At 41.2% G+C, this 101,880-nt stretch overlaps 1 protein-coding gene across 5 annotated transcripts; it reads left to right on the forward strand.

Moving 5' to 3' along the window:
- The first annotated feature begins 7,711 nt into the window (after positions 1 to 7,711).
- CYLD (CYLD lysine 63 deubiquitinase) lies at positions 7,712 to 69,786 on the forward strand. Of its 5 annotated transcripts, none has more exons than XM_027092226.1 (18): positions 7,712 to 7,763; positions 8,395 to 8,475; positions 14,107 to 14,758; positions 16,142 to 16,444; positions 18,615 to 18,720; positions 40,884 to 40,982; positions 42,548 to 42,664; positions 47,460 to 47,839; positions 48,731 to 48,896; positions 50,048 to 50,189; positions 51,478 to 51,600; positions 54,276 to 54,367; positions 55,530 to 55,596; positions 60,331 to 60,463; positions 61,371 to 61,479; positions 62,512 to 62,630; positions 62,911 to 63,127; positions 64,775 to 69,786. In XM_027092226.1, exons 3-18 carry the CDS (start codon positions 14,255 to 14,257, stop codon positions 64,957 to 64,959), a joined length of 2,862 nt encoding a protein of 953 aa, XP_026948027.1. In that variant the 5' UTR covers positions 7,712 to 7,763; positions 8,395 to 8,475; positions 14,107 to 14,254; the 3' UTR covers positions 64,960 to 69,786. The 5 variants fall into 5 exon arrangements, with proteins under 5 accessions (XP_026948027.1, XP_026948030.1, XP_026948026.1 ...); XM_027092225.1 differs by having other exon boundaries at positions 7,758 to 7,855; XM_027092227.1 differs by having other exon boundaries at positions 7,758 to 7,855; positions 8,395 to 8,455.
- Positions 69,787 to 101,880: the final 32,094 nt, after the last annotated feature.

Raw genomic sequence — 101,880 nt, forward strand, 5'->3', positions numbered from 1 at the left:
GCCGCTCTGCGGCATGTGGGATCCTCCCGGACCGGGACACAAACCCGTGTCCCCTGCATCTGCAGGCGGACTCTCAACCACTGTGCCACCAGGGAAGCCCTGTGAGTCTGTTTCTGTTTCTTAGATAAGTTCATTTGTGTCCTATTCTAGATTCCACATATAACTGATATCATATGGTATTTATCTTTCTTCACTTAGTATGATAATCCCTAGGTCCATCCATGTTGCTGCAGATGGCATTATTTCTTTCTTTTTCATGGCTGAGTAATATTCCATTGCGCGCGCGCATGTGCGCGCGCGTGTGTGTGTATGTGTGTGTGTGTATATATATATATATATACTGTATCTTCTTTATCCACTCATCTGTTGACAGACATTTAGGTTGTTTCCATGTCTTGGCTATTATAAACAATGATGCTATGAACATAGGGGTGGGTTCTCTTTGTTGGTGGCATCGGGTTCTGTCTGGACCATTCTTTCAAATAGAGAAGATCAGGAGGAAGATGGGAGGGGCTGCTTTCTCAGAGGAGTAGACAGAGCAGCCTGTTTGCATGGCACGATCTTGCATTGCAAATTCATCTGAACAGAACAGACACCAGCCCTGTCATTAAGGCGCTGGTGGGGAGGGCAGAGGGAGAGGCAGGCAGAAAACAAGTAACTTGAAAATATATAAAATAAGGTCCACTGTGTCAAGTGCTAGGAAGGAAATAAAGTTTCAAGATAGAGGGAAACCTTTGGATTGGAGGTTGTTCAGAGACAGGTTCTGCGAGGAGGTGACAGGTAAGGTGACAGGCCCCCAGATGATAAGGAACTGGCCATGCAAAGAGGGAGGGGGACCTGGGGGAGCATTCCAGTCACAGGGAACAAGCTTTACAAAGACCCTGTCATGGACGAGAGCTTGGTGGGTGTGGTAGGCTGAATAATCCACCCCCCCCAAATAGCCAGGTCCTGATCCCCAGAACCTGAAAATGTTGCTTTACACGGCAAAAGGGACTTAAAGATGTCATTAAGTTAAGGATCTTGAGATAGGGATATTATCCTAGATTATCTGGGTAACCCTAAATGCAACCACAAGTGTCTTTATAAGAGAGTGGCAAAGGGAGACTTGACACAGAAGAAGAAGGCAAGGTGACCACTGAAGTAAGAGGCTATACTCCTGGCTTTGAAGGTGGAGGAAGGGGCCTCATGGGCCAAGGAATGCAGCTTGAGAAGCTGGAAAGGGCAAGGACACACATTTTCCCTTAGAACCTCTGAAGGGAGTGTAGTCCTGCAGCTACTTTTGTTCTAGCCCCATTTTGGACTTCTGGCCTCCGGGACTGTAAGAGAATTAATTTGTGTCGTTTTAAGGCACGAAGTTTGTGATCATTTGTTACGGCATCCACAGGAAACGAATACAGTGTGTTTGAGGCAAGCTAAGGGGAGAGTCCACCACATGGGTCTGCAGAGGTAGGTAGGGCCAGTTCATGAAGGGCCTAGTTGGCCATGGGAAAGAATCATGGCAGGGCATTGGAGAGTTCTAAGCAGTGCAATGCAACCCATTTAAAGAAGATCTCTCTTGTTCTGGGGTGGAGAAGCGACTGGAATGCATAAAGGTAAGGGTGAGGAGAAGAGGAAGTAGAGAGACCATCTAGGAGCCATTGCAGGGGAGAGGCAGCTGGGCAGCATCAGGGGGTATCAGTGGAGGTGGAGAGACAAGGATGGATTCCAGAGATATTCTAGAGGTCAATTCCCAAAGGTTTACAAATGGAATGGATGAAAGGGATGAGGGAAAGTGAAGACTCAAGGATATCTGCTAGATTTTTGACTTGAGTAACTGGGGAGGAAACAAGTTTGGAAGCAGGAGAGACTGCTGTTTTGGAGTTTCAAGTTTGAGGTATCTAAGTAGAAAGGTCAAATGGAGACGCCACATTCTGGCGTGGGTCTGGAGCCCGTGGGAGAGGTCACCACCAGATATAACACCATGGGCATCTTCAGCATCAAAAGGGGAATGGGGTCTTTGGGCCTGGATGATATAACCCAGGGAGAGATTATGGAGAACAAAGAGCTCAAGAGGGCCCAGGTGGGACTACTCTGGTGGCGCATTGGTTAAAAAGCCGCCTGCCAAAGCAGGGGACACGGGTTCGAACCCTGGTCCGGGAGGATCTCACGTGCTGTGGAGCAGCTAAGCCCATGCGCCACAACTACTGAGCCTGCGCTGTAGAGCCCGCGAGCCACAACTACTGAACCTGCGTGCCACAGCTACTGAAGCCCGCATGCCTAGAGTCCGTATTCTGCAACAAAGAGAAGCCACCACACTGAGAAGCCTGTGCACTGCAACGAAGAGTAGCCCCTGCTTGCAACAACTAGAGAAAGCCCACGCGCAGCAATGAAGACCCAACACAGCCAAAAATAAATAAATAAATTTATTTAAAAAAAAATGTAAGAGGGCCCAGGTAAGGGTGGAGCTGAGATCTTGACATGTGATTACCGTCAGAGCTCAGAGTGGATGTTTCCTACCTCGCGAAAGGCCAGTAGGTCCACCAAAGGCGTTCTAGGTATCTGCAGGTAACTTGCGAATTAGGACTCTTAAAATTCTCCAACAGGGAGGTTACCTGAAAGATGTGCGCTGGTGGCCAGTGGCTTATCCGGGAGCAGGCAGATTCCAGATCTGTAGCTCAGAATATTTAATTCTTCCACACAGAAAAAAAAGGTATCAGGGCAGAAGAATTTTTAAAGAGCTTGAGACTTTAATTAGATTCACCATCATCTTAGAAGAAAAAAAAATGTCAATCTGAGTGTTTTTTTTCCCAAAACCTAGAGTGCCAAACCCAGATGCTGAAATGAATACACCCCACGGAAATGTGGGAGGCGGAATCCCATTCCAAGCGGGCTGCGTTGAGACTACATGCGGCATCATTTCATTATTGCACCAACACCTTCACGCCTCCTTTCCCGCTCGGGAGATTGGTGCAGCACACAGCGCTCAGGGCACACTCCCTGGCAAGGCCTTACAGGAGGGGACACAGGGCCTCGGGCCCTGGGTGGCAGGTTCCGGTGGGCAGCAAGGTCATGAACAACATCGAGGACCGGCCTGGGCAGTTGCCCTTGGAGAACTACAGAGGGGGAGACTGCAGCTGTGCAGACTGGCAATCCAAGCTCTTTGGATTCCCCAAGATTTCCTTTTTTTTTTTCCTCTAAATGTAATCCCACCTATCATCACTTCCAGAAAAATCCACAAATCCAATCCCCTAAGTGCTACCCCTGCCCCGTCAATCACCTGAAAATCCTTCCTCACAGGAAGGGCTGCATCTCTTCTTTATCTGGACCTTCTTTCTTGACATCTCCAGTTCCACATTCCCCTCCTCCCACCTGCTCTCTCCCACGCCCCAAGAAACAAGGGGCTCCTTCGGGGCCCACCCTTGCCTGATTACTGACTGTCTCTCTGCTTTTGCCCTTGTGCCTCTGAGTGAGCCCATTAAAACATAAGTCAGATGAGCCAGGGCTCTGATTTAAACGCCTCAGGACTTCCCATCCGGTGCCGGGTAAAAGGTGAGGTCTGCTGCTGGCCTGGACCACCCCTGTGTTTTCTCTGGCCTCACCCTTGTCACTCACACCTCCATTCTCTGAACTCCAGCCACACTGGCTTCTTGGCTCTTCCTTGGCAACGCCAAGCACACCACTGCTTCCAGACCCTCGCACTTGCCTGTCTCCTCCCACTGGGACACTCTTCCCTAGATGTGGCATGGCTGGCCTCCTAGTTTCCTTCGGGTCTTTGTTCGCATGCTACCACATCAAGGGAGCCGTTCCCTGAACAATCTACCTAAAACAGCAGTCCCCAACCACCTCTTCGCCCCTGCCCTGCTTAGTCCTCTCTTCTCAGCATGACCACCTGATGCACCCTTGTTTCTTCCTTCCTCTAGAATGTCAAGTCCATGAGAACATGGGCTATGCTCACTGCAGCATCCTCAGAATCTAGAACAGTGCCTGGCACATAGTAGGTGCCCAAATATCTGTTGAATGAAGGGAGAATCTACCTACTTAAAAGGGGCAGAAATAGAAGTTTCTGCCCCTGGGGTAGATTCTGATAATGAGTCACTTTTTTCCGACACTGTTAGTGATTCCTTCCTTAGGGAGGAAGGCTTCCTGGGACATGGGATCATTCCTAACGTATCTACTGCTCAAAATGAGATTCTAGATGTAGCACAAAGATCCCAATGGAGAGCACAAAACCCTTTTTCTCTGTGTGTGTGTTTTCTAAATCACACAGAAATCATTTGTCATTGATAACAGCAAATAGCTCAAACAGGAGAACGTGGATTTATAGTTCAGTTGGATTAGTTTAAAGATGATTAAAATAATCTCTTTTATCTGATTAAAAAGAGCTTTTAGGTGACCGGAGTCCAAGCCCTCAGACAGAATGTTCAGTTGTGTTTAGCGTTTGCCTCGCTAAGAGAGAAGCACATCCCCGAGATGGAGGGCTCTCGACTCAGCCATTGACTGAAACGCCACACTGGTCTCTCATGGAGAGAGCAGTGGTATGGTGTCCTTGTCTGTGGGGACGCCTGGTCCATTTAGCCTCGTGGTTTAGAGTTCATGAATGCACACGCTCCTAGGACTGGACCCACGGGAGGCTGGATGAAAAACTGGCAGTTGCCACTTACTGAGATGGGGGAGTGGAAGTGTGAAATATCAGGATACTCGGGTTGTGCAGCAGGATATAAAATTCACACTGAATTTGGCAAGGCTGGAAGTAAGGGTAGCCTGTGGCAGCGATTTGGGAAGCATGGGGCGGCATGTCATGAATAAACATGACCAGTGCTGCTGTGAAGGTTTTGCTGAGACCTGACTGGGTGTTACTCCAAGTCATAGGCCTCTACCAGGCAACCAGGAGGGTCCCAGCTCCTGGGGGAGAGCTCCATTCAGTTCACTGGCTTTTTGTTGGGGTCCTGCTATGTGCCATAAGAGAAGTATGCGAGGTAGTGCAGAATTACAGTTACTACCCTGCTTAAGACCCTTCAGAAGGCTCCGACTGCTCTTGGGATATAGACCACCCTTTGGTCCTTGCGCATCAGGCCCTAGACAGGCCCTTCTGCGCCCACACTTTCTGTGCTCTGCCCCTTCCAGTTCCTCCAATATGTCATGTAACATGTTCCCTTTGCCTGGGGTGCTCCCCTCACCCCGGCTGCCAGTCAACTTTCCTACCTCATCTTAAAGATGACTTCCTCAAACAGGCCTTCCCTGGGTACCCAACCACCTTTGATGTGTGTTCAGAGCAGTTCTCCTTCTGGGGCTCCCTCTAACCGCCCCAGTTAAGTGATGGTGTAATTATTCGTTTAAGGTCTGCCTTCCTTGCCAAAGGACGAGGGTGGCATCTCTCTCATACGCTGCCGTGTTTCCTGCTGCTCGCACAGTAACAGAACCACCGGTCGTGTGAAGCCAGGGCCAGGCTGAGTGGAAGAGGCTGCGGGGTGGTGGGTAGACAGAGGGGATCAGTGGGGCCTGGAGCCATCAGCAAAGACCCCGGGAAGTGGGTGGGCTCTGGCTGAGCCTTAAACGAAGGAGGATTTGGAAGGCAGGGAGGATGGGCATTTCAGTTGGAGAATCCATTTAAACAGAGGTAGAAAGAGCCCTGGCTTGCAATTAGGAGAATCAGGGCCACAGCTCATCTCCTGGGTGACTGTTGACAAGCTGTTTTCCTTCTCTGGACCTTAATCTCCCATCTGTAAAATGAAAGGCTAGCTTACTAAGGACTGTAAGTAATAGCACCATGACACCGTTTCCCATTTCATCCCCTGGCAGGCATCTCTCTTCCCTGTGAGCCTGAATACAGCGTGAGGATTGTTTTCAACACAATGTTCTAGGCGGTCATTACCAATTGATAGGAGACGGTAATTGAGATAAGCCCTGTTTATCCCGTCTGGCTTGGAAGAATATCTGTTGGATGAATTTGGGCCCTGACACTGATTCAGGGAACCTGTGACAGGAGGGCTGACCACCGCTGGTAGGGAAGAAAGCCCTCCTGAAGCCTAGGGCTCAGCAGCACCAAAGGACACGAGGATGTTCTATGCCAGGGGTGGCAAATTCAAATGCCTTCAGGAGCCAGCAGATAACGTAAATGAGAGAAGTGTTCCAGCAGGATAAAATAGGGAATGGTGAGGAGTGTGGCAAACTGGAGAAAGGGAGTGGGCTTGCCCTGTCTAAAAGGATTCAAAATCTTTCTCCCTCATCCCACTTCTTCCTCCTCACTGTATGGGTCAAGCAAAAACAGTCCTCAGGCTGAATTTTTCTTCCCGACAGCCAGACTGTGACTTCGGAGTCCTATTGACTTTTTTTGGAGAACCTAGATCTAGAAGGGAACAGTGTTGCCTAAGGCCACACTTAGAGTTAGGTCTGTTGAGTCTCATTTTATTGCTTTCTCCTGCATTGTGATCATGAAGATGGCTAAGGATGGACTAAAGAGGGACAAGAATGGATTGAGGTTTTCAAAAGATGTCCATTTCATTCTGGGCTCTTATGGCAAAGGAGATGGGTGGCCTGTTTACCAGTAATGTTAATAATCACTCCTGTGACTTATTTTATGGACTCACTGGTTTAAATTCTCCAGATTTTCAGAAATGTCACTTTCCACTGAGGAAAATTTTCCCTCTCATGGTTAAACACACACACACACACACACACACACACACACACACACACACACCCCACATCTTCCTTCCTCAGTATTAATCACCTTCTCCTATAATTGGTAGTTAAAATGTCAAAGGAGAAGGAATTAATTAACAGGAGTATCCGGTGCAGCAAGGCATGCTGCAAGGCTCTGGGACTGATTATAAAAAGCACTTCCTTAAATATTGTGAGCACTTTTGGGAATCAGAAATCTCCCTTCTAATTGAAAGATCCTTAACTACACCCCAAGTCCTGGCTGGTGGCCAGGGGTGCAGATCTGTGGGAGGCCTTGTGTGGAAATCCCTTCTCCATCACCCTAGGGAGACGTCCCTCCAAACTCGGATAGGTGGCAACGGAGGTTCGGAAACAGCAGGGGTCCCACACAGAATCTGAGGAAGAGGAAAAGACAACATTACTGAGCTCTTAATGTGTGTCAGGACTTTACATACGATTTTTCACAACAATCCTGTAACACAGGCGATCCGATTATCTCCATTTTACAGATGGGGAAATTGAGGCTCAGAGCAGTTGAGTTCCCCGTGTCACGCGGCTACTAATTGAAAGCGCAAAGGATTCAAACTTAGGTCTTATTCTAAAGCTTTGCTTTTTCGTGGAATCCTAAAATCCTATTCCTAGCTTGCGTCTGGGCTCCTCCCCACCCCAGCTCCGAACTCTCAGTCTGCAGGAGTTTTGACAGCTAAGCCAAAAGCCAAGACCCGGGTGGAGTCGGGAGAAGCACAGCGCCCCGCCCCGGCTCTGTTGTTAGCCAATGGGGCCGTGGCACCCGCAATATTTCGTCCAATCAGCCAGAGCTCCCCGCCTCCCATATCTCCAGTTCTCCTCCCCTCCCCTTCGCTTTCCCTTTGGCTCGACCGAGCTTGACGGAGCGGAAAGTCCCTTCAGTCCGCTCCGGGCCGGCAGCCATTGGAGGAAGGTCTGTCACAGGATGGCCCAATCAGAGCGTGCTTAGGAACGCAGCTCGGGCTGCGATTGGTTAGCGTCGGGATTGCCCCCGCCTACTCCTCTCCCTCCCTCTGTCCCTGGGCGGTTCGGAGGCGGGGCAGGTGGGGGCGGGCCCAGGTAGCAGGTTCGGCTGCACTGGGGCTAGCGCGTTGGAGGTAAATACTAGGGCGGCGGGTGTGGGGCGCCGGGGCCGACCCGGTAGGCGGGCTAGCGAGACTGGGGAAGGGGCGACGCCCCGCCGCCCGAGGTGAGTGAATGAGCTGGCGGCCGAGAGGGCGAGCGACTGGCGGCCCGGTCCCTCGGGCGCCCCTCCCCGGCCTCTGGGCGCCTCAAGCTACCGCGGCGGCCGTCGGGCCTCGGCGCCGGCCCGTTACTTGCCCCGGCCCTTAGCCGGCCGGGCCCGCGGGGTGCTGAGCCCGCTGACGTCAGCCGGGACTTACCCACTCCCCGGGGCTTCCCCACCGACACCCCAGCCCCTCCGGCCTTCCTGAGAGGGCTCCCAAGTCGTGGGAGCGTGGTCACCACCGCCAGGACCCCGGGAGAAGAGAGGACTTGGGGGTGGGAGCAGCGCAGGAAACCGTCTGCTCCTTGGGCCCCCCATTTACAGATGGGGAAACTGAGGCACGGGCCGCTGGCTGGCTCCCGACAGCCCGGGTTGGCATCGAGAGCCCCGGGCTGTAATACTGTCACATCGGTGCCTTGGGTTTTGGAGTGTTTGTGGCTCCTGTCCAGGAAGAGCAGTCGGGGTTCTGGCCTCGTTAATGGCGTGTTGTGTTTTTCTTTCAGTTTCTCCCTTTCCAGGGTGAGGATGGTTTTACACAACAACCCGGAGTTCTTTAGTTGAAAGGTGCGCTGTGTTGAAGCAAGGTATTCATTTTTTTCTTTCTTTTTTTTTCTTTCTTGTCATATTAACGATCTCTGGGGAAATCGTGAAGTCTTGACGGAAGATGGTGTTCCTGAGTTTGGTTTTCAGCCGGCTCAACTGCCCAGTTATTCATTTACTTGGCATCTTTTCTATTCCACCCTGTGGCATTTGCATGTTTTAGGATGGTTGTCACCTTCCAGCCACCAAGCTTTTCAGTCCCCGTCATGCCTGCCCCCTTCCTCTCCTCAGGTTCCCTGGAAAGTTGTATGCTTAGCTTAGCTTAGCTAAGGAGCATTCCCTGCTTGGCTTTTGATTTCGGGCTAATAGGGATCTTAATAAGATTGTTCCTTTTGCAGTCATTGGCTCCAGGAGAAATCCAGGCCTTGAGAGAGGGTGTTCATTCAAGCGTTGGTTTTCTGCGCACCCCCTCACGCCCCAAGTAGATTGAATGGTCTAAGAATTTAGCTTGCTAATTCCCTACTGAGTAGTGGGTGGATTTGAACTAGCACAATATTAGGTGAAAATGATTTGCCGGAAAGTCTTGTTGAAGTTCATGTACTGTGAATGTTGATAACACCTAGAACATTCTCTAATGTTCTGCTACAAAATTTTACAGTACTCTTTTGAAGAAGCCTTCCTTTGGAGGGTAACTTTAGTGAAGAGCTGATAAGACCAGGGCACTTGTTATATAAAACAATAGACATGCAGCAGGAATGATTTCTTGTGATCTGGCATGCCTAAACTGTGATTTTGTTCAAGGAAGTCTTTAACACAGAAGAAAAGAGTAAATTATCCTATTCATCAAACTTTAGTATTTTGTTCCTGATTTTCACACTGTGATCTTAAATTTGTCGAGGTATTTTCATTGGTTGCGCAGAATTTATAGGCATCAGACATGGTGTGAGAATCTAGGAACCCAGTTTCAAATGAACCTCAAAACAACTTTTCGTAATTGTGAAATATTCCTTATTTGTTTCCTCTTATGTGTGTAACAATGAAGTGATATAAAGACTGACCATTCCTTCACTGAGCCAGAGAATTAGAATTAGCATTTATTTAGGGAATTAGGTAAAAACCTAATTACTCTCAACTCCTGAGTCTTTTCTCTTTTTCTTCTTTTAACCTAAAAGAAGCTTTTAATCACTTAAACGATTAGGATGAGGAAATGGAAGTTTGGCTTTCACTGTTATCACCTGAGTTAACCAAGTCATTCATTCATTTCTTATGTACTGATTGTCTAACATACTGTCAGGCTCTTGTTTGGGCAGTGGAAATATAAAGATGAAGGACTTAGAGAGTTCACAGTTTGGAAGTGCAGTGGCCAGGTGTAACTCCAGTGAGACAGGAGTGTTTCAGGTTCTTCGGAGGATGTGAATATGCGGATGTGGGAGCCAGACTTTCTTCCAAACCTCATAAAACCCACTTGTTTAGGTACTGAATAAGTGTGTACTTGGGTCACAGATTAATCTATGAGGAAAACGGACTCTTTTCTGGTCTGGTCTCTTTTCTGGAATCTCTGCTGTTTGGGAATGTACAACCTTGTTCTTTTAATGGGAAATATTCTTTCTTAAAATGGTAATTATTCTAGCCATCTAGAAGCATTTGGAAAAAGTCCTGTGTATCTTCTTTTTTTTGGGTATGCACACTGGCCTCCCTACCTGTTTGTCATTTATAATTATGGGCAATTTTTTAGTGTTGTAATGTTTATTCTGGTATACATAGACCCCTGTGGTTTTTAGAACAAGTCACGATATCTCAGAAGATGCAAAATGTTACTGAATTGCATCTGTTTTTGTTTTCTTCGGTGAAGTTCTTTGAACAATAACCTGATAACTTGAGAATCAAAATGACATTGTTTCTTCTAGATAAGTTAACCATTGTCACTTTCATGTAGCTAATGCTGTTCATCTGTACTATATATTATCTTTTAGAACTAATTTGGACCTTTAATATTTTCATATGAAACGTATTTCTCAATCATCTTCTTTTCATTGCATTTGATAGGAAACTGATATTTGTGCCTTCCCACCCTCACTTGGTTTAATGACTTTATTGTAATACAATTAAATTCTCCTTTACTCAGAATCCAGACCATCAACAAGCTTAGATAACCAGATATATTTTCAAATCTATCTGACCCTGAATCTCATCTGAAGTCTTGTCAAAAGAAAGTCCTGTTCAGTATGGTTTTAGCGTTAAAAATATTATTGTATTCCAACTCTTTGATAATCTTCATTCGGTACTTATAGTATTTATCAGGATATTCATAATTACTCAGTTTTTCGGCCTGAAATAAGTATGATGGTATTTTAGATGAATCGTTTGTGATACATTTACACTCAAAGTGAAGTACAGTATATTGTTAGAGGCAATTTTTAAACAATTAGACCTGGAAGGTAATAAAAGAACACAAATGATGGCAGCCATCAACCTTAAATCTTCTGTATTTTTCAGTGTCTAACACTGTGCTGAGTCCGTAAAAATACTAAACTAACAAACCTTGATGGATAAAGAACTCACTGACAATGTGATTTAAATCTTTCCCATGTGGTCTTGAGTCAGTTTTTACTGCTTGGGGTTCTTTAAGACTTAAATTTAGTGTTGTGCATATCCCAGTGAAAGAAGAATGTGGGCATCATATTCATTTCTACAGGGAAGAAAGTCTGTATTAGCATATTCTGCTGTAATGCCAGTAAGTTGAGATATTAATGTTCATTAAATTTGTCTTATATACCTCTAATAGAGCCATAAAGTTCCCTGTTCAACTTTCTCTATCAGTTGCAATGAGGAGAATCAATGTTTAATATGATAATTCCAAACCTATTCTTCCTTCATGTATTCTTTTTCAAAGAGGAAAAACCACATCCTTTTTACTTTTTGGATAATGCTTTTAAAATATTTTATAACTTTTGCTTTGGCTGTTCTAGTTGTCTAACATGACCCATCCTGTTAATGAGTTAAGCTCACTCTGACTTGTGCTAATGCAAGTCAGAAAAAAGTTACTACTACTTGTGTAGTTAACTTTAAAATACAGTTCTTATTAACTATTATTAAATTGCCCTCAACCTTTTTATAAACCAAAGGTAGTTATATTTTACTGTGGACTGTCTCTTAAATGATTTGCAAAAAACCAATCTTGTAATCAAATTCATTTAAAATAGGGTGTCCTAATGCCTTCCATACAGTGATTTAGTTTTGTCTTGGTAATATTCCATTAGCACTGGTGGTTTTTATTTTAAATCATGACATGGATTGTTAAGCTAGAGCATCAGCAGAGCAGAAGTTGTTGGCATATACTAATTATTAAGATTCAAGGAATTTCTTAATTTTAATATTTGAAGATATAATTTGTAGGAACTTAAAAGATTTCTTTTCAAAATAGAATTGCCATACTTTAAAAACAGTTTTTGGCCAAAAATATTTAAATATATTCTAAAGAGAACAAAACAACTTCACTTTTTTAGGAGTTGCTTTTTGACTGTCTCATCCTTCCGGGAGCAACCGAGATAATGTCTATGCAATAAAGCCTATGCACTTTACTCCTAAAAGACCTGTTCAGAATTTATGCATTCCTCTTTTTGTTATTGTTTTGTTTGTTTTTTTTTAAAACACACAACCATATTTCATCACCTGGCTTCCCAGAACTCATTAGAAGCAATAAGTTGGAAAGCAGCAAGGCTGTAAAATAAGTCAAATGCATGTTGCAGGAAACCACAGAAAATGGCTGATGGCAGGGGAAAACCATAGACTGTAAATCTACAGAAGGCAGACGAAGAACTCAGAAAGCATGACGTAAAGCCTCATTACAAAGTAACGAGCACGCTTGCATATTGAGGGTCACACATAATAATTTCTATTCATGTTGATAATTCAGTGATCAAGATAAAAATGAGGCTATTTCCTTGTTGAAAAGTGCTGACATTTAAAAAGAATTTTAGTCAGCAATAACAAATACTTCATTTGTGGACTTTTAAGGAATAGAGCCAAATTACGGTTTGGGTCGCCTTCCTAAGGGGTTTTGTTTATATGGGGTTTCCACAGGTGTCTTATATAAGTAGCAAACATAAATTGATCCTATTCGTGCTGAAGAGACAGTGCCCTCAAGTGGAATTAAGACAAACACATTATAAAAAAAAGAAAAGAAAAAAAAAGAGAGAGAACCACTTTATGCTGCTTGCCCTCACTAAATATTGTGCATATATTTGTTGTGCATATATTTCGATAATGTTGGCTTGAGGAGGTGCCAAGCCCTTTACCCTGTCTTGGGTGATCTTCATGTCTCATTCTGGCTTGTAGAGGGACAGACTTTTAAAACTTTACCATTATAGAGAACCTCACTATCTACCAGTGCGTTCTAAAAGAAATGTTATTCCGTGTGTAGATTTGCCAGATTACACATTTAATCATTAAGTTAAATGGTTAAACTTAAAATTTGGCTCTTAAGTTTTAGGAGTATTTATTTTTTAATTCCAAGAATAAAATAGATAAATATGATAGTGCTATCATCTGCTGCTATTACCCAGAATAATGGAAATGGATATGGCTACCTCAGAGAAGGATGGAATAAATACCGTATTCAGAAACCAAATAGCCACATGCGTGTGACAGAGAATACCTAAGAACTATTGTTTTCAGTAAGATAATTAATTAACATAATGAATTAAAGTCTTTACTTGAATTGATGAAATTGTGTAGTTTTAAACCCATGATTCAAGTAGGGTTGCGAAGTCTATTTTAATTGCAAAAGATTAGTATTCTTGTAAAAATTTTTAATGAAAAATTGAAACTGAAAAAGAAATAATCTTTCATGTATTCCTTTCTAGTATACATAGTTAAACTTGTGGTATAAAAACATTTTATATTTGATGCTGTACTGCAGTTATATTTCTTCCTTATGTAGTCCAAGTTTTGATGGCTACAAAATTGATTTTTAAGATATATTTAATATTAAGCAGATTTATAATATCTGATATTTATGATTGAGAGAAATTAAATGATAGCTATGATTAATACTATTAACATTTGCCTAAGGACAAAATGTACAAGATTAAGGAAATGAAACTGAGTTAGAGAAAATGTTCCATTATCAAACTGTGGTACACAGATAAATGAATTGTGGTTGAAGTTTCAGAATGTGATTTTATGGTATTTTTATTGATAAAAATGTTCAATATAATAATTGTGATGGGTAACTTTTTACCTAAACTACCTGTACAGATATATATATATAAATAGCCTTTTTGATTTGTGTGTGTTGCCCAAATATAGCAGCTTATCCATTTAAGTTAGGCAGGATCTATTAAAACTTCTACTTGTGAAAGTTTGAAAATGTCAGAATATGTATATAAGGTTATCTTTTACTAGAATTTGAATTCATAAATTTCAATGCCTTGGAAACAAACATTATTGTATTGTCTTTGGAGATAATTTACAATTGAATCTCCTTGATTAAATACGCGAGATTACAGTAGAAACAAGTAATATAGTATATCTTTTAACCTTTTAAGATATTTTTGGAAGTATGTCATTAGTGTGTGTTTTTACTAGTCCAATGAAGAATTTTAAAAGTCTTTGACCGTAATTTTAGCTCACGGTAGAGTGAAATGTAAAGTTTCTTTTTGCTTGTCCTCCAGGCGTTTTGATTTGCTGTCTTTTTACAGCATGGACACCAGATTGCTAAAAACATGCTTTGGGACTGCCAGTGAATTTATCTTTTGCGGTTTTACTACACACTTAGTAGTTCCTTTTTTTTTGAGTTAATGTTTTGGAGTTAATATCACAATGAGTTCGGGCTTATGGAGCCAAGAAAAAGTTACTTCACCTTACTGGGAAGAGCGGATTTTTTATTTGCTTCTTCAAGAATGCAGTGTTACAGACAAACAAACACAAAAACTCCTTAAAGTACCAAAGGGGAGTATAGGACAGTATATCCAAGACCGTTCTGTGGGGCATTCAAGGATTCCTTCTACAAAAGGCAAGAAAAATCAGATTGGATTAAAAATTTTAGAGCAACCACATGCAGTTCTGTTTGTTGATGAAAAGGATGTTGTAGAAATAAATGAAAAATTCACAGAGTTACTTTTGGCAATTACCAATTGTGAAGAGAGGTTCAGCCTGTTTAAAAACAGAAACAGACTAAGTAAAGGCCTCCAAATAGATGTGGGCTGCCCTGTGAAAGTCCAGCTGAGATCTGGGGAAGAAAAATTTCCTGGAGTTGTACGCTTCAGAGGACCCTTATTAGCAGAGAGGACAGTATCGGGAATATTCTTTGGAGTAGAATTACTGGTAAGTTTGATAAGCCATTTTAGTGGGCTGTGTGTATTTGTGTCTGTGTCTGTGTGTGCACACGTGTTTTTTCCCCTTTTAAATACAAAATAAGTTTTCCCAGAAATCTTCTGTAATTTTTAATATTCATAATCCTTAGGATTTACTTTCTAATGGTAAATTGAGATGATGCAAAGATGCTGCATTGAAAACTTTTAAAAACTACCTACTATAGTAGGAAATGCAAGTAGATGATGTAATTATTGAAGACTTTCATATCTTAGAAATTTTAACATTGAATGTTAAAAATGAATTCTATCAATTGTAAACGAATTCATTACTTAAAATTGTTAATTATCCTGTGATATTATCATCTGTAGGTTTCTCACTTTTTCTTAAAGTGTACTATTAAGTAGTGAATTTTGGTTATATAAGTTACAGCAGTTTCAACTTGCTTATAGTTGTCCCTGATAATGTACGTGAAAATCATCTTGGAATTTGTTTCTACTGAAAAGAGAACCAAGAACTCTGTGATAATGTTTCCAAAATTAATATTAATTCTCAAGAACTTAAATGTCAGTTATATTTTGACATTCTTGCAAGTAGAATTTCATGCCTTGTTTGCTTTTTGTTTTTGTTTTTGTTTTTGTTTTTGCGGTACGCGGGCCTCTCACTGCCGCGGCCTCTCCCGCCGCGGAGCACAGGCTCCGGACGCGCAGGCTCAGCGGCCATGGCTCACGGGCCCAGCCGCTCCGCGGCACGCAGGATCCTCCCGGACCGGGGCACGAATCCGTGTCCCCTGCATCGGCAGGCGGACTCTCAATCACTGCGCCACCAGGGAAGCCCTTGTTTGCTTTTTGATTTAATTTTTTAAAGCAGCAATTGTAAAACAATTGGAGATTTGCATCCTAACTATGCCATTTGCTAGCTGGGTTACTAGGTTATTTAAGCAAGCCACTTCTCTAAATCTGCTTCCTCATCTGTAAAATAGTAATATTATACACAACTTGCAGTGTTTTTGTGATATATTGATTCAGGATTTAGCACAGTGGCTGGCACACAGTAAGCGCTCAATAAATGGAGCTAGCATTACTGTCATATTAAAGTAGAGTTTTCTTTTTATGACAAAATTTTTGTTAAAATCACAATGTAGAATCTAGCCCAAGCTCTCTCACAGTAATGATTTGAAATTATCAAGTAATTTTATTTCAGCATCGGATACAGTTTCTTCCTTATTTTTTAAACAGCTTAAATTCAATATCAACTTCTAATAATTATATTTCTTATATGTGTCATTTAGAATTTGTTCAGTGATTTCTCTGAAGTCCCCAGAGTGGATCTTTTTCCTTAGGGATCATCTTTCTCTATCAGTCAATCATTTTTTTTCTCTCATTTAAAAACTAGGAAGAAGGTCGTGGCCAAGGTTTCACTGATGGGATATATCAAGGGAAACAGCTTTTTCAGTGTGATGAAGATTGTGGAGTATTTGTTGCCTTGGACAAGCTAGAACTCATAGAAGATGATGACACTGGATTGGAAAGTGATTATGCAGGTCCAGTGGACACAATGCAAGTTGAACTTCCCCCTCTGGAAATAAACTCCAGAGTTTCTTTGAAGCTTGGAGAAACTATAGAATCTGGAACAGTTATATTCTGTGATGTTTTGCCAGGCAAAGAAAGCTTAGGATATTTTGTAGGTGTGGACATGGTAAGAAACTTTTGAATTATGTTATCTTTATGAATATATCTATTAGCTTTATGACCAATTTAGGTACAAATTAAACACTTAGAATATCTAAAATGAACTAATTTGTAGTAATTTAAAGAACACTTTATAATATGTCTTTGGTAGAGGAACATTGATAGGGGACAGGAGTCTAGCTGTAGATTTACACTTACTCGTTTTTCCAGTTTGAATAAACTGGAATAATGTTTTCAGTCTTTAAATTTGCTCTATAATAGCTGACCAATAAACAGAAAAAACCCCACTGAAATATATTGCATGATGTCTTATTTTTCTTTATTTTGAAAAGGTTTTTTTTTTTTCTGTAATCTGTTTCTCTTTTTGTAACATTTTGCTGAATTTAATTGGCTGATCTGATTTTAATGAGTAGTGTGTAAAAGTCATTCCTGGAAAATATCAATACCTGAATAGAGGAAAGGCACATTGCTTTAGAGGAAGAGACAATTAGAGTGTCTTCTTAGGATGTAATTCACTCAAAAGAGGTTTTTTTTTTTTACTGTGATAAAATATATGTGACATAAAATTTACCAATTTAACCACCTTAAAGTGACACTGAGTACATTCACATTTTTGTGCACCCATCACCCCTATTCATCTCCAGCCCAAACTGAAACTCTGTACCTATTAAACAATAACTCCCTGCTACTCCTTTCAGCCAGTATTCTACTGGTAACCAGAATTCTTTCTGTTTCTGTGAATTTGCTTATTCTAGGTGCTTCATTAAGTGGAATCATACAATATTTGTCCTTTTGTTTGTGTCACTTATTTTTAATGTTACCTTACAATCATATTTGTTAATTATGGTTACATCCCAATATGGCAAATTGGACGATACCTGTGAGATTAAGAGAAGGAGAAGAAAAAGTCTTGAGAACATTTTCCTCATAGATTGAAAATACGGACAGGAATTTGTTAGATATAATGAAAGAAATTCGTATGGAATTATTAAGTACTAGAAAGAGTTGGGAGAGGATGTGAGTAATAGACTTATACTCACGGTGTTTTTCGTGATTATTTTTATCAATTCAGGTACACTTTTTAGTAGGATATGAATGTTCTAGCGTAAGTTTCTCTTACGCTGTGCTTGGAAATTCTGGGAAATTCTATTTGATATCCATTAGTTAGACAAACGTTACTATGTTGTTTAGGCAAACACTTACTGAACATTTACCATGTGAGAAGTTAGAGCCAGTGTAAAACATGTGGGTCCCTCGGGATAGCTAGAAATAAAGCACATCTTTAAACCATTATTCTTTAAATATTCAGAACTTGTTTAGAGAAGAGGTTGTGGGCTGAGTGGAGGGAAGGTTGGAGAAAGAGGGCCACTGGTCATTGGGGTTAGTTTCCTCTTGCTTTAGGTCATTTGGGCCTTAAACTTGGCAAAAGCCATTTAGGCCTGTCGCTCCTTAGATGGCAGTCTAGGGAGCATCTTGTTTACTTGGGGCAGGCTGCCTAGTGATTGCACCGCCAGCTTCTCCCCCTGCCTCTGTCTGTCTTCCAGTTGGCTTGTGCAAGCATTCATTCCAAACCCCTCTAGTGCACTCCTTGAAAGGAAAGTTCTGGCAAATGCAATAGTGTTCATCTCCTATTTCTGATGACATTTCGCATGCTGTCCATATTGGTGCTCAGGGCAGTTGTCTGACTGGGCCATCTCTTAATCTAGCTCCATGAACAGCACTTGTACAGTGCTGTTCATGGAGTACATTTTTATAATTAATATAAAAATCTCCATTTTGGAGGGAATTCTTGCATACCCATAAAATGACAAAAGAACAGTTAAAAAAAATAGACTTTCTGTCTACAGAAAGGCACACAGGAATTCAAATGGAATATTTAAGTGCTCAGGGAATGTGAAGTGACTAGAGCAAGCTAGGGTTAATTAGGGGCAGATTTCTGGCTGAAACAGTGTATGATTAATACATCTACCTATGTAGATGGATTGTTGTTATATAGATAACTATTGTCCAGTGAAATATGACAAATGCTTTTGATCCCTTGCTCATCCATGGGTTTACTATGGCTTGATTGTTCTTGATCTCATTTGTTGGAGGTTCTTTTTATGGAAAATACAGACTTTCATATTTATGTTTTGTTGAGGAGGTTTTTAAAATTTATTCTATTATTTAATTTCTAGGATAATCCTATTGGCAACTGGGATGGAAGATTTGATGGAGTACAGCTTTGTAGTTTTGCAAGTGTTGAAAGTACAATTCTCTTGCATATCAATGATATCATCCCAGGTATGTTTTCTTTGTGTTTTAAATATTATGAAGGCAGAGCTTCTAAGGCATATTTAGTTATGAGGATGTAAATATAAGCTTCAAGATGCATTTTTGGAACTTGACTTTTATATTATGGAATTGTTATTACATAGAATATCCTTCCTTACCCCCAAATAAAAACAATATTTAAAGATTTGCATTTCTAAAAGTATGTGAGTGTGGGGTAGCATTTATCCATTATTGTTCACTTTTTCATTACGTTTCCCTTCTAAGTGGGTGAAAAAAAAACCCTTTCTGATAATTGCAAGGATCAGAAAATGTAATAAACTGCTACCTGTTTGAGTGAGAGCCTGGTTTAAACTAGAAGCCTTTAAGCAGAAGTTGGTCATTTACTATAATCTAATATACTGTGGAGAGGATTCTTGCTGGATGCCCTACGATATCCCTTCCAGTTTTGAGAATGGCATAATTGATCAGGCTTCATGACTCTGTAGTCAGAAACAGATCACTCAACTTTTACATCTTAAAAATAATCTTAAGCAACCTTTTATTTTACCCTAAACAAGTAGCACCTAATGGCTGCTGTCAACTAATTGATAAATTCCTATCGATAGCAGCATCAACATCACCTTCTCCCTGCTCCTAGTAGAATTCCAATTATCAGCTAGTCTGTTGGTAGTCATGGAACTAACAGAGGCAATCAGAGGTGGTGATTCTTATTGAGCATTGAAAGTCTGCATTCAGTAGCCACAAATTATGAATCTCTTAATTAGATTGGACATTAATTCTTAATTAGTTTCTACATTCTTGACAAACTTATAAGGTAGGTCTTAATTATCCCCATTTTGCTGATAAAGAACTGAGGATTAGATAGAGATAAGACTGACTAGGATCAAGTAACATCCTAGTTGATTCTGGTAGAGCCAAAATTCAAATCCAGACTTGTCTGATTATAAAGCTCTGACCTTTTCAGTACCTCCTCACCCCACATCCTGTGTGTGTACTTAGGATATGAAGCCCTGCATAGAAGAACATGATTCTCAGCCTCACATGTATACTTGGGAATATTGTTTCCATGGAGATGTATTTTGTCTTTAATTCTTTAAAAACTGAATTTTACTATAGCAAGGATCACAACTGAACAAAATGGTTTTTTTGCTTCCAGTGTTATTTCATTATTGTTGATTTTGACACATAACACTTTTGAGTTCCCCAAAACTCAAAAGGTCATTTCAGGTCCTCAGTTTCTTTTTTTGTAAAAATGAAGGGGCTAATACTAGGTGATCCTTGAGATTCCTTCTAGCCTGCCCTCTTTGTCCTTCCTGTTTCCCTGTTGGCTTGGCAAGTAATAAATGCTTGTTTTGCTGAGTTAGGAAATGCTTTCTACGTTAGCTTTTAGCCTTACAGCAAGAGTACATTAATTTAGTTGGAGGTATGGGATTCAAATGATAGCTTTATGTTGATTTTGCTTTGTAAACTCTGACATACTTGGTTTTCCTTGACTTCTTTAAAATCAGTTTTTAATTTCTTGCACATTGGATTCTTAGCTGTTTCTTTGCTTCTCTTTGGAAACAAATGGTTTACATTCAGTGGAAAGTATACACGTGCTTTGTATTTTACCTAGTAATATTTAATTTACCTTTTCATGACTGCTTATGGAAAAACACAATTTGTGATCTTATAAATCAAAATACTTTTTAATGTTACAATAAATGCTTATTGTTTAAAAAGCAGTTTTGTAAAAGGTTGTTCCTTCATCAAATATTATTAAAGCCTTACTTAGGCTTCTTTTAGGTGTTGAGGATATAGTAGGAAGCAAAACAGGTAAAAGGTCTTCCCACATGGAGGTTTTATGCTAGTGAGTGAAGACAGACAATAAATAAGACATATGGTCAATTAGATGGTGATTGCATGGAGAATGACAAGGCAAGGTGGAAGGGGAGTGCTGGGTTGTGAGGGGTGGGATTTTTCTACTTTATATAGGGTAGTCCTAGTGAACCTCTCTAATGTGACATTTGAGCTCTTGACATGAAGGAGATTTGAGGACTTGGCCAGCTTGAGGAATAGCAAGGGGTTCATTGTGGCTTGAATGAGGGAGAGTGATAGGAGAGGTAGTGGAGCTGGACCAGGCAGGGCCAAGTGGGCTGGTGTATGGATTCTTGGCTTTACTCTGAGGGAGATGGGGAGCTCAGGTGGGTTTTGAGTGAAGGACAGCTGAACCCTAACTTACGTTTTAAAATGATCGCTTTGGCTGTGTGTTAGAAGGCAAAAACGGAAATCAGGAGGAGGACTGTTGCAATTATCCATATGAGAGATAGAGGATGGTGGCTTGGATTGAGGTGGTATATTGAGGTGGTATATAATATATTGTTTAGCCTGTTTTTAAACTTAGTATAAACAGAGTCACAGTGATTGTATTCTTTAATGCTTGCATCATTTACTTAAAGTGTATTTTGAGAGTCTTTCCTGTAGATGATGGTGTTAGTAGTCTGTTCACCCTCACTGCTTCATAGTATATTTCATTGTGTGAATACTTCATGATTTAATAACCCATTCTAATGTGAATGGATGTTTGGGTTTTGCGTATTTCCATATCCTCTTCACCACTTCACCACCATTTTTGCCAATCTGATGCCTTTGGGAAATGGTATCTCAAGGTGGTTTTAATTTGTAGTTTCCTGATTACAAGTAGGATTGAATAACTTTTCATATGTTTATGGAACATTTGTGTCTTCTGTTAAATACCTGTTTGTGTCTTTGCACAGTTTTCTGTTGATTTGTTTGTCTATTTATTGATTTATGAGTTCTCTATTTTAAACTTTTAATAAAATATTTTTTCAACATTTTATTATGAAATTTCAAACATATGGAAAAGTTGAAAGAATTTTATACTGAACATCCCTATTCCTATGACCTAGAGTCTACACTTAATATTTCTGTACTTGCTTTATCATCTATTTATCCATCCCTCTATCCATGCACTGATCCACCATTTTTTTAATGCATTTCAAAATAAGTTACAGACATCAGTACACTTCCTCCTAAATACTTCAGCGCGCATATAATTAGCTAGAGATAAGTATTTAGGGTTTTTTTTCCTTTTGAGATAAAAGACATACATGTAATGAAATATACATTGTATCATTTGAGTTTTGACCAATACAAATACCCTTGAGTTTAGTAACTATCAAGTTACTAAAATAATTTTTAATAAGAAATGCATTCACATAGCTCAAGTCAAAATAATGAAACAGTGTAGGAGGGTATCTTGTTTCCATTCTTATCCCCTCTGCTCCAGTTGCACCCTCACTCCTCTCCTTGCCTCCCATTAGTAACTATTTTTTTTAGTTTCTTGTATATCTTTCCAGAGTTTCTTTACACAATATAAATAATCTTTCTTCCCTTTTTAGGCATGAAACTTAGTATTTACGCTGTTCTGAACGTGCTTTATTCTCTTCACTCTATATCTTGGAGCTCTTTGTATATCTGAATAGAGAGGTTCTTCTCATTATTTACAGTGTTTATTTTTCCGTTGTATTGTGGTTCCATAATTTATTGATTCATATTGATGGATATTTGGATTGTTCTTAATTTTTACTATTACAAACAATGCTGCATAGCCTTGTACATATATATTTTCCACATGTGCTTAACTTATCTATAGGATAAATTCCCAGAAGTGGGATTGTTTGGTGAAAAGCTGTATACATTTGTATTGTTCTAGATACTGCTTAACTGCTTTCAGTAGTGGATATAAAGATTTATATTCCTACCAGCAGAGTGTGAGGGTGATTTATTTTTTTATTGAAGTATAGTTGATTTACAGTGTTGTGTTTCTGGTGTACAGCAAGGTGATTCAGTTTTACATATATATATATATATATATATATATATATATATATATACACATGTGTATGTGTTTGTGTGTGTGTACACACACTCAAATTCTTTTCCATTATAGTTTAATACAAGATACTGAATATAGTTCCCTGTGCTATACAGTAGGACCTTGTTGTTTATCTATTTTATATAGTTGTTTGTTTCTGCTAATCCCAAACTCCTAATTTACCCCTTCCCCACCCCCTTTCCCCTTTGGTAACCATAAGTTTGTTTTCTATGTCTTGTGAGTCTGTTTCTGTTTTGCAAATAAATTCACTTGTATAATATTTTAGATTCTACAAATAAGTGATATCATATGATATTTGTCTTTGTCTGAGACCTAGAGATTATCATACTAAGTGACTTACTTCACTTAGTATGATAATCTCTAGGTCCATCTGTGTTGCTGCAAATGGCATTATTTCATTCTTTTTTATGGCTGAGTAATATTCCATTGTATATAGATACTGCATCTTCTTTATCCTTTCATCTGTCGATGGACATTTAGGTTGCGTCCATGTCTTGGCTATTGTAAATAGTGCTGCTGTGAATATTGGAGTGCATGTATCTTTTTGAATTAGAGTTTTCTTCAGATATATGCTTAGGATTGGGATTGCTGGATCATATGGTAGTGCTATTTTTAGTTTTTTAAAAAAAATATTTATTTATTTATTTGGTTGCACCAGGTCTTAGTTGTGGGAGGCAGCATGTGGGCTCCTTAGTTGTGGCATGCGAACTCTTAGTTGCGGCATGCATGTGGAATCTAGTTCCCTGACCAGGGATCGAACCTGGGCCCCCTGCATTGGGAGCGTGGAGACTTATCCACTGCAGTGCCAGGGAAGTCCCTCTATTTTTAGTTTTTTAAGGAACCTCCACACTGTTTTCCATAGTGGCTGTGACAGTTTACATTCTCACCAACAGCATAGGAGGGTTTCATAAGGGGGATTTTTTTTATAGCCTTGTCATAGATTTTTTTTCCAATCTGATAGGTGAAGGATATATTTCAGTATAGTTTTAATTTGCATGTCTGTGATGAATGTGATTGAGCATCCTTTTGTATGATTAAGAGAAATTTGTATTTCTCTTTCTGTGGACTGTTTATACATATTTATTGTCTATTTTAAAAAGTTGGATTATCGTTTTTTTTTCTTACCAATTTCTTCTTTATGTGTTAGGGTTGTAAACTTTTTTGTGATATGAGATGCAAATGTTCCTGTTTCATTTGTCCCTAACCCTCATTTGTCATTAGTGTTTTTAATTGTTTGCTTATCTGATTGTCCTCATTTTTAAACATTGTGATAAAATATATGTAATAAGATTTACCATTTTAACCATTTTTAAGTGTACAGTCAGTGGCATTAAGTATATTTACAATGATGTGCAACCATCACTGCTGTTTCCATACCTTTTTCATAATCTCAAACAGAAACTCTATACCTATTTAGAAATAGCTCCCCATTTCTCTCTTCCCTCAGCCCCTGGTAACTTCTGTTCTCTACTTTCTGTCTTTATAAGTTTGCCTATTCTAGATACCTCATGTAAGTGGAATCCAAACAATATTTGTCCTTTGTATATAGCTTATTTCACTTAGTTTAATGTCTTTTGACTTTGCTTTAGGTGATTTTTGTCATGCAGGATTTAAAATTTTTACGTAGCTGAATTTATCAAATTTGTTAGAGGCTTCTGGATTTTGTCATTCCAAGGTTATAAAGGAATTTCTCCATGTTTTCTTCGAGTACTCTTGTGGTTTTATTTTTTACATTTATTTCTTTGATCCATTTTTATTTTATATGGTGTATGATGTGAAATATGGATCTAATTTAGGTTCCAGCCCCCTGCCCAGATAGTTACCCACTTGTCCCAACACCATTTATTAAAAAGTCCATCTTTTTCTTCCTCCTTTGAGATGCCACTTTCATCATACTGAACTCCCACATATACTTCAGTTATTTCTGGACTTTCTATTCTGTCTGTTCATGCTTCAGCACCACATTGTTTTTAATGATTCTTTATAATATGTTTTAATAAGAGCCCTAGTCCTGTCTCATTGCTCTTCTGAGTTTTCCTGTTATTCTGTATTGTCTTCTACAAGTTTAATAGTTTTGCTTTTCACATTTAAGTGTATAATACACCTAGATTTTATGTTTCAAAATCAAATTTGTGTAGGATATGAGGTACCTGTACCCAGTTTTCTCTACCATGCTGGCTGGGTATAAATCAAGTTTTAACATATGTATATATGGATCTCTTTCTGTGCTCTACTCTTTCTCTACATTAAGACCTCTAGGCCTTTATCATCATAGCTTTAGCAGAAGTCTTACAGCTGTAAGAGTACATTTCCCTTCTTGTTCTTTCTCTTTTTTTTAATAACTAAAAAGGTTTATTAAAATTAATAACCAAGTGTTTTAATTGACATCAGAAGAGCAAAACAATAAACCCTGAGCTTGTTCTTTTTCTTAATGAGTGTCTTGGCTGTGATTGGCCTTTGACTCTTCACTGTAAATTTAACAGTCAGCTTCTCAGATACTATGAGAGTTCCATTGGGATTTTGATTGGAATTGCAGTTAAGCTGTGGAATAATTTGAGGAAAATTGACATTTCTATTATATTGAAACTTCTAATACATGAACAATGTATAGCCTTTCATTTGTTTAATCTCTTTTTAGTAAAATTTTATAATTTTCTCCATTTCTTGCATGTATTCTGATACATTATAAAGTAAAACATATTTTCTAATAGTTTTTTGGTGATAAGTAGAAATATAGTCTACTTATAAAAACAGTTGTATTGAGATCTAATTCACATACCATATAATTCACTGGTTTAAGCCATACAATTCAGTGTCTTGTAGTGTATTTACAGATATGTATAGTTATCACAACAGTCAATTGGAGAACATTTTCATCAACTCAAAAAGGAACCCTGTACCTTTTAGCTATAACTCCATTATCCCTTCATCCTCCTCAGTCCTAGGCAACCATCAGTCTACTTTCTGTCTCTGTATGTTTGCCTATTGTAGACATTTCATATAAATAGAATAATATAATCTGTGCTCTTTTGTGACTGACTTCTTTCACTTAGCATAATGTTTTCAAGGTTCATCCATGTTATAGCGTATATCAGTACTTCATTCTTTTTTATGCCTGAATAATACTCCATTGTAATAATATATCACATTTTGTTTATCCATTCATCTGTTGATGACACTTGGGTTCCCTCCATCTTTTGGATATAATGTATAATGCTGCTACAAACGTTCGTGTACAGGTTTTTGTGTGGATGTATGCTTTCATTTCTCCTGGGTATATATCTAGGAATGGAATTGCTGGGTCATATGGTAGCTCATGTTTAATCATTTATGGAACTGCCAGACTGTTTTCCAAAGTGGCTGCACCATTTCGCATTTTACAGCAATGTATGAGAATTCTGATTTCTTCATTTTTTTGTTGTTATTTGACTTTCTGATTCTAGCCATCCTAGTGGGTGTGAAGTAGTATCTCAGTTGACTTCTGTATGCTGAGTTTTGTTATAAACAATCTTATTAAAATCTTTTATTCACAGTTTATCTGTAGATTACTTTTTTAGTAGCAAGTCATTATCATCTGCAAATACTGTTTTACCTCTTCCTTCTAATCCTTATATCTTTCATTTTTAAAATATGGTTTTGTTATCCTAGTGTCCCTGTAAATATAATATTGGATAGACGTGGTGATAGGAGGCATCTTGGCCTTGCTCCTGATCTCAAAGTGAATGCTTTCAGCATTGCACTATGAAGTATGATGTTCATCATAGGATTTTATTGTTGTTGCTGTCATTTATCAGGTTATAGAAGTTACCCACTATTCTCCATTTTCAAAGAGTTTTATCATGAGTGGATATCGAATTTTTTTTTTTTTGGCTGTGTTGGGTCGGGTCTTTGTTGCTGCACGCGGGCTTTCTCTAGTTGCAGCGAGCGGGGGCTACTATTCGTTGCGGTGCATGGGCTTCTCATTGCGGTGGCTTCTCTTGTTGCGGAGCACAGTTTCTAGATGCATGGGCTCAGGAGTTGTGGCTCACGGGCTCTAGAGCGCAGGCTCAGTAGCTCTGGTTCATGGGTTTAGCTTGTCCGCGGCATGTGGGATCTTCCCAGACCAGGGCTTGAACCCATATCCCCTGCATTGGCAGGCGGATTCTTAACCACTGCGCCACCAGGGAAGTCCCTAAATTTTATCAAACTTTTTTCTTTATATATTGAGGTAGTCCTATGTTTCTTTTCTTTTAATCTGCTAATTTTCTAATATTAAATTAGCCTTACATTCCTGATATAAGTCCACTTTTATCATGAGTCGTGCATTGCTTGGTCCAGTTTGCTAATTTTTGCATGTTTCAAAATTAAAGAACAAATTTGCATTGCATGTTTAAAAATTTTTTTACATAGTGCCCTGGAATGGGCTTGCCTCAGGAAGGGCCTGTTCCTTGGAAAGTGTTGGGGTAAAATTAAAAAAAAAAAAAAAATTTAAAAATGCATGTGTTTAAATTAAAAAAACATTTTTGTTTGGTAAAGTACATATGGCTTAAACTTACCATCTTAACCATTTTTACATGTACAGTTCAGTGGTATTAAACACATTCATAATTTTGTATAACAATCATCACCATCTGCCTCCTTAATGCTTTTCATCTTGTAAAACTCTGTACCCATTAGGCAGTAAACGTGCATCTCTCCCCTACCCTCAGCCTCTGGCAACTGCTGTTCTATTTCCTGTCTCTATGATTTGGATTACTCTAAGTACTTCATTTAAGTGGAATCGTACACTGTTTCTTTTTTAATGATTAGCCATTCCACCCCGCCACTCCATGGTAACCACCACTCTACTCTCTGTTTTTCTGAGTTTGTCCTTTTCAGATTCCACATATAAATGAGATCGTACAGTATTTGCCTTTTTCTTCAAAAAATTAAAAATAGAATTACCCTACAATCCAACAAGCCCACTTCTGGATGTATATCCAAAGGAAATGAAAACAGGATCTCAAAAAGATGTCTGCACTCCCATGTGCATTACAACATTATTTACAGTAGCCAAGGTATGGAAACAACCAAAATGTCCATCAACGGATAAATGGATAAAGAAGATGTGGTGGAATATTATTTGGCCATGAGAAAGAAGGAAATCCTGCCATTTATGACAATGTGGTTGGACTGTGAGGGCGTTATGCTAAGTGAAATAAGGCAGACAGAGAAAAACAGTCTTGCCAGAGGATTCTCACTTTCATTTATTCAAAAAGCCATCTTTTGGATTTCTTAATCCTTTCTAGATATATTGATTTTCTGTTTCAGTAATTTTAAAAATTATTTTTTCTTTGACTTTTTGTGGATTCTATTTTTTTCTAAACTGTTTAGTTTGAATGCTTATTAGCTTGTTAATTTTTAGTCTTTTTTTCTAGTGTAAAGCATCTAAGGCTATAGATTCTCTCTATGTACCCAACTACCTACATTCCATAAAATTTGATATATAGTTATCTTGTTACCATTAAATTTGAAGTGTTTTGTAATTTCCTTCATGAGTTTTTTAATGTAATTCATCAACTATTTTAAAATGTACTTTAAAAATTTTCAGGTGTCTGTTTTTATCGTTATTAATTTTCAATTTGATTGATATGGTGAGAGAATATGATACTAATCCTTTGACATTTGTTGAGGCTGGCTTTATGGCCTAGTACGTGATCAATTTTCAGAAATGTTCTGTGTGTACTTGAAGAGAATGTGTTTTCTTCAATTTTAGTTGCATGTAGTTCATGCATATTTTATATGTCCCTTAGGTCAAGCTAATTTATTATGCTATTCAAATTTTATGTATCATTACTGAGTTTTTAATTGTGAGGTCTAACAGTTACTGAGCAAGGTATATTAAAACATCCTCATATGATGATGGATTTGTTAATTTCTTCTTAATCTATAAGTGTTTCCTTTAATTTTGAAATTGTTATTTGCTACATACAAGTTTAGAATTTTTATATACCTAGAATTTAGAATTGTTGTGATTTAGAATTGTTGTGATTTCTCATTATGTGGTGACTGCCTCCATCTCCAGTAATTTTTTCTTTTTTTTTTTTTTTTTGCCTTAAATTCTGTTTTGTATGATATAGATAGGTTTTCTTTTGGTTAGTATTTTCCAGGTGTGTCTCTTTTTCATCATTTATGTTTTAGTTATGTCTCTTATAATCACATATAGTTGGTTTCTTAATATAGTTTGACAATTTTTATATTTTAACTGAAGATTTTAATCTATTAATAGTTATAATTGCCGACAGTTGGATTTATTTCTACCATCTTGTGTGTTTTCTATTTGTGCTACTTTATCTGCCCTATCCCCAGTGTGTTTTTTTGGATTGAGATGTTTCCCCCTGCCGCACCTTCTTTACTCCATTTTCCCACTCTATCCCACTTGTTTTCTTTTAGACAGCATGTCATTTTTTAAAAAAATCCATTCTGATGATCTCTGTCTTTTGTTGTTGTGTTTAATCTATTAACACTTAAAGTAATTTTTGTTTTTTATGTTTTCTATTTGTCCCTCTGTTTTTCATTCTTCTTATAGTCATTTTCTACCTTTTTGGTAGATTATTTGATAAATTTTAATTTTCAATTAAAAATGTTAATTAATCTATTGGTTTTAAAGCTATATTTCATTGTAATATTGCTTTTAATGGTTTCTCCAGGGATTATAGTATATATCCTTAATGTTTTAGTTTAGTTCGGGTTAATATTGTGCCAATTATATACATCAGTATAAGGTGTAGAAACCTTGTAACCATGTAAATCTAGTTACCTCTTCCTCATTATTTATGCTATTAATTGTCATGTACATTACATCTGTGTACTTTAAAAATGTACAAGAAAATGTTATATTTTTTGTTGAAATAATCATTTATATTTTAAAGAATTAAAAGATCTGTGCATCTATTTATCATTTTCCTTCATCCTGAAGAACTTCTTGTGGTGTTTGTTGAAGTGAAGTCTTCTAGAAATGAATTTCTCTTAATTTTCTTTGTCTGAGAATGTCTTTATCTTGCCTTCATATTTGAAGGATATTTTGGGTATATATAGAACTCTGCTATAAAGTTGGTTTTCTGTGATTTTCTGGCCTTCACAGTTTCTGATGAAAAGTCATCAGTAGCCTGAATCATTGTGACCCTGTATGTAATGTAATATGTTGTTTTTCTCTGTGTGCTTTGAAGACTTTATATTTGGCTTACAGCATTTAACTATGATGTGCCCAGAATGATTTTCTTCATCTTTATCCTGGTTGGCATTTGCTAAACTTCTTGGATTTGTAAATTTATATTTTTAACAAAGTAGGAAACATCTAGCCAATTTTCCTTCAAATGTTTTTTCTGTTCCTTTCAGTGTTCTCTCTTTCTGTACCTTCAATTTGATATATGTCAAAATTTTTGGTATTGTCCCTTATCCTTAAGGTTCTGTTAATTTTTTTTCAAATTTTAGTCCCTCTGTTCTTTAGATAATTCTATTGTTCTACCTTCAATTTTATTCACTTCCCCCTCTTTTATCCGCATTGTGCTTTTAACACATCCAATACATTATGTTTTGAGATATTGTATTTTTAAGTTTTTAAAAGTATTTTAAGACTTTCCGTCCAGTTCCTTTTTTTGTTTCTCTAGTTTTTATTTCTCTGATGAGATATCCCTATCTTCTCCTTCACTGTAAGCATATTTTTCTTTACTTCATTAAGCACAGTTATAATAGCCTCTTTACAATTCTTATCTGCCAATTACAACATCAGAATCATCCATGCATTGGTATCCATTGCAGTTTTTTCTTTTTAGACTGTCAGTTTACTGTTTTGTTTTTTTTTTTTTTGGTATGTTAAGCAATTTTTTAAGTTTTTTGTTTTGTTTTACTTTTACTTTTTTTTTTTTTTACGGTACACGTGCCTCTCACTGTTGTGGCGTCTCCCGTTGTGGAGCACAGGCTCCAGACGCACAGGCTCAGCGGCCATGGCTCATGGGCCTAACCGCTCTGCGGCATGTGGGATCTTCCCGGACCGGGGCACGAACCCGTGTCCCCTGCATTGGCAGGCGGACTCTCAACCACTGCACCACCAGGGAAGCCCTTACTTTTACTTTTAGCATTAGTACAAAACCTTCATAAGAAGGTCATTTTAGTTGTAAGCCAGTAGTAGTTCTCCACCTGTGGTGATTTTGCCCACAGAAGACATTTTGCAATGTCTGGAGACATTTTTGATCAACGCATCTGGTGTAGGAGTACTGCTTGAATCTAGGGGATAGAGACAGAGATGCTGCTAGACATCCTACAATGCAGCAAGCAGCCCTCCACAAAAAAAGATCTGGTCTGAAATGTTAGCCTTGCCGAGGTTGAGAAGCCCTGTCCTAATAAGCAAATTTTGTGAGTTATGCTAATTTTATAATAACTTGCTGGATAGCTAAGGGGAATCCCTTGTAAAATCAATTTTCTTTCATTATTTATTCTTACAGGAATAATCAACTCTATGCTAATATTGTCTCACCAGAACCACATGGATAAATGTAATTTAACTTGTCTTACCAAATCAAATATCTCTGTGGGTATTTCTTTTTCTTTCTTTCTTACCTTTTTTTTTTGTTTTAAATGTCCAAAGGGTACTTTTGAAAGCTCAAAACCTTATTAGTATAACCATCCTTTTTACGTACCTTAATTGAATTTCTTTGAATTTTCCATTTTACAACTAAATATAATTCATTATATCAAGTAAGTTGGGAGGCTGGGGAAATCATTAGTTCAGTATTATAATTTAAGAAAGAAAAAGATACCTGAAATATGAGGTTGGCTTATGTATAATTAATTGTGTTTTTCTCAGTTTGCCGTAGAATAAAGATTTGAAATGCCCCCACCCCCTTTTTTTCCAACTCCAGAGCTGTATTTCTTTCTGTATACTTTTTCCATATCTCGATTTGGTTTGAAATGTAAATGATCTTGGGTTCTACAGTAGCACTTAAGAAGAAAAGAAAAGAAAAAGCTACCATTTCTATTTTTCTTGTGATGGAATTATATATAACCTCACAAAGAATTCATCTTTAGTAGTATTTATCTTCAAAAACATTTACAATTACATTTTATTTAAATAGTGATGTAAGATTAAAATAATCAAAATTAGTTACATGAATCTCTTAGGAATCACTTGTCAGGCAAACTTTGATCTTATAGATCAGTGGCAATCATTGTCATTGTTACTGGCTCTCAGAGCAGTGTGACAGGCAAGGCAAAGAATGCTTTTTTTTTTTCTTTTAAACCTTGATTTTCATAAACCATGAATAGAAGATAATTAGGAATGATACCAGCTTTTATTACATAATACACCAATTATACTTTTTTGCCAACAAAATAAAGCCTGCAAATAGACTTTAAAAAGCAAAGTTGTCTAAACGAAAATTAATTTCATTTATTTAAATAGGTCTTCATCTATATTTCATGTCATCATTAACACCCATTTCTTGAGAGAGAAGAAAATAGTCATAATCTCATTTAGTTTCTTAGTTTTTTTTCTTGCCCTATTACCTTCACTCGTAGGACAAAATTATTTACAGCATTAAAAAATTTTTTTTGGAAGTGGTTGAACAGTTGATGAGATTAGGAAAGAATTCATCCTATTCAGTTGCTTGTTACAGTAGGCTTCTGAAGAATACCATTGACTAAAAATGCAGGAGTCTTCAGCCTGTTAAGAGTTTTTCATCTCTTCATTACTGTTTTTTTTTTTTTTTAATTTATTTGTTTTTGGCTGCATTGGGTCTTCGTTGCTGTGCACGGCCTTTCTCTAGTTGTGGCGAGCCGGGGCTACTGTTCATTGTGGTGCCTGGACTTCTCGTTGCAGTGGCTTCTCTTGTGGTGGAGTATGGACTCCAGGCATGCGGGCTTCAGTAGTTGCAGCACACGGGCCCTAGAGAGTGCGGGCTTCAGTAGTTGTGACGTGTGGGCTCAGTAGTTGTGGTGCGCAGGCTCTAGGGTGCTCCGGCTTTCAGTAGTTGTGGCGCGTGGGCTCTAGGGTGCAGGCTCAGTAGTTGCGGCACACTGGCATAGTTGCTTCGCGGCATGTGGGATCTTCCTGGACCAGGAATGGAACCTGTGTGCCCTGCATTGGCGGGCAGATTCTTAACCACTGTGCCACCAGGGAAGTCCCGTTTGTTACTGTTTTAAATGTTAAAAACCTCTAACATAATCTAATTTGACATTATATTCAGGTTCTTAAACCTGTTGTGATGAAGCATATCAATTAGTGCCTCCCCTAAATTTCTGCTTTTTTTAGTCCAATCTGTGTTGTCTTTTTTAGTTTTGGGGGTTAGGAATGTAGTACTAATTTTGTTTTTCAGATTATGTGGTACATTCATGTTCGCACAGAATTTTCAAAGGGTGTATGAGACCTTTTCCTCCTAGCATTGCCCCCCAACTACCTAATTATCTTCTGCATCCTTCTTGATTAATTCGTTTCTTTGTTGTTCAGTGTTTGCATATTTTATACACTTTTTTGTACCTTCTTTTTATAATCTTACCAATTTTAGTGAGTTTTAACTGACATACAGTAAACTGCACATATTTTAAGTATATAGTTTGTTATGTTTTAACGAATGTGTAGACCAGTGAGACCTTTACCGCAGTCAAGATAGTGAGCATGTCCATCACCCCGAGGTATGCCCCTTGTGTTTGCTTCCTTCCATCTGCGTGTCCCATCCTCCAAAATCTAGGCAACCATTGATCTTTTTTCTGTCAGTGTACATTTGTTCACATTTTCCTAGAATTTTATATAAATGGAGTAACTCAGGATGTATTCTTTTTTTTTTGGTCTGACTTATTTCATTCAACGTAATTATTTGTTGACTCATCCACGTGTCCCTTTTGTTACTGAGAAGTATTCCATTCTATAGTGAGAAATAATATATATATATTATATATGAATAATACATATTATATATGTATAATATATATTATATATATGCATTATATATATTATATGTGTGTATAATGTATATATAATATATATAAATGTATAATATATATATATGTGTCTGCCCCTGAGTCTTGCTAATGTTTGGTCTTTGACCCAGGTTCCTGACACAGAGCTCCTAAAATCCTTTGGAATTTTCTGGGTGATAGAAGTGTCTTTTGTTCTTATGAGGTGATTCTTAGTGGGCTCCTGGATGGAGGCTGGTCACTACAGAGACCAAGCCATGATTAGAACTTTCAGCCACAGCCACATTCCGTGGAGAGGGGAGAGGAGCTGGAAATTGAGTTAGTAATCAAGCATGCCTATCTGATGAAGTCTCCATAAACATTCCCATAGTATGGGGTTTTGAGAGCTTGCAGGTTACCGCAAAGCTTACGGTCTTTTGGGACTGAGCCCTTAACTTGTGGGATTTGCCGCTAACCCCAGGTAGATAGCGTCAGAACCAAATTGAATTGTAGGACACCAGCTGGTGTCACAGCTTAGTGTGGGAAAACTCCTCACACATTTGGTGGCCAGAAGTGTCAAAATTGTGAGCATGAGAACAAAGGGAAAGACAGCGTGTTTTCCCTATAGGCATAAGGATATACCATTTTGTTTTTTCATTCACTTGTTGGTGGAATTTGGCTTGTTTCTGTTTAGTTTGTGGCTATTATGAATAATGCTGCTATGAAAATTCATGTATAAGTCTTCGTATGGACATAGGTATTCATTTCTCTTGGGTAAATACCCAGATGTGGAATGGCTGGTACTATTGTAGGTGATTGTTGAACTTTAAAAACAAAACAAAACAACAGCAACCTGCCAAACGGTCTTTCCAAAGTGGTTATACTATTTTACATTCCCAGCAGCAGTGTGTGAGAATCCCAGTTTTTGCATATCCTTGCCAGCGCTTGGTATGGTCAGTCTTATAAATTTTAGCTATTCTAATAGCTATATAGTGGCATCTAGTTGTAGCTTTAATTTTCATTTTCCTGATGGCCAGTGATGTTGAACATCTTTTTATGTGCTTATTTGTCATCTGTATATCTTCCTTGGTGGAGCATCTATGCAAATCTTTGGCCAATTTCTTGTTAATTTATTTTTATTATTGGGTTTTGAGAATTCTTATAAATCTGAATATAAGCCCTTTGTCAGATACATGATTTAAAAATATTTGAGATTATTATATATTTGTATGCAGTTGTAAGAAATAATACAGAGAGATCTTGTGTACCCCTTACACAGTTTTCCCCAAAGGAACATCTTATACAACTACAGTGTAAGATCACAGCCAGGGTGTTGACATTGATATGGTTAATATACAGAACATTCCCATTACCACAAGGATACTTCATGTGGCCTTTTTATTGTCACACTGCCCGTCTTGTCCCCAACCTCTCCTTAACCCTGGCATCCACTAATTTGTTCTTCATTTCTACAGTTCTGTCATTTCAAGAATCCTTTTGAGCTTGGCTTTTCTCATTCAGCATAATTCTCTAGAGATTCATCCATGCTGTGTGTGTCACTGGTCTGTTCCTTTTTATTGCTGAGTTACAGTCCATGTTATGGCTGTACCACTATTTGTTTAACAGTTTACCCATTGAAGGACATCTGATTTGTTTCCAGTTTTTAGCTGTTATAACTAATGCTTATAAACATTTGTGTAGAGTGAACACAAGTGAACATAAGTCTTCATTTCTCTGGTATAAATTTCCAGGTGTGCAACTTCTGGTCATGTGGTATTTGCATGCTTTTTAAGAAACTGCCACACTTTCCCAGAGTGGCTGTACCATTCTACATTACCATCCACAATCTATGAGTGATCCAGTTTTTCCACATGCTCACCACCATTTGGTATGGTCACTATTTTTTACTTGAGCCATTCTGAGATGTGTGTAGTCATATCTCACTACGGTTTTAATTGAATTTCCCTGATAGCTCATGATGTTGAATATCTATTTTCATGTACTGATTGCCATTTATGTATCTTCTTTAGTGAATTTTGTTTTCATCTCTTTTGCCCATGTTTTCATTGGATTATTTGCTTTTTTACTGTTGAATTTTGAGAATTCTTTATATATCCTAGACACTAGTCCTTTGCAAATTTTTTTTTTCCCAGTCTGTAGCTTATCTCTTCATCCTCTTAACAGAGTCTTTCACAAAGCAAAAGATTTAGATTTTTATGGAGTCCAGTGTTTCTGGCTGTTTTTGTATTTCTTCTCTGTTCCCTTCTTCTCTTGCTCTCTTCCTTTGTGGTTTGATGACTTTGTTTAGTGGTATGCTAATATTCCTTTCTCTTTATCTTTTATGTAAAAAGTTTTCTATTTTTCATTTTTTCCTAAGTGTGTTTGTAATTGCTTATTGAAGCATTTTTACCATGATTGCTTTACAGATCTTTGTCAGATGATTCTAACATCTCTGTCATCTCAGTGTTGGCATTTATTGACTGTCTTTTTAAATTCTTTTTGGCATCTTCCTGGCTCTTGGTATAATGAGTGATTTTTATTTGAAACTTGGACAGTTGGGTATTATATTCTGAGATTCTAGATCATATTTAAACTTTGTTTTTGCCGCTTCAAGGTGTGTGTGTCACCTCATTATGGTCAGGTGGAGGCAGAAGTCCAGACTCCCCACTTGGCCTTTGTTGGAGTGGGTGTGGCCGCTGTGTTTGGTTGCAATAGAGTGATTATTGTCTGAAAGTTTCTGTCTAACTAGGGTTTGTCTTTTCTCATTCTTTGACTAATGAGAGGATACCTTTGTTGGGGGTTTCTTTTGCCTCTCCCCGTTGGCATTTCCAGGTTGCTGCCTTCTTCAGCTCTAAGTCTAGGATATATGAGGCAATAAGAAAACCCAGGGAAATCTCGTGTCACTCCTTAGGTCCTGTGCTCCCTAGCTCATCTGCCTTCTCCTCTTTGCCTTTCAGAGGCTTCTCAGTTTTGTTTTATATGTTACATCCGGAGTTTTTAGCTGTACTTATCAGGAGGAATAGGAAAAAGTACACCAACTTATCTTTCCAGAAGAGTAAGTTGCCCCTTTTTAAAAAAAGCTAACAGTAGATCGATCATAGGGATCATTTTATATTAGTACATAAATTGCATACTTAATCTTTTGCTTAAATTATTGCATTGTATTTCATTTTATAAATGTATCAATTTTTTTTTTTAGATGTTGGGGGTAGGAGTTTATTAATTTATTAATTTATTTTTGCTGTGTTGGGTCTTCGTTTCTGTGCGAGGGCTTTCTCTAGTTGTGGCAAGCGGGGGCCACTCCTCATCACGGTGCATGGGCCTCTCACTGTCGCGGCCTCTCTTGTTGCGGAGCACAGGCTCCAGACGCGCAGGCTCAGTAGTTGTGGCTCACAGGCCTAGTTGCTCCGCGGCATGTGGGATCCTCCCAGACCAGGGCTCGAACCCGTGTCCCCTGAATTAGCAGGCAGATTCTCAACCACTGCGCCACCAGGGAAGCCCCAAAATGTATCAATTTTTTGAAACCAGTCCCCTACTGATGGGCATTAAGGCTGTTTTCAGTCTTTTGCTATTATAAACAATGCTTCAGTGAGTAATGTCATATGTATGTTTCAGTTTGCATGTATCCAGTATAGCTAAAACATTACTTACGTGTTCATTTGATAGAAGAGTCACTTTGTCCTGAAGAAAATTAGAGTATTTCATTTTAGAAAGATCTAATTGTGAAAAAGTCTCTCCTTGGATACGTGCTTACCTCTACCTCCCTATAACTTCCCTCATTGATTCTAGTTCTAACTGGGGATGAAGTTAGGACAAATCCAGCCCCTCTTCCTTGTAGCAACCCTCAGATATTCAAAGATGAGTGTCCTTGACACCTACATCTTCTGTTCTCCAGCCTAAATAGTTTGAGTCATTTTAGCCATTTCTCATATCGCATGCCTTCCAGATATTCTGAATAAGACCTGGTTTGTTAAAGACACCTTCACACTTGGACACCTAGAGGGGAACAGAATACCGTAGTCTGTATGTAGACTAATTATTGCAATAGAACAGGACTTTGGAAGAAAAGATTTTGGGACTGCCCTGTCACAGTTTGAATTATATTCCCAGAGACACGGTAATGCCTTCCTTGCATGGAGTTAGTAGTATTTCTTGACTAAATGAATGCACTTATAAACTAATGAATTAATGATTCCTGAACTTACGCTTGACTTAAATCCCCAATTTTGTTCACATGTACTTCTGCTTCTGATCTATATTTGTATGGTTGATTTGGGGGACACATGGCAGGACTTTACATTTGTCCCTGTTTAACTTCATGTCGTTAGAACTATCCAGTCTTCCATTTTCAGATCATTTTGGATACTAATTCTGTCCTTTTGTGTTTTGTCTCTCTCAATATCATGTCATCTGTAGATTTTTCTTGTGTGCCATCAATATACTTTTCTGAGTATTTAAATGGGATATATTATACTCATATTTACATTAAAATATTTATAAGATCTTAAAAAAAAGATAACTTCCTGGAAGTGGACTTGCTGGGTCAAAGGGTATGTGTACTTTACATTTTGATAGATAATGCCAAGTGGCCTTCTGTAGAGATTTGTCAGTCTGAATCACCCTGAATGTTGTCTGTATAGGCAGGACTTCTCTCATATGAGACAATTAGAGCCAAAAGGTTATTTTGAAGCACTAGATCACAGTATGCAACCCTGATGTTATCTCTATGGACCTTCCAGGATTTCTTGAACAATTTTTCATATAAAATTGTCTAAAATATAAGGAAAATATTTACTTTGATCAGTAGTCTCACTGTAAGGAGATTTTTGCTTTGTTGTTGTGTATAGTATGTTTGGTATTGGGTTTTATAATTCTTCATTGTACCCAAGTAAACTTACATTTTCTTCAGTAGATTTCTCCATGGATATTAAATTCTCATTTGGGTTTGAATTATGCTCTTGTGGCTGAATATGTTAAGCAGTACCTCAGTTAAGCAATTTTCTCAATTTAGTGGGTCATTCAAATCCACAGACATTTCTTGTGGTTTGTTATTGTTCACTGGTTAATTGTTATGATTTCCAACCCAAATTTCTTCCAGAGGTTTTTCTTTTTCTGATTAAATCGATAAGAGTGATGGGCAGGCTTCTAATTTTATCATTTTGAATGCACTCCTGCTGTGTATATATAATGGGTGCTTTTGGCTTCATTTCTTTTCTCAACACAGTGTCCATGGTGTTTTGTATATCAGTTGTTTATTCTTTTTTTATTGCTATGTAATATTCCATTGCATGAACAGATCACAGTTTGTTTATCCATTCTCCTGTAGAGTGCATTGTTCCAGCTTTTGTTTATTACAAATAAGGCTGCTATGAACATTTTATACATGCCGTTTGGTGGACATGTCTTGCTATCTCTTTTAATATCTTTTAATCAGGATTGTTTTAATCTCACAAAATTGCCTGCCAAATTTATTCCTTACTTTGTTTACTTTCTCATACTTGCCTTTTCCTGAGATGGTAATCTCTTAAAATTCATTTAAGATGGAAGCCTTTGATTTTGGATCATGAATACAGTTGTGATAAGGAAAGAATTAGTTGGTATGTAACTGCTGGAGGGCAAGTTAGATATGGCATGTGACCCTTTATCTGCATAGAATTCTGCAGGACTGTCCTATTCCTCAAAGTTGATATTTGAGCCCCTACCTCCCCCATGACAAAGTCTTTGGCAGAAGCTAACCACCATTTCCAACTCCAGTGCCCTGCATATTCCTAACCCTTGGAGCGCTCCCCTAGCATCACCATCAGAGTTGTCACCACCGGCTCATCCATTTGGCCTTTTGGTACTGCCAGGCGGCCTTAGTTAAGACCATTTTCTGCCTTTATTATAATCACCACTAACTGTATAGTGTATATAGATTATGGTATACATGTGAAGATCTTTTCAAAATGTACTTACATGCAATTAATTACAGTTAATAGTGGGAGTTAGTTTTCTTTAGTCAATTTGTATGCTGTAATTTGGAAACTTTTGCCAGTGACTAAGAAGTTTTACTTTCACAGTAGCTGTCACATGTGGTATTTAGAGATATTGGAATGGTAACATCATAAAAATATTGGTAAATAGCCTCACATTTACTATATCACTTGGTTAAACACATGGTTATTCAGTATAATTTTTGAACTAAAATAATATTCCATTTGATCACATTATGAGACAGTTAAGATATAGTTCAATAATGCATTCTTCTCCCCCTCCAACTGTGGAAAAAAGTTACCAAGCATCATTTATATATAATTAATTCAATATTATTTCCTTTTTCTTAAAAAAAATAGCCCTTGTGTTTAAAATGTAAAACTTTCCCTCTTTTTCTCTTTCTGTTCTCAAAAATCCACTGTGGGTGATATTGTTTTTGCTGATACATAGCTTTATCAGGTAGGACTCTTAAGTGTCATGTTGGACTCCACGGATATGTTGAACTTTCCAGGGGAAAACTTTCCAGACTGACTTTTCTACATTTGCTTGATGAGTTTTTGTGAATATCTTATGAAAATCACTGGCCTTTAAGGTTTAAAGTAGTCTTTGTATCAAAAACAAAATTATTGCACCAATTTTTCAAAACAGTTTTAAGTGTTTTCTTCAGAAATATTGTTGCTATTTATCTCTGGCTTTCTGCATTATTCATTTGTGTATTTCTCTGTGTTTTTTCTCTTATATGTATATGTGTTTGTGTTATTCTTAACATGTATATATATTTTTAAAAACTGATACATATACCTAACCAGACTTTTTCCAATCTGTGTCCCATGAAATATATTAATCTGAGATGCTAAGTAGAGTGGCACCAAAAACATTATCAAATAAGTTTATTATATCCCTTTTTGAGAGATTCACAATGCATATTAGCATATTAAAGGTTCTGGGGTTATGCAGTAAAGAAGTCTGTTTATCTCAGCATCTTCTAGAGATATTTGAGAGTGGGACACTTCATAACACACAGGGGTGTTCTGGGGATACTGATTTGGGAAATCCTGCAAAAAACTGAGTAAGATTTTCTTGGTGGTGTTTCAACATATCAAATAAAATTGATTAAAAGTGGTTAAATTTTCAAGAAGTTAAAGCACATAGCTGAATTGTACTTGGGGTGTATTATCTTGTAGAAATTATGTTTTGAAATACAGCAGTGATTTTTTTTTTGGTATGATCTTTTTCAGTACTTTTTATGGCCTTGACGAATTTGTAAAACTACTCTGAAAATTCTGTTTTTTCATTGGAAAGGGATTGTTGTTGTTATTGTCATTATTTGCTCAATTGTTTCTCTTCTATAAGAATTTGCTTTTATCTTTAAAAAACATGTTTACTGTTTCAGATAGCGTTACACAGGAAAGGAGGCCTCCCAAACTAGCCTTTATGTCAAGAGGTGTTGGGGACAAAGGTTCATCCAGTCATAATAAACCAAAGGCTACAGGTATGGATTAATAGAATACAGTTCTTAGTTATTTACATGATTTTTTATTTGCCATAGCATTGAAAAAAGGTTAAAAGGTATTACTCCTTAATGTATACGTAGACTTTCTTCTTGCAAACGTTTTTAGTAGTTTACTAAAAAATGTTTATAGATGGTGTTGCTTAAGCCAAGGGTTCGCAACCTTTTCTAAATGATGAAAAGTTTCCTGTGGGGACCTGTGTCTTTTTCTGGTCCATATACGCTGGTTTTTGGAATTCCCTACTTGTAACATTTGTATATATAGTTTAGAGTCACACTGTACAAAATAATCATTTATGGATAATGTTTATAGGATAAAATATACTAGAGATTATGTGGATTTTGCTAACAGAGGTGGCACAAATTAAATTCCAAACCACTAAGCAAAAATTTTTGTCTTTCTTCCAGAGACTCCCTTACAATACATGTGGAGTTTTTAGTTGTTTTTTGGTTAGCTTCCACATATTTCATAGATGTATAGGGTGGTAGTTATACAAGCTAAACAGCTAATTTAAAAAGCTGCAAGAATTTTCAACTCAGATGTAGGTTAAGAAAAGAATATTTTTTCCTCAATTATCTAGTGAAGAAAACTTTTTCAGCTTATTTAAAAGGAAATTGTACTTTAAGAAATATTTTATGTGACATTGGACCCCGGGAGATGTAGAATTAATAGAATATATAAGTGATAGATGGTATTTTTTATGTTAACCTATGGATCTAGATAGGTTAGCACCAATTTGCTACTCTCACTTAAATATGAATAGCCTAAAGATTTTCTTAAGATATGTGTACTACTTATGTTGTAGCAGATCTTAGTTATAGGTATGAAGTGTAAAGTTATCTGCTTTAAATTGAAAAAGAAATCAGATTTTGTTGTAGGTTCTTCAGACCCCACTGCTCTCAACGATAGCATGTCCTTTTAGTAATGAGGCAGGGGGAATGTCTTGATGTGTCTGTGGCATAGCCACAGTAAATTTTCTTACATTTAATAAATCTAATGTATAAGAAATAATACTGCTTCACTTTTTCAGAGACATGAAGAAATTCAGCAAGGGATTTGTTGACTAAATTCCAAAATGTTTAAACCTTAAATCTTTTAAACTTAATTTATGCATCTATTTATATACATTCGAAGACTGCCTTCTTTTGAGGGCAACCGTTTTAAAATAATATGTTAAGTTTGTGAACCAAGAGCTTCGTTAAATGAAATTGGGGAATGGTGATTTTGACATTTGGAAATAAGCCATAGTACGTGAAATGATTTTTTAAAGCAGTTTGTTTAAAAAAAAAAAAAAGCAGGCTTTTCTTTTAACTTAACTCCTGTTCTCCTCTTATATTGTTTCTTGGGCTGAAGAATCTTTTTGACACTGCAAAAATGGTTACCAAAATTTTAAAAGCTGAAGGTACTAATAAAATATATTGTGTTTGTATACATCTGTTGGTTGTGCAAATAATTGTTAACACCATATACATACTATTTTCTCTTACGGAAAAACTTTCACATCATATTGACTTTATTTTTAAAAGGAACTTTTCTTGTTCCATAGGATCTACCTCAGACCCTGGAAATAGGAACAGATCTGAATTATTTTATACCTTAAATGGGTCTTCTGTTGACTCACAACCACAATCCAAATCAAAAAATTCATGGTATATTGATGAAGGTAATCTATAATTTTAGTGTTCTTTATAATGATTCTTTCCTTTTAACTCACTAGAGAAAAAATGACTTTTTCACCAATATAGATAGTTTTTGGAAACAGAATGAGTAGACCATTCTTTATTAATATTGCTGAATTAAAATATTGTACACAATTTGAGCTGCACTGCTGTTAAGGCTAATGTAATATTTAGAAAATGTATTAGCAGCTTGTTCTCTGCACTTCATTGATCTGTTTAAGGTAGAAGATCTCTAGAATCAGTTGAATCATTTAAAGACTTTACTATCTTGATATCCTTTTTTTTGATACCACTTTTAAAAAACTCTACCTTCCCTTGGTTCTGGGACATCACTTTCTTCTGGTTTATTCTTTTTTCTTTTGTTCCTCTGTTCAACAAGTATATATCGAATGCTTACTGTGTGCCAGACACAAATGAAGAATTGCAGTCTTGATGGGTATAATGAAGGCATATGATGCTGTGAGAGTATATTAAGGGATGCTTTTACTTGAGGGGCTCAGGGATATTTCTAGGAGGAAGTGACATGAGCTTAGATTTACCAGGGGAGTGATAGATAACAAATTGAAATGGGGCAGAAGAACGTTTTAGGCAGAAAGAACAGCATATGTAAAGGCCTTGTGGTAAAATGGAGCTGGTGTTTGCCAAGGAGTAAAGAGAGCCAGAGTAGCCAGAACAGAGAGATAGAACATCTTATGAGATGAGAATGGAATGGCAAACAAGGCCAGGGCACGTGGAGCCTGGTGTATCCTATTAAAAGGAAATGGCAAGCCACTGAAGGATTTTGCAAGGGATTTGCAGGGTTTGCCTTTTGAAAAGATGATTGTGGCTGCAGGGTGGACAGTGGACTGAAGCAGGGGCTGTGTGAATGCAGGGACACCATTGAAGGCTGCTGATAGGCTCAGCCGTAGATTATAGTTGCTGGGGCTAGACTTGTTGGGGAAGGGATGGGGAGAGGTGGATGGCTATGAGATATCAGAAGTGAATTGACAGGATTCACAGATAGATTGAAAGTGAGAGGTAAGGAAGAAAGAGATGTGAGTGATGACTCCTAGTTTTCTGGCCTGCATATGTAGGTGATGATGGAGGAAGGTGATGGATTAGGTGATTGTGGAGGAAAGTGATGGATTTGCTTTGAATATGTTGAGTTTGAGGAGCCTTTTAAACTTCCCAGAGTTGATTTGTCAAGCGGGCAGTTGCACATGCAGATCTGGAGCTTAAAAGAGATGTTAAGAGCTGGAGAAATAAATTTGTAGTTTGCCTTCACGTATGTGGTGATTAAAATCCTGTGAATAGTATCACCTATGGAGAAAGTAGGGATGGAGGGTGTGGCTGAAGTCTGAGCCTTGAGGAGCATAATGGCTGGGAGGAGGAGAAGTCTTCAAAGGAGACAGAGAAAAGGTAACCAGAGGATGTGGGCAAAACAAGAGGTTATTAGGCCAACAAGCCAAGGAGCTAATAGACACCAGTGTCGAATGCTTCTGAGAGGGCAAATAAGATAAAGACCACACAAAAACCCGTTGGATTTAGCCAGTGGCAGTCGCTGATGGCCTTGTGAGTTACGTTTTTACGGAGCCAGGAGATGGAGACATGAGTCCAGTTGCCTAAAATGTAAGTTTCTGCTTCATCCTGGATTTCCTCTCTCTCTCTCATTAGTCACATCCAGATGTCACCAAGTCCTAGGGATTTCCTCCTCTTTAATATCACTAGAATCCTTCCCCTCTCTTCATTTCTGAAACCACTGCCTTAGTTCAGATCCTTTCCTTTGTTTTTTGCTGTCTGGATTAATGTAGTAACCTTCTAACTGGTCAGAAAGACATATGAAGTAATGAAATTTGTATGGAGTAGGTCTGCATCCTTAAATTAGAAAATAGAAGCAATTTACTTGTAAAAGAACATCATATCTGTAGTTGTTTTACTTACACATTTTAAAGGCTATTCTTTATAACATTTATTCAATTTTTTAAATTAAATATTGAGTATTGGCTCAATATTTGAGTATTGGCTCAATATTGAGTATTGGCTCAACACTTGGCTACACCAAGTGTTATGGATCCAACCATGGAAAAGACTAACAAAGTTCCTCGTTGTAGGGAGCTTATATTCTAGTTGGTATGATAGACAATAAATGACAGACAGACAAGGTTAACTGTGACATGTGCAATGAAGGAAATGAACAAGGTGATAGCAGCTGGTGGGAAGCTGGCTCCAGAGATGGTTTGGAAAAGAGTCTTTGAGGAAATGATATTTATGTTGAGATCTGGATGATGTGAATGAAACTTCCAGAAAAAGAGCTTGAGAAGAGCATTCTAGGCAGAGGAAATAGTAAAGGCAGAGGTCCTGAGGTGAGAAACTATATTTGGGGAACAGGAAGTAGGCCAGAGTGGCTGCAGCAGAGTAAGCAAGGAAAAGAGGTGTATGAAATGAGTTTGGAGGGGTAGGTAGGAGCCAGATCATTTAGGATCCAGTAAGTGTTGGTAAGAAATTTAGTATTTATTGTAAGGTACTGGAAAGCCATTGATGGTTTTAAACAAGGGAATGATACAAGATCACGTAAGATCTTTAAACTTTAAAAAAGATCTCACTAGTTGTGGTATGGTAATTAGATTGGAGAGGGGCGAGAAGAGGGACAGAGAGTCCAGGTAAGAGACTGGTTGCATGGTGAAAGATGATGGTGGCTTTGACTGGGGAGATGATGGTAGAGGGTAAGAGGGGTGGACAAATTTGAGGTATATTTTGGAAGTAGAAACAACAGATCTTGCTGTATGGAACTGAGTGTTGGGCTTGGGGGGTTGAAGGTTTGGGAAAGAAAATAATAACTTAAAAAATTTTTAGATTAAGTATCATCAGTAAAGAATCTTAAATGGATAAGTTATAAAGTACAGTGAACACCCATGGAGTCGCTACCCACTTTAAGGCAAAGAACATTATCATTCCCTTTGAAATCCCCTCAGCGCTTCTTCCTGGTGTTGTTCTTTTCACTCTCCTCTGAGCTACCATCGTCTTTAATTTAGTGTTTATCGCTCTCTTGGTTTTCATTATCGCTTTATGAGTTTGTCCATCTAAACAGCGTACTGTTAGTTCTGCATGGTTTTGAGCTTTATATACAAGGAATCAGACTGTATGTATATTGTGTAATTTCCTCCCTCAACATTATGTTTCTAGATTCATCCAAGTTGTAGTATGTGATGATGATTTATTTGTTTTTGTTGCTGTATAGCATTGCGTTCCATTCCATTTCATTTCTGTGAAATATGGTATTTAAATATACCACAATGTAACTATCCATTCGACCACTGATGGACATTTGAATTGGTTTTATTTTCTTGCCATTATTAACAGCTCTGCTATTAACGTTCTTACCCATGCCTAGGGTATGTACCTAGGAGTGGAATTACTAGATGTACATGGGATATGCACATCTTTCCTTTACTAAATAATGCCAAACTGTTTCCTGGAATAGTTAATACCACTTCACACTCCCATCGGCTTTGTGTAAGGGTATCATTGACTCCTCATCCTCACCAGCAGTTAATGTTCTAAGACCTTTACCTTTTGAAAAGCTCTCTCATGTTGATTTTGACTCTCTTTTATGTATTTACTAGTGAGGGCAAGAACCTTTTCACTGATTTGTTGGTGATTTAGGTTTCTTTTTCTGTGAGCTCCCTTTTCAAGTCTTTTGCCCATTTTTTTTTTCTATTTTTTTCTGGTCTTTTAAAAAAATTGATTTATAGACCTTTTTCGAATTCTAATCCTTTGTCAGAAATAAGGATTACAAGTATCTTCTCCTTGTTTGTGGCTCATATTTCTACTCTTGCTATGATGCCTTTTAATGGACAAGTATCTCTTAATTTTAATGTGGTCATATTTGTCAGTCTTTTCCTTTTTGGTTTGTATACTCATGTTTAAGATATTTCTCTCTACCCTAAAGTCATAAAGAACATTCTTCTATATTCTCTTGCAAAATTTGTAGGTTTGCCTTTGACATTTTTCTTTAAGACATCTGGAAATTGTTTTTGTGTAGAGTATGACAGAGGAGTCCAATTTAATTTTTTAAAAATATGGATAGTTGATTATCTCAACGCCGTTTATTAAGAAGTTTGTTCTTTCCACACTGATTTGCAGTACCTGCCTGGCAACTGTATTAGTTGTTTTAATGAAACAGCTTTTGGCTTTGGTTCTTTTTATTGGATGTTTGTTTTCTCTTTCATTAATTTCTGTTTTTGTGTTCTTTCCTCTTGACTACTTTTGGGGAGGTTATTCTGTTGTTTTTCTAACTTCCTAAGTTGTATGCTGAGTTTATTAATTACCTTTCCTTTTTTTCTAAAATGAACTATTAAGTCTATACATTTCTTTTATAAGTATTACTTTAGTTGTGTTCAAGTGTTTTTTTCTTTATTTTAAAAATTTACATTATCATTTCTTCTTTGATTCATTTGTTATTTAGAAGCATCTTTCTTAAATTTTTTGCTCTCTTTTTTGTATTGGTTTTTGTAACTTAATTGTATTTTGGACAAAGAATATAACCTATACAATTCCAATCGATAACATATTTTATTGGTTTGAATAATTGGGTGCCATTTACTGACGAAGAAAAATTTGGAGGTGGGGATGTGAATCAAGAACACTGACGTGGAGGTAGTAAGTTTGTGATGCTTATGAGAATCATACTAGAAGAGGTCAGGTGGGCAGTTGGACTTATGTATATATTAATCTTTAGAGATGTATGGCATATTTAATATTCTTGAATAAATTTCTCTAATTAAGAATAATTTCTTATAGTTGCTGAAGACCCTGCAAAATCGCTTACGGAGATCTCTCCAGACTTTGGACACGCTTCACCACCACTGCAACCTCCTTCCATGAACTCACTATCCAGCGAGAACAGATTTCATTCTTTACCATTTAGTCTGACAAAGATGCCCAACACCAATGGAAGTATTAGCCACAGTCCGCTCTCTCTGTCCGTTCAGTCTGTGATGGGAGAGCTAAATAATGCACCTGTGCAGGAGAGTCCACCCTTGGCCGTATCTTCTGGTAACTCACATGGCCTGGAAGTGGGCTCGCTGGCCGAGGTTAAAGAGAATCCTCCTTTCTATGGGGTAATCCGTTGGATTGGTCAGCCGCCAGGACTCAATGAAGTACTGGCTGGACTAGAACTGGTAATTTAATTTCACCGAAAAATTGCATTTCTTTTCTGTCTGGGGTTTTGTACAGATCTTTCCCTATGCTTTGCTTTTTGGTGAAATATTTTATTTATCCACAAAGCCATCACTAGAGAAAAATTTTATTACCACGCTGCCCGACATCCTTTGCCACCCATTAAGCATCTGATCCACTTATTCTTAATGTTAGTTGATCTATGTTCAGGGAATGAAAGTAGATTTTTAGGCTAATATGTTTAGGCTCATTATATTAAACAGAATGCAGTAAGGAAAGCAAACTGTTATCAGTTTTTCTTTTTTCTTAGCCTCCCTCCTGCAGTCAGTTCTAATATTTCTATCATTGACTTTAAGATTAATCACCATTTTTAGTGACCTTTTGAGATCTTTGGTAGAGGGAAAGATTTTGGAGATTAGAAAGCATATTGTTTGACATTTCATAATCAGAAAGAGAATTTGAGTACATTTAGCTTTTATTTAAATATATTTCTTGCTTTTTTATTTGTTGGTTTACAGGCCAGTGAATGCTATTTTTCTCTTTGGGTTGTTAAAATAAACAGCCCCTTCTGGCCTCCTGTCCCCACTGGTTTTAATGCTTTTGGAAATGATGCAGGGAAGTCAGTTAACCAGGGAAGGTTTAACATGTATTCTGAAGGGAAATACATTGAAGATTTTATGCTGGAATAAGGCATTAATTTCTCAAATCGTCAGCTGTGGGCTGAAACACTGATTAGTCAACCCCTTTTTCCTGATGGAGTTCTCAATACAGGTGTGACAGCAGAATTCTAAGAAAGGGTAAACTTGAAACAAGTCTTAGTTCTTTGTATACCATCTTTGCAAGATGGAGAATAATGCATGTTTAAGCTTTTTTTTTTTCTTTTTCTTTTTCAGGAAGATGAGTGTGCAGGCTGTACAGATGGAACCTTTAGGGGTACTCGGTATTTCACCTGTGCCCTGAAGAAGGCGCTGTTTGTTAAACTGAAGAGCTGCCGGCCAGACTCTAGGTTTGCGTCCCTGCAGCCAGTTTCCAATCAGATCGAACGCTGTAACTCTTTAGGTATTTGTGTGCCTTTCATTTATTCATCAATCTGGAATGACTCTAGTTCTGACCTCATGTCATTTTGCAGTAGTTGGTAGTAAACAGTGTTTCTTTCTTTCCTGCCAGTTTTCATCAAGCTTTTAAATCAGAAAAAAATTATTACTTGGTGTATGAGAAAGTTACAGTTATCCTAAGAGGGGACATTTAGAAAAAGTATTAGCCAGGAAACCATGCTTGAGACTTAAAAATTGAGAAATAGTGGGATTTATTTTCCCCTTCCTGTTGATTACAGACATTTAATTTTCAACAACCCAGGAAGTAGAGATTGAAATGTGGCCTTCGTTATGGCACTGATTTTCCTCTCTCTGTATTGTTCAAGTACATCAATAAGCATGTCTTATCAAGAAGTCAGCATTATTATAAGAAGTAGTTTTAATTGCTTGATGAACGACAGATCTCATCACTTATAGTAGGTGGCAGTTTCCTGATACGGTTCCTTTCCAGTTTTGGATAATTGTGGTGAAACATCTTGAGGGTTAAACAGGTATAAATAGGAAAGCCATCTTTATGAAAAACAATTTTTCTTACAGTTGAAGTAGTGCTTTGGAATTTTTTGTTTTCTTTTCCAACTTGAAAATGGAACATCTTCAGGCAAATAAGATATTTGGGGAACAAAATATTTTACTTGGCAGATGCTTTTTTATGTTACTTGATACTCTAAAATGTTTTTTAAATTGTGGAGGAAGTAAGGTTGAAAACGAACATTAGTATTTTTTATAAGCCAAGCTGAATAACGATTAACCAAAACCTACCTTTAACTTAGTTTTAAGTTGGGTAATAAATTGTGCATCAAACTACAAAAAGATTTTTTTTTTTGTTTTGTTTTTGTGCGGTACGCGGGCCTCTCACTGTTGTGGCCTCTCCCGTTGCGGAGCACAGGCTCCGGACGCGCAGGCTCAGCGGCCATGGCTCACGGGCCCAGCCGCTCCGCGGCATGTGGGATCTTCCCAGACCGGGGCACGAACCCGTGTTCCCTGCATCGGCAGGCGGACTCTCAACCACTGCGCCACCAGGGAAGCCCCAAAGAGATATTTTTAAGTGAAGAAATATGTATGGGAATACATAGCTATAATAGTTTAAAAGAATTATTTTCATTTTTATCTTTGCAGCATTTGGAGGCTACTTAAGTGAAGTAGTAGAAGAAAATACTCCACCAAAAATGGAAAAAGAAGGTTTAGAGATAATGATTGGAAAGAAGAAAGGTATCCAGGGTCATTACAATTCTTGTTACTTAGACTCAACCTTATTCTGGTAAGTTTAAAATTAATGCAGTAGGAATATAGTGCCATGGGGGCTGGTGTGTGTGTTTCTTTGTGTGTGTGTCGGAGAGAGAGAGAAAGAGAGAGAGAAAGAAACTGCTAATTGCCTCTGGGTGGAGAAACTGGGGGCTGGGGTTCAGGAGAGAAAGGGAGATTTGTATTTCACTATATACTCCTTGGAAGCTACTGAATGTTGCCTTATGTGCCTGTATCCAAAAAATTAATATAAAAAATAATGCAGTGAATGATGGATAAGAGGTGAATGATAGTGTTACAGGTGGTACAGATATTCTGAGGATATGTGGGAAATCATAGGACTGAAGAGAATAAGTACAGGATCTTTGTGCACAAATGAAATAACTTGTCATAAGCCATTGACTGGCTTGTGTGTTTGTTTTACTAGGCAGAGGCAATCATAAAACTACTTCATTTTAAAGAAGTATTTTCAGTAGAAGCACAGTTGCCCTCGTATATGTAGTTTGTTCCAAAGAAGAACAATTTAACATGGCAAGAATTTTTACACTCTGAAGCTTGAACCAAGAACATCGCCAGTTAAACTGAGCATAACCTGCCAGCTCTGTACAGCCATGTTGTAAGAATTAGGAAGTTAATGGGATGTTAAAATTTTAAAGACAAGGGAGAAGAATAAAAGTGGTGGGCCATTTTTGGGGCAGAATACTTTGTCTCTCAGAGGTGTTGACAAAAGCAAGAATTGATGTAATATTCTTCAGATTTTCTGATAAAAATCTGTTTAGCCAAATTTTCTTTTTCTTTGATATCAGCAAGTCACTGCTGTTAGTCACTCACAAGTGATTTTGACATTTAAAGGAATTCAGATTTCTGCAAAGGGCTGTGGAGAGAGAGAAGTATAATATCTAGAGTGGGTTACATATTGGCTATGTGTTTGCCTTGGGAAATTAGTTTCCAAACTTTCTCCTCTGTTGTAGTTTGACTCAGATTTGTAGGCCTTCTTTCAGCTTTTGCAAAGAAGTTTTCCAGTGTACTGAAGGTGTATTTTTAATCCTTTAACACTGTCAATCTATAGTTTGCCTTCTTGATATTAGTATTCTCCTTAAGGATCTCTAGGCCCTGATGATTGAACCATGAACCATGGGAACCTTGACAGGGGTCTTGGTTACCTATATTAATAAAAAACACTAATTTGCATGTTATTTGTTCTCCAGAGTTTGTGATTTTTCTCTTCATATTCTTTTTAGTATGGGTTTCTCAAAAATTAGTACATTTACAGCATGAGGAAAAATATTCTTTTTATTTTGCAGCTTGTTTGCTTTTAGTTCTGTTCTGGACACTGTGTTACTTAGACCCAAAGAAAAGAATGACGTAGAATATTATAGTGAAACTCAAGAGCTGCTGAGGACAGAAATCGTTAATCCTCTGAGAATGTAAGTAGAAGATAGTTATTTTTGCCTTTAGGTGGTATCCTAGGTGCTGTTTTTTGGTACAGTAATTAATTTATTCCCTGCTTTCCTTTAATGAGAAATGGGAGAGAATTAGTTCTCTCGATGATGTATTAACATCTTTTTTAACTTTCGGTCCTTGTATTGTCTTTTTTTTAAGAAGATTTCTGTTCTGTCTTTGTTGCTACTTTTATTTTTTTATTTTATTTTTTTATTTATTTAATTATTTTTTGGCTGCATTGGGTCTTCATTGCTGCACACGGGCTTTCTCTAGTTGTGGTGAGCAGGGACTACTCTTTGTTGCGGTGCATGGGCTTCTCACTGCGATGGCTTCTCTTGTTGCGGAGCACAGGCTCTAGGTGCACGGGCTTCAGTAAGTTGCGGGGTGTGGGCTCAGCAGTTGCAGCGCACGGGCTCTAGGGCGCATGGGCTTCAGTGGTTTCAGTGCGCGGGCTCAGTAGTTATGGCTCGCTGGCTCTAGAGCACAGGCTCAGTAGTGTGGCGCACGGGCTTAGTTGCTCCGTGGTATGTGGGATCTTCCCGGACCAGGGATCGAACCTGTGTCCCCTGCATTGGCAGGAGGATTCTTAACCACTGCACCACCAGGGAAGTCCCGTTGTACTGTCTTTACTTCTTTAACATTTTAAATCTGGCCAAAGTGTAGCACATAGTGTATGCCATGAAGTGATTAAACCATTTTGGTAGAGTGTACTACAATTCAGCAATTACAGTAGGTTTATAAAGGTATTTGGGATTCTTATCTTCAATACTACCCCTAATGTAATCATGCTCATTAGTTTAATCGGTATGATCTGGCTTCTTAAACTTAATTTTATCTGAATGAATAGCAGCAAGGGACATTTTTATTTATAGAGTAGCAAGTATTTAATAGTTTTATGTTAGAAATAAATAAGATGTATTTTATTAACACATTTCTTGGTTAAAGGAAGATATTTAGGCCTCCCTCCACTTCTCTTAAAAAGGTGATGTTTTTGGTTATCTCCTAGTTTAAGAATTATAAGTATGTCTTTCTTTGGCCACAGGAAGCAATTTGTAATGGTATAAGTACAAGACATCTAGTAAGGACTTTTGTTAAGTGGTAGGAGGAATGTGTGATAATGTCACAGTGTAAAATTTAAACTATGAAGAGTCAGGGCCATAGATCACAAAACAAATCTGTTCTTTTAGGAATATAGGGAGCAAACTATGTAATTTAAAGTCCACATTAAGATAAATTTAAATTTTGTGACATACTTTTATTATTTAACAATTAAAATAAAAAATAGTTTGATATAAGATTTTGACCCCAAAATGCAGAACACTGAAATATAATGAGCATTTGGAATGACCTACTATATAACATGACTAGGAAAGTATATTATAGGTGAATAAATTTCCCACTTGTATCTTTTGTTTTCTTTGAATTCTGTAATGATGAAAATAACTGTAGTTTTTACCCCCTTAAGATAATTATGAATCTTGAGTTTTACATCAGTTATTTTGTATTATATTTGTATAAATGCAAAATTTAAACATACTGTCTATTTTCCCCCCAAGTGATTGACACTAGAACAAGACAGATTAAATCCAAAGCTCTAAGGCATGTTACCACTTCCTTCTTTCCTTCCAAAACACTGTAAGTCCGTTAATAAACGTTCTTTGAATACTGTTGTCCAACCAGTCAAGAATCATGGTTCGTCAGACTTTGTCACCCTGTCCACAGCAAGAAGCTTGTCAGATGCCCTGTTTTGATCAAGATTCCCTGTGTCTGCAGCAGTCATATCTAGATTATAGCTGACTGGTTTTACTTGGTACTGAAACACGTGCTTTCTCCATTTCAAGCTTCTCGCAGGCAGAGACCCTGTTTTTTCACCTTATTCATTTTTGTATTCCCAGTGACTTCATTTTTGTATTCCCAGTGACTGAAAGGTTAGATTACTATGTAAGTGGTAGATGCTCAATATATGTTGGCTGCAAAGAGCTAATGAGTGAGTGGATAGCCGGTATGAAAAATGGATATCAAGATTAGGTGGTTCTGACTTGCTCTTATGAAGCCCATGGTGGCCTCTAAGCTGTCTTCTGAAGCCATTTTTAGAATTAGAATTTTGTCAAGGATTGACAGGAAGCTTATTGAATGTATCCTGTATTCAGAGAAAGATAAGAGAAAGTGTCATAGTTATGATGACTGGTTTGATTGCAGAGTTTAGAATTTCACTTTCTTATCACTGCCCTTTTCCATCCCCCTTGGTAGCTATTTCATCCTTTAGTACATTAAAAGGATTCTCTCTCAAAATTGTATATCCTGTTTTATAAAGTACATGTTTTAATTCCTTAAGTAAAATAGTATTAAAAAAACAGTCATCATAAATGAAAAATATTTTTTCTTTTATTAGTATATGATAGTTATTTTTAGGTTATCATAGTGTCTGAGATAATTCTGATTATAGATTTTAAAATTTTCAAACCTCAAGAAGAAGCTTATAATTGTATTTTCTGAAATACTTATTAAGCTTACTAATTTATGACACACTGGAGTTACATAAGAAATATTTGATTATCAAAATGTGTTATGTTCATTGTAAGCCAACTGTCCTTCAATAAAAAATGTGTTATATTAATTTAATATATTTGCTAATATTAATTGTTTTTTACTAACATAGATATGGATACGTATGTGCAACAAAGATTATGAAACTGAGGAAAATACTTGAAAAAGTTGAGGCTGCATCAGGATTTACCTCTGAAGAAAAAGGTGACTGTTTTTTGTTTTTTTTTTAAAGAAGATGTTGGGGGTAGGAGTTTATTAATTAATTTATTTATTTTTGCTGTGTTGGGTCTTCGTTTCTGTGCGAGGGCTTTCTCTAGTCGTGGCAAGCGGGGGCCACTCTTCATCGCGGTGCGCGGGCCTCTCACTATCGCGGCCTCTCTTGTTGCGGAGCACAGGCTCCAGACGCGCAGGCTCAGTAGTTGTGGCTCACGGGCCTAGTTGCTCCACGGCATGTGGGATCCTCCCAGACCAGGGCTCGAACCTGTGTCCCCTGCATTAGCAGGCAGATTCTCAACCACTGCGCCACCAGGGAAGCCCAAGGTGACTGTTTTAATTTATAGGATAGGCATTAAAAATAACTTGAAAGCATAAATGCTAAATTGTTGGCTGAAATGTTATATCTGTGTAGTTTTGGGGATTATATATTAAAATATAATTTTTTTCTATGTGATGTACAATTTTCTTTTTGTAAATGCTTTCTCTCTTCTAAAAGTGAGTGATATGTGGAATAATGAACCCCTTTAAGAAGCTGGCTGGTTTTAGTATATTATGAATAAATAAGGAGATCTTTCCGTCCAGCGATGATATTCGGAGTTGTTTTCTTTTCAGGGGTGAAGAGTTGCACTGAGTCATCCACATTTCTCACTTAGCCTTCCTTGTTATAAAGGGAGTTACAAATGGCTGATTAGGATTAAGTTTATGGTCAGAGACAGTGTTTTAATCTATTCATAGCTAATGAATTTACTCAGAGATTCAACTCCTGACTTTGAATGTATTAACAGCATACTAGCTATAATAGTTACAGACTTGATAATTATTTAAGTAACAGGAAAGATAAGGTCATACATCAGGTTTTATTACACTTATCTTAAGCCCCTCCCAAAGAAATTAAAATTATTTCCCTATATGTGAATTATTATACCCTTTGAAATATAATAAAGTTATAACAAAATTGGCACATAATACTTTATCATATCATTTAAATATCCTTTGTAGTTTGTTAGGAAAACTTGAGAACTATGCTTTTAATGGAAATAATATTGATTATGAAATTGAATTCTGTATAGGAATATGACTGTTATAAAGAAAAAATAGAATGATTTAGAAATCTTGTCTGTGACTTATTTGATTTTTTATTTTCTCCTAGATCCTGAAGAATTCTTGAATATTCTGTTTCATCATATTTTAAGGGTAGAACCATTGTTAAAGATAAGGTAATTTTAAACTGTTACAGAAGCATTGGAAAAAATAGACAGTCCTCATTTCCACTGCCATCATTCAGTAGAAATGATTTCCTTAATGATTACTTAATATTGTATTTGTTTAGGGATCTCAATATGTTAGGTTCCTGCAATGCAAATTAATTTAAATCATTATCTTTGCCATAGTATCATACTTAACTTGAGGAACAAATCCAGTGTAAATTTGTGCTTTTAATTTTAACCCCAGTAATAAGCACTATTGCAAATCGTTTTCTTATAAAACTGTATATAAATATATATATATATTTTTTCGCGGTACGCGGGCCTCTCACTGTTGTGGCCTGTCCCGTTGCGGAGCGCAGGCTCTGGACACTCAGGCACAGTGGCCATGGCTCACGGGCCCAGCCGCTCCACCGCATGTGGGATCTTCCTGTACCGGGGCACGAACTCGTGTCCCCTGCATCGGCAGGCGGACTCTCAACCACTGTGCCACCAGGGAAGCCCTGTAAATATTTTTGTAATTTAAATTAATGAATCCTTTTAAGAGAATATTATTCAACTCAATCAAACACTGTGGGAGCACTGTTTTTGACAACCCATTAGTCAAAGAATTAATTTAGCTCTAAATTAGCTCTCTTGTTCTCAGTTTTATAACTTGGTCTTTTTTCCCCCCATCTTCAGTGAAAGCCTTGAATCTAATACAGTGAAGTTCTTAGTGAGATGTTCTAAATTGATGAACTTTCCAGATTGAATGCTGGGCCTTTTTACATTTTAGTCTGGGTTTCTTTGTTGAAAAATCTTGCTTATATACTATTTACTTCCCTAAAACCTAATCACAGACAAGTATTCTTACTCATTTCAGTGTCTTAAGTGATGTTCTTTGATGCCAGTGTCAAATTGATGAGTAAGAAGGATGGAGGGAAGGGTGGACAGTACTGAAGTTATAGTTTGATGTTATTTTGGAAGTTCTAGCTAATGAAATAAGATAGGATATATTTATTATCCATTCAAATAAGGTCATAGCTATATGTATACCCAGAAAATCCTAGAGAATTGTTTAGAAACTACTAGTATTAACACAAGAATTTGTAATTTGACCATGCAGGAAAAAACCATGGAGAAATCAGTCATATTCTGGTATCCCCACTAGCAAATATGAAAAAGAGATAATTTCATACTTCATGAAAGTATAAAATGCTAAGAAATCAATTTTACTGAGATAGGTTTTTAAAGAAGACTTGCACAGAGCTAAAAGGTGATTTAATTAATTAGTGAGAAAGATTGTGTTCCAGGTAGGAAGATTAAATAACTCAAGGATGTTAATGTTTACAAAATAACTTGTACATAATCAAGATCTTAACTTTTTTTTTTTCCTGGAACTTAGTAAAATGATTTTAGAATTCTCTACAAGATGAAATGGGTGAAAACATTGCAGTTTTTTTTTTTTAAAGAACTCTATTATAAGCTATAAAGACAAAACAACAGACATTTAAAACCGTGTGGTACTGGTATACAATTAGAAATTGGATAGATAGAATTGAATAGAAAGCCCAGATATAGAATTAACTATATGTGGTATTTCAGTATTTTATAAGTCGACCTTCAAACACAAAGGAGGAAGGAAATATATATTGAATACATGATGTAGGAAATCTGCCAGGCAATTTGGGAGGAAAAAAAATCACTTCTGTTTTTCATCTTGAAGAGATAAATTTCAGATGATTAAAACAGTTTTCATTCTTTTTTTGCATAGCCCAACACACCTTGGGTTGTAATACACTCCTGGTGTGTTACATAGAATGAATACTGCAGAGAACAGGATGTACATAGGATGAATACTGCAGTGATTCTCAGAGTGGGTGAAGAAGGGTCAGTCACATATAGGAATATGTCTCAGTGTCTGAAGGTCTTGTGGAGTTTGAAGAGGGCCCTGGGAAGCTCTGCCTCTCCTCCCCATTCAGCAACCTCTTCATATTGAGAATCACTAGTTTGAAGATTATAAAAAGATAAAAAAAAAAAACTTTAAAAGTTAGCAGTTTTTTCCCAAGTGTCATGCTTCCCCTCCATGAGCCTGTCTTCCTGACTGAGGGAGCATCAGCTGATGCAACAAATAGGAGGAAGAGTACCTTAAAACCTTGAAATAGTAAAGTAGTCTAAAAGAGACTATTCTAAAATGATATTCTTAATATGAATATTCTTAAATAGCTTAAGAGAAAAAAGAAGAACTTAGATACCTATGGAGGATAAATGCAAATTTGATAACAAAGAAAAACAAAAATAAAACTCCCCAAAATACAATAAAAAACTATATATGTAGTTATATATATATATAGCCATATATGTATATATGGCTGGGAGAGGGTACCTCACTGAATGCAGTATGCACAGCTAAAGAGAGAATTGCTTACTTGAAAGATAGATCTGAAGAAATTATCCAGAATGTATCCCAAAGCGATAAAGAGTTAGAAAACAAGAAAGAGGAGATAAGAGACATGGAAGACAAATTCTAATTGTCATTGTAGGAGGAGACACTAGAGAGAATAGGGAAGAAGCAATATTTCAAGAGATAATAGCTGAAGATTTTTTGGAATTTTTGACAGACTTAATTTCTAAGAATAAAGATGCATAAAATTCCTGAGCTGGAAGAACCAAGACTAAATTACCAGTCAGAGACTTATTACAGGGTGTACTTTAATAACATAAAACTGAATTTAGAATAAAGGAGTGACATGCAAGAAAGCCAAGCAAGAAATTGGTAAATGTGGGTAAGTAAAGCCTTCATACTTAAAAACAATAACAACGATGGTAGTAGTAATAATAATTACTGTGTATGGGGTGCTAAGGTGAAGCTAAAGTCATAGCCACTAATGCGAGAGGCTAATGGATGGAGGTAAAGCATTACAAGAAAAATAACCGGAATAAGATCAGCATCAGGAAGCAGATATAAGGGAATATTCAGGTTGTATTACTGAGTACCTCTCATTATAGAACAATAGAACTGGCAATTCTTAGTACATGGATATGCTATATTCCATAGTACTAGATAATCCAGAATCTGTAAAAAGTTTTAGTTGACTACCCATTATGGTCTGTGTTACAAAGGTAGATAGACCAATATTATGCAAACCCATGGATACTTTTGTCTTCTCTGTAGACGTCTGTTTTCTTTTAAGGTTAATACAACATTTGTACCCTTCTGCTCTTAGATGTTTTTGGTGATAAACAGCAATGTAAATTTCATGGTTTTGTACAACAGCACCAGTTTTGTTGTGATTCTTTTATATGTGTGTCTTAATGCCCAGCTAATTACCCTAGGATATTAGCCTTCTAAAACTTTAGTTATGAGGTTTGAGTGGTTGCTGCCCCCCTCACCGCCTCCAGTTTTTCTGTCCCAGTATCCCAAAGCTGTTGGTATTACATCCTCATTTCTGGTTCCCATCTCTCGTGTTTGCCACTCCATGCTCCCTCCAACCACCATCCCCCTCCCCATCACTATTATTATTTCTAATTTTTGCAACTACTGACCTCTACTACTTTCTGCTTTCTTAGTTTCCAGTCTTATTTTTTCTGTTACCTATTAATTTTTTTCAATGCTTTTTGGCTTTTTGGCTTTTTTTAATGGCTTTTTTTGGTAATGCTTTTTTGCTTTTTGGCCAGAAAAATGCTGGCCTTTTATTGTCATCTGTAACCAATTAAAATATTGGTACAGCATAACCTTCAGGTTTTTTGGCTATCATTTTTTTCTTTTTTTGTTGTAGCTTCCCAAGAATCTTTGCTTTGTTACCAAATAAGTTGTGTTTATTTCAGGCTATAAGTTGCTTTGGGAAACTGAGGGTTTCTGAGGTTGGCCTCTCAATAGCTGAGATTTTATTGTGAAAACTATGTTAATATTTTTCCCTCAAAATCTTGAACTGTACTTATAAATCTAATTGTAAACAGTCTGATTCTATATGCAGAAATTCTGCTAAAAAGGGTAAATAGTAAATTGAAAGATTATTGATTCTTTTAGTAGAGTTAGTCTTGAATTTTCATGCATTCTGAAGTAAAATATTTAGAAGGGAAAATGTTCAATATAAGGGTAACACGGTGATTGGCATATAGTGGGCCCTAACTTGGTGTTTGTTGAATAAGTGAGTGACCGTCTAAAGAGACAGCATGCTTTAGTGCAAAGAATAGTAAGCAGTTGTTAGGACACCTGGGTTTTATACCTGGCTCTGATTTTGAGTTACTGGGAAGGATTATCCTTCCCCAGATCTCAGGGCCTTTATTTTAGAAATGAAAAGTTGCATCTGGAAGATCTCTTAGGGTCTGTCCCATTCAGGCATGTACAAATTAACTTTCCTGTTTCAAGCATTAAATGCCGTTTGCTCCTTTCTAGCTTCGGTGGTTAAGTTGAACCAAGTGATGTTAGCTTCTGGTTTTTATTGTTCACACAGTGCTTCTTGACTGTGGATGTTATTGCATTATTTTTCTTCTAATCACTAAGGCAGCTTTTCAGTATGAGAACTTAAACAAGAAATCATTTGCAAGGTCTTATGCATAAGTACATTTAATTATTTTATCTAAATGATTGTCTCTGCCCCTGTTGTTCTGAGTGTCAGAGTTGCACCATTGGTTTTATGGTCAGAGTTGCACCATCGGTTTCTGTTCTCAACAGTTTTTCTGTTCTCAAATGCCTCTGGAACCACTTCACTTTTTGATGCATTTCATAAATAAATTATCTGGCTTTTTTCTGCATATTTTTAGATCAGCAGGTCAGAAAGTTCAAGATTGTTACTTCTATCAGATTTTTATGGAAAAAAATGAGAAAGTTGGAGTTCCTACAATTCAGCAATTATTAGAATGGTCTTTTATCAACAGCAACCTGAAATTTGCTGAGGTTAGTGATAATTACTTATTGTATTTTTTATGCAAGTCATTAGGGTTCTCCAGACAACTATAGCTTCTATAACTATTACTTTTAACCTACTGAGAACAATTAGGAGCACAAATTGTTAACAAAACACAAATTTAAAAAAAAATATGCCATGCTTCAACTTTGTCCATGTAGAAAATACCTTAGAATTGATTGAACTTTTTAGATTTTTGGTGCCATAGAAAATATCATTCTAATTTGTAACTTGAAAACTTTTAAGTAGCTTAAAGCAAAGAAGATTTGCTTTTTTTCGTTGTTGTTGTCCTTTCACCCAGCTTAACATTTTACCCAATTAAAAATTTTACCCAAGCATATTATCCAAATATATCAAAAAAAATGTTTACTTTTCCTCCTTCAATAAAAAACAAAATTCACTTACTGTAAATGAACAAGTGATTTAAATTACTTTTCTTTTACTGTTTACTGAGTATCTTCATGATCTTAGTAGTACATGCTTGTGGTTCATTTTCATTGTGTCCATCTCTGAAGGAATGTTCTGGTAAAACCTTAACAGCTACCGTTATTTATTTGTTGAAATATAAGGAATAGTGTCCTTCAGGTTTTTCCAAAGCCTTTAAAAAATATAAACCCAAAGTAGATGACTCTGCATGGTCATCATATTATTTGAGACCCAAGGTTGTTGAACTGCCTGACTTCCGTGTCCACATGTCCATAGATCTTGGACTACTTGAGGCTTGTGGCTCCGTGGTGCTCTGCCTTCACAGTCCATTTCACATGTGGATCCCATTTGTGAACACGGAGTAGCCGTCCATGTTATGGTGGAACCACTGCTTGGTTTGACAATCAACTATTTCAGGGAAATTTTTTTTCAGCGTTTTGCTTCTAAAATTATGTATCTTTTTTTTTTTAGGCACCATCATGTCTGATTATTCAGATGCCTCGATTTGGAAAAGACTTTAAACTATTTAAAAAAATTTTTCCTTCTCTGGAATTAAATATAACAGATTTACTTGAAGACAGTAAGTATAAGATTTTTTTGTTTGTTTTTCAGAAATGGTCTGTCAGGTCATTCACGTTAATTGTGAATGTGAGTCTAACAGGATATGAGTTTCCTAAAGGACAGTTTGGTATCTGAAGAGCCTGGAAATACTATACTAAAATTTATTCTGGGGGCTTCCCTGGTGGCGCAGTGGTTGGGAGTCCGCCTGCCGATGCAGGGGACGAGGGTTCGTGCCCCGGTCCGGGAAGATCGCACATGCCGCGGAGCGGCTGGGCCCCTGAGCCATGGCCGCTGAGCCTGCGCGTTCGGAGCCTGTGCTCCGCAACGGGAGAGGCCCGCGTACCGCAAAAAAAAAAAAAAAAAAAAAGATTTATTCTGAAAAAATAATCAGACATGTAAATCAATATTTCATATGTAAATTGTTTATGAGTAAGAAATTAGAAGCACTCTATATGTTAATGAGAGTAGTTAAGTGAATTATGGTGTATCTCTACAACAAAACTACTGCCATTAAAATTCATGTTTTTGAAGACCAGTGTTATATGAAAGTGGTCATGATGTAATGATAAGTGAAAAGGAGAGTATGCTGATATTTTCTATAAGAGGAGCTACACACACACACACACACACACACACACACACACACACACGTGCGCCGAGTTATATGAGTGTGCAGATATAAAATTATCTGAGAAAATTCACAGTTGGATTGACAGTGGTTGTCTCTTGCTAACTGAAATTGTAGATGCTTTCGGTTTTTTTATTTATACTCTCTTGTATCTTTGCATATTCATCAATAGAAATTTTATTATCGGGGAAACACTCTAGAATATATTATTTTTAAAAAATTGTCATTTGGTCAGAGAAAATGTTTTTAAAGATATCCTGAATCCAAGAAAATCCAATAAGTTTATGGGGATGGGGAGGGGTGGACTTCACTGAGTCCATGAGCATTATCCTTTTTAAAGCTTAACTTTTCTTTTTAATCTTTTTAATGAAAGAATGCATTTTTAAAGACCCCTTAACTCCCCGCCACCCCCAACGTTTTCAGCCCCTAGGCAGTGCCGGATATGTGGAGGGCTCGCAATGTATGAGTGTAGAGAATGCTACGATGACCCTGACATCTCAGCTGGAAAAATCAAGCAGTTTTGTAAAACCTGCAACACTCAAGTAAGTTTGACTTCACTTAATGGATATTCTCTTAATAAACAGTGAATCATTTGTAGTTTAAACAGATTTCAGGTTTTGAAAAGTTTTCAGAATCATAATTAACTTTAAAAATTCCATAATTAAATGGTATTGTTTATGCCGCCTCTGCTGATTTGATGGACTTCTGTCAAGTACTCAGTTGCTCTTTGTGAGGATGTATTCAGTTAGAGTAAGTGGCATTCATTCCCGTCAAACATTGAGTTTGGCGGCTTAATGGCATTCTCTTCATGTTCCCTTTCAGGTCCACCTTCATCCCAAGAGGCTGAATCATAAATATAACCCAGTGTCACTTCCCAAAGATTTACCCGACTGGGATTGGAGACACGGCTGCATCCCCCGTCAGAAGATGGAGTTATTTGCTGTCCTCTGCATAGAAACAAGCCACTATGTCGCTTTTGTGAAGTACGGGAAAGACGACTCTGCCTGGCTCTTCTTTGACAGCATGGCTGATCGGGATGGTACTTTCCAGACCTTTTCTACATGTGGCGACATTTGAGTTTGTAGTGGGATAACCATAGTGGGCTAGCCTGGTCTGAGTAATAAAATAGTGTTGGGAAAAGCCATTCAGGAATACCTTGGTGATGTAGTCCGAAATCTTGAAATGCATTAACAGCCCTGCTACTAAACGAAGGGATAATATTGTTGTGCTATTTTGACATGCATAGAGTCTTTTAAAAAAAAGAAAAAAAAATGAACCGGAAATTTCTTTCTTTAGGGCTGAAAGGTTTTCAGCTTTGTCGTCTTTGACTTTCAGGCTTCTCTTATTTTCTGTACCATAGTCACCATTTCCTAAATACCTACGTGCCAAGCTGTCAGGGAGGTACCTTACGTCATTATACCTAAATCCTTGCAAGATGGGAATGATTCCTATTTTTCTCTTACTAAAGCTGAGATTTAAGGTGCCTAAGGTCTCAGAGCTTGTATTTAATTCAGTCCTTCTGACCTCGGTGCTTATGTTTTTTCTGTTGTCTTCTAGATGACAAAGCTAAGAATAGAAGTAAATGTCTTCTTTGGAAAAATAAGCTTATTCTGTGTGTAATCTGTCTTCCTTAAGTGGGGAACATACTGCACCTTCTAGGCTGCTTTCTAGGATGTTTAGTCATTATTTAACAAATACCTAATGAGTGCATGTGAAGTGCCTGGGGCTCTAGTAGGTTTCAAAAATGAAACAGTTGTCAAAACAGCTGTACCCCTGCCTGTATAGAGTTTACAGATTAGGACTGGTCCTAGGCCAGGTTGTGAAGTATGACTTACACGTACTTCCAGTTCTCTTCCGTTTTTCCTTTAGTCACTCTCACGCTCCAGACCCCGAGTCTTCTGGTGTGGCCCTCTGGTGACCTAGGACGCCACCTTGTGGCAGCCTCTTGATCAGATGCCCAAGCTGTACCCCAAGGGTTCTCAACGTTTTCTCAACTCTCAGACGGTTGAGGGATATAGCACAGCCCCAACTGTAAATAGGTCCTTACCCCAGTTAAAATTTGCATTTAGCCATGTAACTCAAAAGCACAAGGGTTCCAGACGATTTTAGAAAAGCCACTGGGAGGCTAAAGCCTTTCCTGGAATCCCTAAGACCACGCCTCATAGCATCTTCATTCAGTCTAACGAAATGTAGAACAAAACCTTGCGAGAATCACACAAATACATATTTTAAATTTAGCGGGATAAAATGGTATTCATTTTACTAGATCTGCCCTAAACTGGACAGGCTCATGGTAAAGCATACAGGGAGGGGTGCTTGCGTCTGGGAAGGGATTTGGGAATGTGAAGAGTTGAGTGCGTGTACGTATGTGTGTGTAACATTATTCCCTGATTGAATACACAGAGAAGCCTGGGAAGTAGGTTTTGGACTTTGCTCAGGATATGTGTCCTTTTATCAATAGTATTCACTGTTGGTCCCGGAATCCTTTCAGAAACCAAGAAATGAGACTGTCAGGAGTTAACAGGAGGATTTAACTTCTAGAAATCAGAAGTAAAATAAGGTCTTTCAGGTCCTGGGAATTAGCCTTAACTAAATTATGGAATTGTAAAATTACTTTGGTGGGGCAGGACAGCAAAAGGGTTTAGAACTTGACTGCCCTAAATACAGCTCTTCCTCTTTTCCGTAGGTGGTCAGAATGGCTTCAACATTCCTCAGGTTACCCCATGCCCAGAAGTAGGAGAGTACTTGAAAATGTCTCTAGAAGATCTGCATTCCTTGGACTCCAGAAGAATCCAAGGCTGTGCACGAAGACTTCTTTGTGATGCATACATGTGCATGTACCAGAGTCCAACAATGAGTTTGTACAAATAAACAGGGTCATCTGGACAGGTGCAGAAACCCAATGCACAATTTTAATGTTGCATTTCACGCGAGCTGGCAGATTTGTTCAACGTCCATTGCCGGCAATGGATGTCTTTGTGGTGATGATCCTTCAGAAGAGGATTCCTGCGTTTAAAAACAAATTGCTTTTGTGTTACTAAAGTATTTAATAAGAAGCATTTTGCACTCTAGAAAGTATGTTTGTGTTGGTTTTTTAAGATGCCTAAATGAAGTTATTAATACCTGAAGCTTTAAGTTAAGTGCATTGATCATAAGATATTTTTGGAAGCATAAAATTTTAATTGTGACAGTTTAAAACCTCTTTTAGTCCATTGAGAATGTAAATAAATGTGTCTTCTTTATGGACCAAGGATATGAAATCATTTTTCCTTTGTAGCTGATGGTTGCCTTGAGGAGGATATATTTTGGTTTTATTAAGAGTCTACTTTCAATCCAGTTATTAAAGTTGTACTGAGTTTGATTTGTTAATTCTTCCCTGTATAGTGCTGATTCCTGCATGTCTGAAATCTGCTGAGTTTCTGTGTTTCTGCAGTAGTGGTCAGAAAAGTATTTAAATTCCCTTAGTGGTGTTTTCTATTTGTTCTGGTTTTGATATAAATGAGTGATTTTGTCATAAAATGTCCATTTTGGATGTAGTTTTCCTGGAGGATTAGCGTATACAGCAATTGAAGCTCTACATTCATAGTAGTAACTGTCAGCTAACAGCTTTTTTTTTAAGGCTCTCTATTGTATGCAACAGGGCACAGTAAGTTTTATTAAAGCGTTGGGGTGATAAATATATTCCTACACAAATATATATGGTTCATAAGAAAATAAATTTGGCATATAGAATCACTCATTAAAATTTCCCTGAAGAGATGTATTGGATATCTAAACCTCTACTATTTTAGATAAGACTGTCCAGAACTTAGATCAGTACCCGCATTAAATTCCATCTGATTTCCCTTGAGATAATGACCATTACGAATCAGATATTTTATTGAAATGTTAGCAGCAGCTTTGCCTTCCTCCTGATTAGATAAGTAGAAGATGAATGTTTTTGTAGCTAATATCCGTAGTGTGTGTCTGTTGTAGACTAGAAGCATAGGCTGTAAATGTAAGTGCCGTGGGATGTGTTGTATGGCGTCATCGTCTCTCTGGAATGACTTCCCAACCGCGCGGAAAGGCAGAGGCTGTCGTGTGTCTAGCATATGACTTCATAAAACATTGAATGTCCAAAAAAAGGGAGAGAATCCTTGCAAACCCTGCAATTGTTTCTTTTTCAAGTCACGTTTACTTTTTGGTTCTGTCATTCCATTTTCCTAATATTTATTAGCTTTATAAATCATAATAAGGTACAAAAAGTTCTTTCATATCGTGATTTTTTCAGTTTTGGAATGAAGAAGTCCGCAACTTGTGCGTGAAGTTTTGCTCAGTGCCTGGGTGGGGGGTGAGATGGTTCCTAGATCGGGGGGTGGGGGTGACCCCGCCGTGTCACCCCGGGGCAGGTGAGGAGCATGGGACACAGGATGTCTGTGGTCCCACCCAGTCCTGACCTTCCGGAAGTCCAGTCACCGCGTAATCAGTACGTGCTGGGGAGGAAATGGATGAAGGAGCTTATCAATGTGATTTGAAAAGGCTGTCTGGAGGAGTGACTAGGACTCTATATCTGGGTAGGACTGGACTTAACAGTTAAAAAAGAGAAGACAGTGCCTTTCCTGTAAAAATTACAACAAAGTACAAGTTGAGGAAGCTCTGCCGTGCCCGGCCCCTCGCGGCGGAAGACTTGAAGAGGACTTGTGAGGGTGCCTGTGCCTTGTCCCGAGGCGGGTGGAGGCGCTTTCAAGTGGGAGGGGCCTCATCCATAAATGATTTCTAAGGACAGACTCTTCAAGCATTAGCTGAAGAATGCTGACAGTTCTTTTAGCATTATCTGGGGAGGGAGTACCCAGTAAAGGGAGGCAGGGCCTGCTGTGGTGGTTCCTGGGGAAGCGGGGTCCTTTCCGGCCCTGGGTGTCCTCCCTGCTCCCCCGCAGTCCTGTCTTGTTCCTGGTCCAGCAGAGGCCCGTGTGTCAGGTGGGCACAGGCAGGGCTGGGCTGTGTGGCACCAGTGGCCCATGTGCCTGTTGATTTATTTACTTTTCAGCCTTAAATTTTCTTTAATATTTTCCTGTTGGCTTTTCAAATGTTTTTGTTTTCCTTTCTTCCGTATCATATCTACAATCAAGATGGAAATATAGTAGAATCATCTTATTTATAAAACAAGTCATGTTCCCCCACCTCCATTAAGTACACACGTGTAAGTGTGTGTGTGTGAGAGTTTATACATGTGGGGTGGGGAGGGAGAGCAACCATGCCGTAATGTGTTCAGTCCCTCGCTATCAGCTTTATGAAGGAGTTTGACTCCATCCACAAAAGAATGTTTTATAAGACTAGGGTTACACATTGCAAACCAAGAGAAACAGTAACAAAACTCAATAAAATATAGTTGTTACAGTTGCTAAGGATTATCTCCCTGGACTAGTTGAGGATTTTTATAATTCATATTTGCCAAATATTATAGGTAAATAACTTCTTTCTATCCCATGGATTCATTTAATATTATTATTTTTTTCATAATTCACGTAATTCAGGAACAAGGGGAAGACATGGTAATCCTTATGGAACTTGCATAGTCATTCAAATTCCTGTTGTGTGAACATGGCACCTTCATAAATTCAGAGGCGTTACTGCCCTCCTCAGGTGGATCTCGATATCCAGCTAGATGATTTTGCGTCTATGTGGATGATTGCAGACAGATATGTGAGTGGAAAATACAGAATGAGGCCTTAGCTGAGGGACTGCCTGCCAACAAGTATTTCTTAGACACTTATAACCTAGGATTGTGTCAGAAGGAACATGAGACATGGTCCCTGCCCTCAGGCAGCTTACCACCTACTTCTAACAACAGAATGTCTACTAAAGGCTGCTTAGCCTAAGTGTAAGGGTACCAGGTCGAGGGAAAGCTCTGGGACGCAGTGAGGTGTGACAGAAAAAGTGGTGGACAAGGGGACAAGAGAGCTGGTGCTAGCCCTTTCTCTGTCGCTTGCTCTGTTAGTCTTGGGCAACGTCTTGACTTCTCTGGGCCTTAGTGTCCTCCTCTATATAGCAAGAGGGTGGGACTGTTGAATTTTATAGGAAAAGAAGAAATTTCTGGGTCCCTGGCTATGCATGCTGGATCTGACTCCTCACAGATGGGGTCTAGGAAATGTCAAAGCCCAACCAGGTGACCCTGATGATCAGCCAGATTTGAGAAGCACTGAACTGAAAGATCTCGCAAATACCTTCTCCTTATGTGATTGTGTGATCATAGAATGTTATTGTGTTAATTACTCTACATTCACGTGGGTAATTGTATGTTTGTCATATTGTTTTTCTGTGTTTACATGTGAATTTATATAAGAAATGCATTTTAGTATCTATGCCTCAGCCCGCTGTTTCCTAGAGGTTTTAGCCATCTTTGGAACACACTTAAGACTTAAAGAGGGTATTGGATGTTATTTACCTGGCTATTTGCATTTCATTTAATTTCTTTAGGGGAAATTGAGGCTCTGGGAACCAAAGAAATGGAAAAACAAAATTCTTATGCAAAGTTATAGAAAAAAATGTAAACTAACTAGCTGCTACTTTATAATGAAAACTTTAACCCTGTATGAGAAGATTCTGGTCATAAACTGTCCTTGTTAAAGTAGGGGGACTCTAAGGCTTATAATGACGAAATAAAACTACCTTTTCTAGGGGTCAGTGATGTTAACACACCCACAATTCTCCTTCAGTGAAAATAATACTGGAATTTCCCAAGGCGAGTTGGGGTGGTGGAGGAGGGAAGGCCACCAGGTGTGGTACCCAGCCTGTGAAGGTGGGTTCTCTGCTCGCAGGCCTATGTCGCTGCTCAGAGACTGGGACTGCAGAGAGCGAGGCTTCCTGCAGGGAGTCAGCACTGCATTGTCTAGTTTCCTTTCAGAAGCTTTATTGGAGGGAAAAGAGAGGAAAAAAGACTCTTCATCTTACTCTAAATCCTGGAACAGCCGAAGGGTCTTTCTTGAGTCAGAAAGTGGTGGTAAAAAGCTAACCAGCAAATATGGCCAAGGATAATGAAAAAGGGGGAAAGAAGGACATGCCTTCTTCCCGTTCACAGTGAACATCAGTGTGTGGAGCAGGTCACTCAAGAACCCCATTTGCTTTCCTGACTCTCTGTCTTGTCAGTGATGCCAGTTATTTTCACTGTATGTTAAAGTCTTTCTATAACACAGGGTGGGGGAAAGGCCAGGTATGGTGGGATCATCCTTGGGGGCATCGCAGTCTCAGATGGAATTCTCCTGCACTTTTAAACCTTGTCCACTTTTGCTTTTCATTTTTTCAATAGAGATTGTGTTGGAGACTCAACTGTCCTTGGTTTTATTTTCTAAAATGGCCTATAGTACTTCAGAAAGTCATAGTATCCTGTCAGAAACATTCATTAAAAAAAAAAAAAAATCCTATTTGGAACCTCCCAGGGAAGTCGTGGTTATTAGGAAATTGGTATAAAGGAGCACATTTTGTATTGCATTTCCCATATTTGGTATCTCGTTCAACATTTTTTTTTTTGGCCTGATGAACATTCTATATTTATGAAGACATTCTTTAAAAATAAAACCACATAAAATATCCCTTTACTATCAGATTGCTCTGATTTAGCCTTAATTTTGTTAAATTTTTTAGAGATGATTGAAGTGCAGCTGTGGAAAGAAATGTACTATATACTATTTCTGTATCATTAAAATTAAATTTGTATGGTTCCTTTTCCTTGATTTCTTTGGGGAAGGGTTTTGGGTTATGGGAAGACTAGAATTGAGTACAACTTCATAAGTTTTTGCAGTGGTGCCGGGAAAGAAGATTGCTTTAGGAAAATGCTGTACCGGGCACACCTGTGTCTTCCTCAAGTCTCTGCCATCATCACAATTGTTTTAGAAAACCTTACAGACTTTTCCTGTTGTGGGAGATATGCCAGTGGCCTCTGGGTCGCCTCCTGACATCATGACTCCTTGTAGTTTCTTGAAATAACCTGGTACCTCCAAGCTCTGATCCACCAGTCTCTAATCCAGCCGGAAGTTGTTCATCTCTAAACATGGGCACAAAACTGTTGACACACTATAGAATAGTGTGTCCTGGTCCCTCACAGCTGCCAAGGAGGCAGTTAAACAGTTTACTTTTCTGTATAATCCAGAGGCATGATTACATGATGCTATAAGGACCGAAACTTTTACCTTCTTTTAGGTAACTGATATAACAAGCCTTCTACAGGAATTACTACTTGTATTTTAAGTCACTTGTTATGCCAAGGTAAGAAAGCCAGAATGGTCTGAGTTGGCAATATTCGTATGAATATAGAACCTTCAAGAACTTTCCTGTTTCAGAAATGCATAGCTGAATGGCACATTGGTGATAATGAAACTTTGCCATTTTAACATCACTCAGATTTTCCTTTGTTCAGACTCAAGGGTTTTCATGCTTTTTCATAGATCCATTCTTTCTCTTTGTGGGTGTGTCAGTGAGACAGTGATAGTTTATACGCTTGTGTCCACCTGTGGATGTGGCCAGTCAAAGCCAGACCTTGCTGGAGGCAGGCTACCTGCTTGGCAGAGGACCATGGCCTCTCTAGGCCTCTTCTCCTGGGTCCTGGCTCCCTGCTCCTTTCCTGACTTGCTGAGGCCTCTTGTCCCTCACTTTCCTGAGAAGGGCTGTGCTGCCTACAGCAGCAGTTCTCAATCCTGGCCGCGGACTGAATTCACGGATGGAGGCTTTTAAGATAACTCATGCCTGTGCCCATCCGAACCCACTGGAGTCTGCAGATGGTTCTGCCAAACGCAAGTTCCCGTGCCTGATGCACAGTGAGGCCAAGCAAACTGAAACAGAGTTCAGAGCAGAGAAAGGTTTATTGCAGGGCCATGCAAGGAGAACTGGTGGCTCGTGCCCCCAAAGCCCCCAACTCCTCAAAGAGTTTCGGCAAAGCACTTTGAAAGGCCAGGGGAGGGGGGAGGGTCCCAGGGTATGTGATCAGCTCATGCACAATTCTGATTGGTTGATGGTGAGGTAACAAGGTGTTGTCACAGGGGTTAACGTCATCAATCCATAGGTGCCAGAAGGTCTGGGGGCTACTGCTCATGATCATCAAGTAGTAAATTTCTTCCATTTGGTGGTGGTTTTAGCATCTGAAAAACTCAGGAAATATGCATCAGATGCTATTATCTAGGTGCTTCAGAGAGGAGCTAAAGCAGAGGATATAGGGTAGGCATCTGTCCCAGGAAGGTTTCACAGGGTCCTGCTCGGTGACAACGGGGCCACAGGCACGTGGCATTTTTCACAGCTCATTTCATTAGTCCAACATGCAGCCGGGATCGGGGGACACTTGTCAGGGGGAATGGAGTTTTTTGAGGGAAACATAATCCACCTGTCGTTCCCTGGTGGAACTTCTGCTCTGATAAAGAGGACTATGGACTTGGACGGGCTCCAAAGGGGAAGTAGAAAGTCTGTTGTAAAGCTCATGGCCCAGACTATTGAGAAAGCCTTGGAAATCTATGTGGGATGTATTCTAGAGGCCAGAGAAAGGATTTGGAAACGGTGAATGTCACTACTTCTGAAGAGGGCTTGAATGAAGATATCCTTCAAGGGGCATAATGAAGATGCTATCCTGTTCAGGAAATATTCCAAGGTGTGTAGAAACTTAGATGTCACAAACAGAAAAGAAAACCCACCAGGTTGATTAGGTAAGAAGGTGGGAAAGCTCTTAGGAAGGGGCTCAGTGTTTTGGGGGGCAGCCTTTACACTGAACTGTGGACAGTCAGGTTCGTGCAAGTTGCCACTTTTGGAGGGCTGTTGCGCAATGCTGAATTTTATTGGAAGAGGGAGTAGTTTGTGGTCTCATTGAAGTAATTAGGTGAGCGAAGACTGAACTGGACATCATAAAGGTAGAGTAATTTACCCAGCAGTGACCTCCATTGCAAAAGCGCCACGGAAACTTGCAAGTTGCATCCACTGCTTTGACCTAATCCCTTTGCTAGGAGTTTATGAAAACTCTTACACATCAGACCATCCCCTTACAAATAGCACCCAGGTCTGTTTCAAATACTGCCTTTTCCAAAGCAGTTTGAACTCAGGTTTGAAGAGTTGGATTGAAATTGACTTCCCCAGGGAGGCCTCCTGAGTCCCTCTCTGCCACCCCTCCCTACTTTGTGAGACGTTGAATGTGACCTCCGAGGTTGTACCTATTGAATCCCATTTGACAGCAGGCAGAGTCTCACCAGCCTGTGGAATACATGAGGCCAGGCCTTGGGGCACGACGCATGGCTTCTTAGCTGTGCGTCCTACGTGGCTGAATGCAGACAAGCAAGGCTGCTCCGTGGAGGGTGTCGTGGTGGGGTTATGAGACTGGAATCTCTACGTTTTAAACAAGTGTGTGTTTTACTCTTTCTGGCCATCTCTGCGAACTTTAGATTGTTTTGTTCAGATCTGTTTCCAAGCTATGTCCCGTATGTTACCTCTGGTGGGTGGGATGGGCAGCTGCAGGGCAGAAAGACTTAAGTGCAGTTTCAGGTTCCCGTGCAGAGTTCACGTCCCCAGGGAGGCCTTCTCAGACCACATTAGCCGCTGGTGTGCTGGTAAATGTTTAACAGCCAGCTCTCCAGGGAGAAAAAAAAAGCCCTGATCTGCAGCGTTTGCCAATTTTGAGGTGTAAATACTTTCACAGCGGCTGATTGCAAGCTGCCAGTGTGACATCCCTGAAGGTGGCACCGGGAAGAGATGTAGCTAGGATTAGCACACAAGTATCAATATATAGCATATCCACCAACCAGATACGACAGACAGGAATAGCTGAGTACAGACCGGGGGCTGCTGACTATGGCTGGGTGACCAAACCCAGCCCACCGCCTGTTAGCCTGTTTTTATAGATAACGTTTTACTGAAAGACAGTCACGCCCATTCATATTACATATCTGTGGCTGCTTTCAAGATACAAGGGCAGAGTTGAGTAGTTAATGACAGAAACTGTATGCTCCGCACAGCCTAAAATATTTACTATCCGGTCCTTTACGGAAGAAGTGTGCTTCTCATTAGATAATTGTAAAATGTAAAATAATTAGGAAGGAATAAGTTTTAAATATGACTTATTTAATGATAACTTTTAAATATAACGATTGTAAGTTCATATAATTTAACATTAATAATGGATGTGTTTAAGACCGGGCTCACAAAATTCCTGAAAATTAAACAATTGGTTCTGAGGGTCGGTGGGACTAGCTCCAGCTCACCACCAGCATCCTCTAAAATGCCCCTGCAGGCGCTTTCTGGCCCTGGGGTTCTTCAGTTTCTCCATGGCACCCCTCCTGGCACCTGGTGCTTTACTGTGGTCTCTCTGCACTAGAAGCAGGGATTTTTCTCTAGTTCCTTCAGTTCTCTTTCCTTAGCACCTTGAACAGGGCCAGGCATGAGTAGGCACTCAAATATCTGCTCAGTGAAAGAAGGAACCCTCAGCCTTTTATGCATATAAGTCACCCCATTCACTATTGTTGAGGTGGCCAGAATTAGATCACTGTCCCCATTTCTTTTGAGAAAATACAAGAGGTCCAAGCCTCTGGTGTCCCACATAATGCTTCCTCTCAGAAGTGGAGACATCGTGGAACTTCCCTCATAAGGCTTGATGAACTTGAAATGAAACTGTATGTATGTAGAGTGCTTGTCACAGCCTGGTACATGGTAACCCCTCAGTAATGGCAGCCGCTGGTGGCAGCAGCTGTCGTGGTAATAGCATAATCGTGAACTCTGAGAGACAGGCTGCAAATCTAATCAACATGTCTCTCTCCCCCTCTCTTCTCCCTCCATGATCTTATTTTCAAGACATATTCTCAAGCCTTCATATTGCCTTTTAGACTTAGATTTTCCTGTGCTTCTGGTCCTCCTGGCACAGCATCGCCATCTTGTGGTGATAATAGGCTATGCAGCCAGATCCCAGGTTTGGGAAGCAGCAGGTGATTTTTGAAAGCAAGCGTGGCAATTAGTCAAGGCTACACACCAGATTACAAATTACACCCAGGAGGGTTTAAGCTCCCTCTGTGTCACTTCAGGACGTTTCTGCTTGTGACTGTCCTCTCACTGTCTGTCTGTCTGTCTTGCCCTTTCTCTGTCTCCATCTATCTTGAGCTTTGTCTCCTTTTACAAATGGTATTTAAAATGAGTTAGTGCCATCTGCTGGGTGAATGCCGTAAGGTCGGGTGTGAGCGCTTCTCTCAGGGATCTGCTGAAGAATGGAGTACTAAATCCCTAGCTTTATGAGAAGAAAGTAGGTAAATCATGGGATCCTGATGTCAAGCCCCTAAACTGGTATGCATTTCTCCCTTCATTAGAAACATGCTTTTCTGGGGGCGGGGTGGGAACAGGGTGTGGGAAAAGACTGTCAGGGTGAGCCTAATATCTACTAACTTTACTACAGCTAAAGTTGTCAGGGTCTCCGTATGAAAATCAACCACACTCTCATCAGTGTTTCCTAAAGAGTGGGCTGTGGCCCACCTGCATCTGAGTCATCTGGGACCCTTAAGAATGCAGGCTCAGGGACTTTCCTGGCCGTCCAGCGGTCAAAACTTCGCCTTCCAATGCAGGTGGAGGTGCGGGTTCGATTCCTGGTGGGGGAGATAAGATCTCACGTGCCTCGCGGCCAAGAAACTAAAACATAAAACAGAAGCAATATTATAACAAATTCAATAAAGACTGAAAAAAATATGTGATGGGGCTGACACATCCATCACTTAAAAAAAAAAAGAATGCAGGCTCAAGTGCCCCACCTAAAACTACAGAATCATACTCTCAGCATGGGGCCCTGGAGTCTGCACTTTGAACCCCTCCCCCTCCCCCCACCAAGTGAGTCTTGTACACTCTTTGTGTGTGTTTGAGAACCACTACCCTAGACTCTGCCACTGTGGCAAAGACTTTTTTTCAGCAAAATCCGGGAAGGATTTGCATGTGGATGAAGGCTCACATAAACTGCTTTCTGTGTGAGCGAGAGCTGGAATCTCTTGCATAGCCATAGCTCCTACCTTCACTCACTTTGTCATCACAGACCCAAATGCCTGGACCAGCGCCTGGCACATCACAGGCGCTCATGCTGATTATAGCCACTGTATGTCCGTGACCCCGGCTCATACCCACCATCTCTCCCTGGCTCTGCTTGGCAGGTTGGATATGACCAGTCCACACTCCCACACCGAGGCGCAGCCTGCTCTGCCCCAGCAGGGCTCGCCTTACAGAAAGCACAGGGCTCTGCTGGAAAGACTCCAGAACTGGAGGTCGCCACCTTTCTGGGTGGTGTCTCTCTGGCCTGTTTCTCCACCCCTTAATATAGGGGGATTGGGGCTAGCCTCTCCGCTGTCCTCTGACACTCAGGGGCCCCACTGCTTTCTAAGCCCCCTTCCCCATGTTCACATCTGAGGGTGCTTTGGCCTGGTATGTGCTCAGGCCCCTCCTCAGACCGCTGACTTCTCTTGCTTTGGTTCTTCCTCAGCCCCCTGACCCCAAACAATCACACACAGGTTGTGAGTCAATCCACTTGTGGGGTTCCATCCACGTGTGCTTAGTTTTCAGAAGCCTTGATGTTTTTCTTCTACCTGGCAATTCTGTTGCTAGGACATCTTTCTGAGGACATGATCACAAGGATGCCCAAGATTAGCTGTAAGACCACAGGCAACATTGTTCACAACGTGGCTACACTTGAGAAGCTTAAGGATGCAGGACCTTGATCAATTTCTGGTATAGCTAGACTACGGAGTACTCAGCAGCCATTAAAGATGCTTCTAGAACATCATTTTTTTTTTAAATGACATGAGCCAAGTTCCACAATATATTAGGTGAAAAAAAGCAGATTATAAAACACGTTTCATAATAGATCTGTCTAATTTTGTTTATACAAGGTTTTGTACGAGTGTACTGAAAAGTTTGCAGTGAATACACTGACTGCAGAGATTACAGGGACGGCAAATGATTTTGATGTTCTCGTTTTTTCCCTTTGTCAGTATTATCCAAATCAAAACCCGTGTTTGACTGAATGACGGGATATGCAGGGAGGTGGCTGGACAGGGGCCATGTATCAGAAGGAGATAATGGATGTGGGAAAGTCTGTGAGCTGTAAATCCAATACTGCTAGGATGTTGGGGAGTTTGGGCGGTGATTTTGGAGGTCATTTGGCATGATGAAGACAGGTGCACGTCCACCAGTTTTCAAGTTCTCTCCTGGCAGTCCTGGGGAGAAAAGACGGCTCCTGGGGAAAGGGAAGGGAGGTGGGAGGGGCCTCGGAGGTCAGAGGGCATTTAGGACCCCAGGGAGGGGGGGGATTGCCGCTGGCATGAAGGGTGAGTCAGCGAGGGCTCGGGGGTGCCGCCAATGACCCGATCAAGACAGAAGCTGTTCCCAGGCCACGACGACCGTTCTGGGTGAGGGGGTCTTGAAGGGACAGCAGGAACCGCCAGGATCACACTGGGGAGACTGAGGCAGCCCATCAGGCATGAGGTGGCCAAGGAAGAGAGCTGTGTTCAGGATGGTTTGGCATAAACAGACTCGGCTGTGCCCGGCCCTGTCCGCTCCAGTCTCTGCTCACTGTCCAAGCCTTTGTGTGACTGCCAGAGCTCACAGCCTTCACCCTCACCCTCTGACCTCACAGAATGGAGAGGTGCGCTTTGGAGAAACTGAGGCCGAAGGAGCTGGGGATTTGGCAGGAGTTACGGGTTAAGCAGACTTCTACTGCGGTGCTCCCGAGCATATAAGCCGGCCTCTCCCGGGCGGGCAGGACCAGAAGCGGCAGGCTGAGCTCCTCCCCAGAGGCCATGGGCACAGAGCCTGCTGCTTGCTCACTGCGGAAAAGTGGGAGGGGAGACCCAGGGGGTCCCTGCTGCCCCCAAATGTCACTCCCCTTCCGGCCTTGCGTGCTAGGAGTCTGGACAGGCAGGGCTGGGGAGGCGTGCGGGGCATCAGGGATACGCGAGGATGGAGGAGGCCAAGAGACGGGGTAGCTGGGGCCAACGCAAAGGGCCATGGTGGGCAGGACTGGGTGTCCCGACACCCAGAGGAGGGGACCAGGGTGGAACCGCAGGATTGAATGTGTTCCTGCTGGTGGCAGAACGGCCTGGGGGGAATTGGGGCTGCAGGGGGAGCCAGCTCGGAGCTCTGCAACCACAGCGTCCTGACACATGGAGGGAAGCATGTCTGTCTGTTCCCTGGGTCTCAGTTTCCCCATCTGGTGAACATCTGGCCCTGGGTTAGGTGCTTCCTATATGTACTCTCCCATTCTTACAAGAACCTCACCCCACTTCCCAGATGAGGAAACTGAGGCCCAGGCAGAGCCAGTGGGACTTAAATTCAGGGCTGCCTGGCTCCAGAGGCCTAGCTTTGACTCTAAAAGGAGGTAGGGTTGGGGGACTTCTGCTCAAGACGGTTCCCTCTGGTCCCACTTGTTTCTGCCATTCTTCTGGACACGTCTGCGGGACCCTGCCCGATCCAGGTCCCCCTCTGACAGAGGGCCCTGGGCAGGGTTTCCGTGCCAACGAGGTAAGGTCTCAGTCTGATGCTCTGTGGTTGTGGCCCTGCGTCTGGAGTCGTGCTCTGGCCCGCCTGCAGAGAGCAAGCCATCACCCCGGCCAGGGAGGGGCGCCAGCGCTTAGGGGCGCTGAACTGGGATCCCCCGCCCACCGCGGGCATGACTGTGTGGGGCTGCGGCCTTTCTTATTGAGATGGTACCTTGTTTAAGCACGCTTGTTTTCTGTGCAGTGTTCCGTCAATTTCACGTGTCCGTACAGCCCTCAGGTTAACTTCTGGGGCTTTTCCAGCACCTGGTCCTTCTCCCTTTGCCCCTCCCAGGCAGCTCCTTCCCCTCCCCCAGCAATAACCACTATTTTGACTCCTGTCCCCATGATTCATTTTGCCAGGTTTGTGACTCCACGTAAAGGGGGACAGGCTCCTGTACGCTCCGTGAGGTGTCTGTGATTTTCGCTCATTTGTGTATATCCGTGGTTCTAGTTCACGGCTCTGTAGGGCTCTCACAGTCGTCTGAAGCTTCCCAGTTTCCTTGCCAGCAAAGCCTCTGGGGCCTCAAACCTGCTCCATCATCCCTACCTCTCGCTACTCACCAACCTGCCACTTCCTGCAGGAAGAATTCAAGACTTTCCCTAGAGGAATGCTACTCTCACTTGCCTCAGTGCAGAGAAAGGCCCAGCCTCACCTCTAGAGCTTCTGCCACCCTTATCCTCAAGGGGACCCTTCCCCAGGCACTCCCAAGACTCCTGGACTTCCACAAAGCTTTATATCCATCTGCTGGCTCTGGTAGGAGGGCGATCAGAGGGCGAGAGCTGCGTGGTCCCTGCTGCTTCAGCACCCATCCCAGGACAACCCAATGGGAAGCACACCATGTCCACTGGAGGACTGGACGGTTCACATGAAGGTCATTTTCATGGGCATTTCCAAGCTGAATATTCTCTTTTGCCCATGCCATTGTAGTTGTCAGGACTTTTCTCTTCTGGTCCCCTCCTGCAGCCACATGCCTCAGAGAGCCCACGTGGGGGTAAGGAAGAATTTCCCCCATCCTTCGCCAGCCCAACTCAAAGAATCTGCCATTAGAGGGACTCAGTCTGTGGTTTCCAACTGCAAACATCCAACACGGTGATGTTGGTCCATCTAGTCTACAGCAGGGACAGGGTCCACTCACGGACAGGCCCACCTCCCCTCGGGCCCCCAGCTCCACCTAGATACTTGTGAAACCAGCCATACCCAGACGGCTTGGGGCCTGGTCACCACATGCTCCTTGACGAGACTGTCTCTCAGGGCCTCAGTTTCTTCACCTATAAAATGGGGAGGCGTCCTAGACCTTGGCTCTCAAGCTCACCGCCTATAGGGACCAGGCAGGTAATGGAAGAAGGGAAGGAAAGGCATGGGGGTGTTACAGGGAATGGGAGAAGCAGGCCCAGAGGATTCTGATTTTTCAAAGTCAGGAATCTCCAGGAGATGTGCGATTTCCCAAATTTGTAACAATTCTGACCAAAACATGAGTTTTTTTAGCTAGTTTGTTTTTAAACACTGTGTGGACCACCAGTTCATGAGCTCTGGCCTAGGCATTCTGTCCCAGGCCCTCTATTCTGCTGCTCTGAGCCTCCGTTCCTTCTGCACCGGGCTTTGGCTGGCACTGGCGGGGTGGGAAGCACAGAAGCTCTCGGGGCTGGGATTCTGACTACGTCTCCTCCACCCCCAGCAGGCCAGCTGTCACATCACAGGCACCCTTTGTAGGAAGATCGCCTTACTTTAGGGGGGCCCGAGCTAGCATATGAATTTTTGATCAGATTGCCTTTTGAATGAGTTGACTGTAATGAATAATAGGGCAAAGGGCGCCAGCATTGTGTCTTAACTATAACTGTTCCAATTAATTATGGGTTTAATTAGCATACATCGAGAGCAGCCGTGGAAAATAATACTTCATGGGCTACAGATGCCCTGGCAGCTGTTACATGAAGTGTGATACCGGGCTGGGGTAGAGATAGTTATTAATAAATTACTCCCATTGTCAGAGACCCTTATTTATACAAATTAGCAGGGGATACATAATCAACTTTAACTGTATAATTTATAATAATTGATTTCATTTTGACTGACCACTAGTCGCTTACCAAATACCCTCGGAAGAAAAATTGCCCTATTAGGGTAAGTTTAATCCTAAACATAGCTAATGAATCCTATTACTTTAAGGTCATATTTGAAGCTTTTGTTAATTGTCAGAACCATTTTAAATTGATTAGAGTTAAATTAAATCAATGTAATGTTTAGAAAAACAATATTTCTAATGGATGAGGCCAGGCTGACCTCGAATAAACATATTTATCAACCGATTCTTGGTGACGAGCAGGGGAACAGCTGGGCCCATAATTCACATTTGTCTATAATATGGGAAATGTCACCAGGCAATTAGTTATGTCAGGTAATGAATAGGGAGCATGGGGACTCCCCTCTGGCAGCTGGGGTGGACAGGGGTAGAATGTTCTGGACACAAGCTGCTGCTCACCTCCCGATGGCTTCCCTTTCCCTGGCCAGAACACAGGGCTCCCCATTCCCTGGAGCTCACCTGGCCCAGCCCCTCCGCTTCCCTCTCTCAGGCACATGGGCCTTCCTCCAGGAGCTGAGATGCTGGTCTTTGGTCTGGTCCACACCTCCTCACCCCTCATCACCCGTCAGGTTTCACTTAAGCATCACTGGCTCATGGGGGAGCCTCACTTGACCCACCCAGACTCCACCAAGTCCCCCAGGTATGGGCTCTCAGGGCAACAATGTTCACCCTCCCAGCTGTCATTTTGCATCATGTGACACTCATGGCATCTGGCTCCTTGCAAGCTCCGTGGGAGCCACCGTATTGCTTTACTTAGCACTGGGTTCCCGGATTCTGACCCAGAACAGGAACTCCATGAGGACTTGATGGGTGAACAGAGGGTTGGATGATGCAGGATGAGGTTGTGCTATTCCATGAGTTCTGCTGCAAGGAGAAGAGTGTAACGTCTACCACTTTCTAAACGTTCACCAAGGCCAAGTGCTTTATATATATATTCAGCTAGTTTTTGTGACATTCCCACGAGGTAGGTACCTCCATTTCACGAAGTAGGTAATTCTCACAAGATGTCTCAGCTAAGCAATAGGGAGCCAAAATCCAAACTCGGGTCCAAGAGAATCCAGAGCCCTTTCTGGAATTTTCATCTGGTCAGTAGGGCTTCCTTGAGGAGGTAGTGTGGGGAAACTTGGGGAAGGGTTTGGATCTCCAGAGGGGGCTGAGTGGATGCGCTAGGCTAACTCCCGAGGGAACAAGATGAGGGCAGGAAGAGCAGATGTGGAGGAAAGAGATGGTTCGCTCCAGTGGCCTCCTGCTACTTCCCCAGCCCAGAGGGACGATGACTGCGGTGGGATGTGCAGAGCGGAATCCCTGGGGGAAGACTAGACCTGGGTTGAGTCCTGGATCGGAAACTTATTCACCATGTTGACTTGGGTGGTTCACTCTGGCCTCAGTTTCTAGGGCTGTGAAATGGGCTGCCAGCCATTCAACACTCAGGGGAAGGGCCTGGAGGGCAGCCCAGCTACTGTCACCCTGGCCTGGCAGGTCAAGTGAATTAGGTGTGGGCAATGGGGATCTCACACTTTATTTAGCTTCTGCTTGGGACCCTGGGGGCAGAGCAGAGGAGGCAGGCTGGCTGGAGTTTTTCAAGGCTGCTGAAGGCTGAAAGAGGACGCCCTTGAACAGGCTAGGGAAAGCATCTGGACCCCCTGCCTGGGGAGACAGCTTCGAGAATCAACCGACTTCTTTGGGTCCCCTGAACTTGGCAGTTTCCAAAGCTCTCATGTATCCATTGTTGAGAAAGGCAGCCCAGCTTCATGAACCCCCTCCCCACAGGTGAGAAAACTCAGGCCCAGGGGGGCTGACGCAGCGTCCACCCCAGCCCCCTGCGGCGGCAGAGCCAGAGGTGGGCTGCACTGGAAGTCAGACCTCCTGCCTCTGACCCTTCATCTCCGCCAAGCCTTCCCTTCCTCCTGCGTGTAGCTGGCCCTCTGCCCACTCTTGCTGACGACCAGGACTGATGGGGGGAGATGAGTGTGTAGGGACCCCCAACTGCACCCGGCGCCCAGCACCCCACACCATGCCAATGACAACCACGGCTTACGGTTACTGGGTGTTGTCCTGGCTCCAAGCAGCGTTCTGAATGCTTCCCAGATACTGTTGTAATTGTTTCTCACAAAAACTGGGGGGTAGGAAGTATTATTATGTACCATAATCATCCCATTTTTTAATGTTTCACCTAAGGCACAGAGAGGTTACCCCTTGCCCAAAGCTGCACAGCTCCTAAGTGGCAGAGCTGGGATTTGAACCCTGGTTCTCACTCTGGGGCCTGAGCTTGTCATCCCTCCCCAGTACTTTCTCCTCTGGTATGGAAGATTGAGGCCCGGGAATAATTTCTGATGATCTCAAGCAACCTTATCTTTGATCACAGCCTTCTTAAATGACTGTAGGTTTTTATCATCAAAAACCATTAAAAAACAAATGTAGGGCTTCCCTGGTGGTGCAGTGGTTGGGAGTCCGCCTGCCGATGCAGTGGACACGGGTTCGTGTCCCGGTCTGGGAAGATCCCACATGCCACAGAGCGGCTGGACCCGTGAGCCATGGCCGCTGAGCCTGCGCGTCCGGAGCCTGTGCTCCGCAACGGGAGGGGCCATAGCAGTGAGAAGCCCGCGTACTGCAAAAAAACAAAACAAAACAAAAAAACGTCCAAAGCTGGAATAATTTGGATGACAAAACGAACAGCTGCAGTATTGGATTGTAACACCCCAAATACCCATATTAATATAAAGAAATGATTGAATACATTAAAAAATGGGGGAAAAGGACAAATATCTCTTTTAGAAAAGTACAAATAACACATGTAGCTGTTGCCGCGTCTGGAGGGGGAGCATCCCCTCTCCCTGCCTGCGGGCTGGACTCCGGGACTCCCGTCAGAAGAACAGAGTGTGGACAGGAAAGAACAGCCATGTTAGCGGGGAAACTGACAAAACAGACTAACCAGCTGACCTAGGTTAACCTTACCGGGGTAAGCGTGGCAGCACGGACCCCGATGTGGTATGGCAAGGAGAGCGCATCACCTTCGGGCTGTTTGTGCCTCACACCTACGGTCCAGACTAACCACGAGGAAACAGGAGAAACGCAAGCTGAGGGGCACCGGACGAAACATCTGACCACTACTCTTCAAAGGTGTTCAAGTTCATGAAAAACAAGGAAAGTCTGAGAAACTGTCACAGACTTAGACTAAGGAGACATGATACCTCAGTGCGACAGGGGACCCTGGATGGGTGCCTGGAACAGAAAGAGGAAATTTGTGTAAAAACCAGTAGGACCTGGATAAAGTCTGTAAGACGGTACCATTGTCAGCTTTTTAGCTTTGACAAATGTACCACTGTTAGGCTGACCTTAAGGGGAACTGGATGAAGGGTACATGCGAACTGTGTCATCCTTGCAAATCTGTGAGCCTAAAAAATATTCCCAAACAAAAGAAGTTTGTGAAAAAGTCACTAATATAACAGTAAGGTTAAAAAGATGTCAAACAGTATAAGAGTGAAAGGCAAACCTCCCTACTACCTGTGCCTCCCTGTTCCCAATTCCCTTCCTTAGAGCTTAGCATTTTCACCAGTTTCTTATTTCCTTCCGGAAATATTCTTTTCATGAATCAACTCGGGCAATTAAATATCACCATTTTGTGGACAGAAATGGGACACACTCTGCACTTGGTTCTGCGCTTTGCCCTCTTCATGTAACCACATAACAGAGCTCCTTAGCTTTTCACACGGCTGCATAATGCTCTGTTGTCTGGTTGCGCCCCGGTTAATGTAGCCATTTAGGTTGTTTCCAGATTGTAGCTTTTTCTTCTTTTTTTTTAAGGATTGGAATATGGCAAGAGAAGAACTGCTTTTCTAGGTGTTTGATAATGTAATAAGCTCTCTCCAGGCTGTCTGGAAAGCCTGTCCAGAGGCCAAATGGTCATCAAGGGGAAGTCTTTTTTATCAACTCTGAGTCTTTTCATACCACACAGCTCTGTCACTGGGGGGACACGTGCGTCGCTTTGAGCAGAGGTGGCCAAGGTGGGGAAGAGCGTAGCTGGGAGAGCAGTGGCCATGCAGGCGGGCGGCTGGCAGGGCAGCAGGGCCTCAGGGAGGGAGGGGAGTCCTGTTTGTTGTAAGTGGCCCCTGCACGTGGCAGGCACTTTGCAGCCCTGTATTCATCTGTGTCTGCAGCGAAGAAAAGGCACTTTGGTCAACATACTCCAGAGGCAGAAAGAGCTGAGATCTGACATTTCCTTACCCAGGAGTGAGGGTATGGGGAGCAGCAGTGGATATAACAAGCATATATTGAGAACTGAAGAGGCTCTGGTCGGTGTGGACTGTGGGGCCAGGAGGCTGTGAGGATGGGCTGGCCTTTAAGGATGAGGTTGGTCTGTGTCTCTGAAAATTCTACCCCTGTGAGGGGAAGTGGTGAAAGCTGTGAACCACAGCCTTTTCTCCGCTGTGTAGAGGTTGCAGACTCAAAGTCTGCATGGTGTTTGGAATAAATGTGAAAAGTTGCCCTTGTTTAAAAACTAGAAGCTTTTACAAGAAATCTGGACCCCCAGCTTTTCTTGAAACACTGGGGAATCTGGCCTGTTGGAGGCTGTTTTCTGGAAGAGCAACCAGGGGCTGAAGGTGACCACCGAGGACAAGCTCTGCGCTCTGCTTGCACCTGGTCACCTTCCCCAAGACCTGGACACCAGAGCTAATTGAGTTTGCAACCCCTGACATAAAGAGAGGGGTTGCCAGGTTCCACGTATCCTATTTCCCAGGAAAGGCTAACACTGGTCTCATTTTAATGGAAAGGAAATCTCAGAGCCTGGTGTGCTAACGAGAAGAGAAGGGACATTTTCTGAGCCAGGCACCATACAGGGCACTTCATGGACACACAACGTATTCTGCCAACAGCCCATTTTACAGATGGGAAAACAAAGGCTCAGAGAGATCAATACTGCATACCTGACGTCTGGCACAATGTCTGGCCCTTTAATAAATACTTTTCAGGATGAATGAATGAACAAATTCCTGAGTGACTGAGAGTGTGAATCATGTGATAGTTGAACAAGTGACTATCAAAGATGGGCTGAAGTCTGTGCATGGGGTGGGGGTGTACCATGTGGAGTGGGCAAGTTTGCTCTTGAGCCTGAATCAGAGACCCACCCACCCAAAGAGCCCTCTCCCCCTCCTGGCGTCCCGCCCTCCTTGGGCCATGGTGGGTTGTCAGATAACCTGATGTTGCTGAGGTGTCAACGGGTGATCCTGGCTTCCTGGGTCCTCTGCCAGCTGATGGGTTTGCATTTTAGAGGGTGGTGTCTTCTGACTTTTCAGGGGCGCCTTATACTGTGCAAGTTTAAAGGGTTGGGGATAGATTCAGACAAGTGGAAACTCTGACTCCTGTCCAGTGAAGAAGCTGTAAGTAGATAAAATTTTGCCCTATTAATAATGCTTTATACATAATTCTCATTTAGCAGGAATAATAATTCTATGAGCCAGGTATGATTAACATCATTTTACAGCTGAGGAAACTGGGTGCCCAGAAATTAGCTACTTGACTGTCTCTTGTTCATATTTGTAACTAGTAAGGTTGGAGCAGAAACCACATAACCAGGCGTATATATTATGACTTTACCGAAGACTGACAAAATATCTTCCAAGAGAGTTCTGGTTGCTCCCCATTTTCACCATCACTTGGATTGTCAGTCTTTTTTAAAATTTTAGCTGTTCTTGTACGGGTGTATCAGTATCTTCTTGTGGTTTTAATTTGCATGTCTTTAATGACTAATAATGTTGAGCATCTTTTCATGTGTTTATTTGCCATCCATATATCTTCTTGATGTAGTATCTGTTCTGATTTTTGCCCATTTTAAAAATTGGATTCTTTGTCTTATTATTGAGTTGTAAGAGAGTTTTTATGTATTCTAGATACAAACTTTTTATCCAGTGTTTATCAAGACATATTTTTGAATACTACCCTTCCCCCAACCCCTGAGCCTTTTTAGACATTTTCCCCTAATGCCTGCACTACCCCTGCCCAAGAAATTTAATGCCACAGATATACTGCATATCTGTTTATGCACTATTGCTCTTTGGAGGGACATATACCATTGTGATATTTAAACGGTTTTTAGTCTCCTGAGAACCAATTTTTGCCGCTTTAGTGAATCAGTTATACATATACATATGTTCCCATATCTCTTCCCTCTTGCGTCTCCCTCCCTCCCATGTACGTGGTATTTTAAAATTTCAGTTTCCAATTGTTCATTGCTAGCACATAGAAATATAATTGATTTGTGTATACCAATCTTGTATCCTGTGACCCAGCTAAACTCACATACTAGTTCTAATAGCTACTTGGTAGAGCTTATGGTAGATTTTTTTTAATGTAGATGATCATATTGAATTTCTTCCTTTCCAATATATATGCTTTTTATTTCTTTTGCTTTCCTTACTGCACTGGCTAGGACCTCCAGTACAATGTTGAATAGAGGCGGTACGCGTGGGCATTCTTTGAATCTCTGTTGTTAGATCGATTGAAATGACCATTTTTCTTTTTTCAGCCTGTTGATGTGGTGAATTATTGAATGCTAATCAAATCTTGAATCTCTGGGATAAAACCCACATAGTCATCATGCAGTGTTCCTTTTATATATTGCTGAATTTTATTTGCTCATACTTTAAAAAGTATTTTTGAGGTTATGTTCATGAGGGACATTGATCTCTAGTCTTCTTTTCTTGTTAGATTTTTGTCCGGTTTGGGTATCAGGGTACTGCTGGCTTCAGAAAAGGAACTGGAAAGTGTTTGCTCTTCTATTTTCTGAAGGAGTATTATTTCTTCCTTAAATGTTTAGCATAATTCACCGCTGAAGCCATCTGGGCCTGGAGTTTTGCTTATGGAAAGATCTAAAACTATAAATCAAGTTCCTTTATGGAATATTATCTATTTCTTTTCATATAAGCTTTGGTAGTTTGTGACTTTTAAGGCATGTGTCCATTTCATCTGAGTTATTAACTTTATTGCCGTAAATTCACGCTTAATATCCGTTTATCATGTTAATTTCGTAGTCTCTCTAGTGAGGTACCTGCTTTCATTCCTAATGTTGGTAATTTGTAGTTTCTTTATTCTTGATCATTCTGCCTAGAGGTTTATCCGTTTTATGGATCTTTTTAAGATTTACGTTTCCTTGATTTCTTAAAAATTGTTTCTCTGTTTTCTATTGTATTGATTTCTGCCTTAATCTTTATTATTTCCTTTCTTCTACTTTGGTTTAATTTTCTCTCCTCTTTCTAGCTTTTTTAAGGTAGAAGCTAAGGTCATTAATTTGAGACCTTTCTTTTTTTCTAATGTCAGCACCCTGGGGTCCATCGAGTCACATGGCACAAGATGCAGGACTTGTAGCACAACCCGGACTTGGGGTAGAGCCCCTTCTTGCTTTGAACCTCACTTAAGACCAGCATCCTTCCACATAACCCAATGCATGGGCAGGAGCCGTCTTCCCAAGTGTGGGAGTGTGCTGCCTCCAATATCCAAGCAGCCTCCAAGCATCAGGCTTCTTTCTCAGTGACAGGAGGTACACGGTACCATCCTTTTTCCTTTACTTTAGAGGGAATGTTCCACTGCTCCAGATAACCCTTAAAAACTTTGCAGATGCACACCTCTGAATCCTTTCCTTCTCATCCTTTGGAAAGCATGCATCTTATGAGGCAACCAGAAGACTTGCCTCTTCTTTCTTACCCGATCCAGTTGACATGACATCGTTGAGACAGGGAACTAATGTCAGGTTCTGGGAAGTGTCCTGATGATTTAAGTCACTTTAGACTGTATTATGACGGAAATCAGAATTACCATATTCCAGGGCCAGGCTGTAAACGTATGCTCTTTTTCATTGGATGTAAAGGCATCCTCCTTTGTGATGGGTAGGTGTAATGGGTTGAATGGCGGTCCCTCCTTGCCCCTGCCCAAAAGATATGTCCACTTGGAACCTATAAACTTGACCCCATTTGGAATAAGGGTCTTTGCAGATGTAATTAAGGTTTCAAGATCAGATCATCTTGGGTTCAGATGATAATCCAATGATAAAATCCAATGATAAGTGTCCTGAGAAGAGAAGGGAAGACACACGGGGAGAAGGTGACGTGAGGACAGAGGCAGAGACTGGAGTGATGTGTCTACAAGCCGAGGAGCGCCAAGGATGCCGTCAGGCACCAGAAGCCGGAAGACGCAAGGAAGGATGCTGCCCTGAAGTTTACGGAGGGAGCAGCGCCCTGTGCACACCTTGGTTTCAGACTTCTCTCCTCCAGAACTGTGAGAGAATACGTCTCTATTGTCTTAACCACCAAGTTTGTGATAATTTGTTAGGGCAGCCCCAGGAAACCAACACGGTGTGGATTTGCTAGATCAGAGACTGCAAACCACATACCCGAGGTTGCGTTAAGCTGCCCTAGTAAATATACCCCACTTGGCCCAGGAACTGCACTTCAGCTACTGCCTGCTTGGGCCTTCCCCCCACCACCTGCAAGGATAGTTCTGGCATCTCTACTTCATTTAATGTGAGACATCACTTTTTCCAAGCTTTTAAGAGCCATCTCAGCTGTGTATTAGGCGCAGGGTGTTAGATCCCGTGTCAAAGGAGAGGGCTCCCTTATCAACAAACGATCCCTTAACCAGCACTGTATTCTGTGCATGTCATCCAGCGTTGTAACCGCCATCCTCAGGATCCTCCCCTGGGCTCACTTTGCCAGTCCTGCTGGGACCCGTTCGTGAGGTCTTTCAACTCCTTTGGCTTTTCAACCCCACGTTCCCTTTGCAGGCCTGGCACAGTTGAGTCATGCTGAGATTGGACCCTAGCAATTTTCTGACGGTCAGCAGATCGTTAGGAAGACCAGCACTGTCTTATAAGCCCCATCTGAGGCTTTTCCAATAGTCTCCACACCAGGGGGAGTGGGCCGCTTCTGCAGCTGCCGAGGCTTCAAAGTTCTCCAGTGCACAGACTCAGAGGACCCTAGCCCAGGTTTCGGAGTCCTGACTCCTTCTTTTCAGGGTCCCGACTTTTGTGTAGAAAACTTGCCTGGGCTGGGAGCTGAGATTTCTCTGCGGTTCAGTTCCTGGTGGTCAGCTTCCTCTGCCCATAATGCTGTCATGGGGGCTCCCGGTCTTTCATGGTTTGTTCCACCTTGTGACTGACCACCCCAAGCCTGGCTTTTTGAGCATCAGGGACGCTCATCAATGGGCTCCCGGTTCCACAGTCTCAGTCCTTTTCCTCCCATACTGCTCCAGCATCAGGGCTCTTGCATGAGGCAGTGCACCCCATCCACATGTGTTCCATGCCCCAGGGGACCCACAGGCGGGAGTCCTGGTAACCGCGCTGCTACCGCATGCTCCAGACGATTCTCCACTCCCGCCAACGATGGGGTCATCATGCCAGTCGGCTCGCGACTGCAGAATTCCATTCCCTGAGCCTGTTTCTGAGGACCACTCCTGGTCCCGACTCTGCTGGCTCAGGTTCGCCAGAAGCAGAGCCTGAGATGAGAATTCAGGAGCACAGGATTAACAAAGAGGGTTCTCTTCCAGAAAACCTGTAAGGGAGGGAATCGAGCAGGGTAATTGTGGAGAAGGAGCGGGACAAGGAGGTAACCTCAGTACAGCCCAGTCTTGTCTAGCCACAGTGATGGAGCTCTAGCCCATAGATCACACTGCAGCTGGCCCCCCTCGAGACCAGAGTCTTTTGCACCTCCTGTTCGGCCAGTCATTTGCTATGGGCTGCCCTTGCCGCGTGCTGGGGTTCAACTTCCAGGGCAAGGACCTCCCATCAGCTGAAGGCAATTCTCCAGAAAAGGGGGCCACTGGGGGCCGTTACCAGCCTACCTCATAGCAGCTGGGGTCCAGAAAGGGGCTCTGGGCTGCTGGGGTCCAGAAATCTGCATCCCAGAGATCTCAGCTAATTCAAAGCTAGCATCATTGAAGACTAATTGTTCCACGAGGTGGCGTCTATTGTACTCTTGGAACACACAACTCTATAATGATGATGAATCTTTTCCAGCAATGTTTCTGATAGTTTACAGAGCACGCACTCCTAAATTAACAGCACACCATGGTGATTGTTTGGTCTTCAAAATAATCTTATCCCCTCCATTCTCTAGCCCAGAGCTACTGATGTTTAGATGTATGTGTGCGGGGGGTGTTTTAGCGCAAACCTAGCACTACCACTCTAACAAATGCTTGGAGGGTGTTGTTAAAAGATTAAACTATATTTTGAATCATAAGATCAGTTAATGTTAATGCACATTAGTCATCAAACTTACTGTTGGAAGCCGTGACTGGAGAACCACTGCTCAAGTAATAACAGAGGATAGCAGGCCCTTGTTTCTACCTGCTAAAGAGTCATCACCATGTGGCATTAATATAAATGTAGTCCCAGCTCACTTTGCCCTAGTTTTGAAATTCCACAATTCTTTTTTTAAAAAATATTTGTCTATTTCGCTCTGCCGGGTCTTCGTTGCAGAACCTGGGATCTTCGTTGCTGCGTGTGGGATCTTTTTTAGTGGCGGCATGTGTGAGGATTCTCGTTCCCTGACGAGGGATAGAACGCATTGGGAGTGAGGCGTCTTAGCTACTGGACCACCAGGGAAGTCCCTTGAAATTCCACAATTCTTGATTAATTGTTGCTGTTGGGCTGCATCCCGCAGGCCTGCAAGCCTTGTAGTTGTCCAGCCTGGAGACCTAAGAAAGAGCCCAGGAACAGTGAGAGAGACAGCAATGGTTTATTGGACAGGGCATCTGAAGCAAGGTCCCGGGGTGACACCAGACAGCAGACAGCAGGCAGGACACGGCAGCAATCTTCACTACATGAGGGAGAAGGAGGCTACCATTTATAGGGGGAATTGACATCAGGTTGGCTCATCGGTTACCATGGAAACCAGAGGCTGGGGCAGGGGCAAGCATGTAGGCAGTTACTGATCAAGCCCTATAATTAAGAAGATTGGAGAGTCCTGTGAGTGAAGCAGGGCCTGGTCCAGCAGGGGATGTACAGAGAACAAGAGAACAGTCATCTTGAGTGGCCTGACCACACGGTTGTTTTACTTGAGGGGAGTTTCAAACTTTGTATGTAACATTGAGACATTATTGTTTTTCATATTACATGATTTCAAAACCACATCATTGTAATTTATTTCAAATACAACACGTGACATTGTCTAATATTTTCTAGATTTGTCTTTCATGTTTAGCTTCTTAATCTGGTAGGAGTTTATTTCTATACACAACGTGAGGTAGGGATTTGACTTTTTTTCTTTCCAAATGAAGAGCCAGACGTCATAATCTCATGTATTGAAAACTCCATCATTTTCCTGATTTTTCTCTCTATATATGTGTCTATTTCTGGACTTTCTATTCCGTTTCTTTGGTTTCTTTGTGTAATCCCATCTGCTTCATGCTCTTTTAAGTACTTCATGGTCTGTTTTCATATTTGGTAGAACAAATGCCCAAACTATTTTGTTTCTTTTTCAAATTGTTCCTGGTTATTCTCTTGCATTTTCCTTTTCAAATGAAATTTAGCTTGGGCTTGTCCAGTTCCTTTAAAAACTCCTGTAAGGATAGTGATTGGGATGGTAGTGAATTTATAGTTTAATTTGGGAAGATCTGACATTTTTACAATATTGACGATTTCCATCCAGGTCTATGGTTGTGCCTTTCCATTTATTCAGGTCTTCTTTTATGTCCCACAGTAAATTTTTATAGTTTTCTTCTCATAGTCCTGAACATTTCTTGGTAGGTTTATTCCCAGGTATTTTATATTTTTTGTTTGCATTGTGAACGAACCTGGAGGGTCTCTGGGATTGTACTTACGTCACCACAGAATCCTTCAGGTTTGGTGAAATGTCTCTAGCTCCGAGTGAAAGGGGCTGTACCTCCACTTGGCAAATTAGAGGGTGAGGTTGCCCGTAGAAGTGGGTTCACTTCTTTAGTGTGCAGTCCTTGGCTTTTGACCTGAAATGTCACTGCAGCCTCCTGTCTGATGTAAAGGGACAGGCAGGCTCCGTCGGCTCCAGTGAAGACCAATTCTGAACACGGTTATTTTACTAACTTCTCTCCCGATCGCTTCACCCCTTGCTTTCTGTGTTTGTTTCCTCTGAACCCAAGGTTATTTGGGGTCTTTTTTCCTTTCTCAGTGGCTCTAGCTCTGGTGGTTTTCACTGTGGTTTCGTCAGCTGCTTCTGAGCCTCTCGTTCTCTCCTGTTCGGCTCCTATCAACCCCACCCCACCTGCTTCCCATCTTCCAGGAACTGTGGACAAGTTCTTGTTTCTCCAGCCTGGTGACGGATTCACTCTTCTTCTTCTTTTTTTTTTTTTTTTTTTTTTTTTTTGCGGTACACGGGCCTCTCACTGTTGTGGCCTCTCCCTCTGCGGAGCGCAGGCTCAGCGGCCATGGCTCACGGGCCCAGCCGCTCCGCGGCATGTGGGATCTTCCCGGACCGGGCCACGAACCCGCGTCCCCTACATCGGCAGGCGGACTCTCAACCACTGCGCCACCAGGGAAGCCCCACTCTTTCTTTTTAAAATACGACTTTTCTTTTCAGGAATTTGGGGCAGGAGGACAGGGAGATGGGAATGCTTAACTTGTCTTCTGAATCATCTTGTTTGGTGTGTTCGTTTTTCTTAAGTCAGGAGAAGCTGAGATGTGCTTTCTTGGTTGCACAGAGGCCGACAGAGCAAGGAAAGATGAAGATGCAGGGGAGAGCTGATACATGATATGGTGCGGTCCCCTGGGGAGCTTGAGGGGCTGAGCTCAAAGGTCGGGGTTGGTTTCGGACACGCAGGGTGCGTCAAGGGCAGCCACAGGTATAGGTGTGCCCTCAGGTTTGATGGCAGAACATGAACTGTGTTCTCATTGGTTCCTTCTGCGTTTCTTGAGGGCCAGGACGTGAGGTTATCGTGGGGAGAGGGAGAGGGGTGCAGAGAGCAGTCAAGGGGTTCTGGGAGAATGTTTGAAATCGTCACTGTGCAGAGCGTGAGAGGTAGTCGAATGGGGAAACAGGCTTCCTGGATTGTGCTGGGAACTAGCCCTCGGATCGGAGGTCCAGCCCAGAGGCGCTGCCCCCGTCCAGTCCTCAGTCACTCTGAGGAGGGCGCGGGTTTGGAAGCTGGAGAACTTGGGAGGGACCTGGTTAACCTTTTCCACCTGTGTTTCTCTTCACAGACCCAGGCGGACCAGGACTCAGAAGGTCTGGTTTCAAGTCCTCCTGTTACCTCTTGGAAGCTGTGAGACACTGGGAACATTGTCCCCCTTCTTGTTCGCTGCTGTTTCGAGGTCATGGTGACATTGACCTCATGGGGTGGTTGTGAATGACACAGGGCATGGCATGGCATATTCAAAAATTCAGGGGACATTGTAGTGAATTGGGCTGTAATGACACTTATAGCCGTAGCATTCCTTTCTAGTATAAAAAACATTGCTGAGGTTGAATCTGGGAAAAGCCAGATAGCAATGGGTAATAATGTTGCCCTCTGGTTAAACTGTGACACTGACTCTTATTTCCACCTACTCTGAGTCCCTTTCCCCTAATTCCTTAGTGTCCCCTCAACTCCATCATGTCCAATTCTTCCTTCCTCCACTTACAGATCAGTCATCTACATCTTCAGGGCATTTTCTTAGACACTTGGGTCTGGAAGGGACACAGAGGGTCTTCCTGCTGATACTGATGCTCTTATCATTCTCCTGTCCCTGCTGTCCTCCTTTAACGTGGAAGCCTCTCGGGGCTGGGTTCCTTTGGAAGATAAGCTGAGCAATTTCAACCCAAGCCGAAGGCCGTGCCGCCTTGTAAACGGCATTTCTGTTCTAGACAGCGTGGGTTCCCCTCTCGGGCAGCCACAGATTCCGCCAACCCCTAGGTGGGTGTCCGTGGGGGGCACCCGGGCCTGCACCTGTGTGTCCACCCAGATCTGGCTGATCTGTGATGACAGGGCCTTGTCTGCTCTGGGCGTAACTAACCTTATCCCTAGAACCTTTTCTCTCCGTAGTTTTAAACCTGGAGACAGCTCCAGAATACATGTTCCCAGATAAGTTAGGAGCACTGCTGGCTGTGTCTGCACTTCATTCCTAGAAAGCAGAAGCCGTTCAAACAGAAGCTGGTGCAATCGGCAGGGAAGGTGGGGTTTTGGACAGCTCAGTCTGCAGCTTCTGCTGGTGCCGCTTGTCTGCACCAAGCCTGACCACGGGGTGGGACTCCCTGGAGTGTCCCTGGGGAAGCTAAGACTGCCCCAGAGGAAGCAGAAAACTGTGCCCAGTGCAGGCAAGTTGGAAAACTTCAATGTGCGACTCGTTCTTTTCCCCAAATTCCTCTTTTCCCCTTATTTAATTTTTTTCCAGAAAACGTGTGATTTTATATGCTTTTCTCTGCATGTATTAGACAAATTGCACAGCTGAATAGCTTTTCTTAAAACCTGGACATTCACCAAAAAGAAGTTTGCCAGCAGAGACAATTAAGCTTTCTTCTTTGAACAATGGAGTGACTGACTGGCACATTTGAAATGCAAGCCTGTTTTTTTTTATTCCACTGTTCATCCTTCAAACTGATAAACAGCAACAATGGGAAACAGCTGGGACAGGAAAACATTTGAGTTTGTATTTTCAAAGCAAGCAAGAAAGAAACCCGTCAGTGTGGGCCAGATCCCGTCTTCCGCTTAAGGGCGAGCCGGCATTTGGGGAGGGAAAAATACTATACATATTTCTAATCAAACATTACATATTTATTAATGTGCAGCTGGTGCATTGTATTCCGAGGGGTGGGGGGGTCTCCCCTCCCCCACCCCATCCGCCTTGTCCCTCTAATGCGTCTTGTCTGGCAGGCTGGTATTGTTCTGTAACTGACATTGTAAGAATCCAGAGCTCGGTACATTTAACAGGAGTCGTGGAGACAGTTGCTCTCTGAGCAGTTTGGGTCCCTGTGACGTAGGTGCCATCTGAGCCTCAGTTTCTGTTCTGGGAGCCGGACAGGTGGGCAATGGATGTATTTTTAGGCAGGTGCATCGGCGATACTGTATATGGGGATGCCCCCAGCACCTTTGCTGTCACCCCACACCACACACCAGGGTCTCTTCTATGAACGCCGTGCCTCCTGCCCACGTGTCTGTGTCCCTTTCTAAACGTGGGAGCAAATTTCTTTTGATGCTCATGGAGATTAAACTTGCCGTGCATTTCATTGGGAGCAAGGGTTGCATCTGTTCATTAGGCGAGGAGGCTCACCTTGTCAATTTCCATCAAGCGCTGGCACGAGAGATCACTTTATCATCATTTGTCAGCAACCTTGACAGGTTTTACTCAGCTTTGATTCCTCCCGGGCTCTGCTGTCATAACTTCATTGGCTTTATGGTAGCAGCTGGGCTCCCTTGTGGAATCGTCTAATAGGTCGACTTTGCCTTAATATTGGTAATACGTTAAATGCAAAAGAACGCGGAAGAGAGGCTAAAACGTTAAACTCCAGACAAGCTATACAGTCCTGCAACAACCCCAGCTCCACCCTAAACTCGTGGCCCCATCCATCTTTAGAAATCCCATTGTAATGAGTAACGCAGGGAGGGAATCGGTCTCCTAGAGCTTGGAAAAATTGGAGCTGAGGTTTCAGCCCCCCCTCTGGTCTTGTGACCCAGAAGAATTTAGGAGGGGAGGATGGAAAGGGTTCTCAGCCAGGGGTTGGGTGGGTGCACTTGGCTGCTGGGGCCCAGCTGTGGCCTCCGTCTTCCTATCTGTTTACGAGGGGAGTGAGTAGGATGTGAAGGCTCTCGTACCGGGGCCAGGCAGCCGTGGAGATGACTGAGTAGGCCGGGAATTGTGGCAAGCTGGAGGGCACTACCACTGCTCATCTGCAGCTGAATATTGCCAGGGGTGAATGAAAGCCTGGCAGACCTAGAGGTTTAGATTTTTAAAGAGGAACCGGAATTCTGAATTTTTATGTCAACTGTTTTAACTTTTAGTGTTGGCGTTGAATTAAAAAAAATTTTAAACCCCGCTCTGTCGATAAAATAAAGTGTCTGCTGGCTTTGATTAAGTATAATGATGACGGTGAATGACAGCTAACATTGCTGAGTGCTTGTCATGTACCAGGGACTGTCTTAGACAGGTTTTATCCTCACAACAATGCTGTGAGACAGGTAGCGATGCTATCCCTGCTTTACAGGTGAGGAAGTGGAAGCACTGTAAGTAACTCGTCCAAGGTAACTGTCCTTGCCGTCCAGCTTATCAGGTAATTTACTTCCTGGAACTTGGAGATGTACTGACAAGGGACTCTGGGCCTGTGTGGAAATATGGATTTTGCCTGAAGATAGATCTCCTGGTAGAGGCCAACTTATTTCAGTGTTCTATTTAGAAAAAAAGGCCACCCTGTCCTTTTTTAAAAAAACACCTCTTTTCTGAAATTTTCCACCTCTATGTTATCACTGTCCTTCAGAATCCTGGGATTTCCTTACGTATCAGGGAATAACCATGTTAATTTCGAAGTTGCAGGGCAGAGGCTAAAGGATGTGCTTATGATTTCTTGACTTTATCAAAACATACTCTTATTCATAGCCTAGAGCTCCTTCTTAGGTTTGATGAAAACTCCAGTTGCCTTCTCTACTCCTCGTAACACAGCCCTTGGAAATCGTGACTGGACGTTTACCTGAAACTTATTGGATCCTTAATAAACATTTGCGGGATGGATGTTTGGTGAATTAAAAATCTGAATGTAGGGTGTTTTGAATAAGGATTATTTCTTTTTATTTTTTGGCCTCTGACCGTGCTTCACTTTGTCCCGTTATCTCTGGTTGTCATTTTTGGCACTTATTCTCACAGACCAACGTACACGTGTACATTCACTTACCTGTGATTCAACCCACACCCCAGCACGCGCGATGCTTACATGGGGACGGATGTATACACGTGCACACACATTCATGTAGTCCAACACAAATGTGTGCACACTTACACGTGGCCCAACACATACATGTGCAAATCCACGTATGTAGGTGTGGTTCGATATACACACGCACACACGTGGTTCAACATGTCGATGTGCACGTGCTTACATGTGATTCGACATCCATGTGTGTTACATGCTTGGAGTGGTTCAGAGACACCTGTGAGGTGGCAGTTTCATTGCATCCGTGAGTGATCCCGAATCCTGCCCAGGCTCAGAAGTGATGCAATAAACTTCTCTTGCACAGGGGAGAGGGTAGGGAGTTCTCCCTGCTCCTCACCTGAGCCAGCATCTGTGGCTGCCCCAGCGAATGTCTTCCCAGAGGGTGGTGGAAAATATTTCCTGGCCGGTGTAACATTTCCCGGAGAACCCTTCGGCTGTATGCAGTTCCATCCAGTGAGTCCATCAGGGAAGACATGTCCCCACCTTGTAGGAGGGCAGATGAAAGGAGGCGGGGTTTTCTGTGGTGTGATGTAGAGGTGGATGACACAGGGGGTGTCCTCTGTGCCCGAGGGTGCGTGTAAACTCACGCGATGCAGTGGGTGCCCACACGCATGTGCAGGCCACTATGGGACACCTTGGGAAAGAAGGAGGGTCCCCCTGGACAGGTGTGATGTGCCCTCTGCTGGCTTGACCAGGGAACAGTGGCAGCCTCGTGCTGAACAGGGGTTCACACCTGCCTGCGAACCCCGCTTCAAGAGGCTGGTTTGAGAATGGTGTTATCTTCCTGGGGAAGCCGAGGAGGGTCAGAGCCTTGTGGACTGGGGGCCATTATCCTTTCACCGAGACCGGCATTTCATTCCAGGGACTTTGTGGAGGACCTGTGGCTGATATCCAGGCTTGTGGCAGGAGATTTTATTAGACTCAGGCTGTGGAAGTTGGCAGGGTCGGGGATGAGGGGGCTCCTGTCTCTCTAAACCCACGTCCAAGGCAAGGATGGAGAAGTGGAAGCAGGGGCTGATGACGAGGGGACAATAATGGAGGATAATAATACTTGTGGATAAATGCAATTGGAGCATTGACTGTATACATTTCTGTGCTAGGTGCTTCTCATAGATAATTTCTAATCCTGACAACGACTCTATGAGTCGATATCGTTAACACCTAGGTCCATTTTTCAGATGATGTTAACAGGCTCAGAGACGCCAGATCAACGCATGCAAGTTTACACAGCGTGGACATGCAGAATCAGTTTTTAAAGTCAGGACTCCATGACCCCAAAGCCCTTTTCTGTCCCCAGAAGAACCACCTTCGATACCCCCCACCGCTGAAGGCTGGGGCGTCCTCCCAGGGATCTGCCACCCTTGCTCCCTGGTTCTGAAGGCTGGCGGCTGCTCCGGACCCCAGAAGCCAGAGTTGTCCCTCTACCGTCTGGGGAGGGCGGGCGGGCGAACCCAACCTTTTCCAATACTTTGTCATTTCCGGGAGGAGAGAAGTGGGGAGAGGCCTTTGCGTGCGGTTTGGCGTTCAAGGTTATCCAGATAGCTCGGGGCCTCATTTGCATGGCGGGGTGGTGCTGCGAATGCTCGAGCAGAGCCGGCCGGCGGGGCCAGGCAGATAAGGTCTGGAGGCCCAAGTTTCGGGGTTGTTCTTGCATTATCACCGGCTTCCTTAAGCTCGGATGAATATGTAAATCTTTCCCCGCCGCCGCCTTGTTCCGCAGTAATGGGGACCGCCTCCGCCGCAGCAATTCCGAGGGTAAAATTGATTAATATTTGTTTTCAAAATGACACGCGGTGATGTATGGGCCCTTTTACAACTTAAATTAATACTTTAAAGAGATGAATGGTCTCTACAGAGGGTGTTAAAGTTCAAGCCCAGGGAATTTGCATATTTATATTACAGCCAACTGATAGTAATTGTGGGAACGGGCTGTAATGCTGTTCGTTTGTCATTTTCAGCGGGGTACGCTGCAGCCTGGGACCTCATTAACTCCCGAAGCCTCAGCCCCTCCGCCCCGCAGGACACGGGCTGGCGGCTGGGCACTGAGGGCCTGTGTCCAGGCCACAGTCCGGCCTCCTGGTTCCCCAGAGACTGAGCCCCCCTCAGGCCTGGGAGCCTGTTTTGGGGGGCAAAGACACACAGGCAGGGGTGAAGACAGGTGCCTTGCGCCTATAGACCCACGTCCTGTTAGTCTTAAATCTGTCCGCAGTGGAGCCGGAGTCTGACCCCTTCTCAGCACCTGTGATGCCCTCCCTTCCACGGCCACCTTCCGCTCTCACCACGGTCCTGCCGTCCTTCCGTCTTAGTGAAGGGTCTCCCAGAGACAAGGGTTTGGGGGCAAGTGGTTTCTTTGGGAGGTGATCCAGGAAGCGATGGCAGGGACGAGAAGGAAGACCCTAGGGGTACGTTATCAAGCAGGTGACCTTCATGGGCACCTGGGGTGCAGTCCTGCTGGGGCACGGGGAGGGGGGGCAGAGCTGTAGGGGAGCTTCCAGAGTGTCTCACCCGTAGATGAGGAAGCTGGCGTATTTATCTACAGCTGCATGTGTCACCGACTGAGGGCTGCTTTTTGGGTAATTCCCAGTACCTCCTGCCCTCTAAGTGCTGGCTGCAGAAGCCACAGAGTCACAGGTGTGGTCACTGAGCCAACAGCCTGGACTAGAACCTTGCATGGTGGGGGAAGGGCAGCCCCCCTAACCTGCCTCCCCAGCCCCCATCCACTCTCCTCCACTCAGCAGCGAGTTCCATCCTTTTGAAACATTAGTCAGGCCAGGTCATTCCTGTGCTCAAAACCTTCCTCTGGCTTCCCTTTTCTCGTTGGAGTAAAAACCAGACTCCTAGCCGTGACCAACAGGGCCCTGCCCACCTGTCCCGCTCCCGCTTTCCTCTCTGACTTCACCTCCTACTTTACCCACCTGGCTCCTTCCTCCGCAATCACACGGCCTCCTGTTGTTCTTCGAATTCTCCAGCCATGCTCCTGCCTCAGGGCCTTTGCACTGCCTGTTCTCCTTCCCTGGAATGTCCTCCCACCCCCAATTCCACGGGCCTGGGTCAGTCCCTCCCTCCCTTCAGATCCTTAATCAGGAGTCACCTATGTGGTGAAGATTTCCTTGCCCACTCTAGTTACTATCCTGCCTCTTTACCAACATTCCCGTTCCCCGGCCCTGCCTCATACTTCATGTGTCTCTTCCTGCTTTGTTTCTGCTTCTTAGCCCTGCTCAGTGTCTGACATAGGACATATTGATTTTTCTGACTTGTCCGTCTCCCACTCCAGAATGTAAGCTCCATGCGGGCAGGGACTGATCCGTTCACTGCTGCATCCCCAGCATGTAGAACAGTCCCTGGGATGGAGTGGACACTCAATAAACCTGTACTGAATGAATGAATGAATGAAGGTGGGCCCGGCACTGTGGTGGGTGGCCAGGGTCAGGCCAAGTGAGGAGGCTTGGCTGGCAGGGCTGCCGTCATGAGCATGTGACCTGTGCAGGGCCCATGCTCAGCAGGGCCCCATGCTTGGGTTAATGCTCTGCTGTCACTGTCTTGAATAAGGGACTCTGCAGTTGCATTTTGCACAGGGCTCCAGAGATTATGGAGCCAACCCTGCAGGCAGGGTTACTGGACGTTAATTCTTTCTACAACCCCGCTAAGCACTGGGTCTGGGCAAGGAGTTTCCGGATAGAGCTGCCACCAGTGACAGGACTCTGCCTCTCAGAGGGTTTTGGGAGGACAGAAGAGGCGGCATTAACAATTCCTGAGTGTGGGAAGCCCACCATGCAGTACAAACAGTTTGTTTATTTCTCACATACATGCACTTCACATAAGCCCACGCCTTCAGACACGCACGTACGGGCAGGCCCAGGGGCACGCACACTTTTGGATAAATTGCTTGCAAAATTGGCCTCCATTCTGGGCAATGTGATCTTTGCAACCCCTCCTGTCAATCTAACAAGTAACAAGGTCAGAGCTGGGTGGCCACAGCCCTGAGCACCTGCTCAGACCGACTGGGATAGGGTGAGTCAGTCCTCAAAGGGGTAGCCAGTGGGTGACGATTGCCCATGTCACCAACCGGATGGTGAACACAACACACACACGCACGCACAACAGAGCATGAACAGGACAGAAAGCGGATGGTGATTTTTATTTAAAAATACATTTTGGGGGAAGAGTTTCCTGCCTGTATAAGGTTGCAAGAATATACAGTGAATGCCTGTTTACTGTCACCCATATTTACTTACCAATTGCTAGCATGTTGCTACCTTTGCTCTCTCCTTCTGTGTGTGTATAGTATTCTTATGATTATTGCTGGCTCCTTTGAGAGAAAGTACAGGTATTATGACCCTTCACACACCTGCATATTTCAGGGAATATCTAAAACCAAGCACTTCCCCTTACATATCCAACTATAATAATCAAATTTAGGAAAGTTAATGCTGACAGCATACTGTTATCTAACATACTGTCCATATTCGAAGTTCACCCATTGTCTCAGTAAAGGTCTTTAAAGCATTTTCCCCCCAAATACAGTGTCCGGCTGAGAAGCAAGGGTTGCACTCACCCGTGTGTCTCCTTTAATCCAGACAGTGCCTCAGCCCCCGCCCTCCCTCCCCTTTTTGTCTTTCACGACGGTGATATTGAGGCGTTCAGGGCAGCTGCTTTGTAGAACATCCCTCCATTCGGGTCTGTCCGATCATTTCCTCCTGATTATTATATTCAGGTTATGCACTTTTGGCAAGAATGCTGGATACCCGATATGGTGTGAGAGCATCCTTCAGGACTGTGGAGTGCTGGCAATGACAAGGCTTTTTGATCATCATCTCAAGCACCACTCCCCCAGACCACCTTCTGGCCCCTGTCCCCCAAGAGCTTTTCTTCCTTTGAGTTCATTAGCAGAGTGATGTGGTTAAGAGGCCCTATTCTAGAGCCAGAGTCCTGGGCTCAAAGTCCAGTTCTGACATTTACACTGTGACCTTGGGTATATTACTTCGTCTCTCTGAGCATCACTTTCCTCAACTTTATAATGGGGATTATAGTCCATACCTCTTATGCCTGTTACCTGAATTAAATATGCTAATATATGCAACGCATTTGAACAGTACCAGAACAGTGTTTCTGGCAGTTATTAAGGTAGTTTAGTAAAGGTTTCTGGCCCCTGCCTTGTGGAAGCATTGGTAGCATTATACTTCCTGCCCCTGCCCCCGAAGATGAGTGCGTGGAAGTAGCTCTGGCCATTGAATTATTTGCAGGAGTGATGGGTGTCACCTCCTGGGCTAGAGTATTTAATTGCAGATGTAAGACTCCCCTGAACTCTCTTTCTCTCCAGCACAGTGACCAGCAAATTTTTTTTTTTTTTTT

Source organism: Aethalodelphis obliquidens, unplaced genomic scaffold (genome assembly GCF_003676395.1).
Source record: "Aethalodelphis obliquidens isolate GAN/ISIS:26980383/991018 unplaced genomic scaffold, ASM367639v1 scaffold75, whole genome shotgun sequence".
Lineage (NCBI taxonomy): Eukaryota > Metazoa > Chordata > Mammalia > Artiodactyla > Delphinidae > Aethalodelphis > Aethalodelphis obliquidens.

What these genes read in the sequence shown, in the direction of transcription:
- CYLD (XM_027092226.1), top strand. Translation starts at nt 14,255, where the DNA reads ATGAGTTCGGGCTTATGGAGCCAAGAAAAAGTTACTTCACCTTACTGG. An exon ending in ATTTTGTAGGTGTGGACATG is followed by an intron (nt 16,445 to 18,614) that starts GTAAGAAACTTT and finishes TTTAATTTCTAG; the next exon opens with GATAATCCTATTGGCAACTG. An exon ending in ATCGTTAATCCTCTGAGAAT is followed by an intron (nt 51,601 to 54,275) that starts GTAAGTAGAAGA and finishes TTACTAACATAG; the next exon opens with ATATGGATACGTATGTGCAA.